We start from the raw sequence: 144,179 nt of genomic DNA, 5'->3' as shown, positions 1-144,179 counted from the left end.
CAGCACCACACAGCACTACTCCTGCACAGCACTACTACTGCTACTGCGCTAACACTACTACAGCACCCACACCACAACTCCTGCACAGCGCTACTACTGCTACTGCGCTAACACTACTACAGCACCACACAGCGCTACTCCTGCACAGCACTACTACTGCGCTAACACTACTACAGCACCACACAGCTCTATACAGCACCACACAGCACTACTCCTGCACAGCGCTACTACTGCTACTGCGCTAACACTACTACAGCACCACACAACTCTATACGCACCACACAGCACTACTCCTGCACAGCGCTACTACTGCTACTGCGCTAACACTACTACAACACCACACAGCTCTATACAGCACCACACAGCACTACTCCTGCACAGCGCTACTACTGCTACTGCGCTAACACTACTACAGCACCACACAGCTCTATACAACACCACACAGCACTACTCCTGCATAAGCGCTACTACTGACTACTGCGCTAACACTACTACAGCACCACACAGCTCTATACAGCACCACACAGCACTACTCCTGCACAGCGCTACTACTGCTACTGTGCTAACACTACTACAGCACCACACAGCTCTATACAGCCACCACACAACACTACTCCTGCACAGCGCTACTTACTGCTACTGCGCTAACACTACTACAGCACCACACAGCTCTATACAGCACCACACAGCACTACTCCTGCACAGCGCTACTACTGCTACTGCGCTAACACTACTACAGCACCACACAGCTCTATACAGCACCACACAGCACTACTTACTGCGCTAACACTACTACAGCACCACACAGCTCTATTACAGCACCACACAGCACTATCCTGCACAGCGCTATACTGCTACTGCGCCTAACACTACTACAACACCACACAGCTCTATACAGCACCACACAGCACTACTCCTGCACAGCGCTACTACTGCTACTGCGCTAAACACTACTACAGCACCACACAGCTCTTTACACACACACAGCACTACTCATGCATAGCGCTACTACTGTACTGCGCTAACACTACTACAGCACCACAAGCTCTATACAGCACCACACAGCACTACTCCTGCACAGCGCTACTACTGCTACTGTGCTAACATACTACAGCACCACACAGCTCTATACAGCACCACCAGCACTACTCCTGCACAGCGCTACTACTGCTACTGCGCTAACACTACCTACAGCACCACACAGCTCTATACAGCACCACACAGCACTACTCCTGCACAGCGCTACTACTGCGCTAACACTACTACAGCACCACACAGCTCTATTACAACACACACAGCACTACTCCTGCACAGCGCTAATGCGCTAACACTACTACAGCACCACACAGGCCTATACAACACCACACAGCACCTACTCCCTGCACAGCGCTACTACTGCTACTGCGCTAACACTACTACAGCACCACACAGCTCTATACAGCACCACACAGCACTAATCCTGCACAGCGCTACTACTGCTACTGCGCTAACCACTACTACAGCACCACACAACTCTATACAGCACCACACAGCACTACTCCTGCACAGCGCTACTTACTGCTACTGCGCTAACACTACTACAGCACCACACAGCTCTACTCCCTGCACAGCGCTACTACTGCTACTGCGCCTAACACTACTACAGCACCACACAGCTCTATACAGCACCACACAGCACTACTCCTGCACAGCGCTACTACTGCTACTGCGGCTAACACTACTACAGCACCACACAGGCCTATACAGCACCACAAAGCACTACTCCTGCACAGCGCTAACACTACTACAGCACCACACAGGCCTATACAACACCACACAGCACAACTCCTGCACAGCGCTACTACTGCTACTGCGCTAACACTACTACAGCACCCACACAGCTCTATAAGCACCACCACAACACAACTCCTGCACAGCGCTACTACTGCTACTGCGCTAACACTACTACAGCACCACACAGGCCTATACAACACCACACAGCACTACTCCTGCACAGCGCTACTACTGCTACTGCGCTAACACTACTACAGCACCACACAGCTCTATACAGCACCACACAGCACTACTCCTGCACAGCGCTACTACTGCTACTGCGCTAACACTACTACAGCACCACACAGCTCTATACAGCACCACACAGCACTACTCCTGCACAGCGCTACTACTGCGCTAACACTACTACAGCACCACACAGCTCTATACAACACCACACAGCACTACTCCTGCACAGCGCTACTACTGCTACTGCGCTAACACTACTACAGCACCACACAGGCCTATACAAACACCACACAGCACTACTCCTGCACAGCGCTACTACTGCTACTGCGCTAACACTACTACAGCACCACACAGCTCTATACAGCACACACAGCACTTACTCCTGCACAGCACTAATACTGCTACTGCGCTAACACTACTACAAACACCACACAGCTCTATACAGCACCCACACAGCACTACTCCTGCACAGCGCTACTACTGCTACTGCGCTAACACTACTACAGCACCACACAACTCTATACAGCACCACACAGTACTACTCCTGACCAGCGCTACTACTGCCTTACTGCGCTAACACTACTACAGCACCACCAGCTCTACTCCTGCCAGCGCTACTACTGCTACTGCGCTAACAATACTACGCACCCACACAGCTCTATACAGCACCACAACAGCACTACTCTGCACAGCGCTACTACTGCCTTACTGCGCTAACACTACTACAGCACCCACACAGGCCTATACGCACCCACAAGCACTACTCCTGCACAGCGCTACTACCTGCTACTGCGCTAACACTACTACAGCACCACCAGCTCTATACAGCACCACACAGCACTACTCCTGCACAGCGCTACTACTGCGCTAGCACTACTACAGCACCACACAGGCCTATACAACACCACACAGCACTACTCCTGCACAGCGCTACTACTGCTACTGCGCTAACACTACTACAGCACCACACAGCTCTATACAGCACCACACAGCACTACTCCTGCACAGCACTACTACTGCTACTGCGCTAACACTACTACAGCACCACACAGCTCTATACAGCACCACACAGCACTACTCCTGCACAGCGCTACTACTGCTACTGCGCTAACACTACTACAGCACCACACAGCACTACTCCTGCACAGCGCTACTACTGCTACTGCGCTAACACTACCTACAGCACCACACAGCTCTATACAGCACCACACAGCACTACTCCTGCAAGCGCTACTACTGCTACTGCGCTAACACTACTACAGCACCACACAGGCCTATACAGCACCACAAAGCACTACTCCTGCACAGCGCTAACACTACTACACGCACCACACAGGCCTATACAACACCACACAGCACAACTCCTGCACAGCGCTATACTGCTACCTGCGCTAACACTACTACAGCACCACACAGGCCTATACAACACCACACAGTACTACTCCTGCACAGCGCTACTACTGCTACTGTGCTAACACTACTACAGCACCACACAGCTCTATACAGCACCACACAGCCACTACTCTGCACAGCGCTACTACTGCTACTGCGCTAACACTACTACAGCACCACACAGCTCTATACAGCACCCACACAGCACTACTCCTGCACAGCGCTACTACTGCGCTAACACTACTACAGCACCACACAGCTCTATACAACACCACACAGCACTACTCCTGCACAGCGCTACTACTGCGCTAACACTACTACAGCACCACACAGGCCTATACAACACCACACAGCACTACTCCTGCACAGCGCTACTACAGCACCACACAGCTCTATACAGCACCACACAGCACTACTCCTGCACAGCGCTACTACTGCTACTGCGCTAACACTACTACAGCACCACACAGGCCTATACAACACCACACAGCACTACTCCTGCACAGCGCTACTACTGCTACTGCGCTAACACTACTACAGCACCACACAGGCCTATACAGCACCACACAGCACTACTCCTGCACAGCGCAGCTACTGCTACTGCGCTAACACTACTACAGCACCACACAGGCCTATACAACACCACACATCACAACTCCTGCACAGCGCTACTACTGCTACTGCGCTAACACTACTACAGCACCACACAGGCCTATACAACACCACACAGCACAACTCCTGCACAGCGCTACTACTGCTACTGCGCTAACACTACTACAGCACCACACAGCTCTATACAGCACCACACAGCACTACTCCTGCACAGCGCTACTACTGCTACTGCGCTAACACTACTACAGCACCACACAGGCCTATACAACACCACACAGCACTACTCCTGCACAGCGCTACTACTGCTACTGCGCTAACACTACTACAGCACCACACAGCTCTATACAGCACCACACAGCACTACTCCTGCACAGCGCTACTACTGCTACTGCGCTAACACTACTACAGCACCACACAGCTCTATACAGCACCACACAGCACTACCTCCTGCACAGCGCTACTACTGCGCTAACACTACTACAGCACCACACAGCTCTATACAACACCACACAGCACTACTCCTGCACAGCGCTACTACTGCTACTGCGCTAACACTACTACAGCACCACACATGCCTATACAACACCACACAGCACTACTCCTGCACAGCGCTACTACTGCTACTCGCGCTAACACTACTACAGCACCACACAGCTCTATACAGCACCACACAGCACTACTCCTGCACAGCGCTACTACTGCTACTGCGCTAACACTACTACAGCACCACACAGGCCTATACAACACCACACAGCACTACTCCTGCACAGCGCTACTACTGCTACTGCGCTAACACTACTACAGCACCACACAGGCCTATACAGCACCACACAGCACTACTCCTGCACAGCGCAGCTACTGCTACTGCGCTAACACTACTACAGCACCACACAGGCCTATACAACACCACACATCACAACTCCTGCACAGCGCTACTACTGCTACTGCGCTAACACTACAACAGCACCACACAGGCCTATACAACACCACACAGCACAACTCCTGCACAGCGCTACTACTGCTACTGCGCTAACACTACTACAGCACCACACAGCTCTATACAGCACCACACAGCACAACTCCTGCACAGCGCTACTACTGCTACTGCGCTAACACTACTACAGCACCACACAGGCCTATACAACACCACACAGCACTACTCCTGCCCCAGCGCTACTACTGCTACTGCGCTAACACTACTACAGCACCACACAGGCCTATACTACACCACACAGCACTACTCCTGCGCTAAACACTACTACAGCACCACACAGCTCTATACAACACCACACAGCACTACTCCTGCACAGCGCTACTGCACTAACACTACTACAGCACCACACAAGCTCTATACAACACCACACAGCATTATCCCTGCACAGTGCTGCTACCTGCGCTAACCAGTTACTACAGCACCACACAGCTCTATACAACACCACACAGCACAACTCCTGCACAGCGCTACTACTGCTACTGCGCTAACACTACTACAGCACCACACAGCTCTATACAGCACCACACAGCACTACTCTGCACAGCGCTACTACTGCTACTGCGCTAACACTACTACAGCACACACAGCTTTATACAACACCACACAGCACTACTCCTACACAGCGCTATTACTGCACTGCATAACACTACTCCTGCACCACACAGCTCTATACAACACCACAAGCACAACTCCTATTCAGCGCTACTACTGCGACTGCATAACACTACTTCTGCACTACACAGCTCTATACACCACACAGCACTACTCCTCTACTGCACTGCATAACACTACTACAGCACCACACAGTTCTATACAACACCACACAGCACTACTCCTCACTGCCCAGCACTACTACTGCTACTGCACTACACTACAATAGCACTACACAGCTCTATACAACACCACGCAGTACTACTCCTCCACTGCACAGCGCTGCTACTGCTACTGCGCTAACACTACTACAGCACCACACAGGCCTAACAACACACACATCACAACTCCTGCACAGTGCTACTACTGCTACTGCTGCGCTAACACTCTACAGCACCACACAGGCCTATACAACACCACACAGCACAACTCCTGCACAGCGCTACTACTGCTACTGCGCTAACACTACTACAGCACCACACAGCTCTATACAGCATCACACAGCACAACTCCTGCACAGCGCTACTACTGCTACTGCGCTCACACTACTACAGCACCACACAGGCCTATACAACACCACACACCAGCACTACTCCTGCACAGCGCTACTACTGCTACTGCGCTAACACTACTACAGCACCACCACAGCTCTATACAGCACCACACAGCACTACTCCTGCACAGCACTACTACTGCTACTGCGCTAACACTACTACAACTCCACACAGCTCTATACAGCACCACACAGCACTACTCCTGCCAGCGCTACTACTGCTACTGCGCTAACACTACTACAGCACCACACAGCTCTATACAACACCACACAGCACTACTCCTGCACAGCGCTACTACTGCTACTGTGCTAACACTACTACAGCACCACACAGCTCTATACAGCACCACACAGCACTACTCCTGCACAGCGCTACTACGCTAACACTACTACAGCACCACATAGCTCTATACAGCACCACACAGCACTACTCCTGCATAGCCGCTACTACTGCTACTGCGCTAACACTACTACAGCACCACACAGCCCTATACAACACCACACAGCACTACTCCTGCACAGCGCTACTACTGCTACTGCGCTAACACTACTACAGCACCACACAGGCCTATACTACACCACACAGCACTACTCCTGCGTTAACACTACTACAGCACCACACAGCTTTATACAACACCACCACAGCACTACTCCTGCACAGCGCTACTACTGCTACTGCACTAACACTACTACAGCACCACACAGCTCTATACAACACCACACAGCATTATCCCTGCACAGCGCTGCTACTGTGCTAACAGTACTACAGCACCACACAGCTCTATACAACACCACACAGCACTGCTCCTGCACAGCGCTACTACTGCTACTGCGCTAACACTACTACAGCACCACACAGCTCTATACAGCACCACACAGCACTACTCCTGCACAGCGCTACTACTGCTACTGCGCTAACACTACTACAGGCACCACACAGCTTTATACAACACCACACAGCACTACTCCTGCACAGCGCTATTACTGCACTGCATAACACTACTCCTGCACCACGCAGCTCTATACAACACCACACAGCACTACTCCTGCACGGCGCTACTACTGCTACTGTGCTAACACTTCTAGTGCACCACACAGCTCTATACAACACCACAAAGCACAACTCCTATTCAGCGCTACTACTGCGACTGCATAACACTACTTCTGCACTACACAGCTCTATACACCACACAGCACTACTCCTCTACCTGCACTGGCATAACACTACTACAGCACCACACAGTTTTATACAACACCACACAGCACTACTCCTCCACTGCACAGCACTACTACTGCTACTGCACTACACTACAATAGCACTACACAGCTCTATACAACACCACACAGTACTACTACTCCACTGCACAGCGCTACTACTGCTACTGCGCTAACACTACTACAGCACCACACAGCTCTATACAACACCACACAGCACTACTCCACCACTGCACAGCGCTACTACTACACTACTACAGCACACACAAGCTCTATACAACACCACACAGCATTATCCCTGCACAGCGCTGCTACTGTGCTAACAGTACTACAGCACCACACAGCTCTATACAACACCAACACAGCACTGCTCCTGCACAGCGCTACTACAGCTACTGCGCTAACACTACTACAGCACCACACAGCTCTATACAGCCCCACACAGCACTACTCCTGCACAGCGCTACTACTGCTACTGCGCTAACACTACTACAGCACCACACAGCTCTATACAACACCACACAGCACTACTCCTGCACAGCGCTACTACTGCTACTGCGCTAACACTACTACAGCACCACACAGCTCTATACAGCACCACACAGCACTACTCCTGCACAGCGCTACTACGCTAACACTACTACAGCACCACATAGCTCTATACAGCACCACACAGCACTACTCCTGCATAGCGCTACTACTGCTACTGCGCTAACACTACTACAGCACCACACACAGGCCTATACAACACCACACAGCACTACTCCTGCACAGCGCTACTACTGACTACTGCGCTAACACTACTACAGCACCCACAAGGCCTATACTACACCACACAGCACTACTCCTGCGTTAACACTACTACAGCACCACACAGCTTTATACAACACCACACAGCACTACTCCTGCACAGCGCTACTAATGCTACTGCACTAACACTACTACAGCACCACACAGCTCTTTACAACACCACACAGCATTATCCCTGCACAGCGCTGCTACTGTGCTAACAGTACTACAGCACCCACACAGCTCTATACAACACCACACAGCACTGCTCCTGCACAGCGCTACTACTGCTACTGCGCTAACACTACTACAGCACCACACAGCTCTATTCAGCACCACACAGCACTACTCCTGCACAGCGCTACTACTGCTACTGCGCTAAACACTACTACAGCACCACACAGCTCTATACAGCACCACACAGCACTACTCCTGCACAGCGCTATTACTGCACTGCATAACACTACTCCTGCACCACGCAGCTCTATACAACACCACACAGCACTACTCCTGCACGGCGCTACTACTGCTAACTGTGCTAACACTTCTAGTGCACCACACAGCTCTATACAACACCACAAAGCACAACTCCTATTCCAGCGCTACTACTGCGACTGCATAACACTACTTCTGCACTACACAGCTCTATACACCACACAGCACTACTCCTCTACTGCACTGCATAACACTACTACAGCACCACACAGTTTTATACAACACCACACCGCAACTACTCCTCCACTGCACAGCACTACTACTGCTACTGCACTCACACCTACAATAGCAACTACACAGCTCTATACAACACCACACAGTACTACTACTCCACTGCACAGCGCTACTACTGCTACTGCGCTAAACACTACTACAGCACCACACAGCTCTATACAACACCACACAGCACTACTCCACACTTGCACAGCGCTACCTACTGCACTGCATAACACTACTACTGCACCACACAGCACTACTCCTGCACAGCGCTACTACCAGTGGCGTGCCTAGAATGTTTGGCACCCAGGGTGGGTCCTATCTCTGGCACCCCCTTCCCAAAATACTTTAAAAAAATTGTACCCCCTCACAGTAGTATTGCCCTCATTGTACAACCTTCATAGTAGTTTTGTACAGATGTGTGCCCACTCACAGTAGTTATGCCCACATTGTGCCCTCTTAGAGTAGTTATGCCCTCTCTGTGCCTCCTTCACAGTATTAAGGCCCATTGTGCCCCCTTCACAGTAATATGCCCATTGTTCCCCTTCCACAGTAATAATGCCCACTGTGCCCCTTCACAGTAATAATGCCCATTGTGCCCCTTCACAGTAATATGCCTATTGTGCCCCCTTCACAGTAATAATGCCCATTTGCTAGTAATGCCCTCTGTGCCCCCTCCATAGTAGAAATCCCCATTGCGCCCCCGTCACAGTAATAATGCCCACTGTGCCCCTTCAAAGTAATAATGCCCACTGTGCCCCCTTCATTGTAGTAATGACCTCTGGCTCTGTGCCCCCTCCATAGTAGAAATGCCCATTGTGCCCCCTTCACATTAGTAATGCCCTCTGTGCCCCCTCAATAGTAGTAATGCCCTCTGTGCCCCCAGCTTGTTTGAAGAGAGTGCAGCGCTCATATGAGAGCTGCTTTCTCTGTTCTGTTCACCTGCTCGCCGTAGCATTTGCAGTGCTGAACAGGTAAACAGAGCAGAGAAGGCAGCACTCATACAAAAAAAAAAGAGGACAACCCCTTTAAAGACATACTTGAAAACATTACATATAGCGCTACAGAACATACAGGGTAATGCAGCGCCATATATGTACCTCTTACATCCAGTGACTTCTCTTCTCTCATGTAGATATTCTCTTTCCTCTTCTTCTCCTGTTAGACCAGACCACCATGGTGACTTCTCTCAGCCGCACCTTGTCTCTGCAGAGTTAACAAACAGACATTCTATTTTCCTTACTTTTCCATCATCCTCCCACCTTCTCAACACCCCATCCTGCCACCCCCAATACTGTGTCCACTGTGCTACCCCAATACTTTTCTGCAGAAACAGTCCCCCTGAAAATACTGGTACCACACAGAGTGTAGACAGTGCGTCAGTATAAAAACACTCCTTTATATTGTGCACTAGCACAAAAAAATCCCCTCTTCCTTTCAGATCAGCCCCCCATATAAAACCCTAAATGAGATCCCCCCATCTCAGACCAAACCCCCTTTAGACCTCTATATCAGACCCCATGTAAGACCCCAGTTTTAAACTTCAGATCAGACCCCCATTAGACTTCCATGTAAGACCCGACCCAATATGAGACCTCAGATAAGACCCCCATATCAAACCTCAGACCAGACCCCCATATCAGACCTCCAGACTCCCACTAGACCTCCAAACCCCCATTAGACCTCCAAACCCCCCTATCTGACCCCCATTCGACCTCCAGACCCCTAATCAGACCCCATACCCCTAATCAGACCCCCATTAGACCTCTAGACCCCCCAGTCAGACCTCCAGACCTCAAATCAGACTCACATTAGCCCTCCAGACCCCAAATCAGACTCCCATTAGCCCTCTAGACCCCTAGTCAGACATCCAGACCCCCCAATCAGACCCACATTAGACCTCCAGACCCCCCAATCAGACCCCCCTTAGACCTTCAGACCCCAATCAGACCCCAAAGACCTCCAGACCCCTAATCAGACCCCAAAGTCACCGACCCCTATTAGGACCTCTAAAACCCCCCTAGTCAGACCTTCAGAACCCCATTAGACTTCCAGAACCCCAATCAGACCTCCAGACCCCCCCCAATCAGACCCACCAAAATCCTAATCAGACCCCCATTAGACCTCTAGAACCCCCAGTCAGACCTCCAGACCCCACATAAGACACCCCAATCACGACCTCCAGACCCCATTAATCAGACCCCCATTAGACCTCTAGACCTCACAGTCAGGCCTCCAGACCCCTAATAAGACCTCCAGACCCCCCAGTCAGACCTCCTGACCTTCCCCCCCCCAGTCAGACCTCCTGACTTCCCCCCCAGTCAGACCTCCTGACTTCCCCCCCCAGTCAGACCTCCTGACTTCCCCCCAGTCAGACCTCCTGACATTCCCCCCCCAGTCAGACCTCCATGACTTCCCCCCCAGTCAGACCTCCTGACTTCCCCCCCAGTCAGACCTCCTGACTTCCCCCCCAGTCAGATCTCCAGACCCCCATAGACAGCTCCAGACCCCCATTAGACTTCTCCACATCCCCCATTAAACCTCCATATCAGACCTCAGATCAGACCGTAAAATAATAAACTCACTTACTCCTCCTGCCGGCACTCTCCCTGTTCTGGCTGTCTTCTCTTCTCAGGGCCCGCCTTCAGTCACCTGACCTCCTGCAGCGTCAGGTCAGAGTGCGCTCTGTATGTCCCTGACACTGCAGGCAGCCAGGACACAGCAGCGCGGACACTGAGAAGAGCGAGCAGGAGGATTGGTAAGTACTGTACAGCGCTCACAGCGCTTCTCTCCCCCTCCAGACTAGTGAGCGCTTTGCATCTTATAAATGTAAAAGGAATGAGCGCTTCCCCTGAAAGCGCTGAGAGCCGGCACCCGGGGCGGGCCGCCCCTCCCCCCCTTCCCTCCTGGGTGTGCTATTAACTACTACTGCACTGCAGAACACTACTACAGCACCACACAGCTCTATACAACACCACACAGCACTACTCCTCCACTGCACAGCGCTACTACTGCACTGCATAACACTACTACTGCACCACACAGGACTAATACCAAACTACTGCACTAAATAACAATACTACTTCACACAGGACAAGGGGTACATGGGTTAGGAGCGTAGGGGCTAATTTATAGCAGTGATCCAAATAATTATGAATTGGGAGGTTTTTGTCACAAATAATAGCAACATTTTCAACAAAACTGTGATGTGCAATAATCCTTGAAAGAATAAATATGTGCAGGACCTGTTACTGTAGAAGGACCTGTGGTGGCTATATATTAGACCACCCATCCCCCATTTTAAAAACTGCACCCCATCAAAAAGGAATTTAAATAGTTTGTTAGCCTTTAGGCGTTTCAAAGGAATTAACACAAATTGAAAGTGAAATTTCAATATATATATTTGTTTTTACAGATTTTGAATTTTTTTACTTTTTTTTATATAACACTGGATACAAGAGAAATAAAACTCAATATTTATTACCCTAAGGGCTCATTCATAAGACATTTGTTTTTGCGGTCCGCAAATTGCAAATCCGTAAAAGACGGATACCGGCCCATGTGCATTCTGCATTTTGTGACCGCACATTGCCGGCACTATGATAGAAAATGCCCATTCTTGTCTGTAAAATGGACAAGAATAAAATATGCTCTCTTTTTTGCAGGGCTGCGGAATGGAACTTTGGATGCGGACAGCACACGGTGTTCTGTCTGCATCTTTTGCAGCCCCATTGAAAGTAATGGGTCCGCACCCGTTCCGCAAAATTGCGGAAAGGATGTGGACCCATTAATATGGTTGTGAGAATGAGCCCTATTAATGAAGTTTTAATAGATATGCCATATTTGATTTTATTGCATTACTAGACTCAGATACCAGCCTCAGTAATTAAATTGTGGATTTTGAGGCCTCCATTTTTTTTACAATGTTTCAGGTGCTAGGTCTTGATGTGCCAAAACATAAGGAACACCCCTAAAAGACCCCATTTTGGAAACTGCACTATCAAGGAGTTAATCTAGGCATTGTAAGAAGGTACAAGGAATCATTGTGTATGATAGGTACGTGTCACCGAGGTTCCGGTTTTTATGTGTCAGCAGCAGTTGACGATATTTGACACCTTAATAATTAGTATGGCTGTATAGCTGATTCGGGACGGCTCTTACTGGGAGTAGTCAAAGTGCTGGGTGGGTGACTACTCCCCATGTTCCAGGCCGGGTTTTGCCAGGCGTATAAACCAGCCAGCACTGCCAGGTGAGGAGGATTACCTCAGTCTAACGGTGGAGCTCAGGAGGTGTGTGTACTGGGATCTGAGGCTTGGGCTGTGCTGGAGGGCTGAGACCCGTCTGTAAGGAAAACGGGCCCCCTAAAAGCCTGTCATGGACTGCTGGAGGCAGAACTGCCAACAAGGTGTTTTTTGCTATGTGGACTTTCCCTTGTGTGTGAACTAACACTAAGACTGCAAAGTGACGTTTTGTTTTTGCTTGATGTGTGAATAAACATGGAAGTTTGATTTAAGAACTGGTAATTTGCCTCTGTACTGCGTCCGCACAGCCTGTCTACCAGAGCGAATCCCCACAATTGGTGGAGGATGCAGGCAAGAGCAGTAAAGGCTGGCGTGAACGCCAATATTTTTGGGTTCTGCATTTTTCCAGGCATGGTTGTATGTCATACATTAAACCAGCTGTATTGCAACCAGTGACCCACGACAAAATGGAGGCTGTTGTGAAGGCCCTCATGGAGGCTAATCAGCAGCAGTGAGAGACAAACCTGCATCAACGCGAGGCTAATAAGCAGCAGCAGGAGACCAACCAGTTGCTGCGATAACATGTGATGGCTTTGCAGACACCAGGAGCAACCCCGAACGTCTACGATGCCTGGAAAGCAGTCCATGCTGCGATTCCTAAGATGACCCCCCACAGACGACATCGAAACCTACCTGGCAATGTACGAGAAAGTGGCCATCAGGGAGAAGCTACCCCGAGACTAGTGGGCTGAGGTCGTCGCTCCATTCCTGGCATCCGATTCCCAGCGAGTGTATTTCGACTTGCCGGACGATTAAGCGTCCGAGTACCAAAAAGTAAAGGGTGAGATTTTGGCAAGACTGGGGGGTGAATGTGTTGGTCCGGGCCCAGCAGGTACATCAGTGGGGGTTTAAGCCGGCGGAGCCTGCGAGACCCCAGTATTATGAATTATTCCACCTCTTGCAAAAGTGGCTACAGCCTGATGTGCTGAGTCCCACGGCTATGCTGGATAGACTATTGGCTGATATGTTCTGGAGGGCTCTGCCACCCCCTCTCCAGCACTGGATTGACCAGGTGTCTCCTGGCAATGTAAATAATAGAAAAATCCAGCTCACCCACTTTAAAAACCAAGCGATCCACCCTTGGTGCACGGAGATATAGGTAAGACCTTATAGTTGTAAAAATGATGAGAATTCCAGCACGGGCAATCTTTGAGTAATTTCTTTATTTCCAGTAGTGGGTGATACAACGTCAATGGCACATATCTTCACATATCCATTTACAGTCAACGCGTTTCGAACAAATAAATGCTGTTACTCATGACTGGCGTGAGTAAGAGCATTATTTGTTCGAACGCGTTGACTGTAAATAGATATGTGAAGATATGTGCTATTGACGTTGTATCATCCACTACTGGAAATAAAGAAATCATCACTCAAAAGATTGCAGGTGCTGGAATTCTCATCATTGTCTCCTGGCAATGCCCTGGAAATGGTGGGCCTGGTGGAGCGCTATGAGGCTACCCGGAATCTACAGGGGGGTTCTTTTGGGAGGGGGCTGTCAAATCCCATAAATTTCCACCCCAGACCCGGCGACTTGTGTCAACCAAACCCGCCCGGGATGTACCCCCTATGGATCCGGCTCTGATAGTCTACTGGCGGTGTCGGGAGCCTGGCCATGTAAGAGCTGACTGTCCACATCAGGTAGAACCCATGGATACTAACTATGGATACCATTAGTCATTATATGCCAGCAAGCTGTGTGCAGCAAGTACCCCAGAAACTCTAAACCACTTGTGCCGGGTGGAAATGGGAAACACTCCAGCGGAGGTCCTGCTGGACTCAGGGAGTCTAGTGTCCCTAGTAAGGGCTCCCCTGGTACGGTCCACGGAGTATACTGGCCAGAAAGTCAGGGTCATGTGCATCCATTGAGACTTAAAAGACTACCCACCGCCCTGGTGTCTAACCACAGCGGCCGGCAGGTGGACTCACGAAGTGGTAGTTGCCACAAATTTACACTATGAACTTATAATAGGGAGAGACTTCCCGGGCTTCCCTACACTGTGGCTGCTACGAGAGGTGACTGATACCTATAAGACAGGGGTAAATCCAGGGGGAGGCCAGAACCCTAGGAACCGAGGCCGAAGTGCCAGCGGTAGGGGTGACCGCTACTTTAGTGGAAGAGGGGGGGCAGCCCCACTGAATGTAATGGTGGGAGATGTAGAGGACCTGCCGCCAGGCCTGAGCTGGCCGACCTTAATGTCTCTGGGGATAATTTTGGTATGCACAACACCGAGACCCCGACCCTATCCCGAGCTTGGGGAAATGTATTAATAGTAGATGGTGAACCACAACAACCAGGGGCAGAGTCGTCCAGCTTCAATTGCCAAGTAGAAAAAGGTACAATTGTCATGAAGAAGGACCCCCAATAAACTGGTCCAAAACACGTAATAATTTTGTCCTGTTATTTTACAAAGTCGCTGAATAAAGATACCTTTTTCTACTTTGGCAATTGAAGCTGGACTTTTTCAAGTTGTTGTATCAGGATATGTTGTAACGGGTAAACCAACTGCGGGGTGACATATTGAACAGTTAGTGGTGCCCCCAGACTTATCGCAAACACGTGTTAGAGTTAGCCCACCTTGGTAACTCTCCCGATCATCGAGGTACATATCCTGGTCGTCCTAGATTACGCCACTCGGTACCCGGAGGCGTGGAGACTGCGACATACATCGGCTAAACTGATAGCTAAGGAACTAATGGAAATGTTCTCCCGAGTGGGGCTACCTAAAGAGGTTCTGACTGACCAGGGGAGCCCTTTTATGTCTAAGGTCACGAGGGAGCTCTGCAAGTTGCTGCATATCAAACAGTTACGGACGTCTGTTTACCATCCGCAAACGGACGGTCTAGTTGAAAGGTTTAATAAAACATTAAAAACCATGTTAACAAGGGTGGTGTCTAAAGATGGGAAGGACTGGGACCTTCTTCTGCCCTATCTCATGTTCACTGTGCGAGAGGTGCCCCACTACTGGGTTCTCGCCCTTCGCATTGCTATATGGCAGACATCCTTGCGGTTTGTTGGACGTAGCCAAAGAGGTGTGGGAATAGCAACCCACTCCGCATAGAAGTGTCCTTGCGTATGTTACCAAGATGCAACAACAGATAGAAACCGTTTTGCCTCTTGTCAGGGAGCATATGGAGGCCGCTTAGCGTGCCCAGAGTCGGATCTATAATCGGCAGGCTCGGGTCCGGATCTTTAACCCGGGTGATCGGGTTTTGGCTCTGGTGCCGACTGTGGACAGTAAGTTCCTGGCTAGGTGGCAGTGGCCCTACGAGGTACTTCGAAAAAATTGGAGAGGTAAATTACAAGGTACACCAGCCAGGGAGGCGAAAGCTGGAGCAGGTGTACCATGTGAATCTACTCAAACCATGGAAAGATAGGGAAACCTGTACTGAAGACGGCCTGTGGCCAGATTTTCTAGGGGAAGCGGTTTCGGACCCTCTGTCTGAAGCAAGGGAAGCGGCTGCCACAGTAAGAATTGCTGATAGCCTCTCCTCTAAGCAGACTCAGGAGGCCAGGGAGTTTATTAGCCGGAACATGGATGTGTTTTCGGATCTCCCTGGAAGCACTTCCACAATTTGGCATGACATTGTCACTGAGCCTCAGGCGATAGTCCGGCTAAAACCATACCGGGTACCTGAGGCTCGGCGACAAGCCATCTCAGAGGAAGTGCAGATGATGCTGAGGCTAGACGTCATTGAGGAGTCTAAAAGTGAGTGGGCTAGTCCTATAGTGCTAATACCCAAGCCGGACGGGACACTCTGGTTCTGTAACGATTTTCGTAAACTGAACGAGATTTCCAAATTCGATGCGCCTCCCATGCCCCGGGTGGATGAGCTTATCAAGAGGTTAGGACAAGCCCGGTATTTTTCTGTTTTGGACGTCACGCTGATGCTGCCACCTTGCCTGTTTTGTTAAAATAGCGCTCCTACGCTGCGCTGTGCCCAAGGTATTTTCTCGCTCAGTATGCTAATACTAAACATTGGAGCAATGGGGAGGAGACGCAGTCTTTCTTTGTGGACGTCTCCTTCTCCCCTTTTTTTCTTCTTCTGTGTACGTGGTTAAGGCTACTTTCACACTAGCATTTTAGTTTTCCAATATTGAGATCGTCATAGGGGCTCAATACTGAAAAAAAAGCTTCAGTTTTGTCCCTATTCATTGTCAATGGGGACAAAACTGAACTGAACAAAACAGAATGCTCCAAAATGCATTCCGTTCAGTTTAGTTGCGTTCTTATACCGGAGAGCAAACCACAACATGTTGTAGTTTGCTTTCCGCCCTGGGATGTGGAGCAAGACGGATCCGGCATGACCCCCAATGCATGTCAATGGGGACGGATCCGTTTTCTCTGACACAATAGAAAACAGATCCGTCCCCTATTGACTTTCAATGGAGTTCATGACGGATCCGTCTTGGCTATGTTAAAGATAATACAACCGGATCCGTTCATATCAGATGCAGATGGTTGTATTATCAGTAACGGAAGCGTTGTTGCTGAACCCTGCAGGATCCGGCAAAAACGCTAGTGTGAAAGTAGCCTAAGGGGAGTGGTTTTTGATCTCAGGTGCTATACATTGAACCTCAGGACTCTTTCTGAGCTTGCTACACCAAGACCGGACTCGCTGCTGGGCGGAAGCCTCCGCCTGACAGCCCTATGGAGAGCCCGGTTCGTCACCTGAACTCCAGAAAATGTCTTTGCCCTGCACGATTTAGTGCAGGCAAAGTAGAGCATTGGAGCATGAACTGCTCTGATGCTCAAGTCAGGGGGGCTGCCTGGGTGAAAATTGGGATATGTCCGGGTTCAGCTCTGAACCCGGACAACCCCTTTAAACCCTCTCAAAAAACAAGGGGCTACCCCCCAATGCTTGGAGAAAAGAAGATTCAGAGGTGACAAGCATTCTTTACAGTAAGATCTGTGAATCTCTGGAATAGCCTGCCGCAGCAGCTGGTCACAGCAAATACAGTAGGTGGCTTCAAAAAAGGTTTAGATTACTTTTTATTTCCAAATAACATTGAAGCTTATGACAATCTATAGAAATCTTGTTCTACACACCCTTTCCCATTGGCCCAACCCCTTTTTAAAAGGAAGATGGACATTGATCCAGGGATTAGTTCTGTGGATCAATATATTAGGATTATAGGTTGGACTTGATGGACTTTTTTCAACCTTAACAACTATATAACTATAAAAGGAAAAAGGGTAATTTTTTTTAAATGAAAAAATGTAATTTATTTTATAAAAACATTTTTTCACCTTTTATATTTTTTATTTTTACAAGCCCCACTACTGGACCTGAACTTACAATCATCCGATTGCTGGTAAAATACATTAAAAAAAACTGTGTTGAAATGTATCTTATCTGTCAGTATTATACTGATAGTTAACCTATTGGACCCTGACCCTGCCTTTGTTAGGCCTATGGTTGCCGTGGCCAGCATGAGGCCCTGCAATCAATTTACAGAAGCCTCCTCCCTCTGTAAATGACTTATATGCCGTGATTGCTATTTAACCACTTAAGGACCACAGGTTTATACCCCCCTAAAGACCAGGCCCTTTTTTACAAATCGGCACTACACTACTTTCACCGTTTATTGCTCGGTCATGCAACTTACCACCCAAATGAATTTTACCTCCTTTTCTTCTCACTAATAGAGCTTTCATTTGGTGGTATTTCATTGCTGCTGACATTTTTACTTTTTTTGTTATTAATCGAAATTTAACGATTTTTTTGCAAAAAAATGACATTTTTCACTTTCAGTTGTAAAATTTTGCAAAAAAAAACGAGATCCATATAGAAATTTTGCTCTAAATTTATAGTTCTACATGTCTTTGATAAAAAAAAAAATGTTTGGGTAAAAAAAAAAATGGTTTGGGTAAAAGTTATAGCGTTTACAAACTATGGTACAAAAATGTGAATTTCCGCTTTTTGAAGCAGCTCTGACTTTCTGAGCACCTGTCGTGTTTCCTGAGGTTCTACAATGGCCAGACAGTACAAACACCCACAAATGACCCCATTTCGGAAAGTACACACCCTAAGGTATTCGCTGATGGGCATAGTGAGTTCATAGAACTTTTTATTTTTTGTCACAAGTTAGTGGAAAATGATGATTTTTATTTTTTATTTTTTTTTTCTTACAAAGTCTCATATTCCACTAACTTGTGACAAAAAATAAAAACTTCCATGAACTCACTATGCCCATCACGAAATACCTTGGGTCTCTTCTTTCCAAAATGGGGTCACTTGTGGGGTAGTTATACTGCCCTGGCATTCTAGGGGCCCAAATGTGTGGTAAGGAGTTTGAAATCAAATTCTGTAAAAAATGACCTGTGAAATCCGAAAGGTGCTCTTTGGAATATGGGCCCCTTTGCCCACCTAGGCTGCAAAAAAGTGTCACACATCTGGTATCTCTGTATTCAGGAGAAGTTGAGGAATGTGTTTTGGGGTGTCATTTTACATATACCCATGCTGGGTGAGATAAATATCTTGGTCAAATGCCAACTTTGTATAAAAAAAATGGGAAAAGTTGTCTTTTGCCAAGATATTTCTCTCACCCAGCAGGGGTATATGTAAAATGACACCCCAAAACACATTCCCCAACTTCTCCTGAGTACGGAGATACCAGATGTGTGACACTTTTTTGCAACCTAGGTGGGCAAAGGGGCCCATATTCCAAAGAGCACCTTTCGGATTTCACAGGTCATTTTTTACAGAATTTGATTTCAAACTCCTTACCACACATTTGGGCCCCTAGAATGCCAGGGCAGTATAACTACCCCACAAGTGGCCCCATTTTGGAAAGAAGAGACCCCAAGGTATTCGCTGATGGGCATAGTGAGTTCATGGAAGTTTTTATTTTTTGTCACAAGTTAGTGGAATATGAGACTTTGTATGAAAAAAAAAAAAAAAAAAAATCTGCATTTTCCACTAACTTATGACAAAAAATAAAAAATTCTAGGAACTCGCCATGCCCCTCACGGAATACCTTGGGGTGTCTTATTTCCAAAATGGGGTCACTTGTGGGGTAGTTATACTGCCCTGGCATTTTCCAGGGGCCCTAATGTGTGGTAAGTAGGTAAATGACCTGTGAAATCCTAAAGGTGCTCTTTGGAATATGGGCCCCTTTGCCCACCTAGGCTGCAAAAAAGTGTCACACATGTGGTATCGCCGTATTCAGGAGAATTTGGGGAATGTGTTTTGGGGTGTCATTTTACATATACCCTTGCTGGGTGAGAGAAATATCTTGGCAAAAGACAACTTTTCCCATTTTTTTATACAAAGTTGGCATTTGACCAAGATATTTCTCTCACCCAGCATGGGTATATGTAAAATGACACCCCAAAACACATTCCCCAACTTCTCCTGAGTACGGCGATACCAGATGTGTGACACTTTTTTGCAGCCTAGATGCGCAAAGGTGCCCAAATTCCTTTTAGGAGGGCATTTTTAGACATTTGGATACCAGGACTTCTTCTCACGCTTTGGGGCCCCTAGAATGCCAGGGCAGTATAAATACCCCACATGTGACCCCATTTTGGAAAGAAGACACCCCAAGGTATTCAATGAGGGGCATGGCGAGTTCATAGAAATTTTTTTTTTTTGGCACAAGTTAGCGGAAATTGATATTTTTAATTTTTTTCTCACAAAGTCTCCCGTTCCGCTAACTTGGGACAAAAATTTCAATCTTTCATGGACTCAATATGCCCCTCACGGAATACCTGGGGGTGTCTTCTTTCCGAAATGGGGTCACATGTGGGGTATTTATACTGCCCTGGCATTCTAGGGGCCCTAAAGCGTGAGAAGAAGTCTGGAATATAAATGTCTAAAAAATTTTACGCATTTGGATTCCGTGAGGGGTATGGTGAGTTCATGTGAGATTTTATTTTTTGACACAAGTTAGTGGAATATGAGACTTTGTAAGAAAAAAATAATAAAAATTCCACTAACTTGGGCCAAAAAAATGTCTGAATGGAGCCTTACAGAGGGGTGATCAATGACAGGGGGGTGATCAATGACAGGGGGGGTGATCAATGACAGGGGGGTAATCAATGACAGGGGGGTAATCAATGACAGGGGGGTGATCAGGGAGTCTATATGGGGTGATCACCACAGTCATTGATCATGCCCCTGTAAGGCTTCATTCAGATGTCCGGATGCGTTTTGCGGATCCGATCCATCTATCAGTGGATCCGTAAAAATCATGCGGACGTCTGAATGGAGCTTTACAGGGGGGTAATCAATGACAGGGGGGTAATCAATGACAGGGGGGTGATCAGGGAGTCTATATGGGGTGATCACCACAGTCATTGATCACGCCCCTGTAAGGCTTCATTCAGACGTCCGGATGCGTTTTGCGGATCCGATCCATCTATTAGTGGATCCGTAAAAATCATGCGGACGTCTGAATGGAGCTTTACAGGGGGGTAATCAATGACAGGGGGGTGATCAGGAGTCTATATGGGGTGATCACCACAGTCATTGATCACGCCCCTGTAAGGCTTCATTCAGACGTCCGGATGCGTTTTGCGGATCCGATCCATCTATCAGTGCATCCGTAAAAATCATGCGGACATCTGAATGGAGCTTTACAGGGGGGTGATCAGGGAGTCTATATGGGGTGATCACCACAGTCATTGATCATGCCCCTGTAAGGCTTCATTCAGACGTCCGGATGCGTTTTGCGGATCCGATCCATCTATCAGTGCATCCGTAAAAATCATGCGGACATCTGAATGGAGCTTTACAGGGGGGTGATCAGGGAGTCTATATGGGGTGATCACCACAGTCATTGATCATGCCCCTGTAAGGCTTCATTCAGACGTCCGGATGCGTTTTGCGGATCCGATCCATCTATCAGTGCATCCGTAAAAATCATGCGGACGTCTGAATGGAGCTTTACAGGGGGGTAATCAATGACAGGGGGGTAATCAATGACAGGGGGGTAATCAATGACAGGGGGGTGATCAGGGAGTCTATATGGGGTGATCACCACAGTCATTGATCACGCCCCTGTAAGGCTTCATTCAGACGTCCGGATGCGTTTTGCGGATCCGATCCATCTATCAGTGGATCCGTAAAAATCATGCGGACGTCTGAATGTTGCTTTACAGGGGGGTGATCAATGACAGGGGGGTAATCAATGACAGGGGGGTGATCAGGGAGTCTATATGGGGTGATCAGGGGCTAATAAGGGGTTAATAAGTGACGGGGGGGGTGTAGTGTAGTGCAGTGGTGCTTGGTGGTACTTTACTGAGCTACCTGTGTCTCTGGTGGTCGATCCAAACAAAGGGACCACCAGAGGACCAGGTAGCAGTTATATTAGACGCTGTTATCAAAACAGCGTCTAATATACCTGTTAGGGGTTAAAAAAAACACATCTCCAGCCTGCCTGCGAACGATCGCCGCTGGCAGGCTGGAGATCAACTCTCTTACCTTCCGTTCCTGTGAGCGCGCGCGCCTGTGTGCGCGCGTTCACAGGAAATCTCGGCTCACGCGAGATGACGCCTATTGGCGTTAGCGTAGCCTGGGGGAGCCGCCGCAATGACGCCTTTCGGCGTTACAGTTGCGGGAAGTGGTTAAGGCAGTGATTAAGGGGGTCATTTGTGAACAGATATACGCCACTTTGGGGGCCAAAAAACTATTCAAATAACCCCCTCTCCCCAAAATTTTAATAAACAATAAAAAAAATAAACATCATAGGCATCACGGCATCCCGAAAACACCTGTAATATTATACTCTAGCTCTCTGCGACTCCCCCCTCATTACTCTTTAAAGGGCCGACACCTTCAGATTTATACTTTTTAACATTTATATAATTGAAGAACATTTTAGGGTTAGTTTTACTCTCTTTGGCAATTAATCTCTCGGTCTCTAGTTTGGCCGCTTTCATTTGTTTTTTACATGTTCTATTTTTTTTCTTATAGTTTTCAGTGCTTCCGTGCTACCCTCCTGTTTTAGTGATTTAAATGCTTTCTTTTTGTCATTTATTGCTTTCTTTACAGTTCTATTTATCCACATTGGTTTCTTTTTGTTCCTTAACCTTTTATTCCCATACAGTATGTACCTCACAATGAGATTTTAGGATGTTTTTAAAGATATCCCATTTTGTGGCTGTATTTTTATTTTTGAGGACTTTGTCCCAGTTAGTTAGGTGTAACAGTCCTACGGCTCACCTGAGTCAGAAGACAGCTGGCTGGAGGTAGGAGTGGAGCCCAGTGGCAAGGACTGCAGGCAGGTAGTAGGTGCAGGAAGTCTGGCAGAGGCATAGTCGGTAGGCAAGCGGTGGGTCAGGGCAGGTGGCAGTAAGCGTGGTCAGACAATCCGGATGGCAGCGGTGGTAGCAGTTCAGTAGGTAGGGACAAAGCAGAAGAGTAGTCGGTAGTCAATTCCTGGTCAGCAGTGGACTTCCAGTAGTAGCAAGAGCAGCAGATGAGGAGAAGCTTGATCAAGGCTCAGGAGCTCAATAATCAGCAAACTGGAGTGCAAGGTGCTGGACTTATATAGGGAAGTACCAGGTGTGGGGAATCAAGGGTGACGAGCAAGGCTTGGCAAGACTGAGGTTAACTAATAGGCTTCAGGGAGGAATGTCCAGAGAGGACGGTAGCCTAGTAAGCAGGGCTACCGCCTGGGATGTGGCTGGTCACGGGTTCAAATCCCGACATTAGGCCTATGGCCTCTCTTAGTTGGCTAAATTTAGCTTTTTTGAAGTTTGGTATTTTTGTTACTCACTGTAACAACTCACTGTAGAAACACTCTTTTGAATGATAATTGGAATGTTATTACTTTATGGTCACTATTTCCCAGGTGTCCACCAACCTGCACGTCTGTTGTTCTGTCAGGCCTATTGGTTAATACTAAGTCCAGTATGGCCGTCCCTCTAGTCGGGTCATGAACCAGTTGGGAGAGGTAATTGTCTTTGGTAATTGCCAAGAACCTGTTTCCCTTATGAGATATACAAGTTTCAGTTTCCCAGTCTATATCTGGGTAGTCCCCCATAATAACCACCTCATTATGATTTGCCGCCTCGTCTATCTCGTTTACTAGTAGTTTTTCTGTGGACTGTGTTTTGCATCCATGTATTTCTACCCACAGTGACTCCACATGTTCATGTCCCTGACTTATATCTTCACGGAGTGTGGGCTTTAGACAAGACTTTACATAAAGGCAGACCCCTCCCCCTTTCCGGTTTTGACGATCCTTTCTAAACAGACTGTAACCTTTTACATTAACTGCCCAGTCATAGCTATCATCCAGCCATGTCTCAGTTATTCCCACTATGTCATAGTCCTCCTCACACATCACTAATTCCAGCTCCCCAGTTTTATTAGTAAGGCTTCTGGCATTAGTATACATACATTTGAGAGGTTTATGTATATTTTTTACCCTACACCTTTCCTTCTGAACTGTTCTAGTCCCTCCTTCCATTCCTCCCCCAGTCCCACTACCTTGCCCCCGGTCTTTATCTGCACTATCTTCCCCTCCTATAGTGTAATTTCCCTCCCCCCCCAGTCCCTAGTTAAACACTCCTCCAACCTTCTAGCCATCTTTCTCCCCAGCACAGCTGCCCCTTCCCCATTGAGGAGCAGCCCGTCCCTACGATAGAGCCTGTAGCCGATAGAGAAGTCGGCCCAGTTCTCCAGGAACCCAAACCCTTCCTTCCTACACCAGTTCTTGAGCCACTTGTTAATCTCCCTAATCTCCCACTGCCTTTCTTGTGTGGCTCGTGGTACAGGCAGTATTTCGGAAAATACTACCTTTGAGGTCCTTGCCCTAAGCTTTTGACTTAAATCCCTGAAATCATTTTTAAGGACTCTCCACCTACCTCTAACTTTGTCATTGGTTCCGATATGGACCATGACCGCTGGGTCTTCTCCAGCCCCTCCCAGTAATCTGTCAACCCGATCCGCGATGTGTCGAACTCTACAGCCAGGAAGACAACACACTGTTCGGCGATCACGGTCTTTGTGACAGATTTCCCTATCTGTTCCCCTAATAATGGAGTCTCCCACTACCAGCACCTGTCTGGCCTGCCCTGCTCTCCTGGTCCCCTGCTTACTGGAGCTGACATTCCCCTGACTGGCAGAGGAAGTGTCCGGCTGCAGCAGTGCCGTCCCTGGACTGACATCCCCCTCATCTGCCAAACGTGCAAACTTGTTGGGGTGTGTCAGATGAGGGCTAGCCTCCCTGGCACTCTTCCCTCGACCCCGCTTTCTAACTGATACCCAGCTAGATACCTCACTTTCCTCAACCTCCTCTCTGTCACCCTCCCCCTCATCTACCCCAAAGAGTGCTTGCTCGGTGAGAAGCAAACTCTTTTGCAAATTGTCAATGCCTCTCAGTGTTGCAACTTGCCCGTTTAGAGACTCAATTTGCGATTCCAAACTGGTAATTTGCTCACATCTTGAACAAAGATATACACCCTCGAATGGCTGTTCTAGGACTGCATAAATCATGCAAGATGTGCACTGGACTGCGTTGTCAATTGTGCAACACATACTAAATGGGGATTACAACAGTAAAAAAGTAAAACAGTAAATATGATTTAGAATTAGACTCTGTCTGCTGTAGTTTAAGGACTATCTAGAATTAAGCCAACAACACACAAGGAAATTATATCCAACCTTAGTTTCCAACTCCTTTTTTTAACTCCACTTAATAAGAAGCCCACTTAGTAGAGCAAGCCTCAGGAAGAGCAAGCTCTAGAGAGTCTAGTGGTTAAATTTATAGCACCTGGTTGCCCAGGCCACTCCCCTTAATCAAGCAGAGAAAAAAAATGGATTTAAATGGCAACACCCAGCAGAGGAAAAAAAAAAGTTTTAAATGGCAGTACTAAAATGCAAAAACTTAACTTTCAAGGATCTCTGCTTCAAACCACACTCAGCCACCTGCAATCACTCCCACAAAATCACACTCAGCACTAGAACTCCTTTTTTTTAACTCCACTTAATAAGAAGCCCACTTAGTAGAGCAAGCCTCAGGAAGAGCAAGCTCTAGAGAGTCTAGTGGTTAAATTTATAGCACCTGGTTGCCCAGGCCACTCCCCTTAATCAAGCAGAGAAAAAAAAATGGATTTAAATGGCAACACCCAGCAGAGGGAAAAAAAAGTTTTAAATGGCAGTACTAAAATGCAAAAACTTAACTTTCAAGGATCTCTGCTTCAAACCACACTCAGCCACCTGCAATCACTCCCACAAAATCACACTCAGCACTAGAACTCCTTTTTTTTAACTCCACTTAATAAGAAGCCCACTTAGTACAGCAAGCCTCAGGAAGAGCGTGAATGGCGTAACAGGAAAAAAAATCTAAATGGCCAGTTCACAGTTTATTTATTGCTCTTCTTCTCCTCAAAAAATAAAAAAATTGAAATTGATCATAAAGCCATACACATCCCAAAATGTTATCAATAAAAACTACAGATTGCCCCGCAGAAAATGATCCTTCACACAGCTCCATAGACGTAACTCTAAAAAAATTTGTGGGTCAGAATATGGCGATGAAAAAAATATAGTTTTTTCCAACATTTTTATTTCTTTCAGTATTAAAACACAAGAAAAACTATATAAAATATATAAACATTGTACTGACAGAGAATGAAGGGAACTGGTCAGTTATACTGTATACTGAATGCTGTAAAAACGAAACCCACAAAACTGTGTCGGAAGTGCATTTTTTTTCCAATTCCTCCATATCTGGAATTACTTCTTCTACATTTCTCATTTATTTGTTTCAGGATAACACAGGAGTTTGTATAGAAAGAGCGGGGTATTAGGGAAATGAATGATTTTAGGTAGTCTGGACTGAGGCATGGAGAAGGTTATAATATTACAAGACTCAATACATCAGAAATTCGAGGAGATAGGAGAAAGGAAGAAGTTTATTGCATTTGTTGCATAAACTAAAGGTCCCTTTACACGGGATGATACAGCAGCAGATTGTCGGGAAAGAAGCGTTCTTTCCCAACAATCGCTATTCAGCGGAGGTGAATGCTGCATTTACATGTGCAAAACGGACAAGAATAGGACATGATCTATGATTTTTGTTGGGCCACGGAACAGAGCAATGGATGCAGACAGCACACGGAGTGCTGTCCGCATCTTTTACGGCCCTATTGAAGTGAATTGGTCATGGGATGTGGATCGAAACAATGTTCAAGTGCATGAGATCTAGCGATTATCTTGTGGATTTTTGGCCTGTTTAAAAGGCCCTTAAGATTAGTAATAAAAAAAAGAGCCACATAATCGAGATGTGTACTACTGTTTATACCCCAGGTCACTTAAAGGGGTATGTTCATCTTATAAAGCGATGACTTATCGATAGGATATGTACTCAGGACCCTCCAGTGCTTTTTCCTGCACAGAAAAGCTCCCAGCTCTTCCGCCTTATAGGAAAAACTGTGAAGGGGACACAGAGCTGAATCAGTGCTGGCATATCCTACTTAGGGCTCATGCACGCGGCCGTTGTCTGGTCGTGGCTGTATTGTGGCACGCATACAGCGGGTCCGCAAGACATGGGCACCGGCTGTGTGCACCCCGCATCACAGATGCAGACCCATTCATTTGAATAGGTCCGCAATCTGGGAGATGCAGTGCGGAACGGAGGCATGCACTACTTTTTTGCAGTGCGGACCGCCGGATGTGGATCGCGGACCCCATTCAAGTGAATGGGTCCGCGATCCGCATATGGCGGCAGAACGGTCGGTTACCATGCATTGCGGACCGCAATTTGTGATCCGCAGCACGGGCCCGGCCAGCGCACGGTTGTGTGCATGAGCCCTAAATGGGGATGGCTGAGTCTGGTTAATCAGTTCATAATCCTTCAGAGGACGAAGTTTCATGTAAAGGTAAGAAGGCAAAATTTATATGGAATTGTAAAAGTGGACAATGAGTGCTTAGTACATTTAGTATCTTAGTATTATAAAACATAAATACTGTAATTTAATAAAAGGTAAAATTTTAAAAAAATGTACTGTATTTATTTACTTCTGCTTCACGCATTATCAGACTCATTAAAACTGGCAACAGAAGTGGAGGCAGCAGTCTATTCGAAGATTATTGATTCACAATTTGGTATTTACTGGAAATGTAAGATCCCTGATTATGATCCACTGCAATCCTTATCATCCACTTCATATAACATAGGCTTATATTATCTGCTGCACTGTAGTCTTCCTCTCTATGCTACACAGGCTTGAATTATCTGCTGTGTAGTAGACTGTGTCCCAGTGCTGCATATGCTGGTATTATTTGCTGTACAACAGACTGAGTCTCCATGTTGCATAGACGTGTACAGGGTGGGCCATTTATATGGATACACCTTAATAAAATGGGAATGGTTGGTGATATTACCTTCCTGTTTGTGGCACATTAGTATATGTGAGGAGGGAAACTTTTCAAGATGGGTGGTGACCATGGCGGCCATTTTGAAGTCGGCCATTTTTAATCCAACTTTTGTTTTTTCAATAGGAAGAGGGTCATGTGACACATCAAACTTATTGGGAATTTCACACGAAAAACAATGGTGTGCTTTGTTTTAACGTAACTTTATTCTTTCATGAGTTATTTACAAGTTTCGCTTTGTTTACAGCCATTGACATGTCGCCGAGGTTAACACGTGAGGAGCGGATAGAAATTGTGTTGATGTCTGGTGAACGCAGTAACCGGGTCATTGCAGCAGATTTCAATGTAAGACACCCTACGAGACCACCCATCTCCCATGCTACAGTTAGCAAACTGCTTGCTAAGTTTCGTGAAACTGGTTCAGTGTTGGATTTGCCAAAATGTGGACACATGAAATCTGTCTCTAATGAAGAAACATCAGTGGCTGTCGTAGCTTCATTCAGCAAGAGCCCACAGCGTAGCACTCGCCGCATGTCACTGGAGAGTGGCATTAGTCGAACATCCCTTCAGCGGATATTAGCTACTCACAAATGGCACCCTTACAAACTCCAGCTACTGCAGCATCTCAACGAGGATGACCCAGATCGGCGCACTGAATTTGCAGAATGGGCAAAACAAAAATTGGAACAGGACCCTCAGTTTACGCAGAAGATTTTGTTCAGTGATGAGGCAAACTTTTATGTGAATGGTAAAGTTAACAAACAAAACCACCGCTATTGGTCTGACACTAACCCACATTGGATAGATCCCTCAAAGACTGTTGGAACAAAAAAATTTATGGTATGGTGTAGTATATGGGGTACAAAGATAGTAGGGCCATTCTTCATCAATGGAAACCTCAAGGCCACTGGATATGCGAAATTGCTACATGATGATGTGTTTCAATCTTTATGCACTGAAGCTGGCACGTTCCCTGAGTTTTTCCAGCAAGATGGTGCACCACCACATTATGGGTGTCAGGTCCGAGCATTTTTAGATGAACAGTTTCCTGGAAAGTGGATTGGTCGTCGTGGGCCAGTTGAATGGCCCCCAAGGTCTCCCGATCTGACCCCCTTAGACTTTTATCTTTGGGGTCATCTGAAGGCAATTGTCTATGCTTTGAAGATACGAGATGTGCAGCACCTGAAACTACAGATACTGGAAGCCTGTGCTAGCATTTCTCCTGTGGTCTTGCTATCAGTGTGTGAAGAGTGGGAGAAGAGGGTTGCATTGACAATCCAACACAATGGGCAGCACATTGAACACATTTTATAAGTGGTCAGAAACTTGTAAATAACTCATGAAAGAATAAAGTTACGTTAAAACCAAGCACACCATTGTTTTTCTTGTGAAATTCCCAATAAGTTTGATGTGTCACATGACCCTCTTCCTATTGAAAAAACAAAAGTTGGATTAAAAATGGCCGACTTCAAAATGGCCGCCATGGTCACCACCCATCTTGAAAAGTTTCCCCCCTCACATATACTAATGTGCCACAAACAGGAAGTTAATATCACCAACCATTCCCATTTTATTAAGGTGTATCCATATAAATGGCCCACCCTGTATAATCAGTTGTACAGTAGACTGCCTCTCTGTGTAGCACAGGATTGTATAATCTAATGCACAGTTGATTGTCTTTCCATGCTGCACAGGGTTGTTTGTGCTATACAGTAGACTGCCTCTCTATGCTGGATATTCTGGTGTCTGCTGTACCAAAGATTACCTTTCCATGATGCAAATTCTTGTATTATCTGCTCTAAGATAGGTTGCCACTCCATGCTGAAAACATATGTATTATCTGCTGTACAGTAGCCTGCCTCTCCATGCTGCACAGACTATTACTACCAGTTGTACAACAGACAGCCTCACCATGCTGCACAGGCTTTAATTATTGGTTGTATAGTACACAGTTTCTGCAATCACCAGAACTATCATCATCAATATAATGTTGAAGTTTTCCTTTGAATGAATCATAGGAATACATTCCTCAGTGTCCTCCAGTTCTCGTTAGTCAGCGTGTGCAGCTGCTTTTCCTCTGAATGGTTCCTCTGAAGGCAACACCTTGAGCTGCCCAGACTCCATCACAGAATTGTTTCATAAAGCTTCCTTCATCCTCTTAAGTGGATTGGTTTTATCGACAGACGCAGATAGGAAGCTTCGAACTGGACACCATAACTGATAAGCAGAGCTTCTGCGCCACTGACCCCTGAAATGGCCTCATAAAAATGCATGATTAGCTTTAGGGAGATGGACGAAGGCACATGTTCTGATCTTCAGCACTTCCCTGATAACCTAAGAGTCTAGCAAGTCTAAGAGCATCAGCCTACAGCAGACAATGAGAGAGACAGGGGAAATATGTGAGAACGTCGGGATCAGGCACCGGCCCTCACACTAATGGTGCTAAAAGCTCCTAGGAATGAATCGCCCAAAGAAGTGTCACTTACATGTCGATCCCATCTCCTCCTCAGGTGTCACAGACAAACAATGAGACATTGAGATGTCCGAACAGCTGGTGGCGGCCATCCAAGACCAGTCAGAGACTGTTGTGGAACTACAAGTCAAAACATATCACCACAGGGACACTCAGCACAACAGTGCAGAAACTGCATCCCTGGAAAAATATGTAACCCCCAATGCCCAACAAGAGTTAAAAATTATATAAACATGAAAGTAAATTATCCCAGAGATACAGTGAATCCAATACAGTGCATTTGGAAAGTCTTCAGACCCTTTTGTTTTTTTATATTTTGTTGTATATTTTGGTGAATTAAAAAAAAACTTTCCCCAATCAATCTGCACTCAACCCCCCTTAATAAAAAAATTTTTACTGAATTTTAGTAATGTTTGCAAATTTATTAAAAATAAAAATGAAAATTTTGTGTGGACATAAATATTTAGACCCTTTGTTTTGACACTTTAAATTTAGCTCTGGGGGCCTCCCTTTTCTCTTCATCATCTTTGAGGTGTTTCTACACCTTGATTGGAGTCCACCTGTGGAAAATTCCATTGATTGGACATGAATTGGAAAGACAAACCCCTGTCTATATAAGGTCTCACAGCTGACAATGCATATCAAAGTAAAAACCAAGCCATGAGGAAGAAAGAACTGCCTGTAGTCCTCAGAGGCAGAATTGTGTGTAGGCACATATCTGGAGAAGGGTACAACATTTTTTGCTGCTCTGAAAGTTCCCAAGAGCACAGTGGCCTCCATAATTCTTAACTGGAAGAGGTTTGGAACACCAGGACTGTTCCTAGAGATGGCCACCTCACCAAACTATGTAATCAAGGAAAAGGGGCCTTGTTAAGAGAAGTGACCAAGAATCCAATAAACACTCTGGCCGAGCTCCAAAGATGCTGAGTGCAGATGTGAGAAACTTCCAGAAGGTCAACCATCACTGCAGCACTCTACCATTCTGGGCTTTATGGCAGAGTGGCTAATAAGTGTCACGGAACCATGAACCAGACGTACAACAAGAGATAAGTGAAAATAAGAAGGCTTTATTGAAAATAAAGCTGTAAAGCAAAAGTCCAAACGGATGGTGAAACCGAGCAGAGTCTTTGCGAAGCCAGAGGTCAGGAACCAGAAGGGTAGTCAGACGAAGCCAGGATCAGGAACCAGCAGGGTAGTCAGACGAAGCCAGGATCAGGAACCAGCAGGGTAGTCAGACGAAGCCAGGATCAGGAACCAGCAGGGTAGTCAGACGAGGCCAGGATCAGGAACCAGAAGCAGCAGCAGTCTTAGAAGCATGTGAACACAAGAGGACCAAGCAAGGAACTGAAGCCACAGACCTCCTATATATATGAGCTAGGCATCCAGCTCCTCCCAGGGGAAGGAGGAGCCGCAGGGTGGAAGGCTACAAGAAACCCAGGACGCAAGATGGCCGCCAGCACATGTCAAACGAAGGAGAGCAGCAAGCAGGTAAGACCATGACAGTACCTCCCCCTCAAGGGCCCCTCCTCCGCGGAGCACAAAACGGTTTCTGAGGGAAGCGTGCGTGGAAGGCTCGGAGCAAGGCAGGAGCATGGACATCTGCGGAGGGAACCCAGGAACGCTCCTCTGGACCATAACCACGCCAATGGACCAAAAACTGCAACCGACCGCGGACCAGGCGTGAGTCCAGGATATTGCTCACCTCATATTCCTCACGATTGCCCACTTGGACCGGACGAGGCCGAGGAACCGAGGAAGTGAAACGATTACACACCAGTGGCTTCAACAGGGAGACATGAAACACGTTGGAGATCCGCATGCCAGGAGGAAGCGCAAGGGCATAGGCTACCGGGTTTACCCTGCGAAGCACTCGGAAGGGACCAACAAAGCGAGGCGCCAGCTTGGGAGTGGGCACTCGAAGGTTGAGGTTGCGGGTGGACAACCATACACGGTCTCCGACCTGGTAGGAAGGAGCAGGCGCTCGTCTGCGATCAGCCTGGAATCTCTGGCGCTGCGCAGAGGCCTCAAGGGACTTCTGGATCTGTACCCAAGAAGCACGTAGGACGGAAAGGTGATCCTCCACAGCCGGAATATCCTGGGGAGAGAATACCTCCGGTAACACGGCAGGTTGGAACCCATAATTGGCCATGAAGGGAGACGTCCCAGAGGAAGAGTTCACCGCCGTGTTCCTGGCAAACTCAGCCCAAGGCAGGAGGTCAACCCAATTGTCTTGGTGATCGGAGACATAGCAACGAAGGAATTGCTCCAAGGCCTGATTGGATCGTTCTGCGGCCCCATTGGACTGAGGGTGGTAGGCCGAGGAGAAGGAGAGATGAATCCCCAACTGGGAGCAAAAGGCGCGCCAGAACCTGGACACAAACTGACTCCCCCGATCCGACACAATCTCCTTAGGCAAACCGTGCAACCGGAAGACCTCCCTGGCAAAAATCGTGGCCAACTCTTGTGCAGAGGGTAACTTCTTGAGAGGAACACAGTGGCACATTTTGGAAAACCGATCCACAATCATGAGAATGACCGTATGGCCTCGGGATGCAGGGAGGTCCACAATGAAATCCATCCCCAGGTGTGACCATGGGCGCTCCCCGGTGGCTATGGGTTGCAGAAGGCCCAACGGAAGGTGCCGAGGGGACTTACTCTGGGCACAAACGGAGCATGCCGCTACATATGCGGCGATGTCGGAACGTAGGGAAGGCCACCAGAACAGACGTGAAACAGCCCAGGACAGCTGATTCTTTCCAGGATGCCCCGCGGTCTTGGAGTTATGGTAGGTTCGCAACAACCGAGTGCGCAACTCCTCAGGCACAAAACATCTGCCGTTGGGTCTCCCAGAGGGAGCACCAGATTGAGCCGCCAAAATCTGCTCACCCAGGGGAGAGGTCAGGCTGGTGCGAATGGCGGCCAGGATCTGATTCGGAGGTATGACCGAAGTCGGAATCGACTCCTCCCTGGACAGCTCGGAGTACTGCCGTGATAAGGCATCCGCCCTGATGTTCTTGGAACCGGGTAGGTAGGAGACCACGTAATTAAAACGTGACAAGAACAGAGCCCATCTGGCCTGACGTGGTGTCAATCTCTTGGCCTCAGAAAGGTAGGTCAGATTCTTGTGGTCCGTCAGGATGAGAACCGGAACCACCGAACCCTCGAGCAAGTGCCTCCATTCTTTAAGGGCCTGCACGATGGCCAATAACTCCCTGTCACCAATCTGATAGTTGCACTCCGCGGAAGACAGTTTCCGGGAGTAAAACCCACAAGGAAGCAGAGGACCCTCTGGTGTTCTACGCTGAGACAGAAGGGCGCCTACTCCCGTCTCAGACGCGTCCACCTCGAGGACAAAGGGCAACCCAGGGTTGGGATGCGACAGAATCGGAGCCGACACAAAGGCGGACTTTAGGGCCTCAAAAGCTCGGATGGCCTCGAGCGGCCAGACCTGGGAATTACTGCCCTTCCTGGTCAGATCCGTGAGAGGCTTGGCCAGCATGGAAAAGTCCCTGATGAACTTCCGATAATAATTGGCGAAGCCCAAAAAGCGCTGCAGGGAACGAAGACCACTGGGCTGTTGCCACTGTAAGACAGCCGAAACCTTCTCAGGATCCATGGAGAACCCCTCAGCGGAAATGATGTAACCTAAGAAGGTTACCTGGGATCGGTGAAATTCGCATTTCTCAAGCTTACCGAACAGCTTGTTCTCTCGTAACCGTTGCAACACTCGTCTGACATCCAGAATGTGGGCCTCCATGGATTCAGAATATACCAAGATGTCATCCAAATAGACTACCACACACTGCTGCAACAGGTCACGGAAAACATCGTTGATGAATTCCTGAAAGACTGCGGGCGCATTGCACAACCCAAAGGGCATAACCAAGGATTCGTAATGACCGGTCCTGGTGTTAAACGCGGTCTTCCACTCATCGCCCGCCTTGATCCTTACCAGGTTATATGCCGCCCTCAGGTCGAGTTTGGTAAAGACCGTGGCCCCTTTAAGGCGATCGAACAGCTCGGAAATCAAGGGTATCGGGTAAGCGTTCTTGATCGTGATGCGATTGAGACCCCTGTAATCGATGCAAGGCCTCAACTCACCGCCCTTCTTTTTCACAAAGAAAAATCCAGCCCCTGCCGGGGACGAAGATTTGCGAATGTGTCCGCGTGAAAGCGCCTCCCTCACGTACTCCTCCATGGCCTCATTCTCCGCTACCGACAGTGGATAGACTTTGCCACGAGGAGGAACGGCACCAGATTGTAACTCTATGGCACAATCGTATGGGCGGTGCGGAGGTAGGGCAACCGCGTGCACCTTATCGAATACATCCCGGTACTCCTCGTATTCAGGAGGCAACAGAGAGTCCGAGGAAGTACACAGCAACTTGACAGACCCATGGATGCAACTAGCCCCACACTGCGGTGACCACGAGAGGATCTCGACCGATCTCCAATCGAAAGTCGGATTATGCTTCTGGAGCCAGGGGTACCCCAAGACCACCGAGTAGTGTGGAGACGAAATAGCCTGGAGGCAGACCGACTCTCTGTGAACGGCACCAATGGCTATTCCCACTGGAAGGGTCTCATGAGTCACGTGTGGCGGCAGAAGGGGTCTGCCGTCTATCGCCTCAAGAGCCAGTGGGGAACCTCGAGCCTGCAGAGGAATGGAATTGGCGGCAGCGAACACACTATCAATGAACAAACCACCAGCACCAGAGTCCACCAACGCCTGGGTCGTCACCGAGCCCCCGACCCAGGAGAGGACAACAGTGATCAGTGGTTTGTCAACACGGGAAACCGGGGACGAGGAGACTCCACCCAAGATCTGCCCCCGACAGGATCTCAGGGTACGAGCGTTTCCCGGACGGTTCGGACATGCCAACCGAAAATGCCCACCGAGACCACAGTACATGCATCGGCCCTCGCGTCTCCGGAGTGCCCTCTCCCCCTCGGACAGGCGAGCAAACCCCAGCTGCATGGGTTCACCCCCAGACAAGTCATCCCCAGGAGGCGTGGGAGGAGAGGGAGGCACGGGTGGGACAGCAAACGTAGGCACCAATCTGTTAGAAGACCTCCGCAGGTTCTCCTTAAAGGAAGGTCTCTCCCTGAGTCTGGTGTCAATCAAAATCAGGAAAGAAATAAGAGACTCGAGCTCCACTGGTAGGTCCTTAGCTGCAACCTCATCCTTCAAGGCATCCGAGAGACCATGAGAGAAAGCAGCGACCAGAGCCTCATTATTCCAGCCCACCTCTGCTGCCAGGGTACGAAACTCAATGGCGTATTCAGCTACGGATCGTGAACCCTGTCTGATGGACATAAGGAGCTTCGCAGCAGAGGCAGCACGAGCCGGCACATCGAATACCTTCCGAAGAGAAGCAACAAAACCGGAAAACTCGGCAACCACCGGATTGTTGTTCTCCCATAAAGGGCTGGCCCAGGCCAAGGCCTTGTCCGAGAGCAGCGAGATCAAGAAGCCCACCTTTGATCTCTCAGTAGGAAAGGCATGTGGCAGCAACTCGAAATAAATGCCCACCTGGTTAAGGAAACCTCGGCACTGAGTTGGCTCTCCCCCAAAGCGCTGTGGAAGAGGGGCAGAACCGGTCATACCCCGAAACACCGCAGGCGCAACAATAGGTGTCGGGGTAGACTCTGGCGCAACAACCGGAGCGGCAGTAGGAGCGAGCCCAGGAGCGACAACCGACCCATCGGCAACGGGAGCGAAATGAGCCGTGCGTTCAAGCAGGGTTTGCAACGCCACAGCGAACCGACCCAACAGGTGATCCTGCTGATCAAGTCTGGCAACCAGCGTGGGTAGCGAGGATGGCCCTGTACCGTCAGAATTCATGGCTTGGTCCTAATGTCACGGAACCATGAACCAGACGTACAACAAGAGATAAGTGAAAATAAGAAGGCTTTATTGAAAATAAAGCTGTAAAGCAAAAGTCCAAACGGATGGTGAAACCGAGCAGAGTCTTTGCGAAGCCAGAGGTCAGGAACCAGAAGGGTAGTCAGACGAAGCCAGGATCAGGAACCAGCAGGGTAGTCAGACGAAGCCAGGATCAGGAACCAGCAGGGTAGTCAGACGAAGCCAGGATCAGGAACCAGCAGGGTAGTCAGACGAGGCCAGGATCAGGAACCAGAAGCAGCAGCAGTCTTAGAAGCATGTGAACACAAGAGGACCAAGCAAGGAACTGAAGCCACAGACCTCCTATATATATGAGCTAGGCATCCAGCTCCTCCCAGGGGAAGGAGGAGCCGCAGGGTGGAAGGCTACAAGAAACCCAGGACGCAAGATGGCCGCCAGCACATGTCAAACGAAGGAGAGCAGCAAGCAGGTAAGACCATGACAATAAGAAGCCTTACCTTAGTAAAAGACAAACAGAAGTTTGCAAAAAAGCAGATAAAGGACTCTCAAACTGTGAGGAACAACATTCTCTGGTCTGATAAATCAAACATTGAACTTTTGGATTCAATTCTAAGCGTCATATTTGGAGGAAACCAGGCACTGCTCATCACCTGCCCAGTACCATCCCTGCAGTGAAGCATGTTGGTGGCAGCATCATGAGGTGGGGGTGCTTTTCAGTGGCTAGAGACTGGTCAGAGTTGAAGCTAAGCTGAATGGAGCAAAGTTTGGACGTATTCTTAATGAAAACGTGATCCAGAGTGCTCTTGACCTTAGACTGGGCCGAAGGTTCACCTTCCAACAAGACAATGACCCTAAGCACACAGCAAAAATCGCATAGGAGTAGCTTAGGGACAACTCTGTGAATGTCCTTGAGTGGCCCAGCCAGAGCCCTGACTTTAACCCAATTAAACATCTCTGGAGAGAGAGTTGAAAATGGCTGGCCACTGACGGTCCCCATCCAACCTGACAGAGCTTGAGAGGATCTGTAGTGAAGAATGGCAGAAAAATCACCAAATCCAGGTGTGCGAACCTTATGGTATAATACCCAAGAAGACTGGAGCCTGTAATCACAGCCAAATATGCTCCAACTTCGTACTGAGTATAGGGTCTGAATACTTTTGAACATTCTGTTTTCACTTTCTCATTATGGGGTATTGAATGAAGAATGTTGGGGAACTTGAACTTTTTTATATTAGCACAAGGCCACAACATATCAAAATGTGAAAAAGTGAAAGGGTCTGTAGACTGTACAGTGTGTCTAGTGAAACAAAGATGAAGAGCACAGTGCTTCTAGTGGTCCAATTATGAAATGCACAGTACCTCCAGTAGTCCAGGAATTAAGTCAACAGTGGTACAGCCATAAATGGCATAGCCCCTCTAGTAGTTTATCTGGGAAGTGGACAGTGCTTCTGGTGGTCCACATCTTAAAAAAAGTACAATATCTGGAGTGATCAAGTCATGAAGACGACAGCACTTTAAATGGTCTGGTCAGTGGTCCAATCATTAAGAACATAAAGCCTCTAATTTAGTCATCAAGTTGTTATCTAGGAGTTGAGTTATGAAGAGTACTGTGCCTCAAGTAACCCAGTCATGACAAGTACTGCTCGTCCAGTGGCCCAATCATAAGAAGCACAGTTCCTCTAGTGGTCAGTCTTGAAGAGCACAACACCTCTAATGAAACAATCATGATGAAAAGTACTGTGTCCTCAGTAGTAGCCCATTTGTGTACCTCCAGTGGCCAAATTATGAAAAGTCCTGTGCCTCTACTGGTCCAGTCAGATGACCAGTTAATCAGTCATCTGGAGCACAGCACCTATAGTGGTCTAGTAATAATGAGAACAACATCTCTAGTGGTCAGTCATGAAGAGTACTGTGATGTTAGTGGCCCAGTCCTTTGATGCACAGTGTCTCTAGTGGTTTAGTGATATGTATGTTTTTATATGGATTTCCATCTCTATTATGGAGTGTGCAGTAAACCTGTATGCATGTAGATACATCTCTGAAGTCCACATCTTGGGACGTTTGGCCCCTTATTCAGTATTAAATTGAAGCCTGCTCTCAGCATTTGCTAAGAATCACTCTATGATATTATTGCTATAATATAAAATGTGCACTGTGTCACTCTATCTCATAAATTGTTGCTTAGATACAATGAGGATTTAGATTTCACTAGTGAAACTGTGAATAAATGGCGTCTCCACCTGCAGAATGAGGCTGTTTCTTTAGCAGATGTTTGTACTGCTGCTGAGAGCGTGCAGGAATGAATCCAATACTATAAGTTAATTATGTTCATGAAAATAAAAACTGCACTTAGCAGAAGTTTCCATTAGAGATAGGAGACATTCAGAAGAATTTACTAAAATGTAAACTGTCAAAAATCTAAATGTAGCAACAACAAAACATGAAGTTATAAAACAATGCCACATAACAAAACAATGTAAAGTAATACACTCCTCAACATTGAAACTGCAATGCAAAGAAGGAAAAGTCATGGAATTACGGAAATCACAGGGTCAATAGAAATGTTAATGATATGCAATGACGTCTAAGATGTGCTCGAAGGGAGACAAGTCCAGAGAAGCTGCAAGCCATAGTAAGTTTAGGCCTGGCATTGTCCTTTTGAAAAACAGCTCCTGGAACACTTTGGAGAAAAGGCCATACCACTGGTTCCATGACCAAATCAATGTGACACGGAGCTATCAGTGTACCTGCAATGAAAACTACAGGATCTGGCTACTGAACATTATGCCAACCCACACCATAATCCCAGGAGTAGGACTTGTGTGACGTTCCCTTGTGAAGGCTTCTTCATGGCATTGCCCATGTTGCAGACGAATCTCTGGCTATCATTGAATCCAAGACAAAAGTGGGACTCATCACTGAAGAGGATAGACCTTTATTCCAGTCTCCATTGCTGTATTGCTGTGTACCATGATAGCCTTTGAGAATGGTGGCATAAGGTCAATGGAACACCTGTAGACAGACACCTGTCTCATAGCCCAGTGTCACACATACATCTTCTGTTGGTTTGTGTAGACACATTTTGCCGCCATAGGCTTGGTATGTGACATCCAATTTTATATGCAGTCCTGAATAGATCATTATGCAGCATTTTTCTCAGAAGGTCCGTCCATGCAGAGATTCATCTCTGTGCACCTCTTAGGGTCCATTCACACGTCCGCAAATGGGTCCGCATCCGTTCCACAATTTTGCGGAACGGGTGCAGACCCATTCATTTTCTATGGGGACGGAATGGATGCGGACAGCACACAGTGTGCTGTCCGCATCCGCATTTGCGGAGCAGCTCCGCAAAAGATAGAACACGTCCTATTCTTGTCCGCAGCTGCGGACAAGAATAGGCATTTCTATAGGGGTGCCGGGCGGGTGTGTTGCGGATCCGCAATTTGCGGGTCCGCAACACACCACGGACGTGTGAATGGAGCCTGTCATTCCAGTTCATCACTGTTATTCCAAACACCTGGACAAGGCACCGTCCTGACATCTCGATCTAGGTCTTTAGTTATCTGCTTGAGTGATAAACCAAGGTGCCTCCCAGTTAGTGGCAGGTGGTGATAACTGCCACAAAGTTGAACTGGAGACATCGCACAATCCTTCCACACGACTTGATCCTATTTTTAAGGTCTTGTGTGCCTAAAAACTTTGCTTTTAATCTGGCTTTTATGCTCCTCCCACATGCCACAGATTGCAGATAGGTGCTTGAAAGTTTGATCATATGCAGATCTTAGTGACATCTGCTACTTCCTCGATTGTATAACCTAACGTCTTGTCCTTCTTGGTGTTGCAGTTTCAATGTTGAGAAGTGAAGAAAAATGTAATGTGGTAAAATTAAGCATAATAATAATGAAACCTAAAGAATTGGAGCATAATATAAAAAGAGATGTTGCATGGCAAAACAATGTAACATCCCATAAAAGCAATGTACCAGAATACAAAAGTGATGTAACAAAAAATGAGGTTGCTATACAGTGTATTACAACAATGTAGCAATAAAATAATGTACCACCATGAAACAATGTATCATAGCAGAACAATGTAATGTAATATAACGATGTAATGCAACAAAACAATTTGTTCTCCTCATCTTTTGACATCTGATTCTTATCATCACAAAAAAGTTGTTAAGTTGCCCACACACATTAGAGCAAAGTGTGACGAACCCATTGTCATGATAGGCCAACTATCTTTATGTGTATTGGGATGTTCTGATCCCCCCCCCCCCCCCATCTTTTCTTCTTGCCCAATATTTTCTTCTCACAATAAGTCCATCTCTCACTGTAGCCTCCCTGCAAAGAAGGGTCTACAGTGTGCTGATAGGGGAGACCCCTACCACTCATTTATCCTACAGCAATAGAGAGGGAGCAGGAGAAAGCAATCATATTGATGTCATATATAATTCATCAGCCACTCATTCCCATCAATATTCAGTGACAGATCTGGACTGGGGTACCAGAACAGTGGTTTCCCCTCCTGGTACAGACTCCAAGACCATATATTCCTGCAGTGGAAAAGGAGAGGGATGGAGAAAAGGTGACATGGCCATTGAGTTGGTTTGATCCCCTTGGTTTTCTAACAGTGAGGCAACTGGCAATCACTGTGAGTATTATCATGGGACCAACCTGATGTGAGACCCACTCTCCACAGGACCAATAGATGGTGGGCTCAGCTTATGCCCTTCTTTCACTAATCATTCTACAGAATGTTCTACATTCACAGATGGAGACTGAGCACTGAACACTGGGAGGCAAATGAGGACAAAATGGATACTTTCTTCTAAAAGCTCTTGGAACAACATGTCCAGCTTGTACTTCCAAACTTCCTTCCCAACAATCAACTGCTGCTCGACACATTTAAATAATACCTTTACTTACCAAAAGTAGGAACCAGAAGCTCTGCCCTTCACAGCATTCATATAAATGATGATTATGTTCCTCAAAAACTACTTAAAACAACTTTGTCACCTTGAACCACATAGGGAATTTAAGGATGGTGTGGTTTCAATCATACTTTGTTATTTTTTTTTCTCTGCTGATATTTATTTATTTCTTTTTTCTCATTTTACGGTTTACCGGAACATGGAAGATCATTACTTGGGGAGAAGCTGAACATTTTCTCTTAATCTCTTCATGAAAGAATGAGTAGCCATTGGAGGTGAAAAACCTCCACCCTGGAGATCTTGATGGTCGATGGCATAAATTTCTGAAGAGTGACAACTAGAAATGTTTTCTGAAACTTCTCCTAGGCGAAAAAGCTATAAAATGCAACAGAAATTATCTGGCACAGAGCAACTAAAAGCAGAGAACACTAGAAGAAGTGATGAGAATGACACTCCTGAAGCACAGCAGACATCATACACTACCGATCAAATGGTTTAGAACACGTCAATAGAAACAGTTATTATTGACATCCACACAGAAGTCCAGCGAATAATGTGAAATGGTGCAATGGAACAAAAGTAAGGTTAAAATATAAAAATAATTTAAAATAATTTTAAATTTTAACCTGCAATTAACAAAAGAAGACAAATAATTATAACCCCTTGAAGTGTAGGTCTGTCCTATAGGGAAATAGCAAAGAAAGCCAAGGTGTCAGTGAGTGCACTTTTCTATACTATCAAAAGGCACTTGGAACTCAGTTCCTCAGTGTGTGACACCAACTGTAAAACATGGAAGAGGAAGCATGAGGGTCTGCTGGATCTAGAGTTGGCCACTTGCACAATGTCACTGGCACACATAAAGGGCTACCACAGCAATTTGAAGCTCCATGTGATACCTTCTGGTCTATGCCTAGTTGGTCACAGGTCACATATCACAGCAAGACAATGACCCAAAACATACTTCTAGGTTATGTCAGAACTACCTAAGGAGTTGATAACAAGACAGTAGGGGTCAAAGAATAAAATGGCCTCCACAGTCTCCAGACTTTATCCCAAACAAGCTCAATGAGGTTAGACTTGACAGAAAGGAGAAAGCAACCTACAAGTGCAACACATTTGTGGGAAATTATGCAACACGGTCTGGCAGAACTTTCTGAACAATATCAGCAAGAAGTGGTTACTTTGAAGAGTCAAATATCTATATTCAATTTCGTCAAACAAAATGATTCCACAATTTATTTTTATCTTGTTTATATTGTTTATTTTAACTTGTTTATATGTTCTATGCGTGAATTTCAAAGTACATTTTAAGGCATAAAACTGTAAATATCAATAGAAACTGTAAAAATGAGGGTAATCTAAAACATTTTACTGGTAGTGTATATGGCCATCAAATATTATATGTGTTCTATAATTGTCCTGTATGTATTCTATGTGTATCCTGTGCATGTTCTGTGTATCCTGCATGTCATGCATATGTCCTGTACAGGTTCTCTGTATGTTCCTGCTGTACCTCCTTTTTCATATCCTGTGTGGCAACAGTTCCAGCTTTACAATGGTAACTCAATGGTGCAGCAAAGGAGGTGAAACTTTTTATGTGCAAACAAATTCTAAAATACTGTGGTACTCAGCTTTGTAATATTATACCCAAAGTTCGTCAGCAGGGATACAGTCTCTTTATTCAGTGAGACGAACTGTGAGCTGTACTCCTGGTTGCAACTGGAGTTACATCTGGCATAAAGTCCTTCAGTCCTCCATTATCCCCATATGAGAGGAAAGAGATAAATATAGCTTCAGTGGTGGCAGTAAGTTGCTTAAAGGTTCAGCACAAGGATTGATTTGATCATACTGACAGGTTTCCCACAATAAAAAGCATATAACAATAAAAGATGCAGTACCAGGTATTGGACATGGCCCAACATTGCCCAATAGCTTGAGTTTCCCCCAAAGATTTTTCCATAGACTGCTCCAGAACACTTTTCCACTAGAAAGACATCTTTTCTTCTGCACTTGAATTAGCCGCGGCACACATTGAATGAGCGGTCATGTGAATGGGAGCTCCCCAGCATTACTCCAGTGCAGCCACTACACAGTGGGATGGAAGTGGAACATTCATATTCCCACTGTGTCCACGGGTACATTATATTAATAAGACATAATCTTAGCTAACTAAAAAAAAAAAACATACCTGGTCCAACTGCCAAAATATTAAAAATAATGCTCAAATAATAAAAGAGGAAATAAAGAGGAAAAGAAACAATAGCCTACCTGGCAGAAATTTTATTTTATTTTATTTTTTTAACCAAAGCAATCACTAATTATTAGATATCTAACTAAATACATTACATATCTGAGCACAACATTTCTCCACACTAGCCTGAGAGCCTAGTCTGCTGGTGGAATAATGTATACTTACTGTACATGACATTACTTACCGTGTATTGTACTGATCCTTGGATACAGCCTGTAGATCTTTTCTTTGTAGAAAATATAAAACATTACAATACTAACAGTATAACAATAGCAATATTAATTTAAAAAAAACAAAAAAAAACATAGGTTACCTAAGAAAAAGTTCAACATAGCTTACAAAACATAATAAAGCAAGAAACACAGCAGGGTTCTATATACAGTATAAATATAACCAACTGGTCCAGCTTCATTTCCATCAAACTCACACATTAGTGAATAGCACCACACCTCACAATATATATTTACATACATTTTGTCCCTCCCTTTCCCTACTTCTTTTTTATTAGCCACCCACTTTAAATATCACACCACAAATAATAACATCAACAGTACTTACTATCTTTTTCTTAATAAATATTAAATATTTAAACCAGAAATGTTTTTTTATAAAAAATGTAAGCACACAAAACACCATATATTGAGTTAAACCCCATAGACACTGAACCTCACACTCAGTCCATGTGCTGGTATAAACTATATACAAATATAATATACTTACTAATCACACACAAATCTCAGGTTTGGCACTTGCAAGTCCTACACCATAATATTCTTACCAACACAGAACAAAAATCTACAGTCCACCACCAAAAAAGGAGATGATAAGATAAGGGATACGAAAAGAAAAGCCCCTCCAAAATAAAAAGGCCTTACCTGTGTCCAGCCTCTCATACTCCTTAAATCACCCAGAATTTCCTAACCACCTTATCCACTGGGAGGAATTACTTCTGCATCAATATAAAGCAAGTGAGCAATAGGCCGTCCCCCAGGGCCAATCGTGTCCCAGGTTTATAGGAATGCCGAGTGGTGTGGTGCAACCTTAATAGTTTCTATGTGTCACAGTGCTCTTGCCTGGATACCGTGGATCACCAGGAATAGGCTCCAGAGCAATAAAGGGGAGCGTTTTAGGAGGTTGAGAATGAGTCTAGACTTGGTGAAAGTTCAACAGCTTTACTTGATTAAACTTGCAGCCAGACAATACTTGATCTTTCCTCTTGGTTCTGGAAGGCTTTGAGGTAAACTGGCAGGCAAACTTGAATATTCTGCTTTATCTTTCTGCTGTGTTAAACTTGGCTTCAGTCTGATTACTGGACTTGCTAACTGTTCTGCTACCTTTGGAGTGGGGTGCCTTTGGCTGTTGACCCCTCACAATACTCTGTCTCTTAATCTGTAAGGAGTCATGGTGCTCTAAGAGCTGCTTCCCTGTAAAGACTCCTGCTGCAGGAGGGATCTTTCATGTGTTCTTAGCTCCACTATCGAATCTAAAAAACACTATAGCTTCCTGCAACCCCTCCCTTGGTAGGAAGAACTGGCCCACTTCTGCCCAAAAGGGGGGGAAAGAATGGGAAGTTCCATTCTATCTGAAGGTCTCCCTCAGCCAGATACACTGCCACCTGCCGGTGAACCAGGCACATTACATGAACATAACAGTTTCATAGAAAAATGGGTCGACAGGACCCTTTTGTCAAGGAGTTGCCTCAACAGAGTCCTGATCTCTCCCCTTGCAGACCTCTCCAGTGAATAACATTCAGAATTATAGTAGCATAAATCGGAATGTGGTGGGTGATGATACTTTACGTACCCTCCTGTATCCCATTCCTGGAAGAAAGACCAAAACTCTTTCCCACAGGAGAATACCCATGAAGAAGCCCTCTCTTTCCAGAAGCTTTTCACTAGGAATACCACCAAGCTGACTATATCCAACACTCCTAGTTTGCTCATACAGTAATTAACCTCCCTCTTAACTAGGAGGTGGTGATGGTGCCTGAGGAGGTGGTGATGGTGAGTACAATAAAGGAATTCAAGAGGGGCCTGGATTTATTTCTGGAGCGTAATAATATTACAGGCTATAGCTACTAGAGAGGGGTCGTTGATCCAGGGAGTTATTCTGATTGCCTGATTGGAGTCGGGAAGGAATTCTTTATTCCCCTAAAGTGGGGAAAATTGGCTTCTACCTCACAGGTTTTTTTTTTGCCTTCCTCTGGATCAACTTGCAGGAACAGGCCGAACTGGATGGACAAATGTATTTTTTCGACCTTATGTACTATGTTATGTACTATGTTCAGCTCCACCTGCCCTGTAAGAAGAACAAACTATATTATACTCCAGAGCTGAACTCACTTTCTGATGCTAGAGTCATTGAGGGAGATTTGTCAAAACTGGTGCAAAGGAAAATTGGCTCATTTGCCCATAACATAGATTGATCCATGGAAAAATGAGAGATGTAATCTTAATGGTTGCTAGGGGCAACTAAGCTAGTTTTTCTTTTGACAGATCTCCCCCATTGTGTACATATCTTGTTAATTTTCTTGTTTTGATCCTGAGTTACATCCTGTATTATATTCCAGAGCTGTACTCACTATTCTGCTGATGGACTCACTGTGTCACTGTGTACATACATTAACACTAGTGATGGACGAACATCGGCCGGGACGAATCGCGAACGTGAACCTATTCACTTTAATGGCAGGTGAACCTGAAAAACCTTCAGGTCATATTTGCAGCCAGCAAACACTTACTAGAAGTACAGAAATAGTCCCACAACATAGACAGTGATATACCAGAGGTGGATCATTGGCAAAAATTCCCACAAAAAATATGTATTTTAATCAGGGGCCATTTTTATACTTCTTAAAGGGAAACTCTCAAAAATGTGCCCTGCTGGAGCCTAGAAATTTTTTATTTCCTATCGGTTTGATGTATACAAATGTGCAGCACTCCATGTTTTTGTATCATGCAGAGTCCATTAATAAAATGGGTACGTTAGCGTAAATTCTTTTTCTACCATGGAACTGTATGGTGAACGGACGCCACTGTACATCATCAGTCTGAGGCATCTGTTAACGCATACATTTTTGGTATGCATTAAATGGATGGCAAAAATAGGATGTGAACCCAGCCCTAGTGTCAGAATAAGCACCAGTACACAGCAGAGCAGCGTAGCAGAGAAGGGAGGCTGCCATGTACTGACAGAGCGCTACCTGGTCCTGGTGGTCAGGGATGAGGATTGTGCTTCCCAAGGATCATTTTCTACTGGGAAATACAGGGCACAGTATAATACACTAGAATCTATATAATATAAAGATATTAGCCCTACCCCCGAATAATAAAACAATTAGGTGGTCATTTATTATGTAGAAATTTGTCTATGTTAGGTGTATTTCTGACAGATTGTGGCGCAAAGGTCCTTAGCACCGCAATCTGCATATTTTTCCTGCTCATGCCAGGTCTAAAAAAGGATGGCGTGGGCAGGGAAAGGGATACAGTTATGGCCATCCAGTTATTGGATACCACCGCCATACATTGACCGGATAACACCTCTGTACAGTGACCGGATAACACCGCCATACTGTGACCGGATAAAAGGGTATAAGAGGGCACAGTACAGGGAATGGCTGGGGGCAGTGCACAGGGTGTGGTAAGAGGGCACAATGCAGGGTATAACCCTTTGACAATAGAAGGTCCTTATGGTGAATGCGGTTCCTACGCCACCCTAATGAGAGGCAAAGGAGTGAGACAAGGGTGTGATTATGTGGCTAGAGATAAAAAAAATTTAACTGTCGGCCAGTACAGGCCCCAAAAATTAGCCAATAGGCATTCACCTGACAGCACAGAACTTTGAATTCTATGGCTGGAGGCGCATTAGGCGGTCACAGGATATGTAGCTGTCGGCCAGTACAGGCCCCAAAAAAACATGTCTGTGGTCAGATGTATCTTGGCACCGACACTGTGTGCCAGAGAAATATTAACTTGCCGCTGAAAGTGGTCATATAGTTCAGGGATACCCTTCTGGGAGAAATATTTCCTTCCGTGGACCTTCCATTGCGGTGTGCCAATGGCCACAAATTTTCTAAAGGCCTCCGAGTCCACCAATTTATATGGCAGTAGTTGGCGGGCTAGCAGTTCCGACAAGCCAGCGGTCAGCCATTGGGAAAGAGGATTATCCAGCGTCATAATTTTTTACGCTCGAACATTTGACCCACGGAAGCCTGCCTTGTCCCAGATGAACGCAACAACGGCACGGTGGAAGGTGGAGTGGAGGACAAATGGGAGGAGAGAGGAGAAGGAGAAGAGGCAGGACCTGGAGCGCCGGGAGTGTGGCTTTGCGGGTTCTGACGGCATTGCTCCCACTGGGCTCGGTGATAGGAGGCCAGGTGCCTTTTTAAGGCGGTCGTCCCTAGGTGAGTGTTGGGCTTACCGCGACTTAGGCTACTTTCACACTCGCGTTTGGTGCGGATCCGTCATGGATCTGCACAAACGCGTCCGTTCAGATAATACAACCGCATGCATCCGTTAAGAACGGATCCGTTTGTATTATCTCTAACATAGTCAAAACTGATCTGTCTTGAACACCATTGAAAGTCAATGGGGGACGGATCCGTTTTTCTATTGTGCCATATTGTGTCAGTGAAAACGGATCCGTCCCCATTGACTTACATTGTGTGTCAGGATCTGTTTGGCTCAGTTTCGTCAGACGCATACCAAAGCGGAATGGAGGCGGAACGGAGCCAAACTGAATCAAACTGATGCATTCTGAGCGGATCCTTATCCATTCAGAATGCATTAAGGGCAATACTGGTCCGTTTTGGACCACTTGTGAGATCCCTGAACGGATCTCACAAACGGAAACCAAAACGCCAGTGTGAAAGTAGCCTAATGCATTGACAGCACAGGCTGCAGATGGCAACACTATTATCAGCAGCTGTCACGTTAAAAAAAAGCCCACACTGCGGAGTCATGTGCCGGCATCCTGGGAGCACAAGATGTGACCGTGCATGGTGGATGGCTCGCTCCAGATACATTTGCAGTCTGCTTTTTGCCTCCGGTGCATTGCAAGTTCTGCCTGCTTCTCCTCCCTATCTGCTGCTCCGTCTCTCCCTCTGAACTCCCCTCCTCTTCCTCTCTTGTGGGCACCCACGTGACGTCCATCGACACGTAATCATCGTCAACTTCACCACCAATGACATTAGAGATCTCGGAGTAGGCATCAACAGCGGGGACCACCCTCCTTGAGCTGATCTGGGTACTGTCGTCAGACCGCTGGGTGGCGGCCGTTGCTACCTCCTCTTCCTCATCCGATGCCAAGAATGACTGCGCATCGGTAAGGTCTGGGAATGGATGGGAAAATAATTCCTCTGACTCGAGTGGAGGGGCTATGGTATTGGTGGTGCTCTCTTTGGGGGTGCACACAGCAGAGAGTGAGGAGGGTGCAGATACAGAGGATGAGGAGGGTGCAGAAGCGGAAGGCTTAGAGAGCCACTCAACCAACTCTGGTGCGCCCTTTGAAGTTATCACAAGTGCCTTCTCCAACTTCCCACTTAGGCTCCGGCCTGTTGCACCTGCTCGACCCCTACCATCCCTGCGGAACGTTCTGCCTCTTCCTCTGCCTGTCATTTTATAAATGACCCTCTGCCTAAGTCCGTAGAGAAGAACAGTATTTGTGGAAGAAGGTATATCGCAGGCCTCAATCAGTATTTTCTGGAAGAAGGTATATAGCAATAGCACCCCTCAATCATTATTTTGTGGAAGAAGGTATATGGCACCCCTCAATCAGTATTTGGCGGAAACAGGTATATAGCACCCCTCAATCAATATTTGGCAGAAACAGGTATATAGCACCCCTCAATCAGTATTTGGCGGAAACAGGTACATGGCAACCCTCAATCAGCATTTTGTGGAAGCAGGTGTATCGCAGCCCATTTTATAAATGACTCTCTGCCTAAGTCCGTAGAGAAGAACAGTATTTGTGGAAGAAGGTATATCGCAGCCCTCAATCAGTATTTGGTGGAAAAAGGTATATAGCAATAGCACCCCTCAATCATTATTTTGTGGAAGAAGGTATATGGCATCCCTCAATCAGTATTTGGGGGAAACAGGTATATAGCACCCCTCAATCAGTATTTGGCAGAAACAGGTATATGGAACCCCTCAAGTCAGTATTTTGTGGAAGCAGGTGTATCGCAGCCCTCAATCAGTATTTGGTGGAAGAAGGTATATAGTAATATCACCCCTCAATCAGTATTTGGCAGAAACAGGTATAAAGCACCCCTCAATCATTATTTGGCGGAAACAGGTATATGGCACCCCTCAATCAGCATTTTGTGGAAGCAGGTGTATTGCAGCCCTCAATCAGTATTTGGTGGAAGAAGATATATATAGCGATAGAACCTCTCAATCAGTATTTAGTGGAAGAAGGTATATGGCACCCCTCAATCAGTATTTGGCGGAAACAGATAAATAGCAGCCCTCAATCAGTATTTGGCGGAAACAGGTATATGGCACCCCTCAATCAGTATTTTGTGGAAGCAGGTGTATCACAGCCCTCAATTAGTATTTGGTGGAAGAAGGTATATAGCAATAGCACCCCTCAATAAGTATTTTGTGGAAGAAGGTATATAGCACCCCTTAATCAGTATTTGGCGAAAACTGGTATAAAGCACCCCTCAATCAGTATTTGGTGGAAACTGGTATATAGCACCCCTCAATCAGTATTTGGCGGAAACAAGTATATAGCACCCTTTAATCAGGATTTTGTGGAAGAAGGTATATAGCACCCCTTAATCAGTATTTGGCGAAAACTGGTATATAGCACCCCTCAATCAGTATTTGGTGGAAACTGGTAAATAGCACCTCTCAATCAGTATTTGTCGGAAACAGGTATATGGTACCCCTCAATCAGTATTTGGTGGAAACAGGTATATAGCACCCCTCAATCAGTATTTGGTGGAAACAGGTATATGGCACTCCTCAATCAGTATTTTGTGGAAGCAGGTGTATCGCAGCCCTCAATCAATATTTTGTGGAAGAAGGTATATAGCAATAGCACCCCTCAATCAGTATTTTGTGGAAAAAGGTATATGGCACCCCTCAATCAGTATTTGGCGGAAACAGGTATATAGCACCCCTCAATCATTATTTGGCGGAAACAGGTATATAGCACCCCTCAATCAGTATTTGGCGGAAACAGGTATATGGCACCCCTCAATCAGTATTTTGTGGAAGCAGGTGTATCGCAGCCCTCAATCAGTATTTGGTGGAAGAAGGTATATAGCAATAGCACCCCTCAATCACTATTTTGTGGAAGAAGGTATATGGCACCCCTCAATCACTATTTGGTGGACACAGGTATATAGCACCCCTCAATCAGTATTTGGCAGAAACTGGTATATAGCACCCCTCAATCAGTATTTGGCAGAAACAGGTATATAGCACCCCTCAATCAGGATTTTTTGGAAGATTGTATATAGCAGCCCTCAAGCAGTTTTTTTGGGGGCAACAGGTATATCACACCCATTGCAATTAGCTACTCCAATAGCATTTGTCCCTCTATCTAGCTGCAGTATCGCAGCAGAACCACACACAACTGCTGCACAATACAAATGCACTATAAGAGCTTACTCGCTATTCTGCTGGTGAAGTCACTGTGTAAATCCATTATATTACTTATCCTGTACTGATACTGAATTATATATCCTGTATTATAATCTAGAGCTGTACGCACTATTCTTTAGGTAAACATGAAATAAAGACCTGCACTCACATTAGGACCTGCAGATTCACTGAGGAATCTGCCAATTAATCAATTGTTAGTGACGTTCTTTCTTGAATGTACTGCTATGAGGACCACAACCCTTGGACACAGGTACAGACTGACAATGAGATTCACTGCTAATATTCTGCTGGTGAAGATATAGGGGGGTAATGTATCTCACTTGTACTACCAAAAACTTGCATTAAAAAGTTGCAAATTTGTCTTGAAAGGGCAATTTTTCGCCAAATTTGTGACTTTTTTTCAGTAGCTTCCAGTTGCATTAGGTCATCGGCACCCCTCCTCACAGGAACCAACGCTCAGCCCTGCTTTATCAATACTTTACCTGTGCAGGACGCTGTGATATTCACACTCCACATAACAAAGGGATTAGTTCTGGAGGACAGCACTTATCTATCTCCATAGCTCCCGGTAATCCGAAAGTTTGTGTCCCTAACCAGTGAAGTAGAGAGAAAAATCCTGACATTAATAGAAGCACATAGGAGAATGGGGAGGGAAGGGGGAGTCAAATAATCATCATCATCATTATACCTTTCATCCTACAGTATATTATACATTTTGCTATTACAGGTGGCACATTTGGTGTGTTATACATCCTGTTTTTACAGGAAACACAGTCCTCAGAGAGAAGGGGTGGTTTTAACCTCATGTCACCATCACCAAACCCCCATATTAGGGCTCATGTACACAGATCCGCAAAAAAGTACAGATGACATATGTGGGCCATTGGTGCTTTGCTATTTTGCACTTGTGCAGGAGCTCCTCAGTGAGGTCCTCAGTGCTGGGTCCACCATCTATACATCCTCACTGCCAGGGGCGTAGCTAGAAATGACTGGGCCCCATAGCAAAAAAAAATTATGCCCCCCCCCCCCCCAGATACCTCTCGGACCTCGCCACCACATCCGTAGCTCCTCATGCACTTGCGACGGTTACGCGTAGGACTGAGCACAGACAGTTGGTCACTGGCAACGCATTTGTGCCAGTGTAGGAAATGTATGAATCTAAATGTCTGTGTATTAAGAAGATTGTTAAATTGTACAAGGGTCTGTAACACAAGAAGGTGAAAGTACACATCGTGGGGTGTGTATGTGTATTAGACAGAAGGTAGGGATATGTATCTTGTGTAGTTTGGGTATTAGGGAGAGTAAGGGGTATATATCTAGTGCTGATACACGTGTAGGTGAAGAGCCGCTCTGACATAATTAGTCTTTTTCATATTATAAGCTCCCCTTATATATAATTTACTTACAGTTCTGAAGACTCAGGGGTCCTGGCAGGCTTGGCCTCAGGGGTGCTGGCTGGCTTGGCCTCAGGGGTGCTGGCTGGCTTGGCCGGGCAGAAGGAGTGTGGGAGACTGTGAGGCCTTTTTTCTCCAAGCTGCTCCGGAAAAAAAAAAATATTTCATTACACCTCAGGTCAGACCATCAATCAGACCCCCAATGTTAATCAGACCTCAGCTGACAGCCCCAATAAGATCCCCAATGTTAATAAGACCCCAATAAGACCTTAGATCACACCTCAGCTCAGACCCCAATATGAATGACCCCCAATCAGACCTCAGATAAGAGCCCCATGCCTCATAGCAGCCACCAGTAGCCTCTCCATCAGACCCCAGTGCCTCTCCATCAGCCCCCAGTGCCTCTCACCAGCTCCCAGTGCCTCTCACCAGCTCCCAGTGCCTCTCCATCAGCCCCCAGTGCCTCTCCATCAGCCCCCAGTGCCTCTCCATCAGCCCCCAGTGCCTCTCACCAGCCCCCAATGCCTCTCCATCAGCCCCCAGTGCCTCTCCATCAGCCCCCAGTGCCTCTCCATCAGCTCCCAGTGCCTCTCACCAGCCCCCAGTGCCTCTCACCAGCCCCCAGTGCCTCTCCATCAGCCCCCAGTGCCTCTCCATCAGCCCCAAGTGCCTCTCAACAGCCCACAGTGCCTCTCCATCATCCCCCAGTGCCTCTCACCAGCCCTCAGTGCCTCTCACCAGCCCCCAGTACCCTCTCCATCAGCGCCCAGTGCTTCTTACCAGCCCCCAGTACCATCTCCATCAGCCCCCAGTGCGCCCTCCCCGGTATTAAAATCATTGGTGGGCAGTGCACCCTCCCCCCCCCCCCCCTCGGTATTAAAATCATTAGTGGGCAGTGCACCCTCCCCCCCTCGGTATTAAAATTATTGGTGGGCAGTGCACCCTCCCCCCCTCGGTATTAAAATCATTGGTGGGCAGTGCACCCCCCCCCTCGGTATTAAAATCATTGGTGGGCAGTGCACCCTCCCCCCCTCGGTATTAAAATCATTTGTGGGCAGTGCACCCTCCCCCCCACTCGGTATTAAAATCATTGGTGGGCAGTGCACCCTCCCCCACCCCTATTAAAATCATTGGTGGGCAGTGTGCCCTCCCCCTGTATTAAAATCATTGGTGGGCAGTGCGCTCTCCCCCCCTCGCCTGTATTAAAATCATTGGTGGGCAGTGCGGACCCCCCCATCATTGGTGGCAGCGGCAGTTCCGATTGGAGTCCCAGCAGTGTAATGCTGGGGCTCCGATCGGTTACCATAGCAGCCAGGAGGCTACTGAAGTCCTGTCTGCCATGGCCAGTTACTCTGCAACATACTTACATGCGCTGTGGCCGCTTGGCGCTGTGGCCACCTGGCTTATAGCAATGCACCACACAGACCTGTGACGAGTTACAAGAAGGAAGAGCGCCAGGCGGCCACAGCGCATGTAAGTATGCTGCAGAGTAACTGGCCATGGCAGACAGGACTTCAGTAGTGTCCTGGCTGCCATTGTAGCCAAACGGAACTGCCACTGCCACCAATGAGGGGGGGGGTACGGCTTTACTGTGGCTCTCCTGGCTTGAGGGGCCCGGTCGAAATTGCGACCGCTGCGACCCCTATAGCTACGCCAGTGCTCACTGCTGCTTGGCTTAGATGAAGCCCAGCAGCATTATCAGGTATAGTCAATCATGTTGTGTTTTTGGTATGTTTTGCTGATATATAGGCTGGGGTTAAAAATGCAATAGAACTGGACCGTGGTATGCACTCTGACACCAAATTATGCAATGGCTGGGTCAGGTGTAGGTGATAGTCTATAGTTTTGTTTGTGACGCCAATTGCAGCATGCGCAGGGTACAGTCACAGGGCCCTCTAAGGTGTTGTAACTCACTCCCCAGGTTAGGAATGCCAGAGTGGAGTAATGTCTCTGTATGGTAGTGGTAATTGTGTCAACGGTGTCTCCTACCTGGGTACTGCTGGACTCCTGGATCCTGGCTCACTTGCAATAAATTGAGAATTTGCAGCAGTAATTGAGATCCAGACCTTGGATAAAGTTCAAACTTGTCTTTACTGATAGTAACTTTCATCCAAGCAAGATACAGCATTAGTCTTAGGTCCCAGCAGGTATTGGCAATGGTTGGCAGGAATTTATCTTCTGCCCTCTCATGTACCTGGAGCTTGCAGCAAAGGACGTCTGCTTTGTAGCTCTATACTATGGCAGGAATTTGGCTTCTGCCCTTTATATCTTCTGCTGTCTGGGGACTGACTAGCTAAGGAGGAATATGGGTTCTCCTGGACTTTACTCACAGCTATCTTCACAGGGTATGGTTTCTTCCTGGAACTGGAGTTTGTCTGTTTGCTTCTTCCAGCTAAGACTGAAGGGCTCAGGCTGGGGATGATGATCAATGTCTCAGCCGAGACAAGATCTTGGCTTGATTCCCTATATCTGGGAGCTCCTCCTTCCCCTAGTAGGGGTGGCTGGCACACTGACACTAACTTCCTTCTCCACCCATGAGGAATGATGTGGGCGCAACCCACTCTGCTCACAGAGGGGGGAGCTAAACTGGAATGAACTATTCCAGCTTAGAAACACTAAACTGAACCTACCTCCTTTCCAGAAAATTGCTGCCATCTGCTGGTGAACATGGAAATTACAGCAATATACATTTAACAAGGTTTAGAATGCACAGTTGTGAGGATATTATGTGAAATTACATGAGATGACAAGGTTAAGGCTCTTAACAGATTGCAGCGGGGTAGAAGAGTTTAGTAACACAACTCTGGGGTGTTAGACAAGGCAATCTTAGCCTCAACACCCTTGATTACTGTGTAGCACTGCAGCCATGGAATTTAATGGGGTCACAGCGTGACTTACAAGTTTCCACAACCCCAATCCCAGAATTGACTACTCAACTTGCGAGTCATGCTCAGGTTTCACTGGCTGCAGAGATACACAGCAATTGTTTGTCATGCAACGGGTCTTTTGGCCAAGATCGCCATGTAGCCCCAGCTTTAGAAGTAATAACATGCAACCAGAAAACTAGGAATGAACGTATAGAAGAAGGAGGTTGAGGATGAAGTTCACCAACAACACTATTGTCACTTAAACACTTGGTGATTTTGGGTTTGTGTCTTCACTTTCTTATTCCTCTGGAGGAGAGGAGTCCAGGGTGGCCATGGGTAATGTCGTTTTTCAGATTACAACATTGGTCACAAGACCAGCTTTGCAGGAATGCCCATTTTAATTTATGAAGTAAAAAAAAGGATAACAAAAGATGAAGGGACAACCTACGGAAACCAAGGACCATACATTAGGCCTGCATATGAAAGTTTATTCATCCCCTAAGAACCAAGTAAATTTCAGCATCACCGTTTACATTCCTTCATCTCCACTTTCAAAGAGCCATAATTTTATTTATTTTTACCTCAACATACTGTAGCCACATTAGAGATTGTTTTGTGTGGGTTGAGTTCTATTTTTTTAAAGGCACCATACAATGCAGTGTAAAACTTTGAACAGTTTACTTGAGATGGAATGGCAAAAAAAAGGGTTTTGTTAATGTTTTTTGGATTTTGTTTTTATAGCATTAAAAGGGTTATCTGGGGGTTCAAAATTGATGTCCTATCCTCAGAACAGGTAAGTAGCATGTGACCGCTGGGGGTCCGGCTTCCCGACGATCACATTTTTAAGAGGCTCCGGCACTCTGGTGAGAGCTCGGGCCTCTTCTTAGGCCAGTGACATTACATTCATTGGTCACATGGCCTGTGTGCAGCTCAGTTCCATCAAGTGAAAGAAACTGAGCTGCAATACCACGTACAGCCGCTATCTATTGTGCTGTACTTTGTATGCTGTGAGCAGGCTATAGCGCTCTTTAAATAGCTGATCAGTTGGATTCCCAATGATCAGAAATTGATGACCTATCCTTAGGACAGGTCATCAACAGTATACTCCCAAAAAAAACCTATAACTAACTTTTAAGTCTTCTTAGTCCCACTAGGGGACCTATAGTATTATTCTGCGAGTAATAAGATGGCAGACCTACCACTCTTCACTAGACTCCCGTCAGCCATGACATCCACATGGCTCCAGCGGGTTCAATAGGATGACAGAAGGAGCCCCCTACCTATGTCTAACCACTTAGATGCCAAGTCCGCAATTTACTGCTGCTTATGCAGTGGCCAGGTACGGGTGGATAATATTCAGTATTTGTTGTGACGCCAATTGCAGCGTGCTCAGGGTACTACCCCAGGGCCCTTCCAAGGTGTTATAATGCACGTCACAGATTAGGAATGCTAGAGTGGGGTAATGGCCTATAATGTCTCTACAGTTTTATGGTAGTTGTGTTACGGTGTCTCCTACCTGGGTACGGCCGGACTTCTTGGCCTTTGGCTCACTTGCAATAAATTAATAAATTTGAGTGTAGTGATAGTAGGAGTAATAGAGGAACTTTGCAGAATTAATAATGTCCAGACCTTTAGATGAAGTTCAGACGTTGCTTTACTTGAAATAACTTGCATCCAAACAGTATACAGATTTGGTCTCTTGGTCCCAGCAGGTTTTGGCAATATTTGGCAGGAATGAGTACTTCTGCTTTAAATGTGGAGCTTGCAGGATAAACGTCTGCTTTGTAGCTCTGTAACTGTGGCAGGATTAGCTTCTGCACATCTGTAGCTTCTGCTGTGTGGAGACAGACTAGCTGAGGAGGGATAGGCTTCTCCTAGGACTCTGGACTTATCTCACAGATGGATCCTCAGGGGATGCTTTCTTCCTGGAACTCTGGAGTTTGACTGTAGTTTCTGCTTTCCTCATCCAGCAGAGCTGAAGATGCTCAGACTGTGTATATGGCCACGTCTCCTTCGGAGACCTGCCCCTACTTTATTCCCTAAGGAGGGAGTACTACTCAAAACCCTCCTTTCCCCAACAGGGGGTAAACTATCACTGGTTCTAACTGGCTTTTCCCTCCCTTGCAGCAGGAAGAGGGACTAGCCCACCTCTCTCCAGAAGGGGGGCAGAATAGAACAGGAATGTTCCACTCTGAAGTGCCATAACATTAAGACTAGCTCTGCCAATGATGCTGCCACCTGCTGGTGACCAGGATAATTGCATGAACAATTACATTTAACATAGTTGTATATGTACATTTCTGGAGGACATAATGTAAATGATATCAGATGACAGTATAAAGGCTCTTAGGAGATAGTAGTGAGGTAGAGGCGTGTAGTAACACAACTCTGGGGTGTTAAACATATAATGGCTTTAATGGCTCTGATCCCAGCCATTGCAGGTGGGTGTCAGCTGCATAACACAGCTGGTACTCACTACATATGGAACATTCTCAGCTCCTGAGTCCACACCATAAAATCCTTGCACACCTGAGACATACCTGTAAATCATAGGCACCAAGGGGCTAAGCTAGGTGGAGTATGGGAAAAAAAAACATTTAGTACTGGGAAATCTCAATACTACTAAGTTATAGAACCAAGATGAAACAGTTTAAGTGGAGATTCTGCCCATCAAATTGCCCGTACACCTTCAACAGCTATGTCTCCTGACTGGTCCAGCCAAGCCTACAGTAGTGTTTGTGTTTTCAGTGGAGAGAATGAAGAGAACAAAGGGATCGGCTTTTAAGTTCATTGTGTTCAGAATGAGAAACTCCACTGTTGGCTAGTCCCACCAAAAACCAGGGGCTTCCGGGTCTGTGCCTCCGCATTGCAAAAGATAGAACATGTCATATATTTTGATGCATCTTGCAACTTGCGGTCCGCAACATGGGCACGGCAGCACCATGGTTGTGTTCATGGGGCCTAATAGTGATTAATGAATACATTTAAAGGGATTCTGTCACCGGGTTTCACCCCCTCCAGATAAAAATATGGTTATGTTCAGGGAGCTTTCACAATTCCTAATGTGGTCTTATAAATGTAATCTGTAGGCTCATTTTGCTAAAAAAAAAAAACGCTATTACTAACCTGTCATTCAACAAAATAAGGTGCCCAAGGGGATGTAAATGGATCCAAGCTGCCGCCCGCACCCGCCGCCGTTCGTGCCCAGCTCTGCCATTCCCGACCTCAGCGCCGCCTCTTAATCCTATGTGAAGCCTCCGGCTCTCCCTCCCTCCCTCCCCCCTCCTTCTGCTCTAACATCTCGCGCGTGCACACAGGGCTCTGCCTGATGCGCCCGTGCGGACTTCTCCGTTCGGCTTCATAGAGCGAAATGCGCATGCGCCGGCACTTCGCTCAACCTCTCGATGACCTGCACACTGGCAGAGCCCTGTGCGCACTCGCGAGATGTTAGAGCAGAAGGAGGGGGGAGGGAGGGAGAGCCGGAGGCGTCACACAGGATTATGAGGCGGCGCTGAGGTCGGGAAAGGCGGAGCTGGGCACGAACAGCGGCGGGTGCGGGCGGCAGCTTGGATCCATTTACATCCCCTTGGGCACCTTATTTTGTTGAATGACAGGTTAGTAATAGCGTTTTTTTTTAGCAAAATGAGCCTACAGATTACATTTATAAGACCACATTAGGAATCGTGAAAGCTCCCTGAACATAACCATATTTTTATCTGGAGGGGGTGAAACCTGGTGACAGAATCCCTTTAATGAACTTTGATCCTTTTACCTATGATGAACCTCCCAACTTAACAGACCCCATGTAATCAAACATGTCAGAGACTTTGAAGTGCCCCGTCTGATGACAGAAGATGCCGGTGGCAGCAGCTGCTTTAGAGTCACAGTGTTTATTCTGCTGGGGAGGTTGTGGTTCCTCCAAGTGGCTCTGTTGTCTCTGAATCATTTATACCGGGTCTGGATCATCAATATTTCTCTCTGTTGTCACCAGCTTTTAGGAGATAAATAGCATAGGATATTTTTGTCACCAGGAACACAATGTTGTCTTCATAATCTGAGTCATGTGGAGGGGGTCTGGGCCAAGGTGAGGACTTCTCATCATTGAATCTTCTTGTTCTGCTCAACTTGTGTCAGCTGTAAGTTCTCTTTAACTTTTACTTCTGTATTTTCCTAAACAGGTTTCCTGCAGTCAAAATTCTACCAAAAGAGGAATTCTACTTCTGGCAACCTATTTCCTGCTTCTCCATCAGATTACTGTTAATGGAGAGAAATATATGGGGTGCCTGGTACATCTGAGCAGTATATGGACAGTCCACTCATCTCAAAATGTCACCCTAATACATGGTAATCTGCAGACTAGGAATCGCCTGGAGGTAGAACAAGCAATATTCACATCTTTGAATGTCAGTGACCACATTTGTCTTGCACTATGACTGGTAGACCTCTTGCTGTTACTGGTATAGGTCACACTATGACTAGTGGAACGATTAAGCTATGACCTTTGCACTGGAGCTCTCTGATGACTGGTGGCGAACACACAATGACCAGTGGCGCTGTTGCTATAACCTGTAGAGCTAACACTATGAATGATGGTGGAGCTCTTGCTATATTTTTACTGGTTTAAATAAAGGTGATGGGATGTTTAATTTTCACACTATAACTAAGGACACTGAACATATCAGAAACACATCATGTGGCGTTTCGAAAGTCAGCTATATACAATCACGCAACCTCTATGCGCACGGGAGTGACTTGTTGAATTTGACTTTCTCCACTTACAGCTTATGCATCAGACACCCAGGCGTTAATCAAGTAGCCTTTTAATCCGGCGATTGTATTACAAGATGTTGCAGGGTAATCAAGATGGTAAAAGAATTATGCCAACAATAACTCCTAACTCAGAAGATTGATGCTGCTACTCAGAATCTGAGCACACTATGAGCAAGGCATCACTGGGAAAACAGGGAGTGGCTAGGCTAAACTAACTAGAAGCCTGACAACAGGGGAGGGGGAAGAGAGGAGCATACCAATACACAATGCAAGATACTGGAACAGAACACATCACATTGATGTCTCTGAATTTAAATGATGTCCTAATAAAATCTAGTGCTGGACTACACTCCTGTCTTTGGATTATGCATGTGGGACTGATGTATAGACCGAACACAAACATGGATGATTCGTGATAAGGGCTTAGCTTAAACTTAATTTTATACATTGGAGCTCTTGCTATGACAGGTGGAAGTGTTGTTATCACCAGTGGAGCTCTAACTGTGACTAGTAGAGGTCATACTTTGATCAATAGAGCTCTGTTATGACTGATAGAGGTCACATTATGACTGCTCTGGCTATCAATGGTTGAGATCACATAATGACTAGAGGAGATTAAGCTATGACCACTGGAGCTCCTCCTATGAGAAAAGGTCACACTACAACCACTGGAGTTTTAAGACCAGTGGCAGTTAAGCTATGAGCAGGGGATCTCTTGCTATGACTAATGGAAATCACACAATGCCTGGTAGAGGCCACACAATGATTGGTGGAGGCTACACTGTGACTGATGGAGCTACTGTTATGACTAGTGGAGATCAAACCATGACTACTGGATTTTCTTTTATAGCCAATGGAGGTTGAGCTATCATCATTGGAGTTCTTACTATTACTAGTGGAGGTCACTATAACTGTGGATCTCTTGTATAACTGATAGAAGTCACACAATGACTGGTAGAGGCCACATTGTTATAGGTGAAGGTTACACTGTGGCTGGTGGAGGTTTTCATGGCAGATGGAGGTTGAGCTATCATCATTGGAGTTATTACTATTACTAGTGGAGGTCACTATAACTGTGGATCTCTTGTATAACTGATAGAAGTCACACAATGACTGGTAGAGGCCACACTGTGATAGGTGAAGGTTACATTGTGGCTGGTGGAGGTTTTCATGGCAGGTGGAGGTTGAGCTATCATCATTGGAGTTCTTACTATTACTAGTGGAGGTCACTATAACTTTGGATCTCTTGTATAACTGATAGAAGTCACACAATGACTGGTAGAGGGCACACTATGATAGGTGAAGGTTACACTGTGGCTGGTGGAGGTTTTCATGGCAGATGGAGGTTGAGCTATCATCATTGGAGTTCTTACTAATACTAGTGGAGGTCACTATAACTGTGGATCTCTTGTATAACTGATAGAAGTCACACAATGACTGGTAGAGGGCACACTATGATAGGTAAAGGTTACACTGTGGCTGGTGGAGGTTTTCATGGCAGGTGGAGGTTGCGCTATGACTGGTGGATTGCTTGCTATGACTAATGGAGGTGTCACTATGACTGATGGATCTCTTGCTATGACTGGTAGTTGCTACACTATGGCTGGTGGAGGTTACACTGTGGCTGGTGGAGCTCCTACTATGACTAGTAGAGGTCAATTTATGACTGCTGGAGTTTTTTTTATGGCCAGTAGAGGTTGATTTATAACAGGTGAAGCTATTGCTATGACTGATGGAGGTCATGCTATAACTAGTTAAGTTCTTGCTTTGACTGGTGGAGGTCACACTGTGACTGTGGAGGACTTGCTATAACTGGTTGAGGTCATACTATGATTGGTGTGGCTCTTGTTATGACTGGTTGACAAATAAACAAATGAAGTGGTTCTCGCCCTGCGGCTCGTTAATGGCTTCGTTCCTTTGTTAATTTGGCTGAATGATTATTGATCCAGGGAGTAATCCACAGCTCGGCCTTGCAGCAAAATTCAACAGTGAAAGGACCCAACATCCTCGCTCAATTACGACATTCAGAAGAGAAGATCAATAAAATGTAAATTGCTTATGGTAATCAGACGCTCAATCTCCAGCCATCAGCATAATCTATCTGCTGAGCCAGCCGCCACACTAACTAGAAAAGTGAAAGGATGCGCGTCATGTCGTGGTGAGCAGCGTCGCCGCGCCTTTAATTCCCCGCACAGCTGACACGTCACCGCAGGGTTTTACTTTGCCTTAATGGGAATTCTGTATGAAGAAGCAATTATATTTTCTATTAAACAATCTAACTGTAATTGAATGAGCAGCAGTAATGTCGCCGGGACAAGCAGAAGCTTTGATTAGCGAGAACTCCGATATTGGTCGTTCAAATTAATTTATAGCACTGAAAAATAAAACCAATTAAAGGGAATTGCCGGTAATTAAGAAGCACATTGTCTGGGTGAAGACGCCAAATAACAGTTTATATGCAGTCTACTGAGGAGACTCCAAACCTGATTAGACAGCAGATTCCAGGATCGCTTTATATTTACAAGGGGGCACATACTTTCCATTAATAAAGTTGTTCATTTAGGAAATAAAATAACTCAAGTTTATCTATCTTCCAGCAGCCAGTAATGTGGTCAAGGTAGGTTTTATTCTGGTTGTCTAGGGACGTGTTTACTGTGATGTCTTGTCAACCCTCACCACCCTGTCTATCTGAGATGTACTCATTCACCACATGGGGGCAGTGTATTCACTGTGTGCAAATACAATAAATCAGGGATGTCACCAACTGCTTACCACTGTGATGCCACACTGCCTATCAATGAAGTTACCCCATGCTATGCCAAATTGTGTCTAAAAATATCTCCGCATATACATGCCTGAATTTGCCGAAATTGTCCCTAATTTTCAGAGACCTACAAAATGGCCTGTCCCTGACAAAAATGGCTGGGGCTTCTGTAAACCATGTCCAGAAGAGGGTATCCCTGGGCTGGTTTGGGCATTTATGGGTGGAGCTTAAATGGCTCTTATTTATCAACAAAAATGTTGTTATTTGTATATGTTCATGTTCAGTTGTATCCCAGGACAGTGTACAGTATATACAGGTTGTCCAACTATATCCCGGGATAGTGCACATATCTTTAGCTGTAACTGTTCATGAAATACCACTCTCTTCCTGTCCTGCTGCTCTCTTTATGTAATTAATACCACTCTCTTCCTGTCCTGCTGCTCTCTTTATGTAATTAATACCACTCTTTTCCTGTTCCACTGCTCTCTTCCTGTCCTTTCACTCTCTTCATCCTGCCTCTCTCTTCGTTTCTCACTGTTCTCCTCTCTCTCTCTCTCCTTATGCTCCATTGCTCTCTTCATACCCTGTTGCTCTCTTTCTATCCTATCACTCTCTTCACATCCCTCCACTCTCTTCGTGTACTGCTGTTCTCTCTCTTTAGGATCTGTTGCTTTCTTCCTGTCCTTTTACTCTCTTCACATCCTGCCTCTCTCTTCGTTTCTCACTGTTCTCTTCTCTCTCCTTATGTTCCGCTGCTACTTTCATACCCTGTTGCTCTCTTCCTGCCCTTTCACTCTCTTCACATCCTGACACTCTCTTTGTTTCTCACTGTTCTCTTCTTTCTCCTTATGGTCCACTGCTCTCTCCATACCCTGTTGCTCTCTTCCTGTTCTATCACTCACTTCACATCCCTATACTCTCTTTGTGTCACGCTATTCTCTCTCCTTATGTTCTTTTGCTCTCTTCATGTCGAGACGCTCTCTTTCAGTCCTGTAATTCTCTTCATATCCCACGTCTCTATGTTCCACTCATCTATTCATGTCCTGTTTCTACTGAGTCTACTTTTCGACATTTACTTTCATAGAGTCGTTAATTATGAGGCGTTGAATGGAAGATGTTGTGTTAGGTTAAACTTTGCTACATCTGTACTATATTAATACCGCTACTTACAGAGAGACATTATGAAATATTCACCAACACGGGAACATTTGCTTCAATCTCCCCTGACAGATCTTCAGAAACTGTACCTCATGCCTCCAAGTAAGAATGGAATTTCGAATTTCAAAATGTCTGTCTACAATAATTCATGAGTCCTTCACCGATTCTGACACTTTAAAGCTCATGTGTAAATAGAGATGGCAACAAATCTGTTTTTTTGGAGCACAGAACACATGAAAGGCGTCCCAGGTCTGTGAGCATGTTTGGAAGTGAACAGGCCAATATGTTAGAGCATTAACTGTAACTCACTGTCCTACTTCGCAAGAAGGAGCGGCTGGAGCAGAGAGGCATTCATGGACCCTGGAGACTGTCAGCAGCCTGGACTACTGCCCTGGTGTGGAGCAGCCATACTGTACTTTACACTTGGCCTATGTAGAATAAAAGCTCATTTTTGTATTATATGTATACAAGCACTATTACACGTTTTCCAATGTTTCTTTATAGAGCCACATTATTGTGTAACATACATTATACTGCACATACCAGCCCCTGCCTGTGTATAAAGAAAAGTGGGCCATGCCTCATGTCTAAGATCTCTGACTTGTAAGAAAATAGTCCCAGGTAGCGAGCTGCTTACCAGAATATATTGTGGTAAACAGGTAGAACACTTAAAGGCACATAGATAGAACAAAGGATGGAAATCACAGCAACTCTCTCCTGCAATGAAACTTCCAGTCGAATCCCACACAGATAGCAGATAAGTTTAATATTAAAGTGCAGATCCAGGGGTGCTATTTCCAAACTTTATTAAAGGAAAAGTATTAAAATTAACATCAAGTATAAGTATAAGTACTACGCGTTTGTTGGTGAACCATTGACTTCATCAGGCACATTTATCAGCATGTCTATCATAACAAGTGTCAGTGTCCTCCCTTAGCTGTGCCTGGGTAAACTCCATACTCCTCTGCACTACCAACTCCTATTCCTCCAGTCATAGCTTCTCATCCTTCTCCAATGTGGTGGTCTGGTGTATGATGTAAGGTTCTGGAGTATGATGTAAGCTCTGGTATATGATGCAGCTTGACTGGTCCAGCAAATGCAAGGTGGAATTCCAGTTGGAACGTCCAAGATCATGCGGTGCACAATCAGATTGTTTTGTCAAGAGGGCGTTCTTACCCACATAGCAATGGCTGAAATGCGCACACACTCTCCTAGACATTTGCACCACCAAATGTATGATGTGCACCATGTAGGGAGTATGTGTTATACCCCCCCTAATGCAGTGCACCCACAATGTTTCTGCTATTGTCGCTGACCACATTTGCCAGTTGTAGTTGGCAGGGACTGTAGAGACATCGAACAGTACATTTTCTCCTTGTTACATGTTAGCAATTGATCCACTGTGTGGCTCCTTTTGCCTAGGCTCATCAGTTGTAAGACAGCATGGCAATGCTTCAGTTTACACATGTGAAAGGAGAGAGTTGGAGAGGAAGCAACGTTCTCTCCTTTTCCGTTGGGGACGGGAGGATGTCCTTTGATGAGGATTTGAAGGAAGTGATTAAGCTTGTGGTGTGGAAACCAGATGGGCACAAATGTGGAAGTGTCATTAGGACCTGAATTTGTTGCTGTGGTCCAGTGCTGCCACCACCACGCAAAACATTGACCCAGTGGGCCATGAAAGACATACAATATATGGTACTGTCTCTGACCATAACAGCTGCCTTTCATGTCAATGGTGGGGTGTAGCTTGCCGCACAGCAACAATTCCAAGGAGAGGCTCACAATCTCTACCACGTGGGGGAGAAATAATGGGTGAGGACAATTTTCAACCATTTTTTGAAGACAGAAGACAATTTTCAACAATTTTTGAAGACAAGAAGACAGTTTTCAGCAATTTTTTAAGAGAAGAAAATTGTGGCTATTGAGCAAAGTCTAATACAATCAATGTGAGGTCAGGTATATAACACTGGTGAACAGAATTTGTTGAAGACGACAATTTTCAACTATTTAAAAAATATATAATTCTGGACAACGTAGAGCTAGAAGATAGCAATGGTTTGTCATACAGGCACACTTGATAAAACAGTTGTTTTTGAAGACAAGAAAACAATTATTTATAAAAAAATTTGAAAAAAAATTAGCAATTGGACAGCCAGTACTGTGGAGAAAAATTATCATGTTGGTGATACCCACACAGAGCACCTAACAACAACGATCACATAATTTGTGCCACCACCGCACCCACCACCCGAGTTCTGGTCTGCCACAGATTTTGGACCTTTACTAACAGATAGTATTATATATGGCAACCGTGATGCAGACGAGATATCAGGTTAGGTATATTAGTCTGTGCAAAATAGAATTTTGCGTACTACATTTTTCAACAGTTTTCTGACAAATAAAAGTGCAAATGGACACAGACTATGGCAAAATTTATGTTGCTGGTGTGATGCTGGAAAATATGCTTAGTGTACACTTATTAATTGTAGAAAGTTTGGAAAAAAATATGCAATTGCACAATGTCTGTGGCCTAAACATATGCTGCTGGTGATGCTTATTGTACACTTATTAATAGTAGATAATTTGCAACAGGTTTTTGGAGAAAACATGAGCAACTGGACAACCTCTGCAGTTAAAATATACCCTGCTGATGACACAGCAAAATACACTTACTTGTGCAGCAAGTCGGGGAAACACGTGAGGCTCATTGGCCGATGGGGGTAGTAGTTCATGTACTCACGGTTAGCAGAGCCTCCCTGGGCCGGCAATGCAGTGGATGGGAAGACAGCACTAAATCCTCCGGGGCACTCTCTATTGCAGGGAACACCAGCCAGATGGAAGTTGAGGTGCCCTTGATGGTATAGGTCTTTAAGGTGCTTTGGTGACTGGGCCCCTGTGTTCGTGATGCCAGCACCGTAAGGTGAAAATGTTGAGTGTAATAGTAGTAATAAAGAGTCAGTTGTTGTAAAACAATTGAACATTTACTTGAATCAATAGTCTTAAGGCAGATGTTACAGTCCTTCAATAAAGTGCATTCATATGACACCAGTATTGATTCAGATGTTAAGGTAAATGTAATCCTTTTATCAGTTTTAGGCAATTGTCAATGGAGGGATTTTCTAATGCTGTTACTTGACAGGCAAAGACTGAGTATATTTACTTAAAAGGGGTTTTTCCATCTCAGAAAATGGGGGCATATCGCTACGATATGCCCCCGGAGCCGGGAAATGAACGGAGGGCGCACTGCGCATGCGCCCTCCATTGATTTCTATGGGGCCGCCGAAAATAGCCAAGTGCTGGCTCGGCTATTGCTGTCTGTCCCATAGAAATTAATGGGAGCATGGGCTGCGCTTGCGCGGTGCGCTCCCACTCACTTCTATGGGAGCAGCGCTTGGTGGTGGACGAACCCCGGGAAATCCAGGGTTCTCCACCCACAGCGCTCCCTGCTTCATATGTCACTGTCAGACTGGATGACAAGGTTACGGAGCGCTGCTAGGATTTACAATGTCGGCCCAGAACTACAGGTGGAAATCGCATTGGCCGCCTTAGAGGGTGAGGCCCGGAGGAATGTTTTCCTACAGCCAGAAGCCACCCGAAGAAATTTACGGTGAGTTCTTTTACCGGATTCAGCGAGAAGATGAAGGGGTCTCACAATATGCGATGGCGTTACAGGGAATATTATCTGAGGTACAGAAAAAGGCAGATGGAGTAACCGGCCTGGCGCCCGTAGACCGGATACTGCAAGAACAATTCATTCTGGGACTCTACAGCACTCCCCTGAGACAGGCCCTGCGGGAACGAGTCAGGGTGGACCCTGCCCTAACCTTCCGACAAATATTGACAGAGGCTGTGGCACGGAGTAAAGAGGAAAGTTATGCGTCCAGAGTGATACTGACCCAGACCATCACACCCCTCAGGGTTACAAAGCGCGAAGAGGTCCTAGTCAGAGTGGTACAAGACTTACAGAGTGCCCTGAGTGCTATGCACGAAAAGTTGATGCATCTGGAAAAACGGATGGAATCATGCTATCTCCCTGAGGCTGCCTGTCCGGCCCGACAACAAGCCTGTCAGGCAACCCTGCGGGTTACTACACCAGAACGTCCTCACCTGAAGTTGCCTTCCCACCAAGTTCTAGGGACACCTCCCACACGCAGGCGAAGAGGGGGCCGTCTAAGGGCACAGTGTTGGCGGTGTGGAAATATAGGACATTTCGCAAGAGAGTGTTGGAGTGATTCGTCTGGACACCCAGAACTGCTGGATTATTGGAAGCAAGCCACTCCGCACAAACCTACCCAGAAGAGAGTCCCAGCGCACCAATCTGTGGTAATGCCGCTAGAGAAATGTCCCAGAGGCCAGTTGAGTGAGTGTAGGGAGGTACGGCCATATAAAGGGAGCAAGAGAGTGTATCCCAATGGTCCGGCTCACGAAGTGCAGGTTGAAAATGAGGAATTTGCTTCACAGACTTTACATAGGAATATGCTACGGCCATACCTTATCCTCCTGACCCATACCCAGAACGTGTGCTCTCCGATGGAAACAAATGTGAAGACTGGTGGACCGTTCCTGACACTGCGGAAGGTCCCCAGGCCGCAGGTGAAGAGGCTCCTGCTACAGAACCACTACCGTCTCGTAATGAAGAGGAACCCGCGACCACATCCAGATCTCCTGCTGTCAAGGAAGAACTCAGGTTAACAGCTCCCAGTGGAGAAAGTCAGGTCTTAGCAGATAGTCAAGACCTCTGGAGATCCAGTAGGTCTACTGCAGGGGTTCCACCAAACAGGTACGCTGCTGAGAGGCCCTTTGTTTTCCATGGACTATATAGCGAGGCCAAGGACGACCACCTTTAAAGTGGGGGGGGGGGCATTCAAGGGTCAGCCCCTAGAATACTGTTCTTTGCACAGATATCTACAATATGGTGTTACATAGACTGTGATGACTTATTTCAGCCACTAGAGGTCGCTGTGGCTCTGAGTAGAGAAAGCTGAATTTTTTCTGAGATGCACAAGAGGTAGGAGGAGCCAGAAGTTCCCGGGTTCGAGTCCTGGCTGGAGGTGTGTGTGTGCCCTGGTAGCTTTGAGGATGGCTGCCATGTTAGGAGCCAAGTAAAGGCTAGTGATGGGACACTGAGCCTGACTGATGGAATCCTGAGAAGCTGGCTGTGTTGGAGACATGCCAAGATAGACTCTGAACTGAAGTGCTGCAGCTATAACCCAGAGAAAAAGACTGCACAGTGTGTTACAGAGGAGTGAGACCGTGTCAGAGGCCAGTGACAAGCCGGATTCTTCCTGTCAGAGCTGGAATTAGGTGAAGACCTGCATCTGCTGTGATCCAACCAGAGAGAGAAAGACAGACAAGCAAGCGACCGGACCTGGAATCAGACTGCACGTTCCGTCACTTACCGGATCAAGGGGAATCTTCAGAACTGTGAGTGGCACTGGTGCTTTTCTGTGATAGGTTATAGAGAGAGGGACTTTGCTCTGAGTAGCAGGGGTAGATAGGAGTATATTAGCTGAGTGTAGCCTGGACTCTGATGTGTATACTGTGGAACGCATTTATTCTAACTCTTGTTCAAGTATTCTGTGTAAACCTGTTTATACTGTTAATCCGATTTTCCCGCAGTTACATCTGGTTCTTTAATAAAGCCGGTTTATCTTCAGTCTTCTTGTCTACTGTACTGTACTTGAATCCTGCCTTGCGGTCTCTTCCTCCTCTGACCGCTACTAGTGTACTGAGTTAAAATGGTGGGCACCATTTGTGTGATTCATCTGAATCGAATCCTTGAAACTTGGAATTTTGGGGAAATTTGTAACAAATGTGATTAGTTTAGAATTGATTCATTCATCTCAACTTACAATTCTGTTCCACAGAGTGGTGGCACTTGGAGTGGGGCATCACCATTACAAATGTGAAAAATAGAGGTGACTCCAGACATCTGCATGTGACCGAAAACCTCTGAGTGACCTTGTTGTATGGTCAGATAGTTGTGCCTAAGATGATAGAATTCACATAAGAGACACTGTTCCTACCCAGATTTTCATAGTGCTGTTCTATAAATACCAGACAAGTACTTTAAAGGGGTTCTCAGCCAAAACCGGACTTAATTGGGAAAATGGCCAGAAGCAGCACGTCAGTCATAGGCTGCCACAGAGCATGTGACCATGCCCATGCTGCTCTGAATGTCAACACTGCAGGGACTGGAACATGGACACAGCAGATGCAAGGTAACAGAAGATGCAAGACCGAAGTGTCAGGGAGCAGGTAAGTATGAATCTTCTGTTTAGAAAGGCATGCTGCAGGCATTAAATATACACTCATTATTCCTGGAGAACCCATTTAAAGCTTAAGGGCCTAATGTAACATCTGTTCTCCACCTACCATGTGTTATATATAATATAATATTGGTATCATCTGTGGTGGAGGAGCATTTGGAATTCCTTAGACACCATGGCCCAGGTACGACCGCTACATCTGCATAGATATTCCTTTGACTGCTGCTTTTGCATTCACTGCTAAGTCTGGACTCCGTACTGACTGCTGCCTCTGTACTTTCTATAGCTAAAACCTGAGCCTGTACTTCTGCGCGCTCCTATACCTTGGCTGCTACCTCTGCACACTCTCTCGCTACACCCCAGACTGCTACCTGTGTTCCCCTTATAGCTATACCCTGGGCTGCTATCTCTGTACCCTCTATAGATACACCCTTGGTGAGATCACCACTGTGCACAGATCTTAGCAGGTGTTAAGAATGTGTGGAAACATCTTGCATTTAGTGGTTCTGGACTGTGCGACCACTGACTGATGACATGATGAATGTGTGGATTGCAGCAAAAGCTGTGAATAAGTGATGGCGACGCAAGGTTCTTGTCATCTTATCTTTAGAGACTGAATTGCTAATAAGTGTGATGGTTGACAGGGAGAACTTGGCAGGAGAACGTCTCCCTCACAGCAGCAGATTCATCCAACAGGCTCAAGAGTGCAATCATCCCGAATATCGGAAGCTGTGATGACATTGTATCTAGAGCTGGCACTTCAGCACCTGTTGCCAGCACCTGCAGAGAGCAATCTACATTGGTACAACTTGATGTCACATCTCAAACACTTGGGGTCCTTAATGCAGAGCTCTGCACTTATGTCCCAGGAGACTCCACATACAGAGCACAGGAAGATCAGTAATAAGCACAATAATTATGTTAGGAAATAATCACACAAAGTGATACTCTTCTCATGGTACTCACCAATCTTTCTGCTACACATAGTGCAGTGACCTGGAGGGAAGGCAATGAAGATGGGAGTGGTAGTTGTGGTCTTGAGGGTGGTAGTAGTGTTCACAGTTTACAGTAGATAAGCTTTATTGATGGTTCTACAATGTGTTTCAGGGTCGAACTGGCCTCTTCCTCAGTTTGATGTATTTACCTGGGGAAAGGGCCGGGCCGTGAAACATGTTGTAGAACCATCAATAAAGGTTATCAAACGCTAAGATGAACTCTTCGCTCCCTCCTTGCTGCAACGTCACTAATCCTTGTTGTTTTCCTCATGCCCCTGCAACTGTACCAGAACATCCAGTACTGGCAGGAGGCCAAGCAGCAGGATCATCATACACTACATGTCAATGTGGTTATTGTGCACCAGCACAAGACCATCAAGTGAGAGGCTTTTAGCCCCCAGCACTTTACTGCTCCATCCTGGTCCCACACACGCAGCTCTCCTTGTATTTTGCTATAGCACTGGCTCTTTTTGAGAATGTACAGTGACTGGAGTACTTCCCTCAGAGCACACAATGGTATTGGGGCTCCTGTCTGGTGGTAGTTGAGGTGCCTTTGATGTTAGTTGTTGGTCTGGGTGCAAGGCAGAAGGACAGGCGCAATGGTCGCTGAATGGTGGAGTCAGTAACCTAGATAGATAGTATCAATAATTAAGTCTCTCTTTCATAAAGAGCAGAATAGAAGTAGTAGTACATCCAGCAATAACAAGGAACAGTTCCAAGACATATAACACAGTTTAATCCTTCCCCAACAGGGTATGGACAGCAACAATAATTGAGGTTTTAGTATTCCTTCTTGTCTCTCTTTAAAGTCTCTCTGCAGAACCTTATGCATACAAGGCAGTTGTTGGTAAGCTTCTGCAGTTCACAGGCTGAGGGGTGCAGATTTGAGATACGGCTGGCCAAACCGTCTCCTAGTGTGTAAGCAGGTGCTAGCAATGTTCTCATTCAGAGCAGTAAGGTCTAGCTACAATAAACAAGCACAATACCTTGCTGACTGACTCTAATGCATGACCTTGTAGATTCTGGACCCTCTAACTTCCTTCGCTCTCTCTGGAGTACTCTGGTATAGCAGATGTTCTTTAGCTGTAGAAGTCTCAGAGATGGTGGTTCTCTGAGACTTGAGACCTTGTTGCCTTTTCCTCTGCTTAGACTAGACTCCTCTGGAGATGGAACCAGGGTCCATCTCCCAGTAACCCAAACACAGGTTTAATCCTTAATTGTCCATACAGTGCTTTTAGGTACACAAATACAGCAGATCACAATATTTAACAAGAAATTTAGCAATATACATCATGACATCAGTTAACCCTTTGCAGTGAGCTTGTTCTGTCCTGCTCCACCTGCAAAAAGCCCAAATAAGAGTCAGATAAGACTGGCTCTGGATTGCTTTCTTATGATGTAAATGAGATTGAGGCTATAAAAAGGTGTCTCGTTGGATGTGACTAGCTTTCTCAACAGGTTGGACCTACAGAGCTCCTGAATGAAGACTCAGTACCTAAGTGAGCTGGGAATCGAGTCTTACCTGTACTCTTGCATGGTGAACATGTTGCCTTATGTATTAAGCTACTACTCTGGATATCAGTGAAGAATAAAACCTCTGAAATGTAACCAAGAAGCCTCAGGCTACAGTAATAAACACGAGAATCTTATCAGTAAATCACAGGACCCAGTTTTCAGTTGGTTTTGCACAAATAGATCACTTCAAAATTGTTGGAATTGAGACATCACTGGGTTCTCTATGATCTAAGTAGAACTTTAATTCTTGTGCTCCTGGACTCCCCAATTGTGGATGACCATTTATGAGATCAGGAATCAGCAGAGGATCGTGCCTGACCCACGAGCCTGTAGGACAGCTTTCAGCAACTACAACTCCCACTATCCTCCATTCCCCACCATGGGAGTTCCGAGGACAGTCAAGCAAGAGTACATGCTGGGAGTCATAGTTTCATCCCAACTGGGGTGCTGAAGATTGCTGATCCCAGCTATAAGATTTGGAGAGACCTCCCTCTCTAAATATGTGTGAGAAAGTTGATGATATGTGTATAGTTGGTTTATATGTTGCTGTGCATTTCAACTGAAATTCAGCCATTTTATGCTATTATGCACATAAGTGTGTTTTACTTTAATGTGCATCCATTTCATTGTCTGAGGACTGTATGGTTTATTATGTTTCTTATTATGCCGCCACCTAGTGTCCAAAATATGTAATGTTTTGGCATTGTGTACATACAGCAGTGCCTTTAGGTCACATGACCTTCCTGTAAAGGTCCAGGAGATTGAGAATTAGCACAGCCAGTGTAAGCACATGTAGAGAGAGTTGGGGTCTACCATGTGTGTTGGAGCTATATAGCTACCGATTATCCCCTGCAGGATTGCGGGAGCAGTACAGTAGTGTCTCATAGGGAGATACAGCCATACACCACAGTGGTGATACAGAGGTGGAACAAGTCACAGTTTGGAGACGCAACCTAGGAGGAGTGTTGGGTCCTAGGTACCAGTCCCAGCTATTGTGATTGGCAGAACAGCAGTGGTCATGTTGACAGCATAATGACATGATGCTTTCCAGTATCTGGGGAGCAGGTTAGCCACATCAGGGGTAATACGCATCTACTACCCCAGAACATTGGTTTAGGATTAGCTGTACCAGTTATTGTATTGTCAAAAAATTTCCAATTCAGTGGTGATACTTGGAGAATTTCTTCAAGATCCTAAATTCAGATTTCAGTAGTAGTTAGGGTTTCGGTTTGGGGGGATTGGGAGTTTCCCTGAAGGTGGTTTTAGGCAGGTAAAATATTTGCTTTCATTGGTGCATTTCATACAATCCACAGTGAGGGATACTTTTAGCGTCAGTGTTAATTTCTCATCTTTCTCAGGGGAAGCTTCAATGGAAAATTTGGACAATTACAAGAAAGAAGACGAAGTGTGTTAACGAATGCAGTGAGCAAGTCCTTCAGAGAAAAGGGCTAAATAGGTCTGAGGAAGCGATAAGCACCTCACTTCTCAAGAAGAACCATCCAGAATCTAGCAGAATCAGTGCCACTTGTAAACCTGAAATTAAAGGCACTTAAAGGATCTCACTCAGGAGCAGCATCATTATCATTATCAGATGTTTATTAAGTGCTTAAGATTCCATCTTCTCTAATTATATCCATGTGACGAGGTAAAGACTCCCTGGAGATGGCTAAGAGCATGAGCAGCTGAGCTATCCTCTCTCTAGGAATGTGCCGGTCACTATGGAGGTTAGATAAAGTACATACAGGATTCAGCACATGTATAGTATACTGAGTGCATGAGAGCTCCAGGATCTTCACCTGACTCCTAACCCAGACCATGTCAACCTGGGAGAGCTCGTCATAGGGCGATTCTCGTGCAGCAGGTGACAGTGGTTGTTTGAGGATGTGGATTGTTTAATAGAGTGTGGCTAATCTACATACAAGTGACTATAATACTGATCACACACAGCCAGAATAAGCATTTACATTTATGTACTTACAGGCGATATCCTCTCCAGATGTAGCATATTCTCTTCCCTTTCTTACCATACGATTCAGAGCACCATGATAACTTCTCCCACCCATGACATCTGCACCTATATACTAACACAAACTCCTCTTAGTACCATATAGTGTGCCTTGAATATAATTACAAAATACACTGTGCTCCTGAATACAATCATATCAAATATTGTGTACCCTGAAAATATAGATCCAGACACACTAAGCTCTATAAAATAACAGACATCGTCCCATATAAAAATAGTGCCATGGACTTTGCGCCATGCAAATAAAGCACCACACACACATGGTGTCCCTACAGATACTACCACACACTCCATTCCACTATAGTGCCACACTCTCCGTCCTCCTGTATATAGTGCCACAAGCTATGTGCCCAATGTAGATAATGTCACATACTCTGTACCCCTGTATATAGTAATAAACACCATTTGCCCCCTATAGTGCAACACGCTTTGTGCCCACTTATATGGTGCCTCATGCTCTGTGTATATAGTGCGACACATTTTGTGACACCTGTATATAGTGCCATGCCTTCTGTGGCCCATGTAGATAATAGCACTCACGCTGTGCTCCCTAGAGTGTCACCCCCTGTTAACAGTCTCACATACGGTGCCCCCTTAGTCTAAAACTACTCACCTGTCCGTGGTCCCACATTGTCATCAATTGACGTTTGTCCCACCAGTACCGGCAACTGCTCAATTGTATTTGAGCCCTGGTATGTGTATACAAGTGCAGGGAAGCTGGGGACCTGGGGAAATAGACCTGATGACAGGGTGAGCAGGAGAGGAGGCCCAAAACTGGGTTACTCTGGGCCAAACCGGGAGAGTTGACAGGCCTGTCCTGATCAAAGCAGGCAGCGGCTCCACCTGGCAAGAATTGTGATCCATACATAAGCTAACACCTCAAATATTGCCGCGTGCTTCATCAGATACCATATGACACAGCACTGCTTATGAAGAATAGTGGGGGTCACTTACTAACTGATATACGCCATTTTTCTTGCATATCTCTGTTGCAGATAGTAGTGCAAAGGTTATTTGTGCCGCAATCTGCTACTTTTCCCTGCTCACGGCAGGTCTAAAAAAAAAAAGGGGGCATGGCATGGGCAGACCACCAGGCCCATCACAGTCATCATTTTTTTGCGTGTTTTCGGCATAGAAAATGTTCTAAATCTACGCCAGCTAGGAGGCTAGCGTCTCTATATAAATTTGGCGGGTCCACCGCCAGTGTAGAGGTCAATAAAACACGGATCTAAAATGCCGGTCTTAATAAATGACCCCCAATAGTCCTAAATAAATTGTCATGTGATAACTCTTTGTATTGTCCTTTATACATATAAATCATTTGTTCTAGGAGAATGATAGTATTAATGTCAACATCCCTGGCAGTCTATGATAGTGAAAGGGTTAATATTTGTATCCTTGGTGATCAACATAGTAACATGGTTTAGAAGGCTGAAAAAAATAGGTCTATCCAGTTCAGCCTGTTATCCTGCAAGCTGATCGAGGGGGAAGGCAAAAAATCCCATACATTTCATCTGACAGTTCATTTTCCTCAGTGAACACAATACAGAAAAAAATATTTAATAGCTTTGCTTTCTCCACATTGGTCGCTACAACGCCTGCCTCATCACTCTGCAATGGGCCAACAGTCTCTGGTTTAAACCTTTTACCATTTATATAATTGAAGAACAGTGATGGCCAGTTCGCAGACACATGCGGGCTGCCATCTTGACTCACAAGTTCGGTGATGCACAGATAAGCCCTTACCTGTGCCTGCGCCGCGAGCCGGTCTGAAACAAATGCGGTCACCGGGAGCAGGCAGTACCGAGAACAGCCCGATGAAGGCCCACGGCGGCTGTTCTCGGAACTGCCTGCTCCCGGTGACCGCATTTGTTTAAGACCGGCTCGCGGCACAGTGTCAGCGCAATTCATGCGCTTCTCCTTCTTCTTTGTGTGGTGCCAAATCAATTAGAAGAATAAGTATGTGTACACCATACTGCTTTATAATAAGACCAGACACTAGGTGGTTTCATGAAAGCATCTTCTCATCTTCCCTGAGCCATGGTAGAAGAAGACCCTTTATTCACAGTACATTCACTTAAATAGCAGACATGACATCACAAAAGGGGTGTTCCTTAAGAAGAGACTATTGGCTCCTTAACCTGATAGGAGTGGTTTCAGTAATCCCCTCTTCCCCCTCCCTTATTGACCTTCTCATACATATGGTTTGCGGCCATCTAGTGGACAAAAATGTGTACTACAGAATGTTCTAATTATATATGTATAAAATAATAAATCCTTCTCTCACAACAGGTAAGGGCTTACCTGTGCATTGCCGGACATATGAGTTAAGATGGCAGCCCGCATGTGTTCGCTGGCGAACACTGCGAACTGACCATCGCTGTTGAAGAACATTTTAGGGTTAGTTTAACTCTCTTTGGCAATGCATCTCTCTATCTACAGCTTGGCTGCTTTTATCTGTCTTTTACATATAATATATTTTATAGTTTTTCAATGCATTATCACTACCTTCCTGTTTTAGTAATTTAAATGCTTTATTTTTGTCATCCATTGCTTCCTTTACATTTCTTGTTCCTCACCCTTTTATTCCCATACAGAATGTACCGCTCACAATTCGAGTTTACGATTGGTCACCATTTCCCAGGTGTCCCCCAACCTGCACATCTGTTCTTCTGTCAGGTCTATTGGTTAGTACTAAGTCCAGTATGGCCGTCCCTCTAGTTGGGTCCTGAACCAGTTGGGAGAGGTAATTGTCTTTGGTTATTGCCAAGAATCTGTTTCCTTTATGAGATGTACAGCTTTCAGTTTCCCAGTCTATATCTGGGTAGTTGAAGTCCCCGATAACAACCACCTCATTATGATTTGCCGCCTTGTCTATCTCATTTAGTAGTAGATTTTCTGTGGACTCTGGTATATTAGGTGGTTTATAGTAAACTCCTATTAGTAATTTATTGTTGTTTTTAGCTCCGTGTATTTCTACCCACAGTGACTCCTCACTTATATCTTCCTGGAGTGTGGGCTTTAGACATAAAGGCAGACCCCTCCCCGTCTCCAGTTTTTATGATCCTTTCTAAGGCTACTTTCACACTCGCGTTTTGGGCGGATCCGTCATGGATCTGCGAAAACGGATCTGTTACAATAACACAACCGCCTGCATCCGTCATGAACCGATCCGTTTGTATTATCTGTAACATAGCCAAGACGGATCCACCATGAACTTCATTGAAAGTCAATGGGAGACTGATCCGTTTTCTATAGTGCCAGATTGTGTCAGAGAAAACGGATCCGTCCCCATTGACTTACATTGTGTGCCAGGATGGATCCGTTTGGCTCAGTTTCATCAGGCAGACAGCAAAACGCTGCAGGCAGCATTTTGGTGTCCTCCTCCAGAGCGGAATGGTGACTGATCGGAGGCAAACTGATGCATTCTGAGCGGTTCCTTTTCCATTCAGAATGCATTAGGGCACAACTGATCCGTTTTGGACCGCTTGTGAGAGCCCTGAACAGATCTCAGAAATGGAAACCAAAACGCCAGTGTGAAAGTAGCCTAAAAAGACTGCAACCTTGTACAACTGCCCAGTCATAGCTATCATCCAGCCATGTCTCAGTTATTCCCACTATGTCATAGTCCTCCTCACACATCACTAATTCCAGTTCCCCAGTTTTATTAGTCAGGCTTCTGGCATTAGTATACATACAATTAAGGGTACTTTCACACTAGCGTTATTCTTTTCCGGCATAGAGTTCCGTCATAAGGGCTCTATGCCGGAAAAGAACTGATCAGGCATATCCCCATGCATTCTGAATGGATAGAAATCCGTTAAGTATGCATCAGTATGTCTTCCGTTCAGTCACTGTCAGGCGTTATGGCCGGACATAATACCGCAGCATGCGGATCACAGCAGGGAAGTGCTATCACTATAGGAAAGATGGTGGGGCTCCCGGAATCTATTGACCACCCCTCACTCTACTTTATAGTAGACATTGGGAGATATTTAACAAAACTAGGGGTTGGCAATAGCAACCAATTATAGACCTGCTCTCATTCCCCCCCCCCAAAAAAAATTATTTTTAAAAATAAATAAAGGTTTAGAGAAATGAGAGCTGGAATCTGATTGGTTGCTATGGGAACTGTTGCTTCACCTTTCATTTGCACAAATTTTGATAAATCTTCCCTCTTTGTCACCATTTAAGATCACTGTTTGCGGTCAGTGAAAAGAAACATTCATTAGACACAGAAAACTGGTTTAGAGCTAATAACTCTCGCAGATGATGGTTTGTAACAATGTAACAGTGAAGATAATTCCCTGTGAAGAACATGCCTTTCCTGAGAGTTTGTGGCAATGTATCAATACAGGTAGCATATAGAGGGCTCAGAAGTAGGGCACTTTGTGATGGGGACACTAAATCCTGGATCTTCCTCGCTGGTGAGAATTCCTGAAGACTGAGGAAATGTGGAGGTTTATAGGCTAAGACATTGACCATGCAATATTCGGGAAGATTGGCGGATGTTAGACACACCAGCCCTGCTGTTTGGTATTCACATCAATGGGGCTGAGCTGCAGTACCACACACAAACATGGACAGGAGGGGTGCTGTTTCAAAAAAACTGCAGAGCTTTATTTCTTATGTCAGAAACAAAGACAAGCCATAAAACAAATCAGGTACAAAAACCCAAATGTATTGTTCAGGCAGGAGAGGGACTTCTTCCCCTGCAGAAGGCACCTCTAGATGTAGAGCAGGCTTCGCACAGTGCAGAACGCCATGGACAGTGTTGCCAGGAATCCAACAAAGAAGGCCAGAGCACGGCTGGGCTGCGGCACAGGTGCCAGGTAAAAGATGGTGTGCAGCACACGGCTGGCAGCAAAGATGCGGAAATGCAGCAGGGCACAGGACAGCTCGGGATTACTGAGAGCATAGAGAAGACCCACGCCGACAAACGGGACAATGTTCTCAATGTCATTCAGGTGACACCTGCAGAAAGGTACACAGTGATCATCATTACTACAAGAAGGTTAATAGAGGGGAGGGGGATGAAGAGAGGGAAAGAGGACAAAAAGGGGTGGTGGGGGTGACCAGAGGAACGAGCAGGTGTGAAGGAGAAGCAGAAAAACCAGGGGATGAACAGTGGTGGAGAGCATGATCATAGTAGGTGGATGATGACCAAAGGCGTATGGGGCTTAAACAGAGGCGAGACAGCACGAGCAGGGGTGGAGGGGAGATAACAGATTGGGTTGGGGAAGACCAGAAGGCTGGGGGGGGGGGATTAGTGAACAGAGGTGGAGGAGAGGAGATGACAAGGGGTGAGGAGATGAACAGAGGGGGATATGCAGAGGGAGGTGGGATAAATAGGGGAAAGGAATTCACAGAGAGGCAGGGGCTTCACCCTAGAACATATGTCAGTAGCGTGGGAAGGGGGACACTGTAGTGCAATAATCATTTTTTTAGCCCCTCCCCACTTTGATGGTCCTTGTTTCAAATCTGTTGTAAACGGTTAAAAGTGGTGCATGTCTTTCACTAATATGGAGGACACCAGTTGCATCAGTTTCATGTGATAAATACTTCCTCTTTTAGGTTACATGCACACCAACGTTGTTTGTTTCCGTTGTGTTTTTTTTGCAGATAGGATGCGGACCCATTCATTTTAATGGGTCCGCAAAAAATGCGGACAGCACACCGTGTGCTGTCCGCATCAGTATGTCCGTTCCGTAGCCCCGCAAAAAAAAAATTGAACATGTCCTATTCTTGTCCGTTTTAGGCACTGTTGAGCATTGAGCATTGTTAGGCTACATGCACACGACCGTATGTGTTTTGCGGTCATACGATCCATATGCCATCCATTATTTTTCTTTTGCGAATCCATTGTAACAATGCCTAAAATGGACAGGGCTACTGAACAATGCCTAAAATGGACAGGGCTACTGAACAATGCCTAAAATGGACAGGGCTACTGAACAATGCCTAAAATGGACAGGGCTACTGAACAATGCCTAAAATGGACAGGGCTACTGAACGGACATACTGATGCGGACAGCACACGGTGTGCTGTCCACATTTTTTGCGGACCCATTGAAATTAATGGTTCCGCATCCTATGCGCAAAAGAAACGGAACGGACACGGAAACAAAATACGTTCATGTAGCCTTAAGCCTCATTCACACGTCAGTGTATGGTCAGTGATTTCCATCAGTGATTGTGAGCCAAAACCAGGATTGGAGCCTCCACAAACATAAGGGAAAGATCTGCTCCTGTTCAGTGTTTATAGCCGCACCTGGTTTTGGCTGAAAATCACTTATGGAAAACACTGACTGAACACTGACGTGTGAATAAGGCCACATTGAGATGAAATTCACATGACGAAACCACTAGCAGAACAAATATCGAAACCATTAGGGCATGTCATCACACTGGAAATATCCAACGTGCATTTGTCATGGATTTCTTGGCTGACCCTCTAAATGGCTGCGGTAGATTTTTAGTTTTACAGGCCACAGATTAGCCCTATTCAATTAAGTTAATACACATGTAGGCCACTCGCCACAATTTCCGCAGGAAGATTTTTTTTCTTCCATGTAATGGATCTCAGATCCCATCAATATGACACTTATGTGAAAGTACCCACAGGGAAATTAGCGAAGCAGTTTAGTTTCATAAAGCATACTCTACCAGGAGGTCCACTGCTGCCCTCTAGTGGCCACTCATGGTCACTGCACACTTAGCTGCTGTCACCAGTCTCCATTAGATCAGTAATGTTTTATCTGCAAATTATCCCCATGCGCAAATGAAAGAGACACAAGGATGGTTTCAATGGAGTAGAGAAACAAAGAAGCTATCCAGCTAAGAAGCTATAGATATAAGCTGATGGAAGACAGATATATGTAGAGAGGTTCTCAACATAAACAGGAGAGATGTGAGGGCATTCCAAACAGGTGGAAGAGATACACAAGGGCACCTTGGGCAGGTGGAGAAGAGGTGTGAGGGCACCCTGGGCAGGGGGAGAAAAATGCTAGGGTGACCCATGCAGAGCAAGAACAGACATAAGGATGCCCAGGCAGAGGGAACACGAGGGCACCCAGTGGGAGGAGAGGCACGATGTTGCCACATGTAGGTGGAGGAGAGATGAGAGGACGCCCCGTGAAGAGCCCCGAAGACAGACTTCCATGTTACTGGATATACTGGTTGGCAATTATTACCTGCGCACTCGCTCCACATCTTGATCAATACGGAGGAATCTCTTTGAGTCACCTCCTTTGCTGTGAGATGCAGCATCTTCAGGGTTGGCAAAGGCCTGTAATCGCAAGAAGACATGCATTATGGGAACCACAGTGTAGGGCAGAAACTGGGCACCATGGGCATGGCAACTGCAAGCTGCTCTGCCTTGGCTAGTCTATCAGATACAGGGCTAGCCAATACTGCTCCTTGTGGATCCACTGTCCTTCTGCCTCCCAGCCGGGAGCATAAGGGAGGTGAAGACCTGAGAGCTAACAGGGAAACAGTAGAATGGTTTCTGATTGCTGGGGGGCATGTGGGGATGATGGGATGCAAGATTCTGACAACTTTGGGGGAGGATGGTAAGTCTGCATGGGGCTAAAATCTGATTATTACTGGGGAGGGGGGAGTCAGTGTATTTGACGGCAGTATATGGGGGACCCTTCCACCAACTATGCACTTACTGACAGTGGTGACTGACTGAGGGCTGTCCTCCCCAACCCTGTCAGTAAGTGCATGGTTGGTGGAGGGGTCCCCCACATACTGGTGCCTCATATAGGTGGATTCAAAGGAGCAGTGTAAAGCTACGTACAATCACTTGAAACATCCAAAGAAAACACACAGGGAGATTTATCAAAACTGGTGTAAAGTTGAACTGGCTTAGTTGCCCATAGCAACCAATCACCTTTTATTTTACAAAGGAGCTCTGAAAAATGAAAGGTGGTTGCTATGGGCAACTAAACCAGTTTTCTTTACACCAGTTGTGATAAATCTCCCCCACAGTCCATTTTCATGTGTTAGAAATCAGTTTTAGAGAAACTTGACTGTTTGATAAAAGATGGCATTTGCATGCCAGTCTTTGGGTTGACGTATTTATGTGAACAGATCTCAAATATGAATGCCGTCCTCTGGCCCTCACGAAGCAGGCTTACTGCAGAGGGACCTGTGTCTAGCTCAAATCTCCTCGCATGAACCAAATCTAAGAAAGTCAGGGACAGGGATCACACTAAATGGTAAGTTAAACTGTATGTGTATAAAGTATAGGACTTTCCTGTATTGCCCGGGATGCTGAGCGTTTTTTTTTTTAAATTAGCACTTCGTCTGAAAAAGGTTGCCGACCCCTGGACTAAAGTATACTCCTTGACAGAAAAAATAACGTTGGAATTGGATGAAACATTCTGTGTGAATGTAATGATGATATATGTTAGTGATTACTATATTAAAGGGGCTGTGTCACTTCAGCAAATGGCATTTGTAATGTAGAAAAAGTTAATACAAGGCACTTACTAATGTATTGTTATTATCCATATTGCCTCCTTTGATGGCTAGATTAATTTTTCCATCACATTATGAACTGCTCGTATCCAGGGGTTATGACCACCCTGCAATCCATCAGCAGTGGTCGTGCCTGCACACTATAGGAAAAAGTGCTGGCCTCTCAGGTGGCCGGGAATGCAGGACTGCGCATAGTCTGGCACTTTTTTCTATAGTGTGAAAGCACGGCCACCGCAGCTGGATTTCAGGCTGGTTGTAACCATTGAAACGAGCAGTGTATATTACAACGGAAAAAATGAGATTACACTTAGGCCTAGTTCACACGAACGTGTGTGATCCGTGGCCGTATTGCGGCCCAAATTGCTGGCCGCAATACACGGCCACAGTTCCGTCTGCATTCCGCATCATGGATGCGGACCTATTCACTTCAATGGGTCGGCAAATCCGGAATTGCGGAACGGCTGCACGGAACGGGACCCCTTGGACGCACTACGGAGTGCTTCCGTGGGGTTGCGTCCTGTACTTCCGTCCCGCAAAAGAAAAAAAAAAAAACGAACATGTCCTATCTTTTTGCGGAACGGGCAGATCGCGGACCCATTAAAGTGAATGGGTCCGCGATCCGATGCGGCTGACCTACGGCCGGCGATCGTGCAACCCGCAGGACGGGCACGGGTTACACACATTCGTGTGAACTCAGCCTTACCGGTAATCGGTTTTCTTTGAGCCTATGACAGCACCCCTGGGGAGACTGCCTCCTCCTCCTGATAGAAAACAGGAACCAGAAACCGCTTTAAAAGAGGGAACACCCCCTCTACCTCCAGTCCTTTTCCAAGAACTAAGACACATCCTAATATGATATTATATTCACACACCAAAATTTTTTTTATTTATTTTTACATGGGAAGGGAATTAGTCGGGTGCTCTCATAGGCTCAAAGAAACCGATTACCAGGGGCGTACATACCGGGCCCGGCACTCCAGGGGGCCCGGCCGCCTGTGGACCCCTGGCCCCGCCCTGCAGTAGTGCTGTGTGTGCTGCGCCTGCCTGTATAACCCGAGTGGCCGACCCGGGGCCCGCCGCCCAGTGTTGCGTTTCTGCGCTGCAGTGCCAGGCCAGGCCAGCCCTACCCTCCTTGTGTCTCCTCCCCCTGATTCTCCTCCCCCTGATTCTCCTCCCCGTGCTGGTGCGGCGTGCCTCGTCATTTCCTGTTGGGCGGCCGCACCGGACATGACGTTTCCCTAGGCTGCGCATGCGCACAACAACGCCGAGACGCAGCAGGGAGAAGCTATCGAGAGAGCGCGAAGAAGCCGGTCCGGAAGTGAAGATAAGATTTGTAAAAAAAAAGGGTCATCATAATTGCTCACCAAATTTATGGTGAGTGAGTTCAGAGTAGGGTCTGATGGGGGCTGGCTTTATAACTAACTCTGCTATATTTCTGTAGCCTGCAACCTCTGACTGCCCAGTTGGGCTGAAACTACTACACCCAACATGTTCTGGCAGTAATAGTAAATGGATATTGGTGAAATTCTGAGCTACTAGTCTATATAATACATAATGTATAATATAACAGTTAGGCTACTTTCACACTAGCGGCACGGACCTACGGCAGGCTGTTCCGTCGGGTGAACAGCCTGCCGGAGGTCCTTGCCGCTAGTGTGAAAGTAGCCTAACGCGTCCACAGCCCTCGGCTATTCCTTTGGTGACAGAGAAAAGAAACCCCCCACCTTTCTGTTTGACCTGGTGTCAAAGAGGTCTATCTCTGGGACACCCCATAAGGCAGAAATCTTGTTGAAAACCCCCTGATCTAGGGACCATTCACCTTGTCATAGAGGATGACAGCTGAGGAAATCTGCTTTCACGTTGTCTACCTCTTTTAGATGTACAGCAGAAAGAGATAAGAGAGAATCCTCTGCTAGATTGAAAATCTGGTGGCTTAGAGCCATCAGACTCAGAGCTCTGGTACCACCCTGCTTTTCGATATGGGCTACTGCTGTCATATTGACTGAATAGATCCTGACATTTGTGCCCCTGATGATCGGAAGACTGAGTCAACACTAATCTGATAGCATTCAGTTCTCTGAAATTTTGAGACTGGGTTCATGAACCGAAGTCCCAGGTCCCCTGCAGCAGAAGAGACTCTACATGGGCTCCCCAACCGAAGGGGCTGGCGTCCGTGGTCAAAGAGAGGACTGCATCTCTGTGCCAAGGAACACCCCTCTGTAAATTCTGTAGATTCAGCCACCACTCCAGAAAAATCAACAGATTTTCGTGGAAACCTTGGGGCCTGAGATGGTTCGAAACATGATAATATGCATCCCTGAGATCCACTGTGGCCATGTAACAGGATGAGAAGAGATAGTTCACTGCTGACCTGATGGATTCCATCTGAAATTTTTCATACACAAGAAAACGGTTTAGACACTAAGTTTATTATTGTACGAAAAGAACCATTCTGCTTTTTTACAAGAAAAAGAGTCGAGTAAAATCCTCGTCTCCTCCTGCTTTGGAACCTCCACCAATACTCTTTTTCTAACAGGGAAAAAAACTCTGAAATGATGGCTGCCTGTTTTGGGGGGTCTGAAGACTCTGAACGATAATCTAAGAGAGTCTGCCGAAGCATCCGCCATAAAATCTAGGGCATTCTAAAAAGTAGGAACTGAGGATAACAACTGCTCCCTAGGGGTACTCTCTTTAATGTGATCCTCCAACTCCTTCATCCATGCATTAAGGGATCCAGCTACCGAAGTAGCGGTGATAGCCGGTTTAAAGACCCCGCCGAGGCTTCCCAATTTATCTTTAAATAAATCTCAGCCCTTCTATCCATTGGGTCTTTTAGAGAACCCATATCTTCAAGGGGAAGCACAGTTTTATTAGCTATTTTGCCAACCGGGTCTATCCCAAGAGGCAGTCACTTCCTCATCAAAGGGGTATTTACGCTTAACAGGGGAAGGTATAAAAAACACTTCCTATCAGGATTTTTCCATTCTTTAGCAATAACAACCTGAATGTTCTTATGCACATCAAAGACTGTTCTTCTTTTAGGGCCCAGAACTTCAAACAGAGTCCTGAACAGATTGTGTCGGCTTTTGTTCATCTAAACCCATAGTAGCTCTTACTACTTTTACTAGGGAATTAATGTTTTCTGCATGAAAAAGCGGCTTCATCATCAGAGGAGTCATTCGATGAAAGCCAGTCTCCCTCTTCCTCCAATCCAGAAAGTACATCATTGTCGCTAGAGAGACAGAGCTTCCTCCTCCATTAACTTGAGCACACATGCTTGGCAAAGGGTCTTTGACCAAGCAGAGGGTAGCTTCTTTTTACATACAGCACAACCCTTGTCTTTAGATCTGGAGACCTTTCTGGACTCCTTAGACACCTAGACATAGAAGATGACCCCCATGAGTAAATAGCAACATGCACATAGGAGGATCACCCCACACACCGCACCGTGGTACGGCATATCATTGGTGGTCTCAGTGGCTTCTGCGCGCTGAGACTGCTCCATGTTCAGACACTGAATTTTTCTAATGGAGGAACTGCCCACTTCTTCACCCATCAAGGCAGTGAGCTGGCTGGACTTTTCTCTACCAGGCGCGCAAACCGGCTCCCCCCACATCCGGCTTACAGTGCATGCTTCCCTCTACTGTCGCCCCGGAAGTACGTCACTGCTCAGACCACGGAGTCCGGGCGCACGCACCTCCCCCTGGCTTCGGGCGAGGGGCCGACAGCCGGACATACAATACGGCCGCAGAGAGAAGAATCCCTCCTGGGCCGAGAAGGCGCGGAGCGGGGAGTAGAGAGAAAGAGGCCCAGACTTAGAAGCGGCTCCTAAAGGAGACTTACACTGCACGGGTAAAGCTCTCTATAATACTCTTTAAACACAGGCGGGGCGTCCGCAGCTCTATACAATCCTTGGGGGTTTCCAATTTCCCTCCTGTCCCCTTAGGACAGGAAACAGAACTGGAGGTTTAGGGGGTGATCCCTCTTTTAAAGTGGTTTCTGTTTCCTGTCCTGAGAAGAAGGAGGCAGTCTCTCCCGGGGTGCTGTCATAGGCAAAGGGAATACATTAGTAAGTGCCTTGTATTAAACTTTTTCTATGATAAATGCCATTTGCAGAAGTGAGACAACCTAAAGTGTTTATTGGGGAAAAATATACAATTGCATTGAGGCTGTAGGATGCTGTTGGGCTCCTCTAGCCTGGAAATAAGATGAGATACGGTTGGGCATGGAGGCATACAGGTTCCATAAGCTATCCTGTGGCTGGTCCCATAAAGGCTCGATTGAAGATAAATATGGTAACTGCTCAGGCCAAGAAAGTGTTACAATCAGGTGGAGACATTCCTGGGAAACCCTTGCTTTGTGGGGACGAGAATTATCCCGCTGAAAAATGCCAGTTGGAAGCCCTGCCATGAGAGGCAACACATGTGGCTGCAGGATGTCCTGCACATATCGCTGATCAGTTTGTGTCCCTCTTATCACAACTAGTAGTAGCCGAGTGTTGTATGTGATGGCTCCCCAGATGATCACACCAGCAGTAGAATGCGAATTTTCGCAAATGTTCGCGAACGGGCGAAACGCCATAGACTTCAATAGCCAGGCGAATTTTAAAACCCACAGGGACTCTTTCTGGCCACAATCGTGATGGAAAAGTTGTTTCAAGGGGACTAACACCTGGACTGTGGCATGCCGGAGGGGCATCCATGGCAAAACTCCCATGGAAAATTACATAGTTGACGCAGAGTCTGGTTTTAATCCATAAAGGGCATAAATCACCTAACATTCCTAAATTGTTTGGAATAACGTGCTTTAAAACATCAGATATGATGTTGTATCGATCAGGTAGTGTAAGGGTTACGCCCGCTTCACAGTGACAGACCAAACTCCCCGTTTAACGCACCGCAAACAGTCCATTTGCACAACCGCAAACTCCCCATTTGCACAAGGTTGGATACCAAGCTAGTCATGTCCCGTTCCTTGTCCTCACTGATGTCATTAAAGGTCTCTTCCTCCACCCAGCCACATACAACACCAAGGGTCCCCGAAAGGTGACAACAAGCCCCCTGGGACACCTGCTGTGTTTGGTCTTCCACCTCCTCAAAGCCACCTTCCTCCTCTGACTCCTCTTCTTCAGACTCCTCACTCTGCGTTGCCTCTCTCTGCGTGTACTATTCCTATCAGTTTAATCCCTGTTACGTCCCCTATCAGGGGACGTGTATATGGAATCTATTTTAGGAACCGGGAGATGGAAAAAGATGCTTGGTCGGTCCTCCTACTTCCAATTTGGGGCACTGCGCGTGCAATCTACTGTGCCACCAGATAGGAGTGGTGTGTTAAGTAGTACTATTCCTATCTGGTGGCACAGTAGATTGCAAGCGCAGTGCCCCAAATTGGAAGTAGGAGGACCGACCAAGCATCTTTTTCCATCTCCTGGTTCCTAAAATAGATTCCATATACACGTCCCCTGATAGGGGACGTAACAGGGATTAAACTGATAGGAATAGTACTACTTAACACACCACTCCTATCAGTTTAATCCCAGTTACGTCCCCTATCAGGGGACATGTATGGAATAGATTTTAGACAACCGCAAAGAGTTGTCAATAGTTGACACACTCATGACATAAATTTTATACCTCTATGCGTCAATCTTGGTGTAGTTATGACTGTGCTCGTGCGCACGTTTGGGAGATTGCAGGCGATGGGGTTTTTTCAAAGCCTACGGTCATGCTGAGGTATTTCAGTGACAGTTAAGTGACCCAGAAAACAATGATTCTGCAGTGTAAGCCCATTGTTGGCCTAGTAGGCTTTAATGATCACCTTAGATGATCACAAAGAAAATTAATGTTTTTTCTATGCAAAATTATCCAGCCGATCGCTTTTGGTCTGTTCACAATGAAGCAACGACCTTATCTGGGGTGTGCCAACATTGCCATTGCCAACACACTCAGAGGTGGTCACTTCATTGTGATATGCAAGCCCCTTCACCACAACAAGGTAACGATCACGAAGGGGAATTGACACATGTATGTGCCTTTTTTTTGTTTGGTTTTTGAAGCCACAGTGCAGCACCAGAGGCCAGAAAAATTTGGCATGTACACATGCCTGAAAAATTAGGCATTGTTGCAGAAAAATTTATGTTTCCCAGGCAGACAGTGCCCTAAAACATTGCAGCTTGAACCCTAGTTAGTGGCGGATAAGTCACGCAAGTCATCCGGCATTCAGAGATAAAATACAGCAGCGTGTGGACCATTTTTATCCCAAGGCAGCTCATCTCATCAGGCCTTTAGTCAAATGTATCGCCCACTGTCAGTCCCTTCGGGATCCATCCCTCATTCATCTTAATAAAGGTGAGGTAATCTAGACTTTTTTGACCTAGGCGACTTCTCTTCTCAGTGACAATACCTCCTGCTGCACTGAAGGTCCTTTCTGACAGGACACTTGAAGCGGGGCAGGCCAGAAGTTCTATCGCAAATTGGGATAGCTCAGGCCACAGGTCAAGCCTGCACACCCAGTAGTCAAGGGGTTCATCGCTCCTCAGAGTGTCGATATCTGCAGTTAAGGCGAGGTAGTCTGCTACCTGTCGGTCGAGTCGTTCTCTGAGGGTGGACCCCGAAGGGCTGTGGCGATGCGTAGGACTTAAAAAGCTCTGCATGTCCTCCATCAACAACACGTCTGTAAAGCGTCCTGTCCTTGCCAGCGTGGTCGTGGGAGGAGGATTACTTTCACCTCTTCCCCTGTTAGATTCCCGTTGTGCTGTGACATCACCCTTATACGCTGTGTAAAGCATACTTTTTAATTTATTTTGGAACTGCTGCATCCTTTCCGACTTGCGGTAATTCGGTAACATTTCAGGCACTTTCTGCTTATACCAGGGGTCTAGTAGCGTGGCCACCCAGTACAGGTCGTTGTCCTTCAGCCTTTTTATACGAGGGTCCCTCAACAGGCACGGCAGCATGAAAGACCCCATTTGCACTAGGTTGGATGCCGAGCTACTCATGTCCCGTTCCTCGTCCTCAGTGATCTCACTGAAGGTATGTTCTTCCCCCCAGCCACGTACAACACCACGGGTACCAAATAGGTGACAACGAGCACCCTGGGATGCCTGTTGTGGTTGGTCTTCCTCCTCCTCCTCAAAGCCACATTCCTCCTCTGACTCCTCTTCCAGCGTTGCCGCAGGTCCAGCAAGCGATGCTGATAAGGCTGTTTCTGGTGGTGATGGTGACCACAACTCTTCCTCTTCACGCTCATCTATGGCCTGATCCAGCACTCTTCACAGGGCATGCTCCAGGAAGAAAACAAATGGGATGTCGCTGATGGTGCCTTCGGTGCGACTGACTAGGTTTGTCACCTCCTCAAAAGGACGCATGAGCCTACAGGCATTGCGCATGAGCGTCCAGTAATGTGACAAAAAAATTCCCAGCTCCGCAGAGGCTGTCCTAGCACCCCGGTCATACAAATACTCGTTGACTGCTTTTTCTTGTTGGAGCAGGAGGTCAAACATTAGGAGTGTTGAATTCCAACGTGTCGGGCTGTCGCAAATCAAGCGCCTCACTGGCATGTTGTTTCGCCGCTGGATATCTGAAAAGTGCGCCATGGCCGTGTAGGAACGCCTGAAATGGCCACACACCTTCCTGGCCTGCTTCAGGACATCCTGTAAGCCTAGGTACTTATGCACAAAGCGTTGTACGATCAGATTACACACATGTGCCATGCACGGTACATGTGTCAACTTGCCCAAATTCAATGCCGCCAACAAATTGCTTCCGTTGTCACACACCACTTTGCCGATCTCCAGTTGGTGCAGAGTCAGCCACTGATCCACCTGTGCGTTCAGGGCGGACAGGAGTGCTGGTCCGGTGTGACTCTCTGCTTTCAGGCAAGTCACCCCCAAGACAGCATGACACTGTCGTATCCAAAATGTGGAATAGCCCCTGGGGAGCTGGGGGGGTGCCGTTGATGTGGAGCAAGACGCAGCAGCAGAAGAGGACTCAGTCGAGGAGGTTATGGAAGAGGATGGAGTAGGAGAGGTGGCAGCAGGCCTGCCTGCAAGTCATGGCGGTGTCACCAACTCCTCTGCAGAGCCACGCATTCCATGCTTGGCAGCCGTCAGCAGGTTTACCCAATGCGCAGTGTAGGTGATATACCTGCCCTGACCGTGCTTTGCAGACCAGGTATCAGTGGTCAGATGGACCCTTGCCCCAACACTGTGTGCCAGACATGCCATTACTTCCTTTTGCACCATCGAGTACAGGTTGGGGATTGCCTGTTGTGCAAAGAAATTTCGGCCGGGTACCTTCCACTGCGGGGTCCCAATAGCAAAAATTTTTTTGAAGGCCTCAGACTCCACAAGCTTGTATGGTAAAAGCTGGCGGGCTAAGAGTTCCGACAAGCCAGCTGTCAGACGCCGGGCAAGGGGGTGACTTTGTGACATTGGCTTCTTACGCTCAAACATGTCCTTGACATACACCTGACTGTGGGCAGATGAGCAGGAACTGCTCAAGGCGAGAGACGGAGTAGCGGATGGTTGAGTGGGGGCAAGGAGGACAGCAGTGGTTGATGTGGCTGAAGATGCTGGACCAGGAGGAGGATGGCGGCTTTGAGTTTGTGTGCTGCTTGTACTCATGTGTTGATCCCATATGCGTTTGATTTGAGATCATGTGCCTTCGCAAAGCAGTTGTACCTAGGTGGGTGTTGGACTTCCCACGACTCAGTTTCTTTTGGCACAGGTTGCAAATGGCATCGCTGTTGTCAGAGGCAGACACACAAAAAAATGCCATACTGCTGAGCTCTGCAATGACGGCATTCTGGTGGTGGCAACAGCATGCGTTGATTGGCGTGCTGTCTGGCTGACCCCGGGTGCCGATGCATGCTGTCTGACTGTGCCACTAGCTTCTTGCGACGACCTCCCCCTGCTTCCAACTCGTCTCCTCCTCCTCTCTGTCTCCCCATCAGAACTTTCCACCTGTTCTTCTTCTCTTCGAGCGGGCACCCACGTGACATCCACGGACACATCGTCATCATCAACCGCTTCACTTGTATCTGACAACTGAGCAAAGGAATCAGCAGTGGGTACAACATCATCATCATCACACCGTACGTCCATGTGTGTAATGCTGCCTGACTGAGACATATCCCTGTTATCTACATCCTCTGGCAATAATGGTTGCGCATCACTCATTTCTTCCAACTGATGTGTAAATAACTCCTCTGACAGATCAAGTGAAGCAGCTGTGGTGCTAGTGTTGGTGGTGGCGGCAGGCGGGCGAGTGGTAACTTGAGAGGTGCCCGAAGCGGAGCTGGAGGAGGATGGTGCGTCAAGGTTCCGAGCGGAAGCTGTAGAAGATTGAGTGTCCTGTGTTAGCCAGTCCTCAGAACTTTTCGAGTTCAGGGTACGCGGCCTCTGAACACTAGGCATTATTCTAGGGCCAAAGGGAATCACAGCACCACGACCACGACGGCCCCTGCGGGGTGGCCTGCCTCTGCCTGTCATTTTTTTTAGATTAGTTAAGTTGTACTATGCGTGCAAGCTACTGTGACACCAGATATGAGTTGCACTGGGCAAGTTTATTTTTTTTTTTAAATGCAAGCTACTGTGACACCAGATATTGAGTGGTGGCACTGGGCAAGTGGACACAGTATACGCTGTGAGCCTGACACACACGCTGGCAGGCAACTGCAATTAGATTAGACACGGAAAAAAAAAAGAAAGCAGACTGATGTTCTAGCCCTGAAAAGGGCTTTTTGGGGTGCTGTCCTTACAGCAGAGATCAGATGAGTCTTTGAGGACTGTAGTGGACACTGAATACACTGGCCTAGCTATCGATTTCCCTATTAACCACTTCCCATCTGGGCCCTTTGCCCCCTTCCTGACCAAGCCAAATTTTGCAAAACTGACATATCTCACTTTATGTGGTAATAACTTTGGAACGCCTTTATTTATCCAAGTCATTCAGAGATTGTTTTCTCGTGACACATTGTACTTAATGATAGTCATAAATTTGAGTCAAAATATTTCACCTTTATTTATGAAAAAATCCCAAATTTACCCAAAAATTTGAAAAATTCGCAATTTTCTAAATTTCAATTTCTCTGCTTTTAAAACAGAAAGTGATACCTCATAAAATATTTATTATTTAACATTCCCCATATGTCTACTTTATGTTGGCATCATTTTGGAAATGTCATTTTATTTTTTTAGGACGTTAGAAGGCTTAGAAGTTTAGAAGGAATTCTTCAAATTTTTAATAAAATTGCCAAAATCCACTTTATAAGGACCAGTTCAGGTCTGAAGTCACTTTGTGGGGCCTACATAGTGGATACCCCCATAAATGACCCCATTGTAGAAACTACACCCCTCAAGGTATTCAAAACCGATTTTACAAACTTTGTTAACTCTTTAGGCGTTCCACAAGAATTAAAGGAAAATGGAGATCAAATTTTTAAATTTCACTTTTTTGGCAGATTTTCCATTTGAATCAATTTTTTTCTTTAACACATCGATGGTTAACAGCCAAACAGAACTCAATATTTATTACCCAGATTCTGCGGTTTACAGAAACACCCCACATGTGGTCATAAACTGCTGTATGGGCACACGGCAGGGCGCAGAAGAAAAGGAACTCCACATGGTTTTTAGATGCCATGTCCCATTTGAAGCCCCCTGATGCACCCTTACAGTAGAAACTCCCAAGAAGTGACCCCATTTTGGAAACTAGGGGATAAGGTGCCAGTTTTATTAGTACTATTTTTGGGTACATATGATTTTTTGATCATTCATTATAACACTTTATGGGGCAAGGTGACCAAAAAATTGGTTGTTTTAGCACAGTTTCTATTTATTTATTTTTACAGCGTTCACCTGAGGGGTTCGGTCAAGTGACATTTTTATAGAGCAGATTGTTACGGACGTGGCGATACCTAATATGTATACTTTTTCTCATTTATTAAAGTTTTACACAATAATAGCATTTTTGAAACAAAAAAATTATGTTTTAATGTGTCCATGTTCTGAGAGCTATAGTTTTTTTATTTTTTGAGAGATTTTCTTATGTAGGGGCTCATTTTTTGCGGGATGAGGTGACGGTTTTATTGGTACTATTTTGTGGGACATACGCGTTTTTGATCACTTGGTGTTGCACCTTTTGTGATGCAAGGTGACAAAAATTGCTTGTTTTGACACAGTTTTTTTTTTTCTTTTTTTACGGTGTTCACCCGAGGGGTTAGGTCATGTGATATTTTTATAGAGCTGGTTTATATGGACGCGGCGATACCTAATATGTATACTTTTTTTTTTTTTTTTTTAACTTTTTTTTTTCATTCCTTACTTGGGGACTTTTTTTTTTTTTTTACATGTGAAACTTTTTTATTTTTTTTTATTTTCAACCTTTTATTTTTATTTTTTTTATTTTACACTTTTCGTCCCCCATAAGGTCATACAAGACCTCTGGGGGACATTTACTTCACTTTTTCTTATTTTTTTCACTGTTGATTTCTCCTGTAACTGGGGCTGACATAGTAGCCCCAGTTACAGGACAAATGCACCCCTATAGAGGCTGTACAGCAGCAATCCAGCGCTGTACAGCCTCAGAGCAGGGCTGATCGAGGTCTCTGAGAGACCTCACACAGCCCCTGCACTCTCCGGTCACGGCGGTCACATGACCGCCGGGCCGGAACAGGAAGCGCACAGCGCTTCCTTCTCTGCAGACACAGCGCTCGGTGAGCGCTGTGTCTGCAGCGATCTAGAAGGCAGGGACACCTGGGCACTGTCCCTGCCTTGTCTTAGGGTTGCCCTGCTGTCACTGACAGCGGGCAACCCGATCAGCAGCTGCACGATTAGCGTGCAGCTGGTATTTCTGACAGGACGTTTTAAAACGTGCTGTCCCGAAATAGACGTCCACCCATAGGACGTTTATAGTCTATGGGCGGACGTGAGGCGGTTAAATCAGCAGCAGCTACACTGTCCCTCCTCTCACTAAGAATGCAGCTTCCGAATGAATCTAAAATGGATGCTGTCCAGGAGGTGGGATGGTCTGGGAGGGAGGGTCTGCTGCTGATTGGCTGGAATGTGTCTGCTGACTGTGAGGTACAGGGTCAAAGTTTACACAATAATGACGAATAGAGGGCGGACCGAAAATCGCATATGTTCGCTCGCCGTGGCGAACAATCTATGTTCGCCGGGAACTATTCGCCGGCGAATAGTTCGGGACATCTCTAACCAGCAGATGGGGCACTGTGTCACTCCACAGCAAGGGTAGGAAAGGAGAGCTTAAGGGAGGCCTCCATATTCTAACCCGACCTTCATAAAATACTAAACAGAACCTCGATTTGCCACTAAAGACCATGCAGTTCCATTCCATGGCAGCCCAGGTTTCTCATCAGTTACCAGCCGTCCAGAAATTTCTGGACATTCAATAAAAATACATTGACTAGCAAAAGGGTGACAACATTTTGAACTTTTGACTTTCAGGCTTCATATCTCACCATCCACTACAGCTTCGAACGTGAGACTACCATCATTTTATAGATAATCGTCTTGAATATCTCATACATAAATTGGACTTGCAACTGTTTTGCATATGATCATACCTCCCAACTTTTTGGACGGTCAAAGAGGGACACTTATGGTTTATTATGTGAAAGGTCCACTTTTCCTGCATATTTATATACTTCAATAGCTTCTTTTTTTTTTTTTTGTTACACAATAGCGCAAAAATTATCTGTATATAGAGATTTCTAAAATCAAAATTACATCAAATAAGAAAATAATACACAAGGTGGGCTTTAATATGTAGATAGGAACAAGGGAAACACATTCTGGATCAATATTGTAAATGTAATAATGCAAAACTATACCTCAGATCAAAAAGAGAGACATTTAAGGAGCAAAGAGGGACAGAGGAACTTGGGTCAAAAAGAGGGACTGTCCCTCCAAATGAGCCCTAGACACAGAGTTAGGTATCACAGTGGGCAAGGCCCCTTTTAAACGAGCGAGTTTACTGTGCAGGTGCAATACGTGACGTGAACGCATTGCACCAGCACCGAATCCTGACCCATTCATTTCAATGGGTCTGTGTACATGAGCGTTCTTTTTCACGCATCAGTTCTGCGTTGCGTGAAAAACGCAGCATGTTTTATATTCTGCGTCTTTCACACAGCCCTGGCCCCATAGAAATGAATGGAGCTTCAGTGAAAAAACGCATTGCATCCGCAAGCAAGTCCTGACGCAATGCGATTTTCACTGATGGTTGCTAAGAGATGTTGTTTGTAAACCTTCAGTTTCTTATCACGCGCATGAAAACGCATCAAAACGCATTGCACCCGCGCGGAAAAAACTGAACAACTGAACGCAATCGCAGACAAAACTGACTGAACTTGCTTGCAAAATGGTGGGAGTTTCACTGAACGCACCCTGAAAGCCTCCGGAGCCAATCTGTCACGCTCGTGTGAAAGAGGCCTCATAGATTCCATCAAAAATGCTGGACAAGACATGTAGCTCTATTGTGTCTGGCAACATTGTGGAGACTCCATTATAGGTAACGAGGACTAACGGCCGCCGTCTGTCATGTAAGGGATACATCCTTGGCTTGCACTCTGTTTTTCTTTTTCTATGTTAAGACGTGAATGAAGCCTTGGGCCTCATGCACGCGGCCGTTGTTTTGGTCCGCATCCGAGCCGCAGTTTTGGCGGCTCGGATGCGGACCCATTCACTTCAATGGGGCCGCAAAAGATTCGGACAGCACTCCGTGTGCTGTCCGCATCCGTTGCTCCGTTCCGTGGTCCGCCAAAAAAATAAATGTATAACAACATGTCCTATTCTTGTCTGCGCTTTGCAGACAAGAATAGGCAGTTATATTAAAGGCTGTCCGTTCCGTTCTGCAAATTGCGGAACGCACACGGACGCCATCCGTGTTTTGCTGATCCGCGGACCGCAAAACACACAACGGCCGCTGTGTGCCCGTGGCCATATTGCAGCCCGCATACGGCGGGTCCGCAATACACGGGCACCGGCCCGTGTGCACTCCGCATCACGGATGCTGACCCATTCACTTGAAAGGGGCCGCAATCACAGAAATGCATAACGGAAGCATGGATCATGGCAGCTTCCGTGGTGTTTGTCCGTTCCTCTGCACCACCAAAAAATTTAACTCATTCTATTTTTTGCGGTGCGGACGGATCACGGACCCATTCAAGTTGAATGGGTCTCGATCCATCCCGACTGGCGCACGGACGTTGCCCGTGATTGGGGACCGTATATTGCGATTCCCAATGCACGGAACGGATGCACAATTTTCGTGTGCAAGAGGCCTAAATGCACACGATCAGATTTGCATGCGGAAAATCCGCACCATAGGTCATGTATATTGTATTCTATGAGAATTTGAAATTCTCATGCACACTATGCATATTTTTTCCGTGAGGATTTTGACCTACGGTGTGGATTTTAAAATCCGCAGCATGTCAATTTATTTTATTTTTCCTGACCGGATTTTCTCTGTTCACTCCAATAGGAAAAGGAAAATCTGCATGCGGAAAATCCACACCAAATCTGCAGGTAAATCTGCACTAATTGATGCGGATTGACCGCACAGATTTCCCTGCGAACACCTGCGGATTTCAGTGCGGATTGTCCACACAAATTCTGAATGTATGCATTAAGGCATCAAGAGGAAAGAAGGGTTGCCAACCATCCAGAAATTTCTGGACAGTCCGTAAAAATAGGCGGCTTTATTCCTGTGTCCGTAAAAAACACAATAGATGTGTCTGTAATTTTTTTGAGGCTGGTGGTGGTTGACTAGTTTATTTTGGTGGTAATTATCATTTTACAGCTCACAGTAAATGTGGGAATGAGTTCAGTATATTGAGCTATAGACATGGATTAATTATAATCTTTATCATCCATTATAGTTTTCCAATTTGTCCGTAAAAATGTTGGCTGTGATTTTGGGATAAGTTGTCCAGAAAAAAGAAAAATTCTGGTTGGCAATCCTGATGGGAGACAGCGCAGGCGCTTATGTGACAAGAAAATGCGCACATGTGAGATTACAGCGCAGCCTCATAATGACATCGGAGGAGCTAGGACAGATCTTGAGGATGAGGGGAGGTGCTTAGCTCACTTGGAATAGGCGCGGCTGCACTCCACTGGCGGTTAGGACAGCCCCTCGGGTTCTTTTCACAGGTGATTTACATATATATATATATATATATATATATATATATATCGTTTTTCAGCAAAACTACAGCAATCATAAGTTACATACTGGTATATTTGTGACATGCTATAGGAGACCTCCAATAACATGTAATCAGGTCTGTATGTGTAATCTTGCTGACAGAATACCTTTAGGCATGCAGCAATAACAAGATGTGAACAGGGCTTTACAATTTAAGCCAATTTAAGATATATTTATTGGAGGGGCCAAACTGAATGAGGCCTCATGCACACGACCGTTGTTGTGTTCCGTGTCCGTTGTTCCGTTTTCCGTGATTTTCATTGGTGGCCAGTGTGCGCCCCCCCCCCCGGCCCCCCCTCTATTGTAATATCATTGGTGGCCAGTGTGCGGCCTCTGTCGGCCCCCCCTCCCTCCATTGTAATATCATTGGTGGCCAGTGTGCGGCCTCCGTCGGCCCCCCCCTCCCTCCCTTTATTGTAATATCATTGGTGGCCAGCGTGCGCCCCCTCCTCCCTCTATTGTAATAAGATTGGTGGCCAGTGTGCGACCCCCCCCCTCTATTGTATTAATATCATTGGTGGCCAGTGTGCGGCCTCCCCTCTCCCCCCCCCCCCATCATTGTTGGCAGCGGAGATTCCGGCCGGGAGCTCATCCTACTGGTAAGTGACAGGTCTGTGCGGCGCATTGCTTAATGATCTGTCACTTACCAGTAGGAGGAGCTCCCGGCCGGTCACAGACAGCGTAGCAGGTAAGTATGATGCTTCTAATATTGTAATATTGCTAAGTAACCATGGCAACCAGGCCTGCAGTAGCGTCCTGGTTGCCATGGTTACCGATCGGAGCCCCAGAGCGATTAAACTGGGACTCTGATCGGAATCTCTGCTGCCACCAATTATCGGGGGGGGGGGGGGCCGCACACTGGCCACCAATGATATTAATACAATAGAGGGGGGCCGCACACTGGCCACCAATGATAATACAATAAAGGGAGGGAGGGGGGGGGTCCGCACTGGCCACCAATGAAATTAAAACTGGGGAGGGAGGGGGGTCTGCCCCCTGCTGCCTGGCAGCCCCTGATCTCTTATAGGGGGCTATGATATGCACAATTAACCCCTCAGGTGCAGCACCTGAGGGGTTAATTGTGCGGATCACAGCCCCCTGTAAGAGATCGGGCAGTCATGTACACAGTTCGTATTATATTCTAACTAGAAACGTCCCCATCACTATGGGAACGCCTCTGTGTTAGAATATACAGTCGTGGCCAAAAGTTTTGAGAATGACACAAATATTAGTTTTCACAAAGTTTGCTGCTAAACTGCTTTTAGATCTTTGTTTCAGTTGTTTCTGTGATGTAGTGAAATATAATTACACGAACTTCATACGTTTCAAAGGCTTTTATCGACAATTACATGACATTTATGCAAAGAGTCAGTATTTGCAGTGTTGGGCCTTCTTTTTCAGGACCTCTGCAATTCGACTGGGAATGCTCTCAATCAACTTCTGGGCCAATTCCTGACTGACAACAACCCATTCTTTCATAATCACTTCTTGGAGTTTGTCAGAATTAGTGGGTTTTTGTTTGTCCACCCGCCTCTTGAGGATTGACCACAAGTTCTCAATGGGATTAAGATCTGGGGAGTTTCCAAGCCATGGACCCAAAATGTCAACGTTTTGGTCCCCGAGCCACTTAGTTATCACTTTTGCCTTATGGCACGGTGCTCCATTGTGCTGGAAAATGCATTGTTCTTCACCAAACTGTTGTTGGATTGTTGGAAGAAGTTGCTGTTGGAGGGTGTTTTGGTACCATTCTTTATTCATGGTTGTGTTTTTGGGCAAAATTGTGAGTGAGCCCACTCCCTTGGATGAGAAGAAACCCCACACATGAATGGTCTCAGGATGCTTTACTGTTGGCATGACACAGGACTGATGGTAGCGCTCACCTTTTCTTCTCCGGACAAGCCTTTTTCCAGATGCCCCAAACAATCGGAAAGAGGCTTCATCGGAGAATATGACTTTGCCCCAGTCCTCAGCAGTCCATTCACCATACTTTCTGCAGAAGATCAATCTGTCCCTGATTTTTTTTTGGAGAGAAGTGGCTTCTTTGCTGCCCTTCTTGACACCAGGCCATCTTCCAAAAGTCTTCGCCTCACTGTGTGTGCAGATGCGCTCACACCTGCCTGCTGCCATTCCTGAGCAAGCTCTGCACTGGTGGCACTCCGATCCCGCAGCTGAATCCTCTTTATGAGACGATCCTGGCGCTTGCTGGACTTTCTTGGACGCCCTGAAGCCTTCTTAACAAGAATTGAACCTCTTTCCTTGAAGTTCTTGATGATCCTATAAATTGTTGATTGAGGTGCAATCTTAGTAGCCACAATATCCTTGCCTGTGAAGCCATTTTTATGCAACGCAATGATGGCTGCACATGTTTCTTTGCAGGTCACCATTGTTAACAATGGAAGAACAATGATTTCAAGCATCACCCTCCTTTTAACATGTCAAGTCTGCCATTTTAACCCAATCAGCCTGACATAATGATCTCCAGCCTTGTGCTCGTCAACATTCTCACCTGAGTTAGGCTACTTTCACACTAGCGTTCGGGGCTCCGCTTGCGAGTTCCGTTTGAAGGCTCTCACAAGCGGCCCCGAACGGATCCGTCCAGCCCTAATGCATTCTGAGTGGATGCGGATCCGCTCAGAATGCATCAGTTTGGCACCGTTTGTCCTCCGCTCCGCTCAGCAGGCGGACACCTGAACGCTGCTTGCAGCGTTCGGGTGTCCGTCTGGCCGTGCGGAGGCAAACGGATCCGTCCAGACTTACAATGTAAGTCAATGGGGACGGATCCGTTTGAAGATGACACAATATGGCTCAATCTTCAAACGGATCCGTCCCCCATTGACTTTCAATGTAAAGTCTGAACGGATCCGTTTGCATTATCATGAACAAAAAAAAAAATAAATAATAATTATTTTTTATTTATTTTTTTGTTCATGGTAATGCAAACGGATCCGTTCTGAACGGATCCAAGCGTTTGCATTATAGGTGCGGATCCGTCTTTGCAGATACCAGACGGATCCGCACCTAACGCAGGTGTGAAAGTAGCCTTAACAAGACGATTACTGAAATGATCCCAGCAGGTCCTTTAATGACAGCAATGAAATGCAGTGGAAAGTTTTTTTTGGGATTAAGTTAATTTTCAAGGCAAAGAAGGACTATGCAATTCATCTGATCACTCTTCATAACATTCTGGAGTATATGCAAATTGCTATTATAAAAACTTAAGCAGCAACTTTTCCAATATTTATGTAATTCTCAAAACTTATGGCCACGACTGTACTGTCGGATATGAGTTTTCATGAAGTGAAAACTCATCTTTGAAAAAGCTTTTATGCAGACGGATCTTCGGATCCGTCTGTATGAAAGTAACCCACGGCCACGGATCACGGACGCGGATGCCAATCTTGTGTGCATCCGTGTTCTTTCACGAACCGTTGTCCGTCCAAAAAATAGGACAGGTCATTTTTTTGGACGGACAGGAAACACGGATCACGGATGCGGCTGCAAAATGGTGCATTTTTCGATTTTTCCACGGACCCATTGAAAGTCAATGGGTCAGCGAAAAAAAAAAAACGGAAAATGGCACAACGGCCACGGATGCACACAACGGTCATGTGCATGAGGCCTAATCCGGATGCAGTCCGGGTGTAATGTGTTTTTCACTGAAGGTTGCTAGGAGACGTTGTTTGTAAACCTTAATTTTTTTTTTCACGCGCGTTAAAAGCACATCAAAACGGATTGCACCCGTGCGAAAAAAAAAACGAAAAAAACAACTGAACGCAATCATAGAGAAAACTGACTGAACTTGCTTGCAAAATGGTGCAAGTTTCACTGAAAGCATCCTGACACAATCCGTATCATTTGTGTGAAAGAGGCTTTAAACCCTTAAGGACCGGGCCATTTCTCACCTTTCTGCCAAGGCCATTTTTATCAAATCTGACATTTGTCACTTTATGTGGTAATAACTTTAAAATGCTTTCACTTATCCAGGCCATTCTGAGATTTTTGTCACATATTGGACTTCATGACAGTGGTAAAAAAAAAGTGGAGTAAATAAATTTCATTTTTATTTATAAAAAAATACCAAATTTACCAAAAATTTTGAAAAATTAGCAAAACCCACTTTAAGGACCAGTTCAGGTTTGAAGTCACTTTGTGAGGCTTACATAATAGAAACCACCCAAAAATTACCCCATTTTAGAAACTACACCCCTCAAGGTATTCAAAACTGATTTTACTAACTTTGTTAACCCTTTAGGTGTTCCACAAGAATTAATGGAAAAATGGAGATGAAATTTCAGAATTTCACTTTTTTGCCAGATTTTCCATTTTAATCAATTTTTTCCAGTTACAAAGCTAGGGTTAACAGCCAAACAAAATTCAATATTTATGGCCCTGATTCTGTAGTTTACAGAAACACCACATATGTGGTCGTAAACTGCTGTACGGGCACACAGCAGGGCGCAGAAGGAAAGGAACGCCATATGGTTTTTGGAAGGCAGATTTTGCTGTACTGGTTTTTTGACACCATCTCCCATTTGAAGCCCCTCTGATGCACCCCTAGAGTAGAAACTCCAAAAAAGTGACCCCATTTTGGACAAGGTGGAAGTTTTGTTGGTACTATTCTAGGGTAGTAGGGTACATATGATTTTTGGTTGCTCTATATTACACTTTTTGTGAGGCAAGGTAACAAAAAATAGCTGTTTTGGCACCATTTTTATTTTTTGTTATTTACAATGTTCATCTGACAGGTTAGATCATGTGGTATTTTTATAGAGCAGGTTGTTACGGACGTGACAATACCAAATATGTGTACTTTTTTTGGTTGTTTGTTTCAGTTTTACATAATAAAGCATTTTTGAAAAAAAATCATGTTTTAGTGTTGGCATATTCTGAGAGCCATAGTTTAATTTTTTGGGTGAATGTCTTAGGTAGGGTCTCACTTTTTGCGGTATGAGATGACTGTTTGATTGGCACTATTTTGAGGTGCGTATGACCTTCTGATCTCTTGCTATTACACTTTTTGTGATGTAGGGTGACAAAAAAAATGGGTTTTTGACACAGTTTTCATTTTATTATTTTTACCGTGTTCACCTGAGGGGTTAAGTCATGTGATATTTTTATAGAGCAGGTCGTTACGGATGTGGAAATACCTAATATGTATACTTTTTTTTTATTTATTTAAGTTTTATACAATAATATCTATTTTTAAACAAAAAATAAAATAAAATCATGTTTTAGTGTCTCCATAGTCTGAGAGCCATAGCTTTTTTATTTTTTGGGCGATTGTCTTAGGTAGGGGCTCATTTTTTTAGATTGGTACTATTTTGGGGGGCATACGCCTTTTTGATCGCTTGGTGTTGGACTTTTTATGATGTAAGGTGACCAAAAAATGTTTTTTTAGCACAGTTTTAATTTTATTTTTTTGACGGTGTTCACCTGAGGGGTTAGATCATGTGATATTTGTATAGATTCATCCTTTTTTTTTTACTTTATTTTAGGAAAAGGACACTTTTTTTTTTTAACTTTAAACTTTTATACACTTTTTTTTTTTTGTCCCACTCTAGGACTTCAACGTTTGGGGGTCTGATCCACTTTACAATGCATCACAATTCTTCTGTATTGTGATGCATTGGCTGTAAGTGTATTACAGACTGTAAGGCTGAGTTCACACGGGCGAGTATTCCGCGCGGATGCCATGCGCGAGTTGAACGCATTGCACCCGCACTAAATACCGACCCATTCATTTCTAGGGGGCTGTTCACATGAGCGGTGATTTTCACGCATCACTTGTGCGTTGCGTGAAAATCGCAGCATGCTCTATATTCTGCGTTTTTCACGCAACGCAGGCCCCATAGAAGTGAATGGGGTTGCGTGAAAATCGCAAGCATCCGCAAGCAAGTGTGGATGCGGTGCGATTTTCACGCACGGTTGCTAGGAGACGATCGGGATGGAGACCCGATCATTATTATTTTCTCTTATAACATGGTTATAAGGGAAAATAATAGCATTCTGAATACAGAATGCATAGTAAAATAGCGCTGGAGGGGTTAAAATTATTTTTTTTTTAACTCACCTTAATCCACTTGATCGCGGAGCCGGCATCTTCTTCTGTCTTCATCTTAGCTGTGTGGAGCAACAGGACCTGTGGTGACGTCACTCCAGTCATCACATGATCTTTACCATGGTGATGGGTCATGTGATGACCGGCGCGACGTCACCACAGGTCCTGTTGCTCCACACAGCTAAGATGAAGACAGAAGGAGATGCCGACTCCGCGATCAAGTGGATTAAGGCGAGTTATTATTTATTTATTTTTTTAACCCCTCCAGCGCTATTTTACTATGCATTCTGTATTCAGAATGCTATTATTTTCCCTTATAACCATGTTATAAGGGAAAATAATACAATCTACAGAACACCGATCCCAAGCCTGAACTTCTGTTAAGAAGTTTGGGTACCAAACATGCGGATATTTTTCTCACGCGAGTGCAAAACGCATTACAATGTTTTGCACTCGCGCGGAAAAAATCACGCGTGTTCCCGCAACGCACCCGCACATTTTCCCGCAACGCCCGTGTGAACTCAGCCTAATACAATTATAGCCTGCTTCCTGTGAGATTCAGGGGGCTGGATCTCACAGGCTCACACGAAAGGCAGCCATGATGCCTAAGGAAGGCCTCGGGCTGCCTTCGCTGACATCGGGTCCCTGTCACAGCAGTGCGAAGACCCATTGGAGGCTCCGATCCCCGCACGGACCTCGCACGTGCTGCGGTCAGCGCTGACCGCGGCACATCAAGGGTTAATGCGCCGGCATCTGTGTTTTCACCGATGCCGGCGCATACAGCAGGGGTCCGGCGCAGGTCGTTAAGGGGTTAAAGTCAAGTTGTTTGTGTGTACACAAGGAATGGGGCCATGCTGAGTGCTTGCCCCGGGTGAAAGAAAGCCTAGCTAAGGCCTCTTTCACACGAACGATACGGATTGTAAGTTTTGTCAGATTCAGTCAGTTTTGTCTGCATTTAAGTTTAGTGTTTCAGTTTTTCACGTGCGTGTGCAATCAATTTTGATGCGTTTTTCACGCGTGTGAAAAAAAATAAATGAAGGTTTACAAACAACGTCTCCTAGCAATCTTCAGTGAAAAACGCATTGCCCCCGGACTTCATCCGCATTAGGCTACATTCACACGACCTTTTTTCATTTTACAGATCCATTGTAACAATGTCTATTCTTGTCCACAAAACGGACAAGAATAGGACATGTTCTATTTTTTTGCGGGGCTTTGGAATGGACATACGGATGCGGACAACATTGAAATGAATGGGTCTGCATCCTATCCGCAAAAAAACCCAGAACGGACATGTTAACAAAATACGTTCATGTGAATGTAGCCTTAGAATGCGGTTTTCACTGAAGCCCCAATTACTTCTATGGGGCCAGAGCTGCGTGAAAAACGCAGAAATATAGAACATGCTGCGATTCTCATGCAACGCAGAAATGAGGCGTGAAAAAAAAAACGCTCAGGAACACAGACCCATTGAAATGAATAGGTCAGGATTCAGTAAGGCTGCTATGCGTTCACTTCACACATCGCACTCGCGCAGAAAACTCACTCGTGTGAAAGGAGCATAAAGCTCTACCATGTACCCGCTGACTTATAAACTGCTGCGGAATATGTTGGCACTATAGAAATCTGTCAAAATAGTTGTAAAGGGCAACTAGCATAGTTGCCCATAGCAACCGATCAGATTCTACCTTTCATTTTTCAGGACTCCTTTGGAAAATGAAAAGTGGAACCTGGTTGGTTGCTCTGGCCGCTTTTCCTTTACACCAGTTTTGATAAATCTCTCCCTCTTACCTTATGGGTGAGTCTGAAGTAAGCGGTAAACAAGCTCATCAACATCATCTTTCCAAGGACGATGGTGGCGTAGGTGGCGTATGCCCTGAACACCTCATTTTCTACCAGCTGCTGCATCCTGCAAATAAGAAGATGTCAAACGGTCAAGGACAATGCAGAGACCCAAAGATGAGAGCTCCACAAGTGACCACTGGAGGATGCCCCAGGAACCAGGTGCCAATAACTGGACCAACACAAGAAGAACATTCCCCTCATGCAAGAACTATAGGGGTCATTTATGCCAGTCTTTGATTCCCCCTGCGCTGATAAGGTGTGTACCTTAACACAAATTAGGTGCACCTCCAGCAGTCCATATGCCTAGAGTAAAAACTGCTCCAGACCCTTACTGGAGGAGCTTTAACTCCTCTTTTATGTTTCCAGGGGCATGTCAATACCTCATAATTTCGACAACCTACATGGTTTACACAGGGTGTTTTTGAACAAAAAGGAAGGATTTTAACGAAAACGCAAAGATGGAAAATCTCAGGGTCCTCTAAGGCCTCTTTCACGCGGGCAAGTTTTCCGCGCGGGTGCAATGCGTGAGGTGAACGCATTGCACCCGCGCTGAATCCGGCCCTATTCATTTCTATGGGGCTGTGCACACGAGCGGTGATTTTCACGCATCACTTGTGCGTTGAGTGAAAATCGCAGCATGCTCTATATTGTGCGTTTTTCACGCAACGCAGGCCCCATAGAAGTGAAAGGGGCTGCTGAAAATTGCAAGCATCCGCAAGTGCGAATGCAGTGCAATTTTTCACGCATGGTTGCTAGGTGACGATCAGGATGGAGACCCGATCATTATTATTTTCCCTTATAACATGGTAAGGTAAAATAATAGCATTCTTAATACAGAATGCAAAGTAAATTAGGGATGGAGGGGTTAAAAAATAATATACAAATTTTACTCACCCCATCCACTTGGTCACGTAGCGGATCTCCTCTTCTTTCTTGATGATGTCACTGCGCTCATCACATGGTCCATCACCATGGTGATGGACCATGTGATGAGCGCATTGATGTCATCAAAAAGGTCCTTTTCCCAGGTCCAGAAGAAAGAAGAGGAGATCCGCTACGCGACCAAGTGGATGGGGTGAGTTAAATTTGTATATTATTTTTTAACCCCTCCATCCCTAATTTACTTTGCATTCTGTATTAAGAATGCTATTATTTTACCTTATAACCATGTTATAAGGGAAAATAATAATGATCAGGTCCCCATCCTGATCGTCACCTAGCAACCACTCGTGAAAAATTGCACCGGATGCAAAATGGGTCCGGATTCAGTGCGGGTGCAATGTGTTCACCTCACACATTGCACCCGCACGGAAAATTTGCCCGCGTGAAAGAGGCCTTAGAGGACCCTGAGATTTTCCATCTTTGCGTTTTTGTTTTTCACTCCCCGCCTTCCCATAGTTCTAACTTTTTTATTTTTCCATTCATATAGCCTTATGAAGGCTTATTTTTTTGTGGGACAAGTTGTACTTTCTAATGGCGCCATTTACGGTTGCATACCATGTAGTGGAAAGTGGAAAAAAATTCCAAATGAGTTAGAATTGGGAAAAAACGCAATTCTGACTTTTTTTTTTTTTACAAAGTACACTATGCGGTAAAGTTGACCTGTTATCTTCATTCTCCAGGTCAGTACAGTTATAACGATATCACAGTTGTATGATTTTTCTTGCGTTAATACTGAAAAAAAAATGTAATCCTTGAGAATTTTTTTTTTTTTTATTATCACCATATTCTGACCCCTATAACTTTTTTGTAGTTATGTGTACAGGGCTGTGCGAGGGCTAATTTTTTTTGTGGGATGATCTGTACTTTTCAGTGATACCAATTTGAAGTGTGTGCGACTTTTTGATCACTTTTTATAAAAAAAAATATTGGGGAGTTGAAGTGACAAAAAAATTGCAAATTGGCTGTTATTTTTTTCCCCCGTTATGCCATTTGCCATTTATATTGTTATATTTTAATTTTATGGGCATTTTTGCGTGCGGCGATGCCCATGATGTTTAAGTAATTTTATTTTAAGGAAAGGGGGGGCAATTTGATTTTTTATATTTGTAAAAACTTCTTTTTTTTTTTAAATCACCCTGGGTGACTATAACTGGCAATCATTAAATTGCCTATTGTTTTCATTGATGGTTATATAGCCATCATTGAACACTTAATTTTCAATATAACAATACAGTGCTGCCACCTAGTGGCCTGTATTGGTATTTTCTTCCAATAGACTCTGAAGCCTGCTTGAGGCTTCGGTCTATTAGATCAGTGTAACAGGTTCCCCAATCTCAGCCGGGAACGCTGTTACCAGAGCGGAAACACGTGGCTTCCGCTTCCGGACTGCTCTGATGCTGTGATCACATTTAACCACGGCATCTGAAAGGGAAAATGTATGCAATCAGCCTTATCGCATACATGTGCCACAGGTGTCTGCTATTTAAAATAGCAGATACCTGATGGCTATGGCACCCGCTGGACGTGTAAGCGGGTGCCATGTTTAGAGACCGGACGTCCTCAAGGGGTTAAGTGGCCAAATGCTGAGGCTATGTTCACATGGGCAAAATCGGACACTGATTCACAGCAAAAATCATCAGCTTTCTGCTGCATAATCCACATTCAAAAGTTCCTCAAATTCAACAGCTTCCTATTGACTCCAATGTAAAAATGCGATCAAGTGCACAAGGTAGAGTATTAGGTTAGGGCTACACGACGAAGATGATGTGTTGTGCGACATACAGCGTACAACTACACTGCAACATGTGTCGTACAGCATATTTTATAATGCTACTCCATGGTGATGCACTACGACAAGCGACAATCTGTGACTGGATGGACATCTTGGATGGATTTTTTGCGACTGTCATGTCGCAGTGCGACAACAAAGACTAGCATTATAAAATATGTGCACCATCAATGTCACGTGCCAAATATCGTCGTGTAGCCCTAGCCTTACTCAGCAGCGGATTATGGAAATACTTCAGATGTAAGGCCTAGTTCACACAGTCAGCGTTTGGTCAGTGATTGTGAGACAAAGGGCTCATGCACACGATCGTTGTTGTTTTCCAGTCAGTTTTTCACGGATCCGTTGTTCCATATCTGAGTTTTTTTTCCCTCTGATTTAAGTCTTCTTCCGTTCCATTATTCCACAAAATATATCCGTATGCAATCCGTTTTTTTGCGGATCGGAAACAGTAACTTATTAATCACCAAACACATGAGCAATATGAGCTGTGGCCTGAGGAAGCGCTTTGTGCGCGAAACGGCCGTCGCCACTTACTGTTTGTTTGGTTGCACTGTATCGTGTCTGAATAAAGTAAATGAAAACGTCGATTGGTGAGTGCCGCTGGATTATTTTCTTCTGTTGCACGTGAACATGAGCAATATGGGCTGGGATAGCATTTCTACAGTATGGATCCGCAAAATACGGATGACATATGGATGTTTTCTGTGTGCGTTCCGTATTATTTGCGGACCCATTGACTTGAATAGGGCCTCGGATCGTGATTTGCAGACAATAATAGGACATTCACTACTTTTTTGCGGAACGGAAATATGGAAACTGAATGCAAATGGAGTACCTTCCGTTGTTTTTGCCGACCCATTGAAGTGAATGGGCAGACTGTATGCTGAACCATTCACTTCAATCGGGCCGCAAAAGATGCGGACAGCACTCTGTGTGCTGTCCGCATCCGTTGCTCCGTTCTGTGGCCCCGCAAAAAAAAAAAATATAACCTGTCCTATTCTTGTCCGTTTTGCGGACAAGAATAGGCAGTTATATCAATGGCTGTCCGTGCCGTTCCGCAAATTGCGGAACGCTCACGGATGCCATCCGTGTTTTGCGGATTCGTAATTTGCGGACCGCAAAACACACTACGGTCGTGTGCATGGAGCCTAAAGTTGATGACAGGTTCCCTGGTGGTTTTCTGCAGCAGTCACTGGAGAAGCAGAAAAACTACACTCAAAAAATCTTCTAAAACATTTGTCAAAACTCCACCAAAACCACCTAAGGCCTATTGCACATGACCGTATGGCTTTTTCAGTGTTTTGCGGTCAGTTTTTCACGGATCCGTTGTTCCGTTTATTTGTTTCCGTTCCATTTTTCTGTATGCATATACAGTAATTACATAGAAAAAATTGGGCTGGGCATAACAATTTCAATAGATGGTTCCGTAAAAACGGAATGGATACGGAAGACATACGGATGCATTTCCGTATGTGTTCCGTTTTTTTTTTGAGGACCCATTGACTTGAATGGAGCCACGGAACGTGATTTGTGGGCAATAATAGGACATGTTCTATCTTTCAACGGAACGGAAATACGGAAACGGAATGCATACAGAGTACATTCAGTTTTTTTGCGGACCCATTGAAATGAATGGCTCCGTATACGGAACGCAAAAAATGGCCCGTAAACAGAAAAAAACTAAAACGGTTGTGCTACTGACTTTTCTTCTACACGCTTTGTGCACCTAGCCTCAGGAAGCCTGCGTGAACCAGTATGTTATTTTTCAAAACTATTATTTCCACAGCGAACAGGGGCAGTCAATATAAAGAAAGACTCAAGGCCTCAAATATCTGATCCCTGAAAGGTGCATTCCACACGGGACAAATCTCCATAAACGCTGAGTCACTCACAATCCTTCGCTCTTTGTACCTTGTAGTGAATTACTTCACATCTAAAGCTGCATTCAGATTACGGTGTGCGATCCATGAAATGCGGTCCATGTGACGGCCGACCTTTGCTCATGTGAGAACTCGCTGCATTAGGGTGCCGGCACACCTTGCCGTGCAGAGAAAAACTTTAGTGTATACCAGCAAAGGGAATGAGATTTGGCAGATCTCAGGTATACTTTGCAGAAATTGACCTGCAGCATGCCAACAGTGATGGCCAGTTCGCAGTGTTCGCCCATGCGGGGCGGGCTGCCATCTTGACTCACAAGTCCGGCAAGGCACAGGTAAGCCCTTACCTGTGCCGCGAGCCGGTCTGAAACAAATGCGGTCACCGAGAGCAGGCAGTTCCGAGGACATCCCGATGAAGGCCCCCGGCGGCTGTTCTCGGAACTGCCTGCTCCCGGTGACCGCATTTGTTTCAGACCGGCTCGCGGCACAGGCACAGGTAAGGGCTTACCTGTGCCTTGCCAGACTTGTGAGTCAAGATGGCAGCCCGCATGTGTTTGCTGGCGAACACTGCCAACTGGCCATCACTGCATGCCAATTGTTTCTGTGGATTTTTAGCGCCGATTTCAACCTTTGCAAATAAAAACATGCAGATTTTGGTGTGGAAATGCAGTGAAATCCACCCGAAAATCCGTGCAGAAATTCTGTTTGTATACCCACACCCATGCGCCGGTAGCTTTATAGTAATCAATGATGCTGTGAGTTCTAAAAAAAACTGCTGTTTGTCCTGCATTTACTAATTCCTATAGACTTACAGGTGAAACTCGAAAAATTAGAATATTGTGCGAAGTTCATTTATTTCAGTAATGAAACTTAAAAAGGTGACACTAACATATGAGAGACTCATTACATGCAAAGCGAGATATTTCAAGCCTTTATTTGGTATAACTTGGATGATTATGGCTTATAGCTTATGAAACCCCAAAGTCACAATCTCAGGTACCCTTTGCTCAGGGGGTATGGATTAATTCGCTGACTAGAGGGTGACACTTTGAGCCCAGAATATTGATGACTTAAGGAGGTAAGATCTTTCCAGACCCCTATACCCCACTGTTATCCCCTATCCCAATAAAACACATAGTCCGTAATTCTTGGTGGAAAAGGCCATAGCAGCCGTTTATTAAACAGCACTAATAATCGAACATCAATTACAAACCATACATTAATAAATAATCAATAAATACAAAACATATCAATACAATGTGCTAACATTTTACTTCTGCGGAAGGATCCTAGAAGGCAACCCTAGCAAGCTGCGATCTTCACTCCACCCATCTTTCCTTTACCCTCGGCCGCACTCGCCGACCCAAGGGCACCAAATCCTCCAAAACCATATATTCCTTTTTAGCCCAACAGGAGCCCCCAGCTTTCAGCTTACCGAACCACATGGATGCATGTTCCAACGTGTCATGCACCTACTAAACATAGTATTGCCTTCCAGGACCCCCCGTTAACCTGCCCCCTGCTATGACAAATTGAAAAAAAAACATGATAACTTATAAACAAGGGCGGGAGGGTGGGCAACTCTCAAAAAGAATAATGACCTCCGGTGCCGCCCCTCCCCCTCAACCCAGCATATAAACGGCCCGCGAAACTGACGCAACACCCCCTACTCCTCCCCGGCCCAACTCCACCCCTCCCATGAAAATTAACCCTATCCTGGTCTGCTACTTACCCCTCAGTCAACTATCACTGCGCTACGCCTGCGCCTCGCGCCGTTGTCCTGAACCTTTTCACAAAATTCTAATTTTAAGTTGCATTAATACAATTCCTTTTAATTTGCATTACTGAAATAAATGGACTTTTGCACGATATTCAAATTTTTCACCTGTACATGAAACATTGGGAGCGGGTATTTTTGCCTTTAAAAAAAGTGGCAAAAAAAGCAAACAAAAATTGTAACAAAAACTTAAAACTACCCCAAAAACCTAAGGCCCCTTTCACACAAGAGAGTTTTCCGCGCGGGTGCAATGTGTGACGTGAACTCATCACACCCGCACTGAATCCTGACCCCTTCATTTCAATGGGTCTGTTTTATTTTCACACATCAGTTCTGCGTTGCGTGAAAAACGCATCATGTTCTATATTCTGGGTTTTTTAACGCAGCCCTGGCCCCAAAGAAGTAAATGGGGCTTCAGTGAAAAACGCATTGTAATCAGGAAGCGGATGCGTTTTTCCCTGATAGCTGCTAAGAGGTGTTGTTTGTAAACCTTCAGTTTTTATCAAGCATGTGAAAAACGCATCAAAACGCATTGCACTTACGCGGAAAAAACTGAACGCAATCGCAGACAAAACTGACTGAACTTGCTGGCAAAATGGTGCAAGTTTCACAGAACGCATCCCTGGCCCCATAGAAGTGAATGGGGCTTCAGTAAAGACCGCATTGCATCCGCAAGCAAGTGCAGATACCATGCGTTTTTCAATGATGGTTGCTAAGAGATGTTGTTTGTAAACCTTCAGTTTTTATCACGCGCGTGAAAAACGCATCAAAACGCATTGCACCCGCGCGGAAAAAACTAAACGCAATTGCAGACAAAACTGACAGAATTTGCTTGCAAAATGGTGCGAGTTTCACTAAACGCACCCTGAACATAGCCGGACCCAATCCGTCACGCTCGTGTGAAAGAGGCCTAAGGATATATTCACACATAGGAGTTGAGGTGCAGTTAAAACCACACAGCTGAAAACATCCAACATAAATATACAGTAAATGTCCTTCAGCCGTACAACTGCTTCAAAAACCATGGCAAAATGCGTGCATGTGGATGAGGTTGCGATGGCGCCCGATAGACCACATTGACTGCAGCGGGGTTCATTTGGTTTTCATCATAGCATGTTTTCTGCTAATTGCACTCCTAATGGATCCTTCAGTGGACTGCAGCTCTGGATGTGACTGGAGTATAAGCTATGGTGCAACTCAGGATCAGTACAAGGTACAGTACACAGACGATTTACAGGATGACTCTGCAAATTTATCCTGTGAAGGGTGAGGGTGTTCAGGGTTCAGAGGTGATTTTAAGGAAATGTCTTCACATTATGCATGTAACCCTAGTTCTAGATGTTTGTATTCATATGCTCAGTACACATGGAGAGCTAGATCTGGATATTGAAGGGTCAGAACCACACCAATACGGCTCCATCAACAACTTTATTAGTCATGTCATCCACAGTAAATAATTCTATGCCTCCTTATATGGTTCTCAACATCGAATACTTTCACAGTAAATACATATACATGTAGCATTGTGAGGGAATTATAAAATGCTGCTTTCAATTGTTACACATTCCTTATTTAAAATGGCTGCCAGCTCCTTCTCCCCCCCCCCTTCCATTGAGTAAAGTTCACAGAGACTAAGATGACTCCTCCACCTGGGACTGCACCTTGTGTACAAAAGACAAGAATCCTGGGAGAAGACCACCTTATATGGAACCAGCCAATCATGAACTGTCTAATGTACTATAACACATTGCCTATGTAAACTTATGTTGTGTGTCCTACCGTATATAAGTGTAGTGGCCTCACGGACTAAGCGTGGGCACTACACGAGGGTCAATTGGGGTGTGCGTGACTTCTCTTCACTAGGGACAGAAGTGTCATTTCCAATTGTGCAGATATTATGTAAATTGTAAAGTATTGTTTTTTATATGTAATGTTTTCCCTGTATTATGTGGTATCAGGCCTAGTCCCTGTAGTTAGTCATCCTAGCCGCTAGAGGGAGCTAGAGTAGCCTTAGGATAAGTATTCAGGCCCAGACAGGAGAGAGGGAGTTCGAGTGCAGAGAGTTCAAGGTCAGGAGTCTGCTGAGACCAGTGAGGAGGACAAGCCAGAGCCTCCCCCCTGACATGCAGCTGGACAGCCCAGGCTGTTAGCTGTAACCAGGGGGCTAGTAGAGGGATCCTAGCCTACCTGTGGATAAAGAGAGCCTAGGTTAGCTCTGAAGACACCCCAGTAGCAGGATGGCACCTCCTGGGGAGAACCAGCAGTTATCCTCCCGTCTATTCCAGTCAACACCAGGTCAGATAAGTACCATGATGGACAGAGTTATATAGAATGCAGCAAGTGCGATCTTGGAGAAGGAACGATATACCAAGGATAAAAGCCAGCATCTAGGCATCCGGGCCTTGGGATCCAGCCAGCTAGAATAGCTGAAGGGGATAGAGCAGGGTTGCACTGTAAAGCAATCATCATTGTGTTCCTCCAAGTATCTTGCCTGTTTATTTCCTGCCACCATCTGAAGTCTACCTGTTTGTGAAAGAACTGTCTTACAACCATCCATAAATTGAACTGTATGTGTAAAGTTTGCACTGTGAGTTTCCAGTAAAAAGACATTTGGTTTATCTACTTGTAGTGTACGGGAACTGTAATACCCGTCACTACCAAAGTGTCACTTGGTGTGCTGTCATCCCTCCTAATTATGGGGAAGTTGTTATATGTCAGTTTTATAAAATGTCATGTAATGTAATGTCATGTATTTTCCTGTTACTGAAACTTGCATGTACAGGCCTGCTAGGGGTGTCATTCCAGCTTCTAGTCAATAGAGGGAGCTAGGGAGCCCTAGTTTATATAAGGCCCAGTCAGGGAAGTGCAAGGCAGACGGAGTCTAGTGTCTGTAATCTACAGTTGGAGATTAGACAATGTCAGAGACAAGTCCAGGCCTGAAGCCTGCTGTCCAGGAGAAGATTCCCTCCTGAATTCCCATATGCAGAAACAGGAATATGTTAGCTCAAGAGCCTGAGGAAGTTTCCAGAAGCTGAGAGAGACAGAGGCAAAGATCAGGAAAGCAAGAGGTACTCAGAAAGACAGAGGAGGTACTTATTAAAGCTATAGCCAAGGATATAAAGCCAGAACTAGGTTAATGGGCCTTGGTGAAGATATGCTATATTCCAGGATCAGACAGAATTAGAGTGCAAGCTCCTGTGCTGCAAGTCCTGTGTTCAACACTCTGTAATTACCCTGCTGTAACTGAATTGCCTGCATCGACCGAATTGCAAAATCGACTGTATGCCAAGGAACTGCGATTCCAATATTGTCTCTGCTTGAAAATTACTAAAGTTGGAGTTCTGTTTTAATACTACGTTTCCTCAATTTATTCCTGCATCCGCAAACGGCGTGCCACCGTTTACTTGGCACTGGCGTCACAAACTATTTCTACCTATACCTGCCCTTGCAGAGAGTCAGCTGTATCAGGTTAGTGTATATTGCACTACATCACCCAGAAACACCTATTGCACACAACTTGAGTACGCTGCATACTGATTCCTCCATTATTCCATCTGTCACTACACGGTGTGCCACCGTTCAATTGGCACTGGCGTCACGAACCTTAAAGGGACCTTGCCCCGGGCACATAAAACACCTGCAACATCCAGGGCACCTCACCCAACATCAGGCCTGGTCCCTAAATACAGAGTGTGCCCCAGAGGACTTTTGTGCCAGCCTCTCCTTCACTGCTGTATGCCTGCCCAGGGTTTCCATACATAACTGTGAGTAACCCTCGCTTGCCATTGACCGTGACCTCACATTCGCATTACCCTGCAGGTCTGGCGTACCGCATAAGGCATCACCCCGCCCTATTAAAGGCAGAGAATCTTGGAAGTGCTCCAACTGAACAGTGTGTGTCAGGGTGTTCTTCCGGCGTGCACGCATTCTACTAATTAGGCTCAACGGCAGATGACCACTTTAATCTGAGGTTGACCAAATCCATATCAGCATCACAATCACTCCAACATAAAATAAACAAAAACATACAAAAGACATGCAAGTATAAATGTGCACATGCATGTGGAATTTCTGACATTCTTCTCTGCAGATCCTCTCAAGCTCTGCCATTTGGGATGGGGACCGTCAGTGGACAGCCATTTTTAAGTCACTCCAGAGATACTCAATCGGGTTCAAGTCAAGGCTCTGGTTGGTTTACTCAAGGACATTCACAGAATTGTCTCTAAGCCACTCCTATGTTGTCTTGGCTGTGTGCATAGGGTCATTGTCTTGTTGGAAAGTGAATCTTCAGCCCAGTCTGATGTCCAAAGCACTGTGCATCAGGTTTTTAGTAAGAATATCTCTGTATTTTGCCTACGGTCAACTCTGACCAGTCTTCCTGTCCCATTCACTGAAAAACATCCCCGAAACATTATGCTGCCACTGTGCTTCACTGTAGGGATGGTATTGGGCATGTGATAAGCCACAAAGTGCCAAAAAGTTCAATGTTGGTTTCATCAGACCAGAAAATCTTATTTATCACAGTCTGAGAGTCGTTTATTTGTCCATGAAGCCTTTCATTTGTCTTCTACTTAGGGGAGGCTTCTTTCTGGCCACTCTGCCATAAAGCCAAGATTCACGGAGAGCGCAGTGATGTTTTACCGTCTGGAAGTTTCTCCCATCTGCACACAGGATCGCTGGAGCTCAGCCAGAATGAGGGGGCCCTAAGCGCAAGGAAGGCCCCACCAACTTTTCTTCTGTTCCAGGCCCTGCTTGCTTTCCCTATGCTCAGTCAGTGCCCCAGAGTGGGGAATTTCAAGGCTTAGGAGTCCCTGCTCTGACTCCACATATGGATGTGTTCAACTATGGAGTCGGTGTTAGGCCTCTTTCACACTACCGTTTTTTTTTTCGTTTTGCGGGCCGTTTTTTGCGTTGCGTATACGGTCCGTATACGGAACTATTCATTTCAATGGGTCCGCAAAAAAAACTGAATGTACTCCGTATGCATTCCGTTTCCGTGTTTCCGCATCTCTGTTCCGTGCAAAGATAGAACATGTCCTATATTTGGCCGCAAATCACGTTCCGTGGCTCTATTAAAGTCAATGGGTCCGCAAAAAAAACGGAATGCATACGGAAATGCATCCGTATGTCTTCCGTATCCGTTCCGGAACCATCTATTGAAAATGTTATGCCCAGCCCAATTTGTTCTATGTAATTACAGTATATACCATACGGAAAAACTGAACCGAAACACTAAAACGGAACAACGGATCTGTGAAAAACGGACCACAAAACACTGAAATAGAATACGGTAGTGTGAAAGAGGCCTTATGAACATGAAAGGGGTATTCCCAAGCATGGTCACACTCTGTGTACACAAGTCTAATTTAGACTCTATTTTTGAAATGTTTCTGTGAGGATTCAAACTCACAACCATCTACATTAAAGACAAGAACCTTAACCACTGGGCTATAGAGCTCAGTGCTAAGTCATTACTGAAAAACTGAAGGTTTTTAATACAAGAGAAACTTCTATGAGGTTTTTCAGGTTAAGGTTCTTGCCTTTAATGTAGATGGTTGTGAGTTCGCATCCCCACAGAAATGTATGAAAAATAGAGTCTTAATAAAACTTAAAGGGTTTCTATCACTTCGTATGCCATAATTAGCTCTCAGACACTAGCGATCCGCTAGTGTCTGCTCTGGCCAACCATCCTAATATAAGAGCTTTTTGGGCAGCCGTTTTGCTAAAAAAATAACTTTTATAAATATGCTAATGAGCCTCTAGGTGCTATGTGGGCGTCATTAGCACCTAGAGGCTCCGTCTACCTTCATACACAGCCACCGCCCAGCGCGTCCCTCCAGCCCGCCCATCTCCTGATGAATGCGATCCTCCGTGTGACGCAACGGACGAATTCTCACGCATGCGCCGTGCGCGGCTGTATTCGGCGCATGCGCAGAGAATGTCTGACCGCTTCCCTGCTCAGACATCTCCACTGCGCCTGTTCCTTGGAGCACTATGACGTCATCGGCGCAGGCGCAGTGGAGATGTCTGAGCAGGGAAGCGGTCAGACATTCTCTGCGCATGCGCCGAATACAGCCGCGCACGGCGCATGCGCGAGAATTCGTCCGTTGCGTCACACGGAGGATCGCATTCATCAGGAGATGGGCGGGCTGGAGGGACGCGCTGGGCGGTGGCTGTGTATGAAGGTAGACCGAGCCTCTAGGTGCTAATGACGCCCACATAGCACCTAGAGGCTCATTAGCATATTTATAAAAGTTCTTTTTTTAGCAAAACGGCTGCCCAAAAAGCTCTTATATTAGGATGGTTGGCCAGAGCAGACACTAGCGGATCGCTAGTGTCTGAGAGCTAATTATGGCATACGAAGTGATAGAAACCCTTTAAATACACAGGACTCACTTCATAAAATTTTTATTTTTATTTTCATCGCAATATTCTGACCCTCATAACTTTTTTATAGTTATGTCTACGGAGATGTATGGGGTCTCATTTTTTGCGGGGCGATCTGTCATTTTTGACAATACCATTTTGGAGTGTGTATGACTTGATCACTTTTTATTTCATTTTCTTGGGAGATAAAGTGATGAAAAAAAAAACACGAATCGGTGTGCAGTGCATGCAGTACTTTCAGTCTGGCTGCCTCTCGGCGTGCGCTGCCGCTGGAACTACGCCCCCGCCCCCTTTATACCTAAGGGTACTTTCACACTAGCGTTTTTGCATGCTGCAGTTTTCTCTCCGGCCAAAAATACTGAACACTTGCCGGAATGCCGGATCTGGCATTATTTTACATTGAAGTGTATTCGTGCCGGATCGACAAAACGGATCCAGCTTTCCGGTCTGTGCATGCGCAGACCTTTAAAAATGCAAAAAAAATATCATATCAGATCCGTTTTTCCAGATGACACCGGAGAGACGGATCCGGTATATTAATGCATTTGTCAGACAGATCCGTCTGACAAATGCCATCAGTTTGCGTCCGGATTGCCGGATCCGGCAGGCAGTTCCAGCGACGGAACTGCCTGCCGGAATCCTCTGCTTCAAGTGGGAAAGTACCCTAAGGGTACATTCACACAACCGTATAAATGGATCCGCATCCGTTCTGCAATTTTGCGGAACGGGTGCAAACCCACAAGAATAGGCATTCTCTATATAGCGCCGGCCATGTGTGGTCCGCAAAATGCGGAACGCACACGGCCGGTATCCGTGTTTTGCGGATCTGCAATTTTCAGACCGCAAAACACTTACGGTCGTGTGAATGCACCCTAAGAGGACAGATACTTTTTCATATGAATGGCCTGGGGGTTAATAACTGTTCCTGTGTCATGTGATTCCTTACACTCTGTATAAAAGTGTGATACAGTATGACAGATTTATCAGAATAAAGGGATCTCAGAAGGGGGAAATATTTTTTCATAGCTTGGTAAGTGAGGGAGGAATGTGGAGCAGGGTGTTCACATCAAGCTATGGAGTGTTGTGAAAGACATAGAGGAGGTGGGGGGAGCTCATGTGCTCTCCCTGCACAGGGGCCCTTGCTGCCTGTGCTCACAGCGGATATAGAGTTATGCAAACATATCACACAAAGTAAAAGGGATCATTGCAAAACTGCAGAGTGGAAGGTGTGCAGAGGGCACACAGCAGGGCATGTAGGTAGAGCAGAGCCCAGCTCACACAGCACAGCGCCTACAGCAGGAACAGACTAAAGAAGATCAGAACAGGTAGCAGGCACCTCATCTCCCCAAGGACTAAGCAGAAACCTAGTGAATCCTACCTGAGTAAACCAAGGGTCCTAGATTCCTAGGGCAGAACTTGCTGTGATCTGGACTTCTTTCTTCTCTGGACACCACTCTCAGTCCCTGCCCAGGCCACAACCCTTTATTCACGTCTGTTCCCACCAGCCCACACCCCCTTGGCCCTACCTATCCACCCCCAGCTCTTGAGATACCGCCCTTGTAATATTACCCTCCCTTGTACTACCTGATAAAGCCTATTCACCCCTCACATACTTCGAGCTCCCTACAGTTGAGTAATGAGAGGCTGATAATCTCCAGTGTGAGTGCAGAAGAGGATTATTGATGCATTCATCCATATACCGTACCTCGATTGTTGCCTCCATGTATGGAGACTGGATAGTCCTGTCTGACTGGAACCTAACCCTCATACTTAGCATAGTTGTAATGGTCGAAAATCCTACTTATTGCCGGGGGGATTTGGGAACTTAAAGTGGCCCTGTAAAAAAAAAAAAAGAGTGGCCCTATGTTGTAGGCTGGTCCAAATTGATGAAAAGTGGGGCTAACACATGTAGGTGTGGTATACACAAGTATGTGGGACTAGAAATACAGTGCAGCAGAAAATATTGCTCCAGCAGAACCATATACCATAGTGCACCACAAAATACTGCTCCAGCAGAACTAAATACCACATTGTAGCACAAAATACTGCCCAAGCAGCACAAACAGAACCAGTCCATCTATGATTAGAGTGCCGACCTCTTTTACCAGGACATGTCCTCTTTCTGGGACCTAAAAAAATGTTCAAACCGGAATTTATAAGTTAACAGCAATGTCCGGGATTCTCAAGAAAGGAGGGGGGATGTGCCACCGGGCGGGCACTATAACTAATTAGCACTTCCTACTCCACCTCTGTCTGTGATGGCCAGCGCCAGCTGCCACCTCCGGTTGTCTCTAATTAGGATATGGAGGAGGTGAGAAACTGGCCACCGAACCAACCCTACTGTCAGCATACTGCCTGGTCATACAGGTGAGTATAGCACTAAATACAGCACTACAAAACAAGTTAGGCATTACAGTTAGAGATGAGCGAATCGAAGTTGACGAAGTGGAATTCGATCCGAATTTCAGGAAAAATTTGATTCGCACCGAATTCGAATATCCTCACGCTTCGTGGTAACGAATTGCATTTTTTCTAAAATGGCTGCTGCATGTGTTAGGACATGGAGCAAGGAACTCTGGGAACGAGGGATCACCCACAATGCCATGCATGCAGCCAGTCAGCAGCCAGCCAGCCCCTGTGATGTCACAGCCCTATAAATAGCCTCAGCCATCTTAGATTCAGCCATTTTCCAGTGTACTTAGTACAGGGAGAGACGTCAGCAGGTACTAGGGACAGTGGTAGAAAAAACTTTAAAACTTTTATTTTGCTGTATAGAAGTTCAGGGAAAGGATAGGGAGGAATCATTCCACAGTATTGAAGCAGAACAGGGTTCAGTAGGGGAGTTTTACAGCCTGGGTAATAGGGAACAATCCTATTACACCTTGCTGCACTGACTGCGGATCCAAATTACAGCTCTGTAATTCCAGCAAACTGTTCTTGTTATTTGGGTGCAAGTGCTGTTTGATACAGCCATTAACAGGGTTTATGACTTAAGGAGGTAAGATCATTTCCAGACCCTTCCCACCAACCACTTCCCCCTACCCCCAGTAAGCACACAAAACCTGAATTCTTGGTGGAAAGGCCATAGCAGCCGTTTATTAAATAACAATATTTTTATCCAACATTATTATAATGCAAACATGAGATATACATATATGCAAACATCAACAGTACAATGTCCCAACAATCACTTTGCGGAAGGATCCTAGAAGGCAACCCAAGCAAGCTGCTATCTTCACTCCTCACATCTTATCCTTTTACCCTCGGCCGCACTCTCCGACCCAAGGGCACCGAATCCTCCAGAATCCATATCTTCCTCTACCCCTGTAGGCCTTTTAGCCCAACAGGAGCCCACCAGCTTTCAGCTTACCAAACCACATAAGATGCAGGCTCCAACGTGTCATGCACCTAATAAAACGTAGAATTGCCTTCCAGGACCCCCCGTTAACCTGCCATCGACGCACATAGGAGACACCTCACCTATGGACGTCCCGCCAAACCCTGAACGCTGTCTCCAAACCCTCCTGAAGCCCCAGCGCCCACAAGTCCATCCCAATCTCGTTAAGATGAACCCCATCAGCCCTGAGGAATTGAGGTGACGCAACCTCCAATTCCCGGTGACGTACCACAAAACCGCCCTGCCGCCGCACAAAGCGCCCCACCTCCTTGTTCACCTTCGCACGTGCCTTGTTGATACGATCCACCGACCTCGCAAAACGCCATGCACTCCTCGCCACCACATCAGACCATACTACCAACAAATCCGGGAACTCCTCAGTCAAACGCAGCAAATCCAACTTAAAGGGACTCTGTCACCACTTTCTAACCCCCCCTTTTAAAAGTATTGTTCTCTCCATGGCGCCCTTGTGATTACAAAGGTGTTGTTATAACATAAATTCGCCGTCTCGTTTTGATAAAAATACCTTTTATCTAACCTGTCAATCTTGTGGATAAGGTGCCCAGGGCGTTTCTGAAGGTCTGAAGCTGCCGCCCGCCGCCGCCGCCGTTGGTGCCCAGCTCCTCCCCTGATCCTTACAGCGCCGCCTGAATGTAAAGAAATCCGCCTCCGGCTCTCGCTCAGTGCCCCCTCCTCCTTTTCAAAGATCCCGCGCGTGCGCACAGGCCTGTGCCTGATGCGCCCGTGCGGACATTTAGAATCAGCCTCATTGAGCGAAGTGCGCATGCGCGCACTTCGCTCAACCTCCTCATAAGACGAGCACTGCAGCCAGCCACTCAGAGCCTGCGGCTCCATACAGCGCTTGGCAGGCTCTGAGTGGCTGGCTGCAGTGCTCGTCTTATGAGGAGGTTGAGCGAAGTGCGCGCATGCGCACTTCGCTCAATGAGGCTGATTCTAAATGTCCGCACGGGCGCATAACCACATGACCCCGACGCGTCCGTGAACAATTCCAAATCTACATTAGAAATGGGTGTCTCCATCCAAACAGAACGACCATTAAATTCCTTCAAAAAACTCTCCCACACTTCCAAATCCACACGCACCTCACCCCCCAACCGCACAAAATGAAAGGGAGCTTTAACACCCGCCGTGGCCCTGGACAAACGCCTACAAAAAACTCGCCCCATGGGCAAAATCCTACAGGCAAAGTTCAATTTACCCAAAACCGACTGTACCCGTCTGAGCTGCACCTTCTTCGCCTTACGCAAAAAACCCACCTCACTACACAAATCAACCACCTTATCCTCAGGCAGCCTACACTCCATAGCCACGCTATCAATCACGATCCCCAAAAACTTCACAGTTGTAGATGGACCCTCCGTCTTCTCCCTCGCTAACGGAACCCCAAATCTCCCCGCCACCCGCTCCATGGTATGCAACAACACTGAGCACACCCTTGACCCAGCCGGGCCCAAAAACAGAAAGTCGTCCAGGTAATGCAACACAGAACTCCATCCCGCCTCTCGCCGCACTACCCACTCCAAAAAAGAACTAAACATTTCAAACAACGAACACGAAATCGCACACCCCATGGGTAAGCAACAATCCACAAAAAACCGCCCCTCCCACTTAAAACCAAGTAAACGAAAACTATCTGTATAAATTGGCAACAGGCGAAACGCCGCCTCAATATCCGTCTTAGCTAACAATGCCCCTTGCCCAAAACGCCGCACCCACCTAATCGCCTCGTCAAACGACGTATACGACACGGAGCACAAAACCTCATCAATGCCGTCATTCACGGAACCCCCAGCCGGGTAAGACAAGTTGTGAATGAGCCGAAATTTGTTAGGTTCCTTCTTAGGAACTAATCCCAAAGGCGAAACCCACAAATCCGGCAATGGACACTCCACAAAGGGGCCCAACACCCTGCCAGAAGCCACCTCTTTCGCAATCTTATCAGACACAACCTCAGGACGCTGCAACACGGAAGCCAAATTACGCGCCGCAACCACCGAACCCACTGCTGTGCACGGAATCCGAAAACCGTCCCGAAAACCGGCCAATAACACTGCCGCCGCCTCCCTATTTGTATAGTTCTCTAGAAACGGCTCCATCACGTCCACCCTCACCGGGGTCACCCCTCTTCTGCGTAACTCCAATCCCCTCCCCCTACCGCGCTTGAAACACCGCGCAAAACTATGGGCTCCCCCACAACCGGAACACTCATGCTTGAAACGGCACTCCGAAAGATACTTGCAGTGTCCCTCATTGAACTGCCAGCAACATCCCCTTTTGCTCCCTCCAGCCGCATCGGACGCCGAGGGACCCCCGGCCGCCCCACGAAAGGGCTGGCTAACCCCTTTTGGCGCCGCCATCAACCGCATCCACAGACCAATGTCCTTATGGTCCCAACGAATACTAGGCCTAACCGCCTTCCTCTGGCGAAACTGCTCATCGTACCTGAGCCACGCCACCCCACCATATGTCCGATACGCCTCCCCTATGGCGTCCATATAGCAAAAAAGGGCCGAACAGTGTTCAGGCGCCTTTTCCCCCACCACACTGGCGAAAATAGCAAAAGCCTGCAGCCAATTAAAAAACGTACGCGGAATCAACCTGTACCTCCGCTTCTCCTCCTCCTTTTTACTCTCATCCGACTTTCCCCTATCCAAATTAAATTTGTCCAACGGAAGTAACGAGAATATCTCGACATACTCGTCCTTCCAAATCTTCTCCCTGACCTCACTCTTCAAATGAGCCCCCAACGGCCCCTCAAAGCACACATATACCTCCCCTTTTGCAGCATCCGCCAACCGAACCTCGTCCACGGCAGCCCCTTTACCGCCTCCACTTCCGGCAGCCTCAACCACCGCCGACCCTGCCCCCATGACAGGGGTGTCACCAACTCCAGTCCCACTTAAACGCACCCCCTCCCCAACCGCCGGCGCAGCAGCCCAAACGGCGGCTGGAGATTATACCGCCCCGGTCTTCCACCGCGACAATAACGACCACATACCCGTCAACAATTCGTGAGCCAACCCCTCCTCCCCTGGCAACGAAGTCCCACACCCCCCCCCACCAGGAACCTGACACGATGTCCTCTCACCTGGCTGTCCCTGGGGCATCCTCCCAGCAGCCGCCGACCTCACCAATGTTCCTATCTGCGTCGACCCAGCCAAAGACCTGGACGTCGAGGGACCCGCGCCGTCCGCATCATCCATCCGACCTCCGATCTCCCACGCTTCCAGGCTGACTTCTCCTTCCTCCAAAGACTGATCGGCCGAGAAACCCCCGCCAGAATCCACGTGGCGTGGCTGCGTAGGCGCCAATTCCCTGCATGCCGACCCACCGTCAAGTGGCCGCTGCAAAACTCTCGATCCAAGGACATCCCGCCCAAGCTCCACAGCCTGTCCACTGCGAGCCGCAACTTGCAATCCTGTGGAAAAATCGTTAACTTGCTGCACCGTGGGTGGAACAAAGTCGAGTCCCCCGGCCAGCGCAACACTCGGCAAACTTCTGGCTGGTATAAAGGACCGACCAGCAGGTGGCAGCATTGCATCACTCATTAGACCACTGCCTGGTACTAAGGATCGACCAGCAGGTGGCGACATAGAAGATCTCCTCAGCCCTCTGCCTGGTGTCGAGGACCGACCAGCAGGTGGCAACATCTCCTCATTCCCCTCACTGCTGCCTGATACCGCAGACCTACCAGCAGGTGGAGCCGATCCAGAACCATCCCGACGAGACTGCACTTCAGAAGACTGCCGCCGTCCCTCAGACCTGGACCGTGACACTGCTCGCCGCATCCTGGAATCACCCCCAGCTGCCAGGCCACCACCGGAGGTAAGTGAGGCCGCGTCTGCATGTCTACCCTCCCTGCTGTTGCCGCCGGTCACACTTACAGACCGCTGCGCTGCCCGCTGTTCCATGGCAGATCCGCCGACCACAAGGCCCCCACCAGACACCAGTGAAGCCGCATCAGGCCGGCCTCCTCCATCGCTGCCGCTTCCGGACTCAATAGCAGCCCGGCCGCCCCCCCGCACACCGCGCCGAGACACAGAACCGCCGCGCGCCCCCCCCCCCTCCCCGCCGGGCACTAACCCTCGCCTCCACAGCTAGCGCACTACGCTGCGCAGAATTCCTCCCGCAGCGCCGGCTGGCAGAAACACTTGCCACCCCAGCCGATCGCAGCGGATGGTCCCCAGGAGGGCTCCTCAAACGCCGCCGGGCCCGAGGGGTCGCCTCCGGGCTCAGACGTTCAGGCGGCACCGATCTCCTAGCCCTCAACCTCCCCCCTGCCGCAACTGGAGGCACGCTAGGAGCCCCCGCTGCAGCCTGCAAACTACTCACCAGCCAAGCCGAACCATGTTGTTCGGCCGCTGCCCGCACCGCCGCCATCAAATCTTCCAGAGACGCCATAACGCTACACTATCCCGCACACAACTCGCCTAGGCGCAACGGACACTGGTGCCGATCCCGCCCCTAACCCTAGCCTATATACGGCACACGAACCCCCTGCCACCCCCACAGACCCTCCCCAGAAACACTCCACCCTTTCCTAACCACATTAACCCTAACCTGCCTGGACACTTCCCCCTTCCAGTCAATTTCCACTGCGCTACGTCTGCGCCTCGCTTCGTTGTCATACTTACAAGGAAATATTTCTACGTCTTATTTGCCCTTGTGCGGTGCAGTTATATGTTCTATAGCATTTTTTGGCTTGTATTAGTGGGAAAAATGGGCCTTTTAGCCGTTGTGTGGGGAAGTGAGAAAATTACAGCCCTTTTTGGCGTGTATTAGTGGCACAAAAATATATATTATTTGCCGTTCAGCGGTACAGTTATATGTTCTAAAGCCCTTTTTGGCGTGTATAAGTGGAAAAAAGTAAGGGTCTATTTGCCGTTCAGCAGTGCAGTTATATATTCTAAAGCCCTTTTGGGCGTGTATTAGTGGCAAAAAAATATATATTTGCCGTTCAGCGGTGCAGTTATACGTTCTAAAGCCCTTTTTGGCGTGTATTAGTGGCAAAAAATATAATATTTGCCGTTCAGCGGTGCAGTTGTATGTTCTAAAGCCTTTTGTGGCGTGTATAAGTGGAAAAAAATAAGGGCTTATTTGACGTTCAGCGGTGCAGGTATATGATCTAAAGCCCCTTTTGGCGTGTATTAGTGGAAAAAAGGGGCTTATTAGCAGTTGTGTGGTGAAGTGAGAAAATTTCTGACTTTTTTGGGGTGTTTTAATTTCCTTTTTATTTATTTATTTCATCTAACAGTATGTCAGACAGAGAAGTGCCAGGCCCTGCACAGGGGAGTGACAGAGGCTTAAATGTTTCTGGCGCAGGCACAGGTCGCAGCAGAGTAAGGGGGCGCGGCAGCAGGAGTCACAGCAAGAGGCCTGAGCTCCCGGTGTCATCTAGCGGCCGTGTCTTGACCAGCAACCCAGCGGTTCTTTAATGGTTGACTCGGTCATCCACTTCGTCCCAAGTGACATCAGACACCCCCAGCCAAGAGTCGGTGGGTTCGTCAGACACAACCCTTAGTTGGCGTGGCCCGGAAGCAGGCCCTGTGCCCTCACCTGTCCTCAATCTGCCTATGTCCTTTTCTGTTCCCTCAGCCAGAGAAGTAATATATGCTGTGGGCTTAGCTCCACTTTACAGCGAGGACGAGCTACTAGAGGACAGTCAGCAGCTACTGTCCAGCCAAGATGTGGAGCAGACATCCGCCGCTTCCTCTGGTAGGCGGGCAAGTAGTGATGAGAGTGGCGTGGAAGCTGGTGTTGCGAGCGGTCAGGCTCCTGACCCAGAGACCGCTGAGGAGGACATCAGTGACATGCAAACAGTACTCGATGATAATGATGTAGCCGATCGCACTTGGGAGCCGGGTGAATTAAGGGCTTCATCATCATCGGGAGAAGAGGGTGGCAGCTTGCCCTTGAGGCAGTGGCGGAGCCAGCAAGTCACTAGCGTGGCCGGGAGTCAGCAGTAGGAGGTCGGGAGCCAAACGTGCCCGAGGTAGACCACCCGCTTCGCAGGAGCCTACCTGCCCGGGAAGTAGTGATGCAGAGGTTCATGGAAGCAGCGGCGGTAGCAGTCAGTCAGTGCGGAGAGTTGGGGGTCAAGGCTCTACCACCTCAGCCGAAGGGAGCTGTCTGTCCTTCCCATCATCTGCTGGTCCTGATGCTCCTACTCCTCGTCAGTCATTCCGTCAGCAATCAATCACCAAAGCGATTTCCAAGAGACAGCAGCATGCATGCACTCATCCAGCGGTGCAGAAGCTGAATGTACTCCTGGCCAAGTTGCTGGTGCTGCAGTCCCTTCCTTTCCAAGTGGTGGACTCTTCACCTTTCAGAGAACTGATGGCTTGTGCCGAGCCGAGGTGGAGAGTCCCAAGCCGTCATTTCTTTGCCAAAAAGGCAGTACCAGCCCTGCACACGTATGTAGAACAGAAGGTGGGCCAGTCCTTGGGCCTGTCAGTGTCTGCCAAAGTGCACGGCAGCGCCGACGTGTGGAGCTGTAACTATGGTTAGCGACAATACATGTCCTTTACGGCCCACTGGGTGAATGTGGTTCATGCACAGCCACACCAGCAATTTGGCCAGGTGACGCCGCTTCCGCTTCCATGTTGCCACGCTGTTGGTCTTAGGACAACGTCCGCCTCTGCCTCCTCATCCTCCACCGTGTCCTCAGCCTCCACTGCAGGGACAATTCACAGTGCCCCTCCAGCATACCATATGTGCAGGGCACGGCGGTGTCACGTAGTTCTGCACCTCGTTTGCCTGGCTGAACGGAGTCATACAGGGGAGGATCTGCTCCATGTCCTTCATCAAGAAATCGAATCCTGACTTTCTCCGCGACAACTCAAAATCGGAACCATGGTGACCGACAACAGGAAGAACATGGTGACGGCCAGGGGCGTCGTTAGGTCAAAACATTCGGGGCTGGAGCCCTGGATGTTTTGTCCAGTGCCCCGAATGCAGGGCCAGCGGGGGCCCGCAGCACCGCCTCCTAGCTAATTTATTCACTTCACTTGCCTCTGTGTAATCTCGCACAGGCGCACTGCCAGAGGCATCGTTGAGCGAAGTGCGCATGCGCCGTCTTCCAGCGCACCTCGTTCGACGATGCCTCTGCCAGTGCACCTGTGTGAGATTACACAGAGGCAAGTGAAGTGAATAAATTAGCTAGGAGGTGGCGCTGGGCGGGGAGGGGATCTGTGGATGACATTTATGGGGATCTGTCGATGACACTTATGGGGATCTGTGGATGACACTGATGGGGGATCTGTGGATGACACTGATGGGGGATCTGTGGATGACACTTATGGGGGATCTGTGGATGACACTTATGGGGGATCTGTGGATGACACTTATGGGGGATCTGTGGATGACACTGTTATGGATGATCTGTGGGGTTGCCCAGACAGCTAGGCCCTTCACTGTAGTTATTAACCCCATTCAGCAGTCCTCCATTCACTGAAGGGGGGACTGCTGAAAGGGGTTAATAACTACTGTGAAGGCCCCCCCCCCCCGGTGGTGATGAGGGCGTGGCTTCATGGGGTAGGGGCGTGGCTTCATGTGGGCTCATGCCCCGGATCTCTTCAGACTCTAGCAACGCCCCTGGTGACGGCACTGCATCAAGGAGGGTTGAGCCATGCGCCCTGCATGGCACACGTGTTCAATCTGGTTGTCAAGCGGTTCCTGAAGTCTTCCACCCATCTTCAAGAAACCAGAAAGCTCACCCTCCTTGAGCTGTAGCAGCAGAACAGCATCCCCCAACATAGGCTGATATGCGACGTTTCCACTGTTGGAATTCCACCCTCCATATGTTGGCCCGACTATACGAACAGAGAAAACGATTTCTTGATGATCCAAGCGGACAGGAGTACTCCCCTATGTAACTTCGATTTCAGCCAGTGGCAGCTCATGCGTGACACTTGCCGTTTGCTCAGGTCCTTTGAGGAGGCCACGTTATTTGTCAGTGGCCAGGACTACAGGATGAACAATGTCATTCCACTGCTTCATGTCCTTTAACAGATGCTGGTAAATCTGGCTGGTCAGGGGACTGGAGATGTGGCGCTAGATCTCACGGCCACATGAGCCTTGTGGGGGCTGAACTGGAGGAGGAAGAGGACATTGGAGCACAAGCAATCTGTAGTGAAATTGGTGGTTTTTCTACACAGGTGACAGGAGAAGAGGAGCAGGAGCAGCCAGAGGAGCTACAGGGCGATGAGGAAGATGAGGCAGAGGACCCAGACACACCGTGGCAGTATGCAGTGGAGATGGAGGCAGGGAGTCCTTCCGAGTCACTTGCACAAATGGCCCTGCGCTCACGTTCCTTTGCCATGGCTACTGTGGGGGGAGGGGCAGGAGCAGTTTCAGTTCCATCAGCAGCAACTTGAGTCTAGAGTTGCTAATAAGCAGCTTTCTTCACCCGCCTTGTGAAGAAACTGCTCACCAGCAGCAGCAGCTAGACCTGGAGCAGGACCTGAACCAGCAGGTGGTGGCATACTTGGACAGCACCCTGCCACCCCCCATTGATGATCCGCTGGACTACTGGGCAGCCAAACTGGATTTGTGGCCGCAACTGGCAGAGTTTGCCCGGGAAAAGCTGTCCTGCCTGGCCAGTAGTGTGGCATCAGATCGGGTGTTTAGTGCGGCGGGGGCCATAGTTACCCCAAGAAGAACTCGCCTGTCCACCCAAAATGTGGAGAGACTGACCTTTGTCAAGATGAATCAGGCGTGGGTCAGCCAGGATTTCCACCCACCAATGCCTGATGCATCAAACTAGATCATCCATGGTGCCACACCAACACTTTGACAAAAGAGACCAGTTTCTTCTGGCTACCTGCCTCAGCTACTATTCTGATGCTGCCACCCGCCTGATGCCACACATCTGATGCCAAGTGCTTCTTCTTTCACACACCATCTTCAGCTGGTACTAGTATTGCCACCCACCTCCCCACTTTGTCACCAGGTCTCCTGATGCTGCTGCCACCTCCACACTATGTCACCTTGCCACTCTGTGGTCTTCTGAAGCTACTGACATCTCCACACTATGTCACCTTGCCACTCTGTGGTCTCCTGATGCTGCTGCCACCTCCACATTATGTCACCTTGCCACTCTGTGGTCTCCTGATGCTGCTGCCATCTCCATATTATGTCACCTTGCCACTCTGTGGTCTCCCAATGCTGCTGCCACCTCCACACTATGTCACCTTGCCACTCTGTGGTCTCCCGATGCTGCTGCCACCTCTACACTATGTCACCTTGCCACTCTGTGGCCTCCTGATGCTGCTTCTGCCACCTCCAAACTGTCATTGTGCCACCCTGTGGCCTCCTCCTGATGCTGCTGCCACCACCTCCACTCTCTGTCATTCTGCCACTGTGTGGCCTCCTAATAATGCTGCTGCCACCTCCACACTTTTTCATTGTGCCACCCTGTGGCCTCCTCCTGATGCTGCTGCCATCACCTCCACACTCTGTCATTGTGCCACACTGTGGCCTCCTGATGCTGCTTCTGCCACCTCCACACTGTCATTGTGCCACCCTGTGGCCTCCCCCTGATACTGCTGCTGCTGCCACCTCCATACTCTGTCATTGTGCCACACTGTGGCCTCCTGATGCTGCTGCCACCTCTACACTGTCATTGTGCCACCCTGTGACCTCCCCCTGATACTGCTGCTGCCACCTCCACACTCTGTCATTGTGCCACCCTGTGACCTCCCCCTGATACTGCTGCTGCCACCTCCACACTCTGTCATTGTGCCACCCTGTGGCTTCCTCCTGATGCTGCTGCCGCTACATCCTCACTCTGTCATTGTGCCACTCTGTGGCCTCCTGATGATGCTGCTGCAACCTCCACACTGTCATCGTGCCACTCTGTGGCATTCTCCTGATGCTGCTGCTGCCACCACCTCCACACTCTGTCATTGTGCCACTCTGTGGCCTCCTGATGATGCTGCTGCAACCTCCACACTGTCATTGTGCCACTCGGTGGCCTCCTCCTGATGCTGATGCTGCCACCACCTCCACACTGTAATTGTGCCACCCTGTGGCCTCCTCCTGATGCTGCTGCTGCCACCTCCGCACTCTGTCATTGTGCCACTTTGTGGCCTCCTGATGCTGCTGCCGCAACCTCCACACTGTCATTGTACCACCCTGTGGCCTCCTCCTGATGCTGCTGCCACCGCCACCTCCGCGCTCTGTCATTGTGCCACTCTTTGGCCTCCTCCTGATGTTGCTGCTGCCGCCACCTCCACACTCTGTCATTGTGCCACTCTGTGGCCTTCTGATGCTGCCACCACCTCCACACTGTCATTATGCCACCCTGTGGCCTCCTCTTGATGCTTCTGTGACCTCTAGATTGTGTCATTGTGTCACTCTGTGGTCTCCTCATGCTGCTTCCACCTCACCACTATGTGATAGCGCCACTCTTTGGACTTCTCATGCTGTTCCCACCCTCCCCACTTCATGACTGGGTCACTATTTTGCCTTTTGGCCTGGCTGACATAATCATTTATTTGACCCTTCTTCTGATCTGTCAGAAGGAAGTAAAAATGAGACGCACAACGGATCCTGTCTATGTAACAGCTGTAAGGCCTGCATGACATGGTCACTATTTTGCATTAGAATTGGCTTGTGATTTGGTAGCCAAAAGCTGGAGTGGGTATAAAACACAGAAGACATGCATTCCATTCACGTGTCATCTGTTTTGGATCCACTCCTGTTTTTTTTGGCTTTAGCAATACTGATGGATTACTGACAAAATGCTGATCGAGTGAAGGCGGATGCTCCACAGGAGCCTTTTTTTTGGGAGTTATTGTTCTGATGGATCAGAGGAAGGGCAAAATAATCAATAACGTCAACACAAACTTACTGCTGACACCCTCTCCACTCTGTCGGGGGGCTCTACTTGTATACGCGTTTAATAGAACAAGTTCTGTAGACATCTATGTGGAATCAGCTGCTGACGGTGTAAAAGGAGTGTACCTCTTCTTGACGCTAACATTGGTCAGTTTTGGCCCCGTAACTGCCCAAATAAGTGAAGTGTGTAGTGATTCTAAGAGTGACGCCTGTCATCTGCATGTCAGACTGACTCACAGTATTGTATCACTACCACAGCAGACTCCCTATGCGTGTTACTGCAAGGCACAGTGTTCTACACCACTATAAAGGCTCTCTGCAGCCAGGAAATAGCCGTTTTTTAATGCGATTTACCACGAATAAATTTGGATCGAACCAAATTTTTTAAAAAGAAATTCGGCGAACCGGCCAAATCGAATTTTTGAGAAATTTGCTCATTTCTAATTACAGTACTACATACCATTTACATCCAGTGATATCTCCTCTAATGTAGACATTCTCTTTCATCGTCATTCAGAAATTACATCTTTCAGTCCCATGTCATGTCTAAAAAGTTAGGCACTTTCACACTAGCGTTTGTTGCGGATCATTCATGGATCAGCAAAAACGCTTCCGTTACACTAATACAACCGCCTTCATCCTTCATGAACGGATCCGGTTCTATTATGTCTTACATAGCCATGACGAGATCCGATAGATCCGTCTTGAACACCATTGAAAGACAATGGGGGACAAATCTGTTTTCTATTGTGTCAAGAGAAAACGAATCCATCCCCATTGATTTACATTGTGTGTCAGGATGGATCCGTCTTGCTCCACACCACATCGCGGACAGAAAAAATCTGCTTGCAGCGTTATTCTGTCCACGATGGGAGCGCAACCAAATGGAACGGAATGCATACATAATTATGTAGCACTCTAAGCATTAATTAATGCTGGGAGCGCCAGAATATTATGTTACCAGCCGGTGGCCATGAGGTGGGCTCGTGCGGCACACTGGCCATTGGCCATATAGCCAGTCTAACTCTGCTTATGCTCACACACACAACTGTATTTGTTTTCAGTGTGCTGTTTTTTAATTCAATGAGGCCATACACACATCCGTTTTTTCATGGATCTCTGTGGTTAGTCCACCATTCTAATCACAGGCCCTATTCTTGTTCATTTGCAGAGGACAAAGATTTTTGAGGGACTTCTACCTGTACCAAACTGCATATACACCTTGCAGAACACCAGTGCTCCTAGAAACCCCAGGCAGATGTCTTTTCAGTGAGTGAAAATTACCTTAGCCTCTTATTAACATTGTGCTGACATCTTACCAAGATGTTAACTAGGCAGTATGCGCATTAGGGAAGTGTCCATAGTATAAGGCATGGTATCTGCTGTGAGAAGTGCCCCTTTTCCCCATTTATTCATGTAGACAATCCCAGATTTGGTTCATGTAGTAAGCCTGATTATGAGCTACACACAATATGGCTCTGGGCTGGGGAAAATCTGATGATTGAAGACTGGAGAGCTGTGTGGTGCAGTGATGTAGGAGCTTTTTCTGGTCTAGTATCAATAGTATGGGGTAGGAGTAGAATCTCCTTAATCTGGTCCATTCTCAATCTGGTGGGTTTGATGCAAGATCTGCTTCCTCTGCTCTATTTCCTACCCATTTCTCTTTGGCAAAATGCGTGTCCGGGCTGGCACCATCCTGGAGGAAGCACATAATGGGTAATTCATTCTGTGTTACATATGTTTGATAATTTTGGCACTATGCATTTGCACTTTATTGTTATTTATATGTGGATATCATATTAAATCACTGCCCTTGTGTCTTCCTCCTATGGATGCCGCATTTTCCTGCACCTATTCTCAATGTATGGAGTGTCCCTCATGTATTGTGTTAATAAAATTTACTTACATCTTATGCGGTCTGGTAGTTTCTTGATAGGTATTTTTTTATTACATACAGAGATGCTTATTGTAGTCTTCAGGCTGCTGCTTGTCCTATGTTCCCTTTTTAGAGTGCGGGCAGTTGGAGATGGAACAAGGCAGCTGTACACACCAAAAGGGGCACTAACCACCTCTGATACTTCTACAACCACCCAGAAGGGAGGCATAGGGCAGAGAGTATGGGAGTGGTGGTTGTTGCCATGATGGTGGTAGTAGTACTCACAATGCAATCCTCCCTGGGGCCGTGCAGTAAAAGAAGGTTGCACCCTTTCTTCCTTCATCGCACTTCCTGGTATTGGGGCTCCTGCCTGGTAGTAGTTGGGGTGCAGGGGGTGGGGAATGATGACAATAACCAGGTCCTTTTTTTAAAACTCGTTTGTTTAACACATAAAAGAAGAGTCAATTGCATAGTACAGCATAAGAGATACTATAAAAAACACCAAGTTAGGTTGGGTTCACATATGCTTTGTATATTCCATTATACCTTTCCATTATAACAGGGTTATATCGAAATATAACAGAATTTAAGGACGGAATGAAAAACGGAACCCTTTAGAGGCAATTCCGTTTTGATCTCTCCTAATAGAGTTCTATGGGCACAAATAATGGTTCCGTCTTGTTCTGTTATGTAATGAAATGACTGGGCCCCACAGCAAATTTTTAAAATTGAGGCCCCCTCCCCCAGTAATTTTTTCGCAACCCCTTCCTGTGGCTAGCAAAGATCACTCTCTCAGACCAGGCCCGGCAGCTGTTTCATCCGTCTATACTGCCACTGTATATAATTTCATTGTGTAATACTGTTGAGGGGGCCCTGAGAAAATGTTTTAGTCCTCCTCCTCCTGGATGGGCCCCAAAGCAGCCGCTTCCCCTATAGCTACGCCCCTGTTGACAACGCAGTCCAGTGTACATCTTGTCTAATGTATGCAGTCCTAGAACAGCCATTTGAGGGTGCACATCTTTGTTTAACATGTGAGCAAATTACTTGTTTGGAATTGCACATCATGTATCTAAACTAGCGAGTTTTGACACTGAGAAGCGTTGGCAATTTGGAAAATGGTTTGCTTCTCACAGAGAAGGCACTCTATGTGGTAGATGTTGGTGGGGGGCGGTAACATGGAGGCTCAGGAAAGTAAGGTAGGTAGCTGGATAACATTTATTGTTCAATCAGTTAGTTCAATCAGTTTGGATAACATTTAGAAATCAGGGTAGAGGGGGATTGTTAGTTTAGGGAGAGCACTGCTGCAGCCGGTCCCTTCCTCTGCAGGTAACGGGAATGTCAGCTCCAGTAAGCAGGAAACCAGGAGAGCAGGGCAGGCCAGACAGGTGCTGGTTGCGAAGACTCAATTATTAGGAGTACAGATAGGGCAATCTGTCACAAAGACTGGGATCATCGAACGGTGTGTTGTCTTCCTGGCGCTTGAGTTCGACATATCGCGGATCGGGTTGACAGATTATTGGGAGTAGTTGGTGAAGATGCAGCAGTCATGGTCCATCTTGGAACCAATGACAAAGTTACAGGTAGGTCACAAGTAGTGTTTTCCGAAATACTACCTGCACCATGAGCCACACAAGAAAGGCAGCGAGAGATTACAGAGGTTAACAAGTGGCTTGTGAAGGAAGGAGGGGTTTGGGTTCCTGGAGAACTGAGTCGACTTCTCTGTCGGCTACAGGCTCTATCGTAGGGATGGGCTGCACCTCAATGTGGAAGGTGCCGTTGTTTTGGGGGAGAAGATGGCTAAAAGATTGGAGGAGTGTTTAAACTAGGGACTGGGTGGGGGAGGTTAATTACATTATAGGAGGGAAAGATAGTGCAGATAGAGACTGGGGGCAAGGTAGTGGGACTGGGGGAGGAATGGAAGGAGGGACTAGAACAGTTCATAAGGAAAGGTGCACGGTAACAAATATACATAAACCTCTCAATTGTATGTTAACTAATTTTAATAAAACTGGGGAACTGGAATTAGTGATGTGTGAGAAGGACTATGACATAGTGGGAATAACTGAGACATGGCTGGATGATAGCTATGACTGGGCAGTTAATGTACAGGGTTACAGTCTGTTTAGAAAGGATCATCAAAACCGGAGAGGGGGAGGGTTCTGCCTTTATGTAAAGTCCTGTCTAAAGCCCATGCTCCGGGAAGATATAAGTGAGGGACATGAACATGTGGAGTCACTGTGGGTAGAAATACATGGATGCAAAAACAATAATAAAATACTAATAGGAGTTTATTATAAACCACCTAATATACCAGAGTCCACAGAAAATCTACTTCTAAACGAGATAGATGAGGCTGCAGATCATGAGGTCGTTATTATGGGGGACTTCAACTACCCGGATATAGACTGGGAACCTGAGACCTGTACATCTCATAAAGGCAGGGGAGTTGCTAGGGTCTCAAAAGATCTGGGGCCTAAGCCCCAATGCATATGGCCCAATTCTAAGTCGACCACCCTCTCGATATTCACCCCCTCAATATTTAGTCCCATGTAAATAACATCACTCCCTCCCCCAGACACCTGAACATACAGTCCCATGTAAATAAAATCACCCCCTCTCCAGCCAACTTCTAAGTGCAGTCCCATGTAAATAACATAACCCCTCAACATTCATTCTCATTTAAATAATCTCACTCCCTCCCACAGCCGTCTTCAACATACAGTCCCTTGTAAATAACATCACCCTACCCCAGCCCCCTCCAACATGCATTCCCATGTAAATAACATCACCCCCTCAACTTTCAGTCCCATGTAAATAACATCACTCCACCCCACTGTCTCATGTAAATAACTTCCCTCCCTTCAGCCCTAACATACAGTCCCAGTTAAATAACTACAGCTCCCAACATTGCTCTGCCTCTCACACTGAGTAATCTACCCCTTCACTTACCTCTCCTCATGTAGCAGAACTCACCATAGCTTCTTCCCAGGACTTCTCTTCACTGCTGAGCCCTGCTCTCCTGCACTGGTCACAGGATGGTGACATAATCGCAGGTCCTTTTCAGCTACTTTAGCACTGATCACATGACCTGTGATGTCATCACAGGTCCTTCAGGTCTTGCAGGGCAATAGACTCCTGATGATGGCAATGCAGTTGGATCTATTTGGCAGGCAGGACATTCGGGGCCTGGGACAAAACATCAGGGTCCCAGGCCCCGAATTTTTTAACGTAGCAATGCCCCTGCATAAAGGAAACAGGTTCTTGGCAATAACCAAAGACCAAAAAATACCTTTCCCAACTGGTTCATGACCCGACTAGAGGGATGGCCATACTGGACTTAGTACTAACCAATAGACCTGACAGAACAACAGATGTGCAGGTTGGGGGACACCTGGAAAATAGTCACCATAAAGTAATAACTTTCCAATTGTCATTCAAAAGAGTGTTTCTTCAGGAAAGGAACAAAAATACCAAACTTTAAAAAAGCTAAATTTAGCCAACTAAGAGAGGCCATTGGGATAAAGTCCTCAAAAATTAAAATATAGCCATAAAATGGGATATTTTTAAAAGCATCCTAAACTCTAATTGTGAGAGGTACATACCTTATGGGAATAAAAGGGTAAGGAACAAGAAAAAAAAACAATGGGGATAAATAGAATGGTAAAGAAAGCAATAAATCACAAAAAGAAAGCATTTAAATCACTAAAACAGGAGGGTAGCGAGGAAGCATTGAAAAACTATAAGGAAAAGAATAGAATATGTAAAAGACAAATAAAAGCAGCCAAACTATAGACCGAGAGATTAATGACTCTCGGTATCTAGTAAAAGAGAGTAAAAACAACTCTAAAATGTTCTTCAATTATATAAATGGTGAAAAGTATAAATCTGAAGGTGTTGGCCCTTTACAGAGTGATGAAGGGACAGTTACAGATAGCAATGAGGAGAAAGCAAAGCTATTAAATATTTTTTTCTCCACTGTATTCACGGAGGAAAATAAACTGTCAGATGAAATGCAGAATGTAACAGTAAAATCCTCATTAAAAGTGCCCTGTCTGACCTAGGGAGAAGTGGAACTGCTTCTTAAAAAGATGAAAATAGACAAATTGCTGGGACCAGATGGCATACATCCCTGTATCCTAAGATAATTAATTAATGTTATAGCAAGACCCCTATTTCTGATATTTAAGGACTCTATACTGACAGGGAGTGTTCCACAGGATTGGCGCATAGCAAAAGTGGTGCCAATATTCAAAAAGGGTCCAAAAACAGAGCTCGGAAACTATAGGCCAGTAAGTTTAACATCTGTCATGGGTAAACGGTTTGAAGGATTTCTAAGAGATGCTATCTTGGAGTACCTCAAGGAAAACAAGCAAATAACTCCATATCAGCATGGCTTTATGAGGGATTTGTCATGTCAAACTAATTTAATCGGTTTCTATGAGGAGGTAAGTTCTAGACTTGACTGCGGCGAATCAATGAATATTGTATATTTGGACTTCTTCAAAGCATTTGACACTGTACCACATAAAAGGTTAGTATATAAAATGAGAATGCTTGGACTGGGAGAAAATGTCTGTATGTGGGTAAGTTACTGGCTCAGTGATAGAAAACAGAGGGTGGTTATTAACGGTACACACTAAGATTGGGTCACTGTCACTAGTGTGGTACTTCAGTTCAGGGGTCAGTATTGGGCCCTATTCTCTTCAATATATTTATTAATGATCTTGTAGAAGGCTTGCACAGTAAAATATTTTTTTTTTGCAGATGACACTAAACTGTGTAAAGTAAGATGACAGTATACTGCTACAGAGGGAAATGTAAGGTTAAGCACATGGGAAGGAAAAATACATGTCACCAGTACATACTAAATGGTAAAACACTGGGTAACACTGACATGGAAAAGGACTTAGGAATTTTAGTGAACAGCAAATCTGTAGAAACCAGTGTCAGGCAGCTGCTGCCAAGGCCAATAAGATAATGGATTGCATCAAAAGGGGCATAGATGCCCGTGATGAGAACATAGTCCTGCCACTTTACAAATCACTAGTCAGACCAGAATGGGTGGGCTACAGAACCCAGAAAGATTATAAAAATTAGGGTTATTCACCTTAGAAAAAAGACGACTAAGGGGAGATCAAATAACTATGTATAAATATATCAGGGGTCAGTACAGAGATATATAGCTACTAGAGAGGGGTCGTTGATATAGGGAGTTATTTTGATTGCCTGATTGGAGTCAGGAAGAAATGTTTTTACCCTAAAGTGAGGAAATATTATTTTTTTGCCTTCCTCTGGATCAACTTGCAGGATAACAGGCCGAACTGGATGGACAGATGTCTTTTTTCAGCCTTATAAACCATGTTACTATGTTACAGAGATATTGTTAATGATAACCTGATTCAGTGTGCTCTAGACCTCAGACTGGGCTGAAGGTTCACCTTCCAACTAGACAATGGCCCTAAGCAGTGGCGTAAGTAGAACTGACTGGGCCCTACATGCAAATTTCTGAAAGTGCCCCCACAGCAACTTCTTCACAACCCCCTCCTCCCATGCAACCCCACTCCTGCAGCTAGTCAAGATCGCTCTTTCAGGCCAGGCTCAGCAGCTGCTCCATCAGTTTACTACAAATATATGAAGCACGCCAGACCTGCAGGGTATAGCGAAGCGAGGTCACGGTTATAGGCAATCGAGGGTTGCTCACTATATTAGAGAACCCTGGGCAGGCATGCAGCAGTGAATGAGAGGTAGACACAGTTCCTCTGGGGCACACTCGGTATGTAGGGACCAGGCCTGATGGTGGATGAGGTGCCCTGGATGTTACTGGTATTTTTAGTGCCTGGGGCAAGGTCCCTGTTGGATTCGTGACGCCAGTGCCTGTAACGGTGGCACACCGATTTGTAGTGGGAATAACTGAGTACTCAGTGGATAAACCAAAACGTTGCTTTACTTGGTGAACACAGTCCAACTTTGTACATACAGTTAATGATGATAATGCAGTCCCTTTTAGCATATGTTCCACAAGCAGGCTTACATTCAATAATGGCAGGTATAATCTTGCAAGATACTTGGAGGGTATACAATTAATTCTTCACAGTCCAGGCTGCACTATCTCCACAGCTATTCTGTCTGGCTGTATCCCAAGGCCCGGATGCCTAAATGCTGGCTTTAATCCTTGGTAAAATAATCTTCCTCCCGTATTGACCCTTGCTTCTATTTTATAGTACCTCTGCCCATCAGCTTACTTATCTGAGCTGGTTGTATTGTCCTTGCTTAGTATGCAGCTGGCTGCAGGTTTCTCCCAGGAGGTACATCTCTTCTCTTGGGGTAATCTTCTGAGCTAACTGTGGCTCACTTTATCAACAGGCAGGCTAGAGTTCTTCACTAGCCTCCTGGTAGCAGCTAGCAGCCAGGACTATCTAGCTGCATGTCAGGAGGAGGCCCTCAGCATATCTCTGGCTAAGATGCCCTCTCACTTCTGTGTCCACAGACTCCTGACTCTGAACTCCCTCTCCCTGTCTGGGCCTGGACATTTATACTAGGGGTTCCCTAACTCCCTCTAGTGTCTGGGATGTCTAACTACACCCAACTAGGCCTGCTATTGCATCATACAGGGGAACATTGCATATAAAAAACACATTAGAAAATACATTGATTGCACAATTACATATGACATTTCTGTCCCTTGTGAGTAGGAGGAACGCGCACACCAATTGACCCTTGTGTAGTGCCCACGCCAATCTTGTGGGACACTACATACCACCACGCTATAACGTTGCCCGACCTCGGCGCAACATGGAGGGGCCCTGCCCAGCTGGATACTGCACCTGAAAAAGAGAAATAATGCAAAGCAGGAAAAATACATCTACATTTGCAAGAATACATTATATGTATACATCAGGCAGTTCCACTGGCTTAGGAACAAGTGACGGTGAAAAGGGGCGTCGTTCTCTTCTCTCAGGATAGTGTGAGGGAACAGGGGCGCTGACCTGGTGCAGCGTATCAGTGATACCAGGATAGTCCATAAGTGCAAATTGTCCATAATAGAACAGAAGACAAAATATAAAACGATGTAAAGTTCTTGGAGGCTCAAGGAACAAATATGAGTCCGTACCCAGGTTCCTTTCTTATTTAGAACAAGTGTCTTTCACCAGACAAATCAGGATATTAGCAAGGTAGATGATCACAGAGGCTCACTTACAGTGGAGTCCATCTCTGGGCACATTTCTTTAAAAAGAGCAAAAATCTCAGAGGCTCAGGTACTTTTGAGTCTATCACTGGGCACGTTTCCTTAGAATTAGGTTGCACAATAAAATGACAGCACATAAAATAGCTCACATTTTTCAAATGGCATAATATAAAAATAAGTGCTGTAATACCCTTACTCAACCTGAAAAGGGGGTTAAAGGGTTAAAGGTGCAACGTAGGAACAGGCACAACTGGATGAGACATTGTAGAAGCAGGCAGGAGGCCCTGTAAACAAGATGGCTTTGCTGACATTGGTGTTTTAGTGGGTGACCACCACCACTGAGCCGTGGGTAACTGGCAGCAGCAACAAAGGACCAAAACAAAGGACTCCTGTCCTGGAAGGGTTAAATTCTCAGTAATGAGGTCCCTTGATGAAAGCAATAAATCAACGGCCTAGCAGGCCAATTCACAGGGGCATGTCATAATCACCTGGTACTTCAGTGGTGCTCCCTGGCCCTGCTGGCAAATGAGGCCTGTGATAATCTTCCACAGGCGGATGTGCCCACAACACGGTATTAGGGGGCAGCTGCAGCATGAAGGGACCCCTAATAGGTATTGGCCCCATAGGCCTAGGGGTGATAACAGCTGCTGACCGCACCGGTGCAGGGATAACAATCGCAGGTTGTGCTTGCCTAGATACCGCCGCCGCAAGCGGTCCGGTGGGCTCTGCGCAGCAAGTCACAGGGTGAGAGGGCCTTCTTGGGGGCCTCAACGCAGCTGTGGTAGCAGAAGGTGGCCGGCGGGTAGGGACAGGCACCCTTACCTCTTCCTTCTTAGGCGGCGTCTGGATCCTGGCGGTGGCAATCTTGCGTAACTCCCGCAACTTCTCCTCCAGACGGACGATCTGGTCGTCGAGGCTCTCGGTCTCAGGATCGCTGTCCACCGCTGTTGCCGCCAGCACAGGTACAGTAGATGGTGCATCGGACGCAGCCGCTGCAGGCTCCGGTGGCGCATCAGGTCTCTTAC

The 144,179-nt window shown here is 46.4% G+C and overlaps 1 protein-coding gene across 1 annotated transcript; it reads right to left on the bottom strand.

The window, feature by feature from the left end:
- Nucleotides 1–80,039: 80,039 nt before the first annotated feature.
- On the bottom strand, nt 80,040–121,341 carry MGST1 (microsomal glutathione S-transferase 1). The gene is made up of 4 exons (XM_040435285.1): nt 121,214–121,341; nt 107,010–107,127; nt 82,640–82,734; nt 80,040–80,420 (listed from the first exon to the last, which is right to left on the bottom strand). The coding sequence occupies exons 2-4, from the start codon at nt 107,124–107,126 to the stop codon at nt 80,174–80,176; spliced, it is 459 nt and encodes a 152-aa protein (XP_040291219.1). The 5' UTR covers nt 107,127; nt 121,214–121,341; the 3' UTR covers nt 80,040–80,173.
- Between the last annotated feature and the right edge of the window lie 22,838 nt (nt 121,342–144,179).

The sequence above is a fragment of the Bufo bufo genome, chromosome 1 (assembly GCF_905171765.1).
Source record: "Bufo bufo chromosome 1, aBufBuf1.1, whole genome shotgun sequence".
In the NCBI taxonomy this organism is placed as follows: Eukaryota; Metazoa; Chordata; class Amphibia; order Anura; family Bufonidae; genus Bufo; species Bufo bufo.
The sequence above is the reverse complement of the archived record's forward strand: the minus strand, read 5'-3'. Positions and strand labels throughout refer to the sequence as shown.

Bases quoted from the DNA above. Each gene is read 5' to 3' on its own strand.
- MGST1 (XM_040435285.1), bottom strand. From the start codon at position 107,126: ATGCAGCAGCTGGTAGAAAATGAGGTGTTCAGGGCATACGCCACCTAC. The intron at 82,735-107,009 runs GTAAGAGGGAGA...TTGCGATTACAG, and splicing joins ACTTCAGACTCACCCATAAG to GCCTTTGCCAACCCTGAAGA. The intron at 80,421-82,639 runs GTAATAATTGCC...ACCTTTCTGCAG, and splicing joins GATGTGGAGCGAGTGCGCAG to GTGTCACCTGAATGACATTG.